At 40.7% G+C, this 139,113-nt stretch overlaps 1 protein-coding gene across 1 annotated transcript; it reads left to right on the top strand.

Annotated features, from left to right (window-relative positions):
* The first annotated feature begins 23,165 nt into the window (after nt 1-23,165).
* On the top strand, nt 23,166-87,995 carry ATMIN7 (HOPM interactor 7). Its single transcript, XM_087696782.1, has 34 exons — nt 23,166-23,572; nt 49,134-49,200; nt 50,527-50,791; nt 50,995-51,116; nt 51,214-51,272; nt 57,434-57,491; nt 57,611-57,698; nt 57,855-58,064; nt 58,781-58,845; nt 58,986-59,055; nt 59,184-59,252; nt 59,369-59,491; nt 59,637-59,690; nt 59,773-59,861; nt 60,030-60,126; nt 60,230-60,328; nt 60,422-60,625; nt 61,069-61,179; nt 61,270-61,454; nt 61,648-62,274; nt 62,502-62,919; nt 63,031-63,270; nt 63,361-63,484; nt 63,653-63,801; nt 81,959-82,321; nt 82,438-82,604; nt 82,692-82,870; nt 82,958-82,993; nt 83,103-83,251; nt 83,344-83,460; nt 84,230-84,366; nt 84,440-84,752; nt 87,232-87,327; nt 87,409-87,995. The coding sequence occupies exons 1-34, from the start codon at nt 23,464-23,466 to the stop codon at nt 87,469-87,471; spliced, it is 5,322 nt and encodes a 1,773-aa protein (XP_087552908.1). The 5' UTR covers nt 23,166-23,463; the 3' UTR covers nt 87,472-87,995.
* Nucleotides 87,996-139,113: the final 51,118 nt, after the last annotated feature.

Raw genomic sequence — 139,113 nt, 5'->3', positions numbered from 1 at the left:
ACTCTAGGCTTGCTTAAAGTTCGACCTGTCTCCCAAACTAATCAAAATATGTCTTGTGTACGATAAGAAGACTAGCACAACCCTTAGGGACAGACCACATGAGAGGTTTTTCAATTGCAGGTATTGAGGACTCCAACAAAGGTGTCGTTCGCTCTTCATCAACACTCAACTCTGAATTCCTATCCTTATCACCCTGTAAGCCTGCCAAGAATCATCATACACTGAATCCCCAACAAACCGCCACTTGTACTCCATCCGTGCAACCCCCCCAAATTACAGCCCTGCCACCAACTCCCATTGCCCTACCACCTACAACTTAACCCACCAAGGTGCCCCCAATGACCTTCCTCCCCACCACTACTAACACTCCGCCATGGCAACCCCCGACGTCCTTGCCACCCACATCTTCGGTGCATGCTAACGCCTGCTACCTACGACGATGAGTGCCATGGGACTGGCACTCGTCTAGGAGGGGGGTAATGTTAACCCCAACACGAAGAAAGCAAAAGGAAATAAAAAAGATGCAGTGCAAAGGTGGAAAAGAGGTAGCTCGACTGAAGAAAGAAGAGGAGAAAATGCCAAAAGCGCAAGGGCAACCTTAAAAGTCCAAGGCAGCTGCAAAAAGGGGAAAGGTGCATTTTAAAATGCAAAGGTGCACCCTGAAATCTTGTAAAAGAGTGCCAGGCAGTGGAAAATCCGGAAAGCTAAAATAAAAGACAAAGACAAAGACAAAGGCAAAGGCGCACCAGGAAAAGCGCAAGACAAAAACTCGTGTAAAAGAGCGCTGCGCACCGCGGCTTAATTCAAGGAGCATCGGGCTCTCACCTGTGTAATTTGTAAATATAGATGGGCGGTGGAAAGGAAGCTAGGAAGATAGAAGGACAATGGAAAAAAGGGCCTAGGCTATGGCCGGCCATGTAAAAAAGGAAAAAGGGGATGACCGCCCAAAAGGGATTTAGGGTTTTGTATATAAAGTTGAAAAGTGAATGAGAAGCTCATTCTTGTATGTGGCAAAAAGTGGCTCTCCTCTTCTTCTTCTCCTTCTTGTTCTTGCTTGCTTGAGCTTGTGCTTGAGAGAGGGAGTGTGAGAGTGTGAGGGAGTGAGTAAGTGAGGGTGAGGGACCGTGGGGTGGAGAAGCTCTCCATCTTCTCCTCTCTTCTTCTCTTCTCTTCTCTTCTCTTGTCTTACTCGCGGCTATGGAGCTTGGAGTGTGGAGCTTGAGGATGGAGCTTGTTTGAAGCTTGCACTTGGATCGTGGAGCTACCGGAGTGTGTGGGAGAGGAGGTAACTCAAACGGCATGGAGGTAAGCTCGCTACACCCATAGATATGGATGGCGCGTCGGCTAGGTGAGAGGTAACCATTAGTGCTCAGCTTGGAATGCTTGAAACAATAAGCAGTCCATGGGTCTTGGCGGTTGAGTGAAGGCTCCCACAATGACATGGGCTTATTTCTTGAAGCTAAAGTCGGAGGCTTTCTCCAAGTTTAAGGATTGGTTGGTCTTTAAGGAGGACCAATCATGTCGGAAGCTGAAGACCTTACGATAGGATAAGGACGGAGCTTGCTCATTTTTGTGCAAATGGTGGTATTCTCCAAGAACTTGCAAATACAAACACCCCTTAGGAGAATGGCATCTTACAATGGAAGAATCACAATGTGATCATGACGGCTCATACCATGATGGAGCACTATCAGACACCTCAATGTCTATTGGCTGAGGCTATGGCTACCACAATTCATATCCTTAATCATTCCCCTACTTCCATTGTTTTTTGTATGACTCCATATGATGTGTACTTTGGGTCTAAGAGAGATGTTTCTTATTTCCCGAGTTTTTGGGTGTGATGCCTATGTTCACATCTCGAAGACACAATGTGACAAATTTGAAGCGACTTCCAAAAGATATGTGTTTGTGGGCTATAGCTCGCGGTCTCAAGGCTACCAATTATATGATCCTATTAAGTGAGATGTCTACACGAGCTGTGATGTTAGGTTTATGGAAGTTCCAACCTCAAAAAAGAAGGGTGAGGAACACCCTGTTCTTGGAGATCCAGATGATAGTTGGGCCCCAAAAAAAACTGTTTCTCTGGAGCCTATGCCTCTTGAGGACTCTTCTTTGGATGAGGAGCTTAGTTCTTAGCCATCGCATTCACTGATTTCTCCCCCACCATCGGTGGACCTTCTAGAGAGTTCAGCAGATGGAGAGCGACAAGGTGAGATCTAGTTCAGCAGATGGAGAGCGACAAGGTGAGATCTAGTCTCTTCCTCACTAGGCTCCTCACACTCTTTGTGATGTAGGGATTGAGAGGGTCCCTGAGAAGTGGTAGCCACTGGATGGCTTGTGGCATCCTCGAAGGAACCAAACACACCACAGTGAGCTTGTTTACACTAACTACTATTCGATGACTAGTAGCATGCAAGATCGGGAGCCCCTTCCATGAAGGAGGCTTTACAGAATGATCATTGGTGGCGAAAAGCGATGGAGCAAGAGCTAGGGTTGATTTAGAGGAATGACACTTGGTATCTTATGTCAAAGCCTCCTCATAAGAAGATCATTGGCATCAAATGGGTGTTCAAGACCAAGTACCGCAGTGATGGCATGTTGGAGAAGCACAAGGCCCACCTTGTTGCTAATAAAGGTTTTGCATAGCACCCAAGCATTGATTTCCATGACACTTTTGCCCCTACTACTTGGATGGCTACTATTCTTGATGTTCTTGGCTTGGCTAACCATAGGAGATGGTTGGTCTATCAACTAGATGTGAAATCTGCCTTCTTGAATGGAGAGTTGAAGGAGAAGACCTATATTAAGCAGCCTTTAGGCTTCCGTTCTTCTAATGGTAAGGTATACAAGTTGAGAAAGGTTGTCTATGGCCTTAAGCAAGCTCCATGTGTGCTTGGAATGAGAAGATTGACTAGTTCCTCTAGGAGAAATTGGGGTATCGACATTCCAAAGCCGGTCGCTAGGTATATATACACACCTCAAGTGGAGGTCGTGTGTTGTTTGTCCTTTATGTGGATGACTTGATTGTGATAAGTAACCATACTGAGATGGTCGAGCAAACGAAGGTAGCACTTCATGAGAAGTTTGAGATGATTGATATGGGACTTCTTCATGTCTTTCTAGGTCATGAGATCTATTAGACTTCGAGGAGGATCTTTATTTCCTAGCAGCAATTATGTACAGAAGCTCTTGGCTACGTTTACGTGAGATGGAGGGATGCAACTCTTTTACAACTCCTATGGACGTGAATTGGAAGGCTATAGCTCATTCTGATTATCCTTTGGTGGATGCTACATGTTATAAGCAATTGGTTGGCTCCTTGATCCGGCTTCTTAAGACCCGTGTTGTCTTATGTTATGATGTAGGTGTGCTAGCCGGGTCTATGAGTTAACCCAAGATGGTGCATTAGTAGGCTACTTAAAGATTTTACGGTTCCTACAAGGGACTCATGTTCTTGGGATCTATTATCCCACTAGTACAGGTGATAGGACTTGGTACTTACAAGATGGAATGATTCAGATTGGGCTATTGATGTGAATCATCAAAAGTCCATGATAGGTTATTGCTTTACCTTAGGTGTTGGTGCTATTTCATGGAGCAGTAAGAAGCAACCCACGGTTGCCCTCTCTTTGACTGAGGTAGAGTATCAAGTGGCATCTTCTACTACATGTGAGACAATGTGGCTTCGTAGGCTTTTAGAGATGCTTGGCTTGCCCATCGCAGACATAGGACCTACTGTTCTACAGTAGTGCGACAATGAGAGTTGCATTGTCTTGGCTAGGAATCCTATGTTTTATGCTCGAATGAAGCATATTGAGATCCGGTACCATTTCATTTGGGAGAAGATTATGGATGAGACCATTTCCTTGGTCTATTGCAAGACAGAGGACAATCTTACAGATTTGTTTACCAAGGCGCTTTACTTTGACAGCACTCCAAATCCCTTAGCCTTCTATCATGTTCAGGATCTGAGAGGGGGTGTTAGAGTTGGACAACTAGTCATTCCCTGGACAACAGACAGGAGTAATAGGTGTAGCATGACAAATGACCAATTTTCCTTGTTTCCCTGGTTATCCAAAGAGTTATCTTTTTTCCTTATTTCCCAAACCTTAGTGCCTCAAATCTAATACAAAGCACACAACTTCTATCCTACCAATGCACAGAAAGCTTCTTACACCTAAACTAATCCTCAAAAGAGATCGAACGGCCTCCAACTCCCTTGCTTCCTACCTAAAACCAAGTGTCATTTCAAAGTTGAACTCCTACTTCATCACTCAATTTGAAGCATGCAAGCACTCAATATGTTGGTCTTGGCAAAGGAACCAAAATGTTGGAGCTTTCACTTGACCACCAAGACCCACGGACCGCTTAATGCTCAAGCATTTCAAGCCGAAATGCTAATGGCTACTTCTCACATAGCCCTACGCAATCTCAAGCATACGAGTGTAGTGAGCTTACCTCAATGCCTAATTGAGTATCCTCCTCTCTCAAGCACACCGATAGCTCCACGATCCAAGATGCAAGCTCAATCCTTCACCTCCAAGCTCCATGCTCCATAGCCGCACACTGTCGAAGGGGTTTTTGTCGAAAGGTCATATCCACCGGGGATCAAAGATACAAGGAAGTAGAGGATAGGAGATGGAAGAGAAGAAAAAGAACAGACAAGAGGTAAACACGATAAACACAAAGCACAATGAATCGAATCAATATGTATTGATAGAACCTAAAATTCATTGTCTAGCACTACTAAAAAACAATCTCCGAGCATTAGATCTCCTGGAGCTCCCTCATAGACCAAAAACGTGTGTCAAACAAGAGCTTCCTCTCTGCTACTCGGAACCCAAATTTGATGGCTTTGTTGGCTCCGAAAGAAGGTAAACTAGGGAAATATCCTAAAAAGCTAGGGAAACTTCTAGAATAGGGTGGAATGCAAAAAGCAAGTTACTTTTTTAGCCAGTTTTGGATTTTTTCATGAAAAAGAAAGATGGGCAAAATCATTCGCGTCGCGATTATAGTTGACAAGCAGAAAACAAAACTTTGAAGTGGGAGAAGAAGAAGGAGTGATCTGCAAGATTTCTGACCAGGAGTCTTGGCATCCTAGGGTTTTACCCCCCTTTCAGAGCCAACAGAACCATCAGATTTGGGTTCCAAGCAGCAGAGCAAAAGCTATTTTTTGATACACATTTTTGGTCTACAAGGGAGCTCCAAGAGATCTAATGCTTGGAGATTGTTTTTGAGTAGTGCCAGACAAGGAATTTTAGTTTCTATCAATACATATTGATTTGATTCATTGTGCTTTGTCTTTATCGTGTTTACCTCTTATCTATTCTTTTTCTTCTCTTCCATCTCCTATCCTCTACTTCCTTCTATCTTTGATCTCCTCGGTGGATACAACCTTTCGACAAAAACCTCTCCAACATTGGTGAACCCGACGTGAAAGGTTGTCAGAAGGAAAGACAAGATGGGAGAACCTTCGAGCACAATTTCCAATTATGTTTTGCAGCAGTTAGTACAGAATATGAACATGCTTATGCAAGTACAACAATAGGTGATGCAGGCTTTTGCTCAAACAGAAACTGTTGTGATCAATGCTCTGCAAGCAATTGAGGGTGAGATGAAGTTATTCAATGGTAGGAATGTATATGCATATGTATATACCTATGCTCAAAAGATGGAATTCTTTCGAGTGGCTCAACTTGCATAGAGCCAGTATTTTGTTTGAATCATTGTACATGAACTAAAAACCTAAGTTATTGAATTGTACATGCAGGATGCTGATTGGGTAGCTTTCAAGAAGACACTCAGGGAAGAATTTTACATTGAAGATACCAATTTGATTATGCATAAGACTTTTCAGGATTGGGTTTTACAACCCAATAAGGGTCGTGTGGCTACAGAATCGTTAAGAGAATTTGAAAGTCGATTTGAGCAGTTAGATCTTGCAAAACAGCAAGCTCTTGCAAGTTAGAAAATTGAATTGTTTCTAGAAGCAACAGATCTTGAGCTTCAAGAGAAATTCGATGATTTGCTAGAGGATTAGGCTATAAAGACACGTCTTAAAACATAGTGGAGACATGTCAAGGAAGCTATTACTACACTTATGAAAAAGCATGGAAGAAGAGAAAGATTGCATATATCTAGCTTGCCCACTGTTACGGGCAAAACAATTGGTGTATCCAATAAGCCACCCACTTCTGTGGCTAACCCTATGGCTATACTTGCTATTGTTCTCACTATTAGGAAATATATATTAGATGAATTAGTCAAAGGCATGTGGGATCTTTAGTTCAAAGTTGCAAAATTGGATGAAAAAGGACAAGAGGAAAGGGGACGGGCCGTAAACCAGGGAAAATATGTATGTGGTGTGATAGTTTACAGCATGAGAGAAAGGATTGTGCTGCTTATCAGGAGGCCTTGGCATGACAACTCATCTTTTGGAAAGATGGCAAGATCATGCACAAGAAATGGGATTGTCTCTTACTTTGAATTTTGGAAAGGGAGGTATGCAAAAGTTGTTGGAAGACTTGGCTCTCCGAAATGCTTATACGGCTGTACATGCTTCTACTTTTGGTTTACAGTTGGATAGAATGCATGGTCAAGTGAGGTCCTAAGGCTGCAATATGGGCACATGCTTTGCATGCAGCTGAAAAGAGAAATGTTACTGATAGTGAAATGTCTCATGCAGGACAAGACATTTGTGACATAATTGGTTGGGAATCACTGGTAGATGCATATTCAGCAAAAGGACAAAACACGGATGTACTTGTGGAAGAGAAATAGAAGAGAGGTGAAGATAATACATGGATATCTAAGAGAGTGACAAGAAGAAGTGTGGATCCTCCTAAAATTGCAAATTAGTCACCTCATTAGCATGTTATGGAAGAGATTGGACAGGAGCAAAAATAAGATAACAAGCAAGAGGGCAATATCGCTAGGATATAAGTTACAGTTTGATATTGAGACAGGCACTGATGCCTTGGAAGATCCTGTAGTGGAAGAGTCAACCATTGCATCTACAGATTTTCTTAATGTATCTAAAGAGGTTTACGAAGATCGTGTTTTACTTGATGCAAGGACTCAAACAAAGATTGATGACTTGCTGGATGCATATGATTTGCAGGATAAAGTTATCGTTTTTGAGATAGTTCATGAGCTTGACAATATGCCTTTAGAGGATGTTAGATGTAATGCTCCATAATTGGAAAATGTTTCGGATGCTTTGTCAGAGGCCTTGATAGGCAACTCTAAGATGCTTCAAGTTATGGATTGCTTCACCATTTTTGGTGATGGTGAGAATGTGTTGGATGCAAGTGAGGCTCAGTTTTTGTTTGATGTGGTACACACTTATCAGTATAAGTTGATTTCCATACATTGGACTTTGAAAGAGCAAGCATGTTGCTATGTATTTGTTGATGGGTGTATTGATAGCATGTATATGGAGATTCAACAACCTCTAGTGAGGGAGGTGGCAAACCCAAGCTATGGAGGAGGAGCAACACAGAGTGCTAGAGATGGCACAAGACTAGACAAAGGATGTGGTAGTACAGATAGTGAGAGCTTGTAAATGAGAGACAAAGGAAAGAGTAGCTAGGCCTAGAGTCATGGATACAAACAAAGGGTAGTGGAGAGTAGTTAGGTACTTCAGGCTGCCACCTTGCATGGTGCTACCTCATCTTCCTATTTCATATTCTTCCTTGGTTACCTAGGAGCTAGAGATCCCATGACCCCTACTTGTACTAGCATTGCATGTAGATGTAAAACAATCCACAAAGGTAGTGACACTAGTAACCCCTAAGAGATTCACTAGCCTACAAATGCACCAACATCTCTTAGACTCTTTGCTCATGAGGTACTTCTCCAAAGTTGATCCCATTTCATGTACTTGACACCTAGTAGGTTGGGAAAGTTGAGGAGATCTAGGAGAGCGAGCAAGAGATAGAGGACTCAGATGCATAGATTGTGGACTTCCCCCCATTACATGTTGCAATAAAGCTAGTGGAGAGGACACTTGAGAGGGTGTGGTAGAAGACACTAGAGATAGGTGTGGGCTACAAAGCCATGCAAGCTTGAGAGTCTCAAACATACTCCATGAGGACACTTTCATGGAATGTATAAAGCTTTGGAAGACATCACTTCAAGTAGGGTTAGAGCCTCATAAGCAAGATTTACACAGAGTATTAGTGGGAGGATCAATTCACTTTCTCATGTTGCAAGAGGACTATCTCTTAGTAGAGAGGATATCCTGATATTGCAAGAAGTTATTGCTGGCTAAAGTCACAACTTATTGGGTGGCAACTACGAGAGCTATAGAGATACATGCTGGAGTATGCATGTGTGTTGGGGAGCAATGGACCCAATTAGTGTAGCGATAAGGGTATTATGATTGTGAGGAGAGCCAGTCGGTAATTCTTCTTTCCAGGATGGTTATTTTGTTGTTCTAGCTTTAAACAATCTCATTTTTTCTTTGATTTGCGTTTCTCTCTTCTTCAATGCCATAAACGTTCAAGAGCTAATGCATATTGAGCAATTCTTCCTGCATGTCCACTGACTTGTAGCCGGAACATTTCATCATAAAAGGCCTCTATTCAGGGCTTTCCTCCCGGCAAGGCAGTGGGTCCCTGTAAGAGTGGAGGAGACTCATGTTGGGTTTTGGTCATTCATGCCCAAAATGGCTAGTGAGAAATGAGACAATTCTAGACTAACTAGTCTTGGCCACAAGCTAATCATTGGATAGTAAAGGGTGACTTTAATATGGTGGAGGATTTAGAGGATAGAAGATGTAGATGCACAAAAACTACAAAAGGAGGAGAGGAAAGTATCTGACCGATCACTTTACTTGGAATAGCCTATAAGATCCTTGCAAAGGTGATTAGTCTTAGACTAGCCCCATTGATGCCTAATACTATGTGCCCCACCTAGACAGGTTTTGTTTGAGATCATAATACCTTCCATAACAACTTCACTTTTAGGGAGTCCACCACTTTAGCCCAAGGATCTTATTGTGCTCCTTCTCGACTTTGAGAGGCATGTGATCACATGGATTGGGAGTGTTGGAGGGCACAATACCAAGGATGGGATTTGTGAAGTAGTGGGTTAAAGGAATAGTGGCTCTTTCTCAACAATACACAATCAATTTATGACTAGTGGGGTGAGAGGAAACAAATTTAACATTCAAAGATTAATTAGATGGATTAGTTAGATAAGGCTAACCACTCAGCCCCTTCTAATTCTTATTTGTAGCAAATGCCATGAGTTCCTTTTAGAGAGACATATCTACAAGTATTAGAGGCCTCAAGTTACTCATCCTTGAGTTTGGGGAGCTTCTCGATATGGAGTTTCTTGATGACACAAGAGTCTATTTAGACAGGGATGAGAGTACACTTAGGGCTTTTGTAATGGTCATGGAGATATTTTGCAAAATAATAGGTTCCCTAATTAATGACACAAGTCTTATGGATTTTGGGTATGCGACAGTAGGTAGGCAAAGTGGTGCACACATCAAGATATGATGTGGGTTCCCCATGGGACCACAATAGGATATCTTGGAAGCCATGTGGGGATTGACATTACCTCAAAGTAGCCATTGGCACCTCTTCTCTTTAGAATCAGACATAATCTTCTTTATTGGAGCTCAATGAGGCCTACTAGGAGGGAGAGCATGGGTGCTAACCATGTTCTTCTTGCAACCATGTGGTATATCACTTCTTGTTGAGCATTCTTTAGGACATTGCATTAGCCACATGAAGCACCTTATTAGGGACTTTATTTGGTCAAGAGGAGATAAGAGCCTAGCTAGAGCAAAGGTGAATTGGGATACATATATGGGCACTTCTTAGACATGGATCAGTATATTTTTTAGAGGGAACATTCTTTGATTAGACATTGAGATTAGCAAACGAGAGGACTTTGACCAAACAACATCCACTAGGTGCTCTAAATAGAGGATTAGAGTAGTGGTACACTTTGAGAGGAAGTGGCACATTAACCCAAATCTAGCTACATGTCTTGTAGATAGATGGAGATATTGGGCTTATCATAGATGACCTTTATAGTGATTATAGCAAGATCCAAGAGACTAGGTGTGGAGGGATTGGTTGACCATGTAACATGGCCTTTGTTGTTTACACTATTAGGCTAGGGAGGAGGATACCAACGAGAGCATAGCCAACATCCACCTCCCCTTAACAAAAAGAAGAATCTTTGACGAGTTTTGACCTCAGAAGGTATCTCTCTTGCTATGGCTTGTAGCTCACATGAGCTTAGCGGTTGGCACTTGGCTTGGACATGGTAGGGACCTAGTGGCATGCATGAGATGCAGTGAGCCACACAAGACACAAAGACACTGCCTATGGGATTGCCTTAGATCCTGAGAGGTATGGAGGAGAGCCCTTAGGATGTTATTCCATGGCACAATAGAGCCTATGGTGGCGACTAGTGGGGATATTGCTTGGGTCACATATAGAGGCCCAACATGTAGGTACAAGGATGTTCAAGGGAGTTTTTCTTTTCTCATCATTGGACAACATATGAGTAGGATCTCACTCCAGATTACTTTTAGGTGTAGCGGACCTAGGGACACTATCACAAATGGGAGATGATTGTTAGTATCATAGCTTGCTTGGTACATTTGGAGTGCCAACTATAGTTTTGTTGTTGACCTTTAGGATGTATCCACATTAGAGACTCTATTGAGGATTTGGATAGAGATCATCCACACTCTCCATGGGAGATGGGAGAGGATGTAGGGTAGCTTTGGGAGGATGAGGAAGAGAAAAGAGGCCTTCTTACAAACATGGGACGTGCACTTTCTTCCACATAGTCCCCCCACATGGTTTTGGCATTATAGCCCACCGAATTGGTTGTTCATACAACCACTATATTTGTGACATACTCAATTAATATTTATAAAGTTCCTTGTACTTTGTATTTTTCCTTAGGTTTCCTCAAAGGTGTTATTAATAGAATTTCTTTTGTATAAAAAGAAAATAGTAATGCACGTTACTCAGTTGAAAAAATGGTCCACCAATTCACTTTTTCCACTAGGAATTAAGTTTTTAGGTTGCTATTTAGGAAATTTAGATATGACCTTTTGAATAGGATTTTCTATCTCTAATTACTACATCTTGAACAAGTAAGAACATGATATCATGGTTTATGATAAGTGTAATGACTAAAATTACATATGAGCTAAAAGAAAATAGAGAACAATCTTAGAATCGCTTATTCAAAATCATTCAAATTTGGTAAATCTCAAGAAAGCCAACATTTAGGTTATGGGGCACATCCATGACACTTCATTGTCTTTTGCCCATTTGGCCAACAAAAAAAGGGCAGGTTAGGATGATGGAACTGTAAGAAACTACACTAAATAATAGAATAACATGTAAATGGATGGTGGGAGAGGCGTATGTGATTAGATGTATGAGGTTCACTTCATGGTTGGGTAATTTCCAATGTTCTCAACTCAATCAAAATAAGGGGTGATCTTTTGTTAAATGAGGAAAGAGTCTTCTCTCAAGTGGTTAGTATCCATCTACCTTGTATAAATCCTAGGATCCCATTAATTTTTAGTTCCTTAACATAAAATCATTGTGCTAAAGTTTGGGTATACACTTCTTTGACAATGCTTCTTTCATAGACTTCCAAATGCATCAATATCAAAAAAGGTCTCCTTGGTCATTCAAACACTTCCCTATAATATACAAACATGAATCTTGCAAAACAAGTATCATGTGTGTACCAAAGACAAAGAGCTATGCTTTACTTCCTTGATCTCAAGTATAATGAGATCACATTGTAAGATATCTTTGGATAAGAGAAAGAATTGGAGCAATCGTGTATTGAAGAGGTCTCATGGGAAAAATGAAATGAGTATTGCAACCATTGAGCTTGAGCTTTTACAACCATCAATTCATAGATACAATCCCTATGATTTTGCTCTTTTCACGTATGTCAATTTGCAAAATGGGGATTTGTTGCATCAACATCTATTGCCTAAGTAATGGTTAGTCTTGTCTTTCCACATAACTTATTTCATCATATAGTATGATAAAACCCTAGAAGTCCATGCATACAAAAGATTCTAGCATTCATTCTTCGCATTTCCATGTAGACTAACAACACCATGGTATTCAACATAAAGAGCACTTGCTTGATGTCAAAGCTCAATTACCAGATTTGTGATCTAACCATCAATATTATCCTATTTCCTTGATAATGGTTACTTTGTATTTCCACATAGCCCATTTCATGATATAGTAAGATATAAACCATAGTCCATGAATACAAAGGACTATAGCATTCTTTTGCATTTCCACATAACCTAAAGGCACCATGCTTTTCAACATAAATAGCACTTGCTTAACTTCAAAGTTCAATAACTAGGTCTTGTGATTTGAAACATGACATAAAAAATGATTAAAGATATTTGCAAGTCTCAAAAAAGCCTATGAGCACATCTATAATGATATACTATACATGATAAATCTATTTTAAGCCTTGTGTGACAACATTGAAATGTTTTCATCAAAATTTTACTTGTATAATTAGAGAATCCTTGGAAAATACTTAGTTCAATAGGTATACGTTTATTCTATTCATGGTAAGCAAGGATCTAAGTTTTCCCTTGTTCATCTATTGTAAGTGCTATTATTGTGGTCTCTTGCCAATTCATTTAAAAATTGCTATCAAACTTGTGCTCCATCCCCCTTTATGGGCTTGCTTTGAATAAGTCTTTTACTCTCTTTCAAGGCCCCCATTCATGTAACCTTAGGTTTAAAAAGGTTTGGGACATTATAGAATGTATTGACTAAAAGAAAAAGAAAAGAATTGCTTAATAATTTGAAATATTTGATTGGAAGTGAGCAAATGCCTTCATGATGGTATTAGGGAGAACATTGAGCACATATGTCTTGATGTTTTCGTCCAACATATTCACAATGCCAACTCCCCCTTGTATTGAGCAAAGATGCTATATATGCATTTTGTGATCAATAAACCAATGGATTTCTCATTAAAGGAGACCCACGATTCCAATGAGGATATATGGGTGCATAGTATGACAATCACCCGAGATGATTTACGATTGGCATTAGAAGGTGCCACATTGGACTTACATGCAAGAGAGGAGGCCTTGAAGAACAAGCTAGCCTAAAGGAATTATATTTTTAGCAAGTGTTGGAGTCCTAAACATGACCACAAGTGCATGCCTACATTGAGGAGCATACTGAGACTCACAAGGACCACTTAGCATATGGAGCACCACATTGTGGAAAGAACTTCTCAAGGGATGTACGAAGAGATTACTTCATGAGTGTCGTGTTCCATATCCATGCCATCAAGCAAAATGTACCCCATAAGATCAAGAAATATGTGTGTGGGCTACTTTAAGCTATTTGATAGTGAAGCAAGCTTCTACTTTTTATTGTGTGGTCATTACATGCACCTTACTTACCTAGTGCAATAAATGATTCTTAACAACAAGATTGCTTCTTGTGGCACCCTTTTTCTTAAAGCTTTGTATAAGACCTTTAGGATGTCTTATACACAATCTCAAGAGGGAGATCCCTAAATATAAATACTTTGATGTATAAACATGAATGGCATGCATTGAGTGAAAAGTAATATAACTTTTTGATTCTCTATAAAGAGTGGGTTTCAAAATATATCAATTATAAAAATTGAAACAATAAATAGTTTTTTCACAATACATGTTAAATGTGACATTGCAAGCTTATTGCTATAAAAAACTTAAAATGCCATGGGCCAATCATTTATAGCATTTATAGTTTTTTACATCAAGGAAAAAGGAGTGTTATAGCCCATACAACCCAAAAAGGAAGACTAAGGAAGCCCAAGTCGGAAATGGAAGATGGCCCCAGGCGAGAAAAGCAGAAAGAAGGCAAGCTCAGAAAAAATGTAGAAAAAGCCTTGATACACAAGGAAGTGCACAATAAGGGGTGCACTGAATATTCTAGCAAAGAAAGTGCGGGGTGTATTGTAATTCATTTTGTAAAAGAGCACTAGGCTCCGTCCTGTGCAATTTGTAAATGTAGATGGGCATAGGTGAAAGAAATGTGAAAAGAGGAAAGAAATAAAGAAAGAAGACCTTAGCTAAAATGATCGGTCATGTAAAAAGTGATGGGCGCCCAAGGAGAAAGAGGGAATGTATAAAAAGTCAAAAATGGAATGGAGAAGATCATTCTTGGTGTGTGAGGGTGAGGGACCATGGTGGAAAGACTCTCTGTCTTCTCCTCTCTTCTTCTCTTCTCTTGTCTCATGTGTTGTTGTGCCATTACGCAGACACAGTGTGAAAAACTCTGAAGAGCATCAGCATCCGACTTTCTTATTGATCTAGAGAGTCAATGTCATTTGAGTCATTAGTGCTAGTGTCCGTGGCATGGATGGTCCAAAAATCTAGTTTTAAAACGTCTTAAAATGCATAACATTTTAAAACGCAAGTTCCCCCCAATGGGAGGATCCCTCCAGATTTTTTGGTGTTCGTCTAAGCTGTATGTGACAAAAGTCACACGTACGGTTAAGAGGTGGTTTACTTTTATATCGATTGGAGGTATGGTTAAAAGTTTACATTTGTCCTATTTGTTCTATGATTTATGGGTTTACCGAAACTACCAATTTTGAAGAATCGGTGAAAATCTTTATTGGATATGAAATCACTTCATTTGATGTTTAGTCCAGTGGTATTTTTATGGGGATTTTATTTATTGTGATAGGGTTTTTATTTAAAATTATTGCAGTTTCTTTTTGGGCGGCCGTAAGATGGTTTATGGGCAAATATTGTAATCAATTTTGGTACTATTAGGGCACTTCGTTTGGGTCAAGGCATGGAACTTATCATTGCCTCACAAGAGTATAAAACTATAGCATGTCACAGAAGCACGGTTGGGGGCTCATAGTACTTATTGCACGAACTTTATTTTGTTATATGAGATAAGCCTCTCTATATGGAAAATCAAAGTTATCTCCTTTATCTTTTAGTTGGCTGGCTATCCAATGAACTCATGTTCTAAGCACAATAAAAACATGCGAACAAATGTCGGTGCACTTTTTGCTTGTTGAGGTAAAATGGCGATAAGGTATAAATTAGACAAATTATAAGTAGCTCTATAAAAGCCAACTCCTTGCTTGCTTAAAGACAATTAATGAAATGGGATCTCAAGACACCAGGACCATAAGCTATATCGGTGAAATCCAAGGGTAAACTAAATCCCCAATGCATCATAGTATTTTTGGACCATCCATGCTAAGAATACTAGCACTAATGACTCAAATGACATTGACTCTCTAGATCAATAAGAAAGTCGGATGATGATGCTCTCCAGAGTTTTTCACATTGTGTCTGCATATAGTGGCACGACATCCACCCCCTTTGAACATACACATCCTTTGGTATGTGCCACTAATGCACAACCTAGGTCAAACGCCCATAATGTCAACTTGTCACTTATCATGCATATAAGAAGGCATCTACCTGGATCATAGATCAAAATACTCAGCATATGCATTACTCTTGAGCCATACCTAGTACCCCCTCTAGGGTCATAAGGCCTTGGGTGCATATCCAAATGACTAAGAAATCCTTCATGGATAGAGGGAATCCTAATGGTTTGAGGAAGGGAGTGTAAAGAATCTATGGGTATGATAACTAGGGTATCTATGTGGGCCTTTTGAGACTACATGTGCAAATGTCCTATCCCTCTATATGACATGACCAAAGGAACTACCAAACTTGGAAAATTATGGCATCAAGTACTCATCAAGCTTGGGAAAAGAGATGGTCTTGACCCTCTATCCATCTTTGAGCAATAAGTAGGCTCGATCCTCTATCCATTTGTTGAAGTATGCCATTGAAGATTTGCTAGGCTGGTAAGAAGTGTTGCCTCCACTTGCTCTCCATCTACTTAGGTGAATTGAACCAAAGCCTAAAGCACCCTTTCCCTAGGGGCACCACTTGTTTGACCCTAGCTAGAGTTCCAAGGAGAGTTGATTGGATGGACTCTTTAAGAATGCACATGTAGGCGATCTCCAACCATTTTGCAAGCTAGAGAAGATGCCTCAAGGGCCATCACTTTGTCCTTGAGTGCCAACTTTATGTTCAAAGTGAAGCGAATTGGCAGGGGGAGACATTGACCGAATGTGACAGGGGCTTGCATTAGAGCCTCGCGGTAGTAGTGGAGGATTGGCTGCAAACTTGAGTGATATAGTAGTTTTGTGTGTAAATGATGGAGACACTTCTTGATTGAACGGAGTCAATACTGCATTGTGATAATGCCTATTGTGGTTGAGCAACAATAGGGGAGATGGAGGTTGCCTGGATAATAAATCATATAAAGGTTGCAAAAGTGAATGAGGATATTGATGACATGTCCATGTTGTGAGGCTAGACAGAAGGGAGCACCTATTTTGAGCAAGGAGCAGGCAAGTGGTGATGTAGATAGGTGGGATGGTAGAGAAAGTGGTGACAGAATGAGCTGAGCTGTGGTGATGGATTGTTTTGGCAAGATTGTTATAGCAAGCATGTGATGTGGTGGCAAATTGTTTTGGTGGGGTTGTAATGATGGGCCTATGGTAGTGAGTAGGTTGCATGAGTCAATGTTGTGTGTGACATGGCTATCGATGCTTTAGTAGATAGGCATGGATAGACATGTGGCTTCAAGGCAAGCATGTTGCATCGACAATTCAAGCACATGCATTGACTTCTACTACAAGCTAGGTGCCTGCTTCAAGTAGGGGGGGCACTTGGCTACCAACTCTGGGTTACATGATGCAAGCTTCATAATTTTAGTGTATTACTTATGTTGTACTATGCCCAACTTTGCTCAAAATGACTATATGTCTAGTCACATTCATAGTGGAAAAGGTCTAACTATTAGTCCTTATGTCATATCAAAATTAAGAGTTATTTGTGTTGATGCATGCACACACCTTGTTCTAAATGCTCCTCTCTAGCTTCTAGTTGGATGGAAACATTATCCAAATATACCATAAACAACCATATGTATGCACTGGTAGGGGTACACCTTCCTACATATCTTGAAAGTGTTATATTGATGGACAATCCCTTGTTATTTTTTCCCCAAATTAATATATGTCCTAATAAGAAAACCCATATAGACTATTTGTAAATTGATAACCATGAAGTGTCAATATCTATTGTTATACCTCTCATTACACCATGGGGAGCTCTTAAATGCACAATTAATTCCATTTCTTGGACGTGAATAGATTGGTGCCACCAATGAAGCACGACCCAAGGTTTGAACTCATGCACTTGCAATACTCGACCCGAACTAAACTTCAACCCCATTGGCTTTTTTTTCATTTTGCTCTGATTCTCTAATGATGTAACTTACAAGGGGATTATCAACTTTATGGTTTTGATAGTGTCTATGGTTTATGTAGTTTCATTAATGAGGTACTTATATGGTTGAAACTTATGTTATAGTTCTCCTTGGATTTTGGGGTTATAGGCTATATAAAGGGGCATCACTATATTTTGTTATATTTTGTAAGTTGCAATAATGGACAATTAAATTGTTATATGCACTTTATCATTAGATTTCTTTATAGACATTCCCACTCGTACGATATGTTTGGTAGCATCAGAGTAATAGTCTAAGATCTATGGATGTGGTCAATTTGCTCATGATCGTGGTTGGATTAGGGATGGTTCTTAGAAAAGCCTATAAGGTTCCATCCTTCACCTTATCTTAATTCTCTACAATTGGCTATGGATGGAGTAAGACCATCTCACACAAAAATGTGATTATATTTTCTAACTAGTGGAATGGATATTTTGATTCTTCTTTCTTATGATGTGATGATGATTTAGGTGTTTCAAATAAAAAATGATTAAACATTTGGTTAAGTAGATCTTTAAAGATCCTTTAGGCCTTGATGGAACTCGATTACGATCCATACTGTGATAACTCGCTCTTAAAATTCAATCAATAAAATAATATGCTATAGTATTAGTTCTAGATTTTGAGATCTATATGTGATCTTGTTGTTACAATACAAGTGTTTACAAGCTAGTAGTTTGATGTAGTAGGCCTAAGTTGATGATTGACTTAGGAGTTACAACTTGCTTGTGATAGCTAATTAACCCATGGAGCATGAGGGAAATTACAATGTATCTTAGAAGTTATAGTGTACTCTTTCGTCACTAACTTTTCCCTTATGATGCTTACCACCTCCATCTTTTGTAGGTTCAAGTGCCAATATTATATTTCTAGATTAAAGTTTTTATTTCACACAAGACAATTTCACTAACATATAGTTTAAGAACTCCTATTGTGCCATGCCACTCATCCACAAATATGATTTGGCTAAGTGGCTCTTCTTTAGTTTCTCTATTTGTCCGTACTCCAACAAGTGATGCAACCTTAATCTTCTCATTCTTGAGCCTTTTGTTAAGAAATGTGTCGATTGATTCTTGTGAAGCTGCAAATGTATTTGAGTATATATATTTGGCAAAACCAACTACATCAAATCATCACCCCTACAAATTTCGTCGAGTATTATTGCTCGCTCCAAACGTGCATGTGTGGTTAACTTCTACTTTAGGGTGCATACCACATCAAGTCATCGCCCCTGTGTATTTCCTCAAGTGGTTAACTTCTACTTTAGTTTCCATTGCTACCTTTGTGCTTTAGACCTAGCCCTTGGGTACGGTCTTCTCTTTTGTGTGCTTGGTAATGTTGCAAGGGCATAATAGTTGTTAAGTTCTTTGGTACCCACAATTGATTTTGGTTGCTTAAGTAACCATATTTTCTTACTTTTTATGATGTTTCTTGGATGCAATTGCTAGCTTTGTAGGGTTGCACCTTTACGAAACCTCTTGGGCATCCATACCATTGACAATGCCTATGTGTGGCTAATTTCTACTTTAGTTTCCATTGAAACCTTTGCACTTTAAATACACCTAGCACTTGGCTAATGTCTTACTTTTGTGCATCTTGAATTGCTAGAAGGCATAATAGTTGTTAGGGTCTTTGATAACCTACAATTGATTTTGGTGGCCAACTCACTCACAATTTCTTGCTTGGTTTTGTGTTTGTCTCTTGGATGCTATATTTGTGCTTTGGGGAGTTGCATCTTTATGTGAGGCTATTAGGTGAGCTTGTAAGGTTGAGTTGGTGTTCGAGTAGCCATGGCCAAAAGTTTCATTTACGGAAACCATATTCATTAAGAAGCCTCTTTATGTGTCCACACTATTGATTGTGTGATTGGATCTAAAGAGTTCCTTTGTAGAAACCTTGTTCATTAACAAGTCTCTAAGCTATCCACACTATTGACGATGTGATTAAATCCTACCATAATCTACATATTGGTTGGCCTTAATGGAGCTTCTTTTTTGTTTTGGAATAATATTATAGTCTAAAACTCATGACATCAATCATCTTGCTTATGGCATTGTCAAAAGCATTAAAATTTGTGCTTGATATAAATTTGATTTGCAATTGATCTTTACTTTGGCTACCATTCTAGCACTCAAACTAAGGCTAAGGTGGTTGAATCATGTGAGCATAAAGTAGCATATTCAAACTATTTAAGGTATTTTCATACAATCATTCATTGGGTTGGGCTTTTTTTCTTATGAGATTGAGACTTGATAGTTGATTGAGCACTTATATTCATTCTAAAGATTGTAACTACTTAGGAACTACATACCAATGACTTTAATACTAGGTTCTTTTTGCTAATAGAGATCAACAATTTAGGCATTTCTCATGTTGATGCTAGGGGACCATCCGAGATGTGAAAACGTTTTAGCTTTTAGCACCTTGCATGATATATTTTGCATTATCCACATGATGTTGGAGTTTGCCCATTATGAATAGCTTTTGCCTAATACAAATTGCATTAGCATGGGTTATATCACAACAAATGTCAGAATCGTACTTGTGTAAGTCAATTCATAAATTGAGCATCAATGAGCCTGTGCATGTAGAAATTTTTGGCAAGGATTCTAGTATTTGATTTGAGGCATGGTTTTAGTTCTAGAGTACAAACTTAATTCCTAGGCAACCATGGATGCCAATCACATCACAATTTATGCCCAAGCAAAGCCTATGTCCACCACCCATAATAGAGCATGAGATATGGGCAAAATCCCCAAACTATGAGAAGATGTCCTAGACACCCCTCATATGCAATAGACTCTTAGGGAAACCCTTTAAGGTGATGTAAGAACATCTAACAAACTTATGAAAAAGCTAGAAGAGGATAGTTCTACACTTAAGCCTACTATACTTGGATACAACTCTAGTATGAGACACATCAACATCATCTATTTAGTCTTCTTGACATTGGAGAAGTCCACAATGTGAGAAAGAGATGGGCATAAAAGCAAACAAAAGCAACTATGAATGCTAAAAGAGTTGAACAAGCAAGCAAGAACATGTGAACTTAGAGAATGAGATAAGAGGCCATGGAATCCGTATATCAAAGCAGGATAATGAATGCGTGGGCAATGGCAGCCATCTGAGTGATCCTATCTCCTTCTCTCCAATCATATGAAGTGTGTTGAATGTGAGAAAGGAGGAGGAGAACGGGGCCCATGATATGTAGGTGATGAGTAAATAGATGATGAATTAGATTGGTTAATGGAGAGGATCTAAAATGTAGGTCAACCAAGCTAAATTTAGTCCACCTAGAGATGAGAAATGTGCCGCCCAAGTTGGCAAATGTGCCCACCTAACCTACTCAAATGGTTGCATATAGTGCATAAACTTGTGATGTGTACAATGCCAACAAAGCCAACCTTAGTCGCATTGGGTCTTTATTCACTTGAGAATATCGAAAGGCAATCTCTTACCAAGCATACATCACATATCATGTGCATCATTTGATAATGACTTGCATAGGCCATCCCATCTACCATACAATGAGATCTATTTTATGTATATATTCATCATCTATGTACATCCTATTACAAAATTAAGATATACTTCTCTCCCCTCCCCATGATAAGTGTTTTTCTCCTTGACAAGTTCTAAAAAAGAAATGAGAATACACATAATGAATTACACTCACCCATTCCTAAGCGGAACTATACTTAGGTTGTTAGTTTTCATTTATATAAATACGATTTATAAAAAAAAAGCATAATTCTCCCCCCTCAATGAACTTAAGTACATTTTGGTTCATATGGTAGCGAGCAAATCAATGAATGGTTAATTGAGGTTCTTATGAGAAATTAGTACTATCTCTTAGTTTTGCTCAAATTAACTATAGGCACGAGAAACTAATTGAACTTACCTCTCATTTAGTAGTGTTAACCTGTACACTATTAATCAAACCTTTTAAGCATTACAAATAAACCACAAGACTGAAGGAGTAAGATAGAGATTTTTCTATTTTTTATAGACAAAAAGTTCAAAAATTTTAAGTATACTCTATCACCCTCTTGAAAACAAAGTTGTCTCATTTATGACTTTTATGACCCTTATAACCATCTTGGCCCTTTTCAACATGGCAAAATGTAACATCTGGTCCGATTATTTGCCTTTACTTTCTAAGCCTCCTTGCTTTGTGAACAAGCATTTGATGCATGCTTTGTGAACGTGCATTAAATGCATGCTTAACACCCTCACAAGCAAATTCCATAATTGGAAGATAATATTCCCAATCTAGGCTCTCAATGTGCCCTTCGAAGACTGATTACTCTCTCCATTTGATGGGCATACTATCATTGGAAGTGCTCATAGGACATCCATACAATCATGCCGTTTCTCAACAAATATTCATGCTACTTAGATGCTTTAATGCCCATTCAGTAGGAATAAAATGAACCATCTTAATTAGCTTATCATAATTACCCACCAAAACAACATCATGACCTTTTCTTGGTCTTGGGTAGATTAACAATGAAAACTAGTAGCATTCTTATGAGATCTTAGGTGTACATGCATAGCTTCTACTATAATATTCTATCATGGCAAAGTGTTGGCTATTATCTCCTTTGGGTCTTTTGATCATTCCTATTGGATCTCAATATAAGTCATTGCAATGTATGAAAATACTCTTCACTTTTTATCACCATAAGGTTGTTTTGTTGTTGAACTTAGTTAAGAGGTCCATCCTTCTTTGCTCATGTTATACACTATCATCAATTCGTGCAAATAACAATTAGGGATGGAACACATAGATACAATTTGCATCGTATAAAGGGGCATAAAAGTAGCGTGGATGGTTGTGTCTTATGTAAGTGTTTACAATAGTAATCTTTCAGCTTTTGACTTCAACCTAATTGCAAATTATGAGTGTTATCTTTTGACTTCTAGTTTTAGACCTACGATTTTTGTTCTCATTTCCATGTCACATTCTATGCACAATCTTAATTTCAAATGCTAGTAAACAATCAATAACTCTCACCTCAAGAAATAAAATGATAGGAGAATCACTACAAGTGATGTTTGGAGCTTATTTAATGGTGTAATTCTCTCAATTTCAAGCTTCAATTAATATCCCTTTTCCCCTCCATGAGGAGACATGCAATGGATCCCTCATCTAGCAAACTTAAAGAAGAAAGACCTCCACAATTGTTGAGAGAAAGGTTAGATTAGGTGGTAGATTTATTCCATGGTGGCATGCCGCACAAAATCATAAGTGTTATGGTGAGATTGCATAGAAACTAAAGGCACCAAAAATAAGTTAAGCTAGAAAAAAAAACAAAAAGATGAATATCAACAGTAATTTGTATAAAGGCAATCATACAAGTTTACAATGTGATGTTTACTTTCATTCCTTGAAAATAAAACAACAGTCTAGTAAGTTGTGATAGAGGAATCCATTGGATTAGATTGATCAACCATACTTGTTGCATCGTCAAGGCAGAATATGCTTAAAACGATGTAGCTTGTTGAGGAAGCTATGATTATAGAAAATATAAGAACACACATTAGGTGTTGTGATTGTGAAAAGTGAAAGCGTGTAGGATGGGGGATGCCAAAAACCGAACGCCCCTTCACTTGCAATAGACACCCCTACCCATTAATAAGAAACCTAAAAGTAATGGCACCAATGAATATGAAACCAAAAAGTAAAGGCACCTTAACGGAGACACTCCTATTTGAGAAAACTTAAGTAGATCTAAAGCCAAGTAAAAGGATGGTTATTGGCATGTTAATAATACCCCCTTTTAGGTACCAAAGGTTTTTCCATTTCATTTTTGTAGATCTCATGGCCCAGGATGACATGGTGATGCCCAAGGCAGTCTACAGAAGAGCTGAATCGCTCTGTTAAGGCGCAGATCTGAGGGTTCTCTCACCATCACCACCACCATCGTCGTCATCATCATCATCAACGACTGTCTTCGATAAGGAACCGAGATAGAAGACATAGATCCGGACGATGCTGGCCTATCTTATCGCTGCCTGTTGAATTTCTGGTTCCCTCTTTGTAGCTGGAGGTCTCAAGGCCGAGAAGAAAGACACCATGGCGGAGGCCGCAGGTGCCTTCGTCACACGGGCTTTTGAGCGGATGCTCAAGGACTCCTCGGGCAAGAAGTACACGGACCTTCACAAGGCCCTCAATGTTTATCTAGGTACACAAATTACTTACTCCCCGTCTAGATCCATCTTCATGTCTTCCAAAGAACGTTTTTTTTTGTTCACTTATTATAATTTGTTCTTTTGGAGGGAGGGGACTTGATTGCAGTGTTATTTTGTCATCTTTAAGCAGCGATAGACATCCAGAAAATCATCCAATGCGTTGCTATTATTGACTTTACCCTTCAATTATAGTACATTCTCGGCTGAGGATCAATTTAATGCACGCATGTGGCCATTTTAGGTATAGTGTCTGGCTCCTGAATTACAAGCTGCATAGCAGCTGCAACCAATTTGATATGTGCACATGTGAGTATTCTAGGTATAATGTCTGGCTCCTGAATTACAAGCTGCATAGCAGCTGCAATCAACTTTGCAGTTAGGAAGCACCGTTTTCTATGGTTACAAGCTGGACATTCAGGAATGTGTTAAATTATCAATTTATTGATGTGGATCGTGGCCCTACTTTGAGGTTGTGGGTTATATTGCTCAAGGTTCACGGGCAGCAGAGTTAACTGGACTAGGTGATCGCCACACATTAGCTAATTTGGCAACATATGGCTGAATTTAGATTGTGGCAGTTTGAGGTCCATGTGTAAATGGCTGGTCTATCAACCAATCATCTGGGTAGTTTTGTTCACATTTCATGGCTTGACCCTCAGTTACCAAGCTGCAGTTTGGTGTGTTGGAAATATGTCAGCAATGTAAAGCACACTTGCTTCTGTGTCTTTTAAAACACTCCTCCTTATCCAAATATCTAAGTGTGCAGTGTATGACATGCTAGTGGCTGTATTTCTTGATGGTGATGAAGCACATGTGAATTGAAATACACACTCATGAGCCACGCAGGCCTGCCTAGTAGAGCAAAATGAGCAATTAACTGAGTCAAAGTGGTGACCTGTCTTTGTACAATAATTCCGGAGTTCCTTGGGCAGCCCGCAGCAATATTTCTCTATCTGCTCGGTCAATGGCACAACCGTGTAAGAAGTGACTGGAAGTAAAGCCTCCCAAAACTTCTTGTTATAGTCTTCCACATCCTTGCATTTAGATGCATCCAAATTGTGCCAAGCTGATATAACATCGATCTCAAATTCATTAGTCAACCAAGCAGAAGCAAATACTTGCTTAAAGTAAGTCCAAGTGGCAGGAGCCTGTCCTTGCATCAGTAGTGTACTCCACCACTGACTAGCATTGTCCTTAAGAAAGGTGGCAGCTTTCCGGACCTTAGAAGGCTCTGTAAAGTTCCCTCCTGCAAATGCTACATCAAACTGCTGTAAGAAAGAAAGAGCCTTAGTCCTATCTTCAAATCCTCGAAAGATGTCAAACTGTACAGCTGCACCACCTTCCTTGTATGGCTTTGGCTTCTCATGAGCCATCAAAGGGTCCGTAGGATATGCCTGTAACATAGGAACACTAACAGGTGGCATAGGAGTTGCCGGACCACTGACTATGGGGCTTATAGACACAATACTTGCTTGCTGGTTTTGATAACCAGCTAGCTGACATAAAGAGTATGTACATGCTACAAATTTTTAGGCAAAGTTTAACCATGGTCCACAATTCAATGGAAACTTGAATGTTGAATCCCAAGACTAAAGAGATAGTAAAGTGCTATGCAGTTATGTCCAAGAAAGACATACCAAATGCTTTACTTTGGGTCTACTCATGAGACATCCCACAATACTTAGTTTTCAACACATTTCTTTGTGGCTCCATGATGATGAGACCATGAAACCGTAACAAAAAATGCTCAATGTGTTGGTTTATCATATTACATATCTCAAGGTGGCTATGCCAAAGATGGCAGCAGAAGAGGAATGCTTTATCAAGAAGAAACAATGAAGGCAATGAAGAGAGAACCCAATTGGAGTAGTTGTAGTGATCAGCCTCTGCACATGCTATAGTATGTAGTTGTAGTGAAGGCGCTAGAAACGAGAAGGCATGAAGTGATAATGACCGACTAACACTTGTGCCTATAAATAGATAAGGAACTTTGAAATACTCTCGGGTGGCGTAACCCTAAAGAAACCCTTCAAAAAAACTCGTAGGTGGTGTCTTGGACAGAAAAGATGGAGGAGGCCCAAAAATAGGGACAAAGAGTAATAAGACCAAAAGTGTACAGAATGGGTGAATTTAGATAAAACTACTAATGTCCCTCACTAAATCATTGTAGGGCTCACAACTAGGAGATGACTAGGACCACTAACACTCCCAGTTGGATCCTAGGTGTGCTTGAGCTCCCAAGGGATGCAAAAGATCATTGAAGATTTCCACCACATTGCCAATTGTGGGATGATAAAGCAGCTGTAGCTCCCCATTGTGGATGTGATCTCGAACATAGTAATACTGGAACTCAATGTGCTTTATGTGGCAAGAAACACACGATTCTTGGCTATGAATGGGCAACTTTGACTATCCCCATGGATCATTGTGGGTTGTGGTTGTGAAATCCAACCTCAGCCATCCTTTTCCTTATGGTATCTTGGGTAGCCGCATAAGCCGCTCGATACTTAGCCTTTGTGGAAGAATGAGCAATATTAAGTTGTTGCTTGTTACTCCAAGATATGGCACTTGATCCCAAGGAAGAACGAAAACGTGTAGAAGATCTTGAGGAGTCTATATAACTAGCCCAATGTGAATTTGTCCAATAAGTTAGTGAGATCCACCACAAAATCTACAAAGTAGCTTGCCAATGGGGTCGAACAGTCTCTAGTTGGATGAACTCAAGATTGTAATTGCAAAGGAAATATCTAGTCAGATATAGATGAGCTGTATTAGAGACCAAACCAAATATCTATACATATAGTGGTGTCTGCCACTTTATGTGAGGAATGATGGAGCTTGGAACAACTTGGACCTTGAGTCTATGGTTCATGAAATTGCTAGTAGTTGTGTGCCATGGGGACGTAAAATTTTGAGATGCTTAAATCTTGCTGGTAGCATTTGATTAAGTTACTAATCAGATGTGCAAGGTTGTTTAACACACGTGTGATGCACATGGGAGTTATTTCATGGTAACATGCCAAAGGCATCCACTACACCCTCAGGGTCCTTGGCCTATTAGTTGGTGTCAGTTTGGAACCTAGGACAATTGTTTGGCCATTAAATGTCAGTGGTGACACTAGGGGCTAGCGTTAATTAATTAGTTAATGGCGGCCTAAGGGTCACGAGAGATCAAGGACCACTCTAGGTTGCAAATGGCCTAGCCAATTTAATTATAAATGGGCACATTTAATTTTGGGTAGGGTCAGAAGGGTTGAAATTCATTTGTACAATTATTTATTTTTGAAAATTAATTTAATGGTTGGATAATGCTGAAAATTGGGTGTAGAAGGCTGCCACTTGGCAAAACTACCCATGCAAACCGATAAAAAGTTTTTGGGGTTTGGTCTAGCCATTTAGATTAGTATTTAGTTGTTTGGAGGAGGAGAGAGAAAAGGCTACTAGTCCATTTTCTAAGCAGAAAACAGCAGGTGACAAACCATCTCGAACCATCAACAGGCAGTCCATAGCAAGAGAAGGCTCATTAGGGGCTGGCAACAACAATTTTGGTGCTCGCAGGCTATAGGCAATTGTTCTTCTTGCTGGTTAAAACAAGCAACATGCAGATTGGAGGGTTTCTCTGTGAGAAATCTCTCAATTTTCTCTCTTTGGCATTCTCTCTCCTTGTTCAATCAATTCTCAGAAGATCTTAGCTTACTTAGCCATTTGGAGCAGATCTTAGCTAGATTTGGTGGATAGCAAAGGGAATTCTACTATAAACCCTAAATTTTTGCAGAAGTTAGGGTATACTAGCCACCTCGAGACTCATGCCATCAGTAGAAGGCATCACACACTGAATTCAACATCTGCAATTTGTGGAATTATCAGGAAATTTAGATGTCGGGCCATCCATTGTGAATTTGGGGCAGTGTTTGGCTAGTTGGGGTTTCATTGAAGCAAGTCCTAGGTCAAATTCAAGGGATTGCGTATATAGCAAGGGGCTTTTGGATGAGCCAAGGAGATTGTGGAATCTCAGCTTGTACCCAGTCCATTAGTCAATAAAGTTAAAGAAATATTGAAAGGGGCGCTAGTTTTGGGACCAATAGGATGTCTACTGTCCAAGATTATCAAGGTAAAGTGTGCATTTAGTTTATGTTTATTTTCTAATTGTTGTAATTAAGTGCTTGGTCAGGGAATTGCCACCCTCTTTGAGAAGGAAGGTTGGTTTCATCGTGTGTCAATGTATGGTCATCTCTTGCTTTTGAGCCTCAGTTTGTGTTAGAGGAGGATATAAGTGTGAAAAGATGACGTACCAGTGAGACAATAGGGTTTGCGGGGAGGAACACGGAGTGAACTCAACAAACATGGGGAAGAGAAGAGAAGAGAGAAAAAACTCTGATGAACGGAATGATGAGGTTTTGAATCATGGAGTGAATGTGATACAAGGGAACAAGGGTGCCATAGCACAAGGAAGATGATGAAGATAGCCACAAACCACGAACCGCAATGTCCTCCTGAAGGGGTGCGAGGGTAGTGGAGAGGTTGGAGAGAAGAGGTGATGGATTGAATGAATCAGTCGTAAGGAATGAATAAGAGAGTGGCCTATAAATAGGCATAGTTAGTCTAGGATGGTGCCTCTTTTTGGGGCTGCAAACCCTAAACGCAAAACGCAGAAATGCAAAAAAACGCAAACTACGATGGGCGAAGGGTTTCTCCATACCCCCTCTCAGGCCCAAAAAGGGGAACAAGAGAAAAGTGAGGTGGAGATGCAATGCTACATGCTGAAGAATGCTGATGTTGTAGGTACCACGACAGTGTTCCCTCGTGGGGAAATTGTTCACTTGCCCAAGCACCGTAGTACAAAGATGATGAAAACATGCAATGTATATGAGGAATGTCGGACTTTGTGTGGTATCGAGAACCATAAGGATATGCCCGTACTCAATCTCAGGAGTTGGCTCCATGCTGACCAAGTGACCAAGGCAAGAAGAAGAGGAGAAAGAAGATGTAGGGGATCCCTAAGATCCAATATTTCCACTTGAAAGGTAGACAAAGTGAATTGGAGAACCTGAAACTCAACCTTGAGAGAGAAGCCACTAGCTCCATGCATCCATGCAAGAAGGAATACGAAGGCCTCATCACTAAGTCACGGTTGAACCTCCAAGGCCTCGATCTAGGTAGATCCTCAAGATCTTGGGTATCAATAGGTAAGATGACCGCTGGAGCCACGCCATCCAAGGGTAGAAGAAGAAGGTAAAAGGCCTCCGCTAAGGTGTGCGAAGGACTGAGCGGTGGGTGGGGACCCCCTGTGAAACTGGAGGAATAGGAGTCCCCCTTTGAAGTCGCAGTAGATGTAGATGCCCCCTCGGAGGGCAAAGAAAGATCATCCCCCTCTAAATCCCCCTCTAAGGTAGATAGGGAATCCAAAAACTCATGGATCACGGACTCCGAAATGTCTAAGGATGAAGGAAGTGCTGTTGGTAGTGCCGAAGGAGGTATCTGGGGTGGTGAAGAACGCCCAGAGTTGGCCTCTCGAACCTGAGTAGGCGAGGGTGAAGGGTGGGACTTAAATTGAGCAATGAGTGGACAGTCGCTGCTTCTCAATGGAACCAGGAAGCCAAAGAAGAGGAAGGAGTTAAGCAGCCACTATCTCTCGAAGGAGCGGATTGTTGAGGAGACGGTATCAAACAATCACCGTCTCTCAATGGAGCGGACTGCAGAACCGCGGGCCGTGGTAGCCACTGTACCCGAAAGTAGGTGGGAGAAGATTGCCGCTGGCATTGCGACGATCTCTAGGAGGTCATAGTGTCAATCAATCCTCCATGTGCTCGAAAGGACTTAATGCGCATCGGATGCGTCTTATTGTCTTGAGCATAGTACTTTGATAGCCAATCCAGAACGATGTCTGTGGCGCCAGAAAGGAGAGGTGGCACAAGGAGTGCCTAGTGGAAGACGCATATACTCCGAGGGGGTGGGGAGGAAAGGTCGAAGTCTAGGATGACTGATCGTGCCATGGTAGGAGCACCTAATATTCTGGTCATGTGTTGGTAAATAAGCCATGGGTACCAATGTGCCTTGCTAAAGAAGGAAGAGGCAGAAGAGGTCAGCCACAAACCACGAACCGCAATGTTCGCCTCAAGGGGTATGAGGGCAGTGTGAAGCACGAACTGCAATGTTCACCGCAAGGGGTGAGAGGACAGTGGAAGGGCTGGAAGTGAGTAAAAACGCAAGAAAAACCAGCAGTAGCAATCAACATGCTGAAATCAACTCCGAACAGTGTGTGGTAGGTTGGAAACAGGCGCCAGATTGTTGTAGACAGCAATGGCTAGCTTGGACCGCGATGTCCTCCGCGTATGGGGTATGGGTAGCACGCTAAAATACTTGAAACGTGCAAAAACGAGATACTGATGCAGTGGAAGAAGAAGAGAAGTGGATGTTGAACCCACCACCGGTCTTTGCCGTCATTAGAGTGGAGGATCTTTGTTGTTGTTTGAGCAGATTCAGCTCTGATACCATGTCAAAAGATGATGTACCAGCGAGACTGTGACATTAATGTGACATTAAAAGTGATATTTAATGTCACATTAAGGTCATAAGTGTGGAATGTGACATTAAAAGGGATATTTAATGTTACATTAAGGTAAATTTAGGGGAACATGCACGAGAACGACCGTCCGGGCTCTTGGGCGCCCGAACGGGGTTAAGGGGAGCCTAGAGAGTAAGGGAGTCCAGGAATAGTAGGACTCCAGGAAGTTGACGGCTGGCAAAGAGATAAGCTTGAGAGCCAGCACTTATCTAGGCGTGGTTGGGAGGTGAAGAACACTCGTGCTTCCATCTTTTCAAGAAATCGGTCCCCGTAATCTAACGTTGGTATCAGAGCCGTGAGAATTCCTGAAGGTCTTCAACAGAAGAGCAGTGACGAATTGGAAGAAAAAGGGTCGCGTGAGAAAACGGGTCGTGAAGAAGAACGGAAGCCAGAAGCGCCCCGTCTCGTCGCGTGAGAATCGACGGGCCGTGAAGAAAACGGAGAAGCGACTCGTCATATTAGAAGTACAGCGCCACGTTACGTAAGTGACATCTAATATTGGTCTAACGTTACGGGGACTCGTGGCAGAAAACGTTACGGGCAGAAACGTTACGTTCGGGCGGGAGAATCAGAGTCGCGAGAGGGTCGCGAGGGCCAACCAGATCAGATGTGGAGATACCAGCATCCACGAGAACCAGATCAGAAGTGGAGCCGCCAGCATCAGACGTGGGTCATTGAAAAACAAACAAAAACGTGATTTTGTTATGATGGCTGTTGACGGGTGAATCCAACTGCTCCTGAGACGGATAGGACTGCGACTGCTGTGAGACAGGCAGAAAAACTTCATACACAACTGAAGCTACAGCCTTCATACATAACTGAAGCCACAGCCTGCCATTAAAAATCAGGGAAGTATTCTATCTTGTATGCAAATTTCTTATTTTTGCTTTCCAATTTCAGTGTATTAATGGCAGAAAAAGGGAAAGAAAGGGAAAAAGGGAAAGTGTATTAACTGAAGCCACAGCCTGCCATTAAAAATCAGGGAAGTATTCTATCTTGTATGCAAATTTCTTATTTTTGCTTTCCAATTTCAGTGTATTAATGGCAGAAAAAGGGAAAGAAAGGGTAATGGAAAGTTCTAGTTCTGGGGATCAACCTATGGTAGACCCCCATGAACCAGACATACAAGAAGAACAATGGGAAGAATTTTTTGCCATGAGAGAGCAATTTGATGATCTTTCTGCTCGTGTGCAAACTCAGGGGGTTCAAATGGAATTTTTAACTCAAACACTTACTGAAATAAAATCTCAGTTAACTTTATTGTTGGAAAAAGATAAAAATAAAATAGATATCTCAGATGTCCCATCTTCATCGAAAGATTTAGATGTGACCATTCGAGATTCTAAAGAACCCCAAACTTATCATAAATTGAGGGATAATCCGGTTTTAAAGGATATGAAACCACCTCAATTTTACGGGGAGGAAAAAGATAGGAATAAAGATACAATCTTTAATTTCCTCCAAAAATGGGAAGATTTACATAAATTAAAAAATACCCCACCACATCTCCAAGCACTGGAGGCCAGTTTAACTTTGGGGCCCAAAGCATATAAGTGGTGGCGAACTTTAAAGGAGGCGAATAAAATACCTGAAACTTGGGCTCAATTTGAATCCGTCTTTTTAAAAGAATTTCTTCTTGAAAATGAAATGGAAAGAAATTGGGAAGATTGGGATTATGTCAGACAAAAGGGACGGCCCCTACTGACATATCTGGAGGAATATCGTGAGATAATCCTTAAACTGGAAGGAATTGATGAATTCCAAAAAACAAGAGGATTCATTAGGGGACTGGATAAAGCCTGTAAAAAGGAAGTAAAACGGAGTTTACCTAAGACGCTTGAAGAGGCAATTAAATTTTCATTAATTTATGAAGATAGTATGCGTCCAGGTACACTCACCAGTCTCCCTGATATGGAGCCCAAGTCTAAGGAATTAGAAACCTCAAAATTTGTGGGCAAATTTAAAAGAAAAATGCCATTTTTCAAGGGTAAAAAACAACCTTTTGAAAAGAAACCATATATGAGGCCAAAGTTAAGTCCTGATGACTTTGATAAGGCCAAAAAAGAAAAATTGTGTTTCAATTGCCTATCCCCTAACCATGCTGCTTGGAATTGCCCTCAAAAGAAAAAGGGGGAAGATAAAGGAAAGGACAAGGGCAAGGGAAAAGAAAAACAAATCCATGTAGTGCAGACCTTAGAATTAAAGGGCCATGAAAAGTATAAATCTTTAAAGGTCTTGCACATGGATGTACAACATAAGTGCTGTATGTCAACTTCTTTGTGGCAGCCTACTTTTGGGCCACATGATTTACTTAGAGTACATGGATTGATAGCTGGAAAACGGGTTAGAGTCATGATTGATGACTCTGCCACACATAATTTTATAAATTATGCGCTTGTCAAAAAATTGAAACTTCCCCAACAAAACAGTGAGCATCAATATGTTGTTCGTATGATGCAAGGCCAAGACAATAAAATATGGGATACAATGGTATCCAATTTGGAAATCGAGATTCAAGGATATAAAGATAAGCTTGATTTCCAAATAATGAACATGGAAAGAGCTGATATTGCTTTAGGGAGGGAGTGGCTATGGGGATTGGAACCATCCTTAAAACGTAGCTATCACCATAATACACTGGAATTTGAAAGGGATGGTAAGACTTTTGTCATTCAAGGTGAACATGAAGTATCTGATAATCCTTTGCTGTGTTCTACTGAAGTTCAGAAGCTGATAAAGAAGGAAGTTTGTGAGGTATATATGCTATGGTCTCTTCCTGTACAGAGTACTTTTACTCTCTGTAATATAAAGCAAAAATTTTCTTATGTTTGCGAATTAAATGTAAATAATGAATTGAATAGTTTGTTAGATGATTTTAAAGATGTGTTTCCTTCTGATTTACCTAGTGGCCTTCCACCTGATAGGGGTGAAATAAATCACCCAATTGATATAAATAAGGATACACACCCAATTTCAAAACCACCGTATAGGTTAAGTGAAACACAGCATTAAGAAGTTGAGAGACAAATTAAGGATTACCTGGATAAAGGATTTATTCAACCTAGTAATTCACCTTGGGCTTCACCAATTTTATTGGTAAAGAAAAAAGATGGTTCTATGCGACTTTGTGTTGACTATAGAGCACTTAATAAAATAACGGTGAAGAATAAATTTCCTATGCCCAGAATGGAAGATCTTTTTGATCAATTGCAAGGGGCAAAATTCTTCACAAAGATAGACTTAAGATCAGGTTATCACCAAATAAGAATTAAGGCACAAGATGTTTCCAAGACGGCATTTCGTACTAGATACGGGCATTATGATTTTTTGGTGATGCCTTTTGGCCTCACTAATGCACCAGCTACCTTTATGAAGCTGATGAATAGTGTTTTACGGCCCTATCTAGGACATTTTGTAGTAGTCTTCTTAGATGATATCTTGATCTTTAGTAAATCAAGAGAAGAACATTTGGAACACTTACAATTAGTATTCCAACTGTTAAGAACACATTCCCTTTATGCGAAGAAAACTAAATGTGAATTCTTTGCACAAGAGGTCAAATATCTAGGGCATATAATCTCGAAAGAGGGAATCAACATGGATCCAGAAAAAGTAAGGGCAATTATTGAATGGCCACCTCCACGGAACCTGGAAGAGCTGCAGATCTTCCTAGGTTTATCTGGATTTTATCGTAGATTCATTCGAGATTATGCCAAAATAGTTGTTCCAATGATAGACCAACTTAAAGAAAAAGGGAAAAGTTTTACTTGGGGAACAGACCAAAATGAAAGTTTTCAAAAACTTAAGGTAGCTATTGCTACAGCTCTAGTATTATTAATAGTGGATCCCAATAAACCATTTGTGGTTGAAGCTGATGCCAGTGATAAGGCAATAGGCGCGGTCTTATTACAAGAAGGTCGACCAGTTGCTTTTGAAAGCAAGAAATTAGATCGTGCAAAACATAATTATTCTGTTTATGAAAGGGAGCTGTATGCAATAGTACATGCAATGAAGAAATGGAGGCACTATTTGTATGGTGCCAAACTTTTGATTTTATCGGATCATGAAAGCATTAAGTGGCTTAATGATCAACCAGATTTACATGGGCGTAAAGCCAGATGGGCCGAACTCCTCCAAGAGTTCGACTATGAGATAAGATATAGAAAAGGAAAGTATAATATAGTAGCTGATGCACTCAGCAGAATGCCCATTATTAATGAATTGAGTTTTACTCAGTTCACTTCCAATTTGCTTGAATCTTTAAAAGGGAAATGCCAGGTTGATCCGGCATATTCCAACATATGGGAAGCAATAAAAAATGGGGATCCAAATGAAAGTGCTTCTACTGAGGAAGGAATATCTGAGGATGTTCAACTAGGAAATGGAGCATCAGGGGTTGCTCAAATTGGATTCAAGTGGAAGAATTTTACCATTGATAATGGTTATTTACTCTACAAGGGTAGGGTATGTGTCCCGAAAGATATAGAAATAAGGTGGCAGATACTCTTTGAGTGTCATGATACCCCTAGTGCGGGACATCCAGGAGTTAATAAGACTTATAGTCTTATTAAAAGGCAGTTCTATTGGCCTGGAATGAATAAGGACGTCATTGACTATGTGGTCAAATGTAATAAATGCCAGGTTAATAAAGCTGAAAAATTAAAAATGGGAGGACTTCTCCATCCATTAGAAATTCCTTCGGGAAAATGGGAGAGTATCTCCATGGATTTTATTGTTGCTCTACCTAGAACAGAGAGGGGGCACGACTCTGTGTGGGTAATTGTGGATAGGTTAACCAAAATGGCTAGGTTTATTCCAACTTCAACTGATGTTAAAACACCAGAATTGGCTAGATTGTTCGTAGAGAACATATACCGATTGTATGGCCTTCCGGCAAATATAATTTCTGATCGGGATAGAAAATTTGATAGCCATTTTTGGCGTGCGGTATTTAGGAAATTGGATACTAAACTTAGCATGAGTACGGCGGATCATCCGCAAACAGATGGGCAAACTGAAAGGGTTAACCAAATTCTTGAAGATATGCTTAGGGCATATGTAAGTAAAAGGCAAACTAATTGGGAAGAGTATTTACTGATAGCAGAGTTTGCATATAACAGTGCCAAACACTCTTCCACTGGATATAGTCCATTTATGTTGATGTATGGGTTTCAGCCCAGAGCTCCTTTTGCAGTAGGACTGCATAAGGAAAAGGTTCAGGCAGCTAAAGACCTTTTGGAGGATATGAATAGTATGTTAAAATTTGCTCAAGAAAATATTAAAATAGCTCAAAATCGAGCTAGAGCATATGCAGATCCTCACCGAAGAGACATCTCCTTTGAAGAAGGAGAATTGGTCTATCTTAAAGTGCCTGAACAAACTAAAACTATGAAAAAGGGACATTGTCCAAAGCTTTCACCAAGGTATTGTGGTCCTTTCATAATACTTAAAAGGGTGGGAGAATTGGCTTACAAGCTCCAACTACCTATTGGTAGTAAAATACATCTAGTTTTTCATGTAAGCAAACTAAGGAAGAAGTTGGGTGATTTGGATAATCTAATCTTAAATGATGATATTGAGGAGTTATTCTATGACCAATCTAATCCACATGAACCAGAAAAAATATTAAATGTTCGTAATAGACGAACGAGGAATACTATTTATCAAGAATGTTTGGTTAAGTGGAAAGATTGTTCAGTAGAAAGCTCAACATGGGAGCGAGTAAGTACTTTAAAGAAAAGGTTTCCCGATTTACAGTTAGACCTTCCAAATATCGTTTTCGAGGACGAAACCGATTCTTAAGGGGAAGGAAATGTGACATTAAAAGTGATATTTAATGTCACATTAAGGTCATAAGTGTGGAATGTGACATTAAAAGGGATATTTAATGTTACATTAAGGTAAATTTAGGGGAACATGCACGAGAACGACCGTCCGGGCTCTTGGGCGCCCGAACAGGATTAAGGGGAGCCTAGAGAGTAAGGGAGTCCAGGAATAGTAGGACTCCAGGAAGTTGACGGCTGGCAAAGAGATAAGCTTGAGGGCCAGCACTTATCTAGGCGTGGCTGGGAGGTGAAGAACACTCGTGCTTCCATCTTTTCAAGAAATTGGTCCCCGTAATCTAACAGAGACAATAGGGTTTGCGGGGAGGAACACAGAATGAACTTAGTAAACATGGAGAAGAGAAGAGTAGAGAGAAGAAACTCTGATGAACGGAATGATGAAGTTTTGAATCATGGAGTGAATGTGATACAAGGGAACAAGGGTGTGGTAGCACAAGGAAGATGATGAAGACAGCCACGAACCACAAACCGCAACGTCCTCCTGAAGGGGTGTGAGGGTAGTGGAGAGGTTGGAAAGAAGAGGTGATGGATTGAATGAATCAGCCGTAAGGAATGAATGAGAGAGTGGCCTATAAATAGGCACAGTTAGTCTAGGACGGTGCCCCTTTTTGGGGCTGCAAACCCTAAACGCAAAACGCAAAAAAACGCAAACTACGATGGGCGAAGGGTTTCTCAACAGTAAGGAGCTTTGACAATATAGTAAGGAGCTTTGACAATGTATTTTTTTGTTAGTTTATTATTCCTAGACATTTTAGGTGGAGATGCATCCTTGCTTGGCAATTTGTGTCTCTCATTTTCGGGTATGCATTCATTGCTAGGGGTATGACAGATTTTATCAAGTAGAGACAGCATTTAGTGGATTACATTTGTCATTTTTTAGCATTATTTGCTGGTTTCCGGATTTCAGCATTTTCTCCTATTTATGGCTGGCTGGCCCTCTACTATCATTCATTTAATATCAGAAAACTGCGTACAACAGCCAAGTGTCATATGACTCAAAGCACCACAGTCAATGGGCCAAGGCCTCCTAGAAGACAAGATAGTTGAAGGAGACTTCTTCACCTGATGAATGTGAAGGAAGACCAACTTGATCGTAATGGTGGTAGTAGAGGTAGATGTAGATGGAGGCTCCATTGTCATCCTTCCTTTGCTCCTTGACAAAGGTAAGGGTATTTCTTCTAGCACTTCTCTTCAGGATGAGGTCTCCCCATAGTTTGAAACTTGGTATACCTTTGTGCTTCCCTCTATGCTTGTAATAGAGGTAGAAGATGACTTCAATTTCTTTGACTTCTTCTTTCCTTTCTTTTGCTTGGATTGTCCTTTACCTGATGATGATGATGCCACAAAAAGCTTAACTCTATGCACTAGCTTTGCAAGAATCTCTCTCTTTGCAATACACATTGTGCTCTTGCATCGTGGAGACTAGCTCCTCTCTAGTGATAGTATCCCATGAATGAGTGTGAGGAGACCCATATAGAAAACGTTATACTTTGGTGATGGGAGATGTGACAAAAGTGTCATAGAAAGGTCTTCCAAAGCCACAATCTTACCTAGGGATGCAAACTTATCCTGAATCTCTTCTATTTGGTTGATGTGGTCCTTCGTTAGAGAGGAATAGCTAGATGAAGGCGTGCGGTCATGGATTGATTTGCGGTGTCTACATGAGAATAAACTTCTTCTCCTGGAGTTCATTGTATATATCATCAACTCAAGGTCAGTAATGAGGGATTTTGAGGAACTCCCATGTGTCAAACATGTCAAGGATGCATTTGACCTTGCATGATCAAAGAGAATACTTGTTTTTCTATGTATAAGTGGTGTCATAATTGCCAATTATGGACTCAAAGCCACGGAAGAGGAGATAAGGAGAGAATGGTAAGAAGGTGGTCAGTAGGGAAAGCAGTTGCCAGTCATGATCCGCAGGTCAATCCGTGTCACGATCTCTATCTCGATCTCAACATCTTTGTGAATCTTTCAAGCGTGAATCATCACTTTAATTGCCCCTACAATCCTAATGCACACAATCTTGCTGATCGTGCTAGTCTGTCGTTTTTGTCCTTCTGCAAGATCTTTGTGCTTAGGAGGGTGTAGTCACTATAGGTGATGTCTCATAGATGCCTACTTGTGGTATTACACTTTGTCTCTATTTTTTGGCCCTCCATCTTGGAGAATAGAGGTTCTTCATGTTCAGGACTTGGGCTTCCATCACACTTGTATTCATGGCCTTACAAGATTTTGTACACGAATTGTGTTCAGCAAGCAAGCCGTCTTTGTAGAAGATTCTCTTCAGGAGCCATTCTTGCAACAAGTTGGCAAGAGAGGGGCTACATTGGCTCCATTTCCCTTCTCGTGTAAAAGAGATTTTGAGCTAGCTTTCAATTGCTACATCTGTTCCCATTTGTGGACCACCCATCCACAGGTTCTACCTTATCCCGTACCATCTCCTTTGTAGGTTTCCTCACTATGTTCCCTCTTGTCTCCTTATTCTCTAATCCTTGTTTATTGTTTATTTCCGTGGCACACACTCATAGAAATTGGCATGCAAGTAGTGGTGCTGACAATTGTCAACAACTCAACTACATATCTCTGGCATTTGTTGTGAGATGAAAATGCTAGTGGGCAATCAAAACACCTCTAGTGTCATTTGGACATGTATTTTTACAAGTTTCACTTAACATGTGCATTAAATTTTCATCACATGTTTGAGTAAATGTTGCAGATGTGAGGTGCAATTGATGTTAGTGCAAATAAGTGAGCCTAGGACTTGAGGGAATCAACAGATGTCAAAGGAAAAAGTTGTAGTTAGTTATGTTGCACAGATACTAGGTGGTATTTGGTCCTAGTTATTGGTGTAAGTCATTTATTTTTCCATAAGTGTCAGTTGGTGTGACACGAGAGATGTGGTGTTTAATGACACTTGACATCGATCTGGTGGTAAAAATGGCACAAAGACTCTTGGAAGATGAAGTGGCCAAGGCAATGTAATTATTGGTTGGTTAGACTATTTTTTTGGACACTAAAATAATTATTATATTAATTTTCAATAATTTTAGATTGAAAATTAGTATAATAATGTGGATAATGTGGAAATTCAGTTTAGAAGGCTGCCACTTGGCAAAACTTGCCTATGCAAGTTTGGGAAAGTTGAATTGGGCTGAAGGGAGAAGAAAATCTGTTTTTGCATTTTGGAGCTATTGGGAAGAGAGGTTGGGCTGTTGCTGCATGCTTTGGGAGCCATTTCTCAGCCATTGGAGACTATTTTGATGAAGATGGTTGCACATGTGAGAGTGCACAACGGAAGAAGGAACATGAACATAGAGAGAGAGAGAGAGAGAGAGAGAGAGAGAGAGAGAGAGAGAGATGAAGGAAGAAATATTGCACTGACTGAAATGAAATTAAATAAGGTTTGGATGTTTTAGGTCCATCCTTTACTCCTAGATGAAGGTGAGGGTACTTCTTCCAACATTTCTCCTTTGGATGTGTCCCCTTCCCACAATATGGGCATTGAGGCTTCTCTGAGTCAGAGCTAGAACCTGAATAACTCTTCTGTCTTTTAGCCAGTGACTTCCCTTTCTTTGGTGTCCCCCCTCCCGAACCTGCAGCAAAAGCTTTAGTGGAGGTGGATCCACTGGCGACCTCTTTGGCGCGCTCGTCATGCTGCAAAACAAGCGGGGCAAGCTCCTCCCAAAGAAGCTTCTCGCGGGTCCTCGATGTAAGAAGGTTGGTGTAGAAGACATCAAACCAGGGAGATGGCAGCTGAGTCAAAAGAACCATGGCCATATCCTCGGAAGAGATCATCCTGTGAAGGGATGCAAGCTCATCCCTCATGTCCTCCAACCTGTTGATATGATCTTTCATGGAAGAAGAATCATAAACAACGAGCATCCGTATTTCTTCTCGAGAGTAATCCGCAAGCAAGCTTTGTCCACACTTCCACTGCTTTCCGCAACTTGCACACATGCACTAGGACAGAATCCTGTAAGCTCATAAAGAGGAAAGATCGAGCTCTCGAGTTGAGCCGAGATCCTATAAGGCTGCACGATCCATTGATGATCCAATGGTGGGATCCTCCACTGGGTGGGGAATAGGGTGGGTAACAAACTCCCAAAGATCGAAGGTATCAAGGATACACTCCACCTTACACAACCAAAGCGAGTAGTTGGAACCATCAAGCCGGTCTTCTTTGGGCAAAGAAGGGAGTACGAGCACTTGTATAGAGGGTTCCATGGAAGGCATATGAAGGCCAAGAGAATGAGCCTTCTGTGAAACATGGAGAGAATGGGGAATAGAGGGATCTTGTACAAATGGGCTAGTGGACCTCCGGTCGTCGCGTGAACTAGCACGAAAGTCTCTCCGTCTCTCAAAGGAAGGAATAGAGACCTCATCCTTTGAGTGAGCAAAGAACTGGTGATAAGACATCTTCGTATATATCTGCAATCACCGAACAATCTGCAACCAACAGACTGTCAAAATGGAGCCGCCTATGTCAGAAAAGACCCAGAAGATGCTATCGCCTGCAAGAGGGGAGAGAGAGAGAAAAAAAGTGCAGCCTATCCTCTAGATGATGACGCCTCCTCCTCTGCTGATGTGGATGATCTCTTGTTGGCTACGTTTGATGCAAACACAGGCTGCAAACACCTAGAAAACTATTGCCTACTCCTCTTGATGCTGCAAAACAGCAAAACACAGGTATGGAAGGCTGCGTTTCAGCCTGGACAGCACTGTTAGGGGCTCGAAAGGATGGAAGAAGAGCTGCACTTGATGGTGTCCTTCTTTGCAATGGAATCTCTGCTACATGCTCTTAGTTAGGCGATGATACCATGCTCTAATACCATGTGAAAGTGGGTAATGGAAGAAGGAACACGAACACACACACACACACAGAGCGCAGAAAATGAAGGAAGAAATACTGCACTGACTGAAATGAATGCTGAATACAAAGCTGTGGACTGATCAGTCCTTGCAAGCAGCGTGGAGCGTCGGTGAGGGCACCAGATCAGGCTGATGATGATGGCAGCACCGAAGATGAAGGAAGATGATGGAGTTGGAGTGTGCACCTGTCAAGGAAGGAGGGAAGATGATAATCTAATTGACTGCCAAGTGGGAAATGGCTATAAATAGCCAAAAAAATCCAAAAACTGGCCGACTTGAAAATTGAGCCAAAAAATATGTCCGACCAGCATTTAATGCTGGTAAAAATGCTAGGAATGCTCAGAAAAATCCTTGAAAGGGTGGACAATGTTCGGTAGGTGAGGTAGGCTGAAGAACGCAAAAACTGCCTCGAGAAATGCACATAAAATCCCGACTAGAGGAGAAAATGCACCGAACTGCAATAAACTGAGTGCTCTAGAATGAGCTACCTTCTCTGTCAAAACAAGTGATAGACAAGTCAGAGCTCCTAAAGTTCTTGTTTGACTCAACTGAGGCTCACAGGCAAGAGAAAACGAGGCATGACTAACATGACTGCTAATAGCACATTCCTGATTTGGGAAAGCTTATGATTGCGGCTAATGCACTTTCTCTTGAAGATTACAACCTCTAATGCTCCCTTTGTTGTTGGCGAATCCATGTGGGGCTGGAAAACTGGAACAATTGCTCAATTTCACTTAATTCTTGTGACAAATCTTTGAATTTTCTCTCTCTACAGCATTCTCTCTCTTTCTTCAGCCATTTCCCTAAATCTGGCCGATCTGCGGAATAATATCCTAGGATTGCAATAAATGCAGTTTGATTGCACAGAAAAATTTGGAAAATAATGATGTGTCATCTTGGATAGTCCAAAGGTAGGCATGCATTGTCAAGGGCTGGAAACTGATTGGAAATGCATACAAAGTTCGACTAGAAGAAGAAACACAGAGTCTAGAATGAGCTGCCTCCTTTGTGAAAGCACATGATAGATATGTTAGAGCTTCTAATATCCTTGTTCTCAGATTGAGGCTCATAGGCAAGAGATGAGAGTTCATGACAAACATGATTGCTAATAGAAGGCTCCCCTATTGACAGCTCAATCTCGCCTCAAAGGAAACTTGAGGAGAGAGTGGAGGGGTAGAAATGCTTGATGACAAGAGAGTAGATAAAGGATCCGTCAAGGGTGGAAGGGGAGAAGGTGAGGGAGAAGAGGAAGGAGGGGGAGGTGTTGTAGATGAAGAAGGGGTACCAATGGGTAATGTGGAAGGAAGGTGAAACCGGTCTATGACTCACATAAAGCGGTAGTTCCTTCAATTAACACGTGGTCTTTACACACACACACACACACACGCACACACACACACACACACACACACACAAGCAAAGACCTCACTCCCTCACTCTAACACCAGATTGGCCCCGAAGACCGGCGCCCCTCTCGGTATTTCTTTATCAATTAAAAGATGGAAAATTACAAAAATGATAATGTTCCAAAATACATAACCTGTAAGCAGTTGGTTTTCATCTCTTCTGAGTAAATTCCAGCTGCATAAGAACAATACAACATGTCTAGATCAACATCCCCTTTTAGGAAAGTATTTTTTGTGACCAAAACTCAATGATTCCTGTGCAGAATTGCAGTCTGCAGATCTTTGAATTCACTGCTTTTACTGTCCAGCATGTCCAGAATTCACTGTTCTTACTGTTCAGCATATTCAGAATTCACTGTTCTTACCATTCAGCATGTGACCAAAACTCAATGATTCGTGTGCAGAATTACAGTCTGCAGATCTTTGAATTCACTATTCTTATTGTCCAGCATGTCCTGCATTTTCTGTGACCAATACTCAATGATTCATGTGCAGAATTTCAGAGAAAACACAGAATTGTACCTTCGATGGAATCAGCCCATCATGGGAAGCATTTTCTCTGAGAATAGAGAGAGAGTTGATCAGAGGGAGCAAGCTCTACCTCCGTACTTGAGTCAGAGACGTAGAAGTACTCTCCATGGCTGATTTTCTTGCAGCAATCTGTCCTTAGCTCCTCAAAACTTCATTCTCTTATCTGCCCCTTGTGCTTGTTTCGTTTTTTTTAATTCTCTCTCTCTCTCTCTCTCTCTCTCTCTCCTCTCTCTTTTGGGAACTTGTACCACATGGCATACATGTAACAGTTTTTCCGTCTAAACCTTCTGGTCTAAAATTCTCCATGATCGGTGCAAAATTTGACCTCGGTACAAACCAAAGAATTAATCCTTGTGCAAAAACGAAGATAATGAAGTGAACAGATTCTGGGGTCCAAAAATAGTAACTCTCTAAATTTTAGGGATGGTGACCCCTCATTCCTCAAGTTGTTCTAAGCAACTTTTATCATTGTGACCACATCAAAAAGTGTAATGTGGCTCAGTTACGGTGACTTTTATTCCGTGAGCATTCTCACATGTGCATCTTTTGTCTTGGCCAAGCTTATTGTCCTGCACCATCTCCAGTGGCTAAGCACACAGTTCCAAACCACTGGCATTCTATTCTTTAGTGCCCATTCAATATGGAACCGGTCCTAAGGCTCAGACAAACCATTAGTTCAATTTGTCCCAATGGTTTTTGGAAAGGGAAGGGGGGGGGGGAGCGGAGTTAGTCGATGAGGAAGAACCACCTGTATCAGAAAAACCATCAATTGAATCCGCAAAGGCCATAGCCTCATCAAAGATTATATCATTGCTCACCTCAATCTTTTGAGTCTTCGAGTTGTAGAGCCGATAGCCCTTTGTGGTTATGCTATAGCCCATGAAGTTAAGCTTCTTTGACTTGGGGTTGAGTTCGCTCCCTCTTTTCTTCTTGTCCACATGACATATGTATCGCACCCAAAGATGCGAAAGTGGGAAATTGAAGGCTTCTTCCTAAAGAAAGCTTGGTAGGGAGTCATATCTTGCAATGCTGAAGTAGGGGACCTGTTGTGGATATGTACCGTGGTAGCCACTATCTCACCCCATAAAGAATGGGGAAGACTCCTATGCTCTAACATCGGTCATGCCATTTCAAGCATGGTCTGATTGGCATGCTCCATCACACCACTTTTTGATGGTGTATTCAGATGGGAGTACTCTACTCAAATACCGCGTTCCCTACAAAATTGAGAAAATAGGTTAGAACAAAAGTCGCAGCCATGGTCTGCTTAGACATCGTGAACCTCAAAAGAGGTTTGTGTCTTTGCAAATACCTTCCACTCACAATACTGGGAGTATGCCTCACTCTTGTACTCCAAGAAATAGCACTACACATAACTACTAAAGTCGTCAACAATCAGCATGAGGTACTTGGCCTTTCGAGGGAGGCCGTATGCATAGGTCCACAAAGGTCGGTGTGAACCAACTCAAGTGGTGTCGAAGCCCTTCGAGTAGCAATATGTAGACGAGGTTGCTTGTAGTGCTTGCCCCTCAAGCAACTAGGGTAAAACGAGTGAATGGGAGGGAAATGTGGAAGTCCCTCCACTATCTTCTTTTGAGAAGCTAATTGAATAGCATCAAGATTTAAATGCTCATAATGAGCATACCAAAGCAATTCAAGCTCATGTGAAGACCCTGCAGCGAGGGTTGTGAGTGTGTGAAGCCCACCTTCCTGTGTAACTGTCCAAAGAGTAACACCTATAGATGCATCCTTCACTATGATTGCATCTTGAGTGAAGATGATTCGGGTATATAGTTGTGTAAGACCGTGGACATACAAGAGGTTAAAACCCAAAATTGGTACATAGAGGACTTTGGCCAAAGAAGTATGCTGATTGGGTAATAGGGGAATGGTCCCCACTCCATGCATGGGGACGGAAAAAGTGTCACCAATGGTGATGGATTCCCCTTTGGATCTCATGTCTTGAAGCCAATCTTGGCGGTGAGTCATGTGGGAAGAGGCCCCACTATCCACGAGCCAAGGCTTCTCCTAAGAAGAAGAAGCAAGTATTATATCCTCCACCTCGAACAATATACGAAAATGGACATTGTGGTAGTGGGTGTGGCCTTTGAATCCTTGGATCCCTCCTTGGACTTCAAATGGGGGTACTTCTACCAACATTTCTTCTTAGGATGAGTGCCCTTGCCACCGTAGGGGCACTTGGGCTACTTCTTGGAATCCTTGGATTATCCTTTTTGTCCTCCTGTTTCTTAGGTAGGGGCTTCCCCTTCTTCCCTCCCCCCGATCTTGGTGTAAAACCCTTCATGGAGCTAGATCTACTAGTGCCTATCTCTTTGAGCTGCTTGTCATACTCCAAGACTAGCGTGGTAAGGTCCTCCCAAAGAAGTGTATCTTAGGTCATCCAAGTAAGAAGACTGGTATAGAATATATCCAACTTTGGAGATGGTAGCTGAGTTAATAGAATCATGGCTATGTGCTCGGAAGATTTGCTCCGTTCGAGAGATGCAAGCTTATCTCTTATGTCCTCCAATTTGTCGATGTGGTCCCTCATGGAAGGAGAATCATTGACACTGAGCATCCAAAACTTCTTCCCAAGGGATATGCTATGAGCAAATGTCTTCTGTTAGTAAGAGATGGTAGCTTCTTTCAAACCTCTATAGTAGTCTTCAATTTGCAAACATGTACTAGGACAAAATCCTGTATGCTCGTAAAAACAAAGGATGTAGCTTGAGAGTTGAGCCAATCCCGTAAGGCATCCTGATCCATTGTTGGTCCCATTGCGGGATCCTCCATGGGACAGGTAACAGGATGAGGGACAAACTCCCAAAGGTCGAAGGTTTTGAGAATACACTCCACTTGACATGACCACAATGAATAGTTGGAACCATCCAAGCGGTCCTCCTTGGGCAAAGAGGGAAGTACGGGCGCCTATACAGAGGGTGCCATTGGAGGCATCTTAAGACCATGGTGTCGGGTCTTGTGTGAAACATGGAGGGAGGGAAGAGAAGGGTGTCATACAAACGGACTTGCTGACCTTTGTTCTCGATCTTCTCAGGAACTACCACGATAATCTCTTTGCCTCTTAGAGGAATGATGAGAACGCTCATCCTCTAAGTCATTAAAGCCTTCAAATTGGTGATAAGACATCTTCAATAACTTGCAAAAGAACTAGAAAACCTGTGTTTGCTGTAGACAGCCCTTGGAATGGTAAAATCAGCTACAAGTTTGTGTGAGGAACGATGTAGATGGTCCATTGGGAGAAGAAATCCTTTCATGTGCACCAAAACTGCTGCATATTCAGCAAAATGCAGACAAAAACCAGCCACATGATGGGTAGGAACAGTCATTGCAGCAAAACGCTGCACAAATGGTGGTTGTCCAGCAGCAGAAGGTTGTGTTTCAGCAAAACACCAATCTGGACAGGCTGTGGCAGCCGTCTAAGAAGTCTCCTAGATGGTAATCACCTCTGTGCTCTCTCTTTTGGCGATGATGCCATCTGAAAGTGCGCAACAGGGCAGAGACACGGAGACTAAAAGAGATAGTATAGGAAGAAAGAAATCTGTATTGACTGAAAATGAGTGCTGAATACAATAGTGTGGATTGGTGAGTCCCTGCACGCAGCCCTAGGCATCGGTGAGGGTGCCAGATCAGGCTGAGAATGATAATGGCAGCAGCACCACCGGAGAGAGGGGAGAATGCCGGAGTCGGAGGAGCAACTTGCAGAAGATGAATGCCAAAGTGAGGAGTGGACAGCTATAAATAGCTGAATGCCTCCAAATCTGGCTGACTTGCCATAAATGGCCCAAAATCTGGCTGCAGTTCGATTGCACAGAAAAATCTGACAAATAATGACATGGCATCCTAGGCAGTCCAGAGGCAAGGCACTGGCAGGAGGCGTAAATTGATTGACAAACATAGGAAAAGTGCTAGAAACAGAAGAAATGCACAATAAAATGCCAGAGCTCCCATGTCTTTGTTAGACTCTGACAAGAGCTCACAACCAAGAGATGATAGATTGACAACCCTATAATAGGCATGCTAATAGTAGCAGCTCAGGCAGTAGAGTTAGCAAGTTGGCAGCAAGGGCGGCACCTTTTAGATGTTGGGCAATAGCAATAGAGGCAAGGTGGCAGCTGGCAGTTGGTGGATAGCCAATGATGAGGGTGATGATGAAGACGGAGGGGTGTTAGTTGAATGAACTAAGATGCAAGGGATGGAAGCGATGTGCACACCGAGTCCCTATTTGTAGAATGTGTTGGAGCTAGAAAAAGTCGTGTCTCTTGTTTCAAAAAGCAAAAATGCCTTCTTGGGGCAGTTTAATAGACCAAAAATATGCTAGAAACATTTGATAGATAAAATTCAAATTTTGGTAGCTCATGGGGTCTAGGTTGATGAGATAGGTACAATCATGAGTTGCATTATGGCTGGTCAAATGTGCTCAATGCTTAGATGCAAGGTCAAAAAGTTTGGAGTGAGGAATGGGATTTAGGCATAGAACCTTACATCAACTCAACTATGGTTGTAGCAATGCGATTCTTCCAAGAGTGTACAACCTAATATGAAGACCATTGTGGATTAGGTTGGGGTTTTTGTCCTTGAACGAGTTTCCATAGTGGGTGGGATGAGTGGGATTCGAATGCGAGAAGGTGATGCTCCAAAAACAAACTCATTAGAAAAAGCATGTGTTTGAGAAGTATTACCTGTCCTAGTGCTGCTAGAGCCATCTCTTCTCATATTCACATATTGGTCCAATCTTTTCATTAGATTCTTTGCTACTCCCACCTTTGGCCACACCCAAGATTTGAGAGGGGGTGTTAGCAGACATGCTTCACATTTTCTTCTTTTGTGCACATCTCCTGCATGTAAGCCTTGGTCTCACTGATATGATGACTATGGGAGCTCTAGCCTCTATCATTGTCTTTGTCCATCATTCTCTCATGTGTCAGTCCTATTCATTACAGGCCCATTAGGTGGAGGGTTGTGTGCATTTACACCAGTCTACTCCAGCTTGTTCACACCGGTTCAGTCCCAGCCAGGTTTGGAGGTGTTTTCCGAGTTGTTCGTGGTCACTTTTTGCTCTGCTTGCAAGCGCATCTTCTATAGTGCCATGTGTCAGTCCTGGTTGGCAGCATTGATAACTGGTCAGACAACTTTCATGGCACTATTTCTGCCAGGTCAGATCTCCACTTATGTGGGCAGGTTGGCTAGTTCAACATCTTGCTATGTATAGCTGCCCCATTTCAGGCTGCTCTGATCACCAAGTTCCTACATATGTGGACACCTCCGTTCTCATAATCATTGCCTGCCATTTCAGTCTTCATCTGCCCATTCCTGTGTGCTCACTAATGCAGACCAGCAGTATGCAGGGGCTCTCTGTAGCAGCCTTGTATTTAGCATTCTTTCTGAGTCCATTGCAGATTTGTTTCCTTCTCTCTCTGCATTTATTTTGTCTTTTCTCTCCGTTTTCATGATCTACTTTTGTTGCATGCTCTTACAACCTTAACCATTGACCGACAAGCTTCTAAAGTTAAACATTAACCCAGTAAATCAAGTAAACTTGAACCTTCTGCTGGATTAAAACTAAATTATCACCAAAGCTCTGTTTCTAGCATGGCTGAAGATTTGGCTCTAAAGATAGGAGTACCCATGACTAAGTGCTCCCAAGAGATCAACACAATAATGAGCCTGCTGGCATGTAGCCAAGAGCTTTTGGACACAGGAGAGGCTGACGAAACCATTCAAGTAACAGAAGCAATTGATGTCACATGGGAGGATCAAGAACACATCTTCAATTGACATAGGCCTATAGTTGAGGAATTCTCAAGACCCTTACGGAACCCATTTCTAGGAAGATGGGCTTGATCACCTCCTTTTAAACTAGGCCAGTGACGAGTAGATTCAAGACTCAGAACTAAAAGCTAAATCTAATATTCCATTCTTGCAAAAGTGGTATGCAGTTAGAGCCTCCAAATGTGTACTTTGTGTTTGCCATAAGTAAATGTATCGAAAGACCTAAGTCATTGCCGATCAACTTTCCACATCCCTTTTAAGCTACAACTTGTATGATACATGCTATCTTGATTCTCCATGGGCAGTTTTGAAACAATAGAATGTATGATTATTCTGTACTGGCTGCACTAGTTTCTCTCTTTTGAGATAATGACAATCATGCAATTCGAGAGCTTGCGTACGAAGATCATTTACTAAAATGGAACTTAGTAGTCCTCATTTCTGAAGTTTACTTATGGTGTGGTTATGTGTGGGCCTTGTCTATGTTGATGTACATTCTTGTTCTCTTCTATCTAAGGACTTGAAACTTAATTCTGTTTGTGTGCAGAGAGATCCAAAAACCTTGAGCGATTGACATCTCCAGGACCATTGAATATGACCAAGAGTCCTGAAGAGTGAGCTTCTATATGCATATTTCTTCTTCTCTGTTGTTCCTGAAAGAATTTAAGTGGCATGTAACTGCAGCTATGGTGGTAGAAAATTGAAAGGCATAGAATTCAACATGCTCTGTATTTTGATCTTTACACATTTGAAGCATTGACATTATCTCAAAGTTGATGTGTCCTTGACCAGACCTTAGATTTGAAGCAGATTTGTCCACAGCTTTACATTGGTGGCAAAGCAGAAAGGGCTAAATATTTGCATTGATAGTTGGCCAAGCCCAATTTATGATTATTTGACTATTTTTCTCAGTCAATTCATAGCAAAGTTAGCTGGTCAGTTTACTGTGGTCAATCTGGTTTCAGTGGTAATTAGTTGATTGCAGATTGTAGAGCTGGAAGCATTTGTCATCTTTAGTTTGATAGTGATGTTTAGCAGGTATATTTAGTGGATGCAAAGCATAGATGTTACATAAATGGTTGGGAGCTGAAATCCATTCTTCCTGTTTGCTAACGTCACTACCTCAGTTTCTTTCTAGCATCCCTTAATTTTGACAGCTATTATTACTTGACAGCTTACTGACTGCTCTAGACTGTTGTTGATGTTGATAAGGTTTCATTCCTGATCTTGAAAAGCCAGGTACTGGCACATAGCATTTTAAGGCTTTCTCTTCTCATCTTGCATGAAATTCAGTATTGTCAGTTACAAGTCAAGCAGTTTACCTGAACACTCTCTGAGTCTTTCCATTGGTGCACAAATTCAAGCAGTTCAATCACATTTCAAATGCTCAATTCTTTGCACAGTCCTGATTTTGTGTCTTTATAGTTGTTTTTGATTGCATGTGAGCATAATGTTGATAAGGTTTCATTCCTGATCTTGGAAAGCCAGGTACTAGCACTAGCATTTTAAGGCTTTCTCTTCTCATCTTGCATGAAATTCAGTATTGTCAGTTACAAGTCAAGCAGTTTTACCTGAACACTCTCTGAGTCTTTCCATTGGTGCAGAAATTTGAGTTCAATCACATTTCAAATGCTCAATTCTTTGCGCAGTCCTGATTTTATGTCTTTGGAAACAACAAAGATGGGAAAGGCCTTTGACTAGCTACAAGAATTGGAGACTTAGTAGTCTTTTATGATAAGGATTGTTTGGAGTTTCACCTTTTGTAACTTTTAATTATCTTTATCTTTTGAAAGGTAGTCTTGAACCCAACTTTTTTTACCATAATACTTGTTTGGGGTGTTCACCTTTGCATAACTTTTAGCTCTCTCTATCTTTTGAAAGCTAGTCGCAAACGAAACTTTTATCATTTAACTGAATTTGTAATACTGTTTTGAAATCAGAGCTCTTGAGGGCTCAAAACAGCAAGAAGGGGAGTGTTCCTCTGAGAGCAACGAAACCAAATCTACACCAGGCAGTCCAATGTCTAATTCAGACTCAGATAACCTTGCGATAACTACAAGGGCAAGTGCTGCTGCAGGTGTGACGTTAAGTACAGCTGGCAACACACTTGAAAGATCTGAGGCAGAACTTGTCTTACTTCCCTTGCGCCTTGCCTTCGAAACAAAGCAGTCCAAACTAGTGGAGTCTGCTCTTGATTGTCTACATGTAAGGCTTTTGAACCATTTGCATTTAGCTCGTCAGCATGTAACTGAAAGAAAAAGTTCTCTTGGCCCCTCGGTCAAACCTTCACCATGGAAGTCTTCCAACATGATGACCTGTTGTTTGCTTCAGTTTTCAGGGGTCATTTTTCATGAAGCATCCATAGTTGACTAATGGCTTGTATTCATGTGGATTCTTCATGATTACAGAAAATAATATCGTATAATCATTTAGAAGGGGATGCTGGATTGGAAGGTGGTAAGAACAGTTCCATGATAACTGATATTTTCAACATGGTGTGCGCTGCTGCTGACAACAATGCTCCTGATAGGTGTGTTTTCATCTTTCTCGCCACACCATTTCTGGAACTGTAACCACTGGAAATTTCTAATGGGCTGATTCTATCTGCTGAAATGTTATTTGTGCAGTACTATCTTACAGGTGCTGAAGGTTCTCTTGATAGCTGTTGCATCTACTAAATTCAGAGGTCAATTACTGTACTTAAAAAAAATTAGTCAGAAAGTTAAAAGCAGAAAAAATCAGTCAGAAAGTTAAAAGCAGTTATTATAAATCTTGTGTAACTTGTGAGGTGTACATTTTGATTGTTTGGATATCTATGCTGTGCTGTAGTTTGTAATGGCCATTTTGTTGAACAGAGCCATGTTCTGTGCATGCACGAACATTGTGAAGATTTATCCTATGATCTAGAGCTTGGATACCTTGTGAGGAAAATTGGGTTAATCAAGTGCACAAAGAACCAATGCCTTGAATAACATGAATGCTCATCTCTATATGACAAAGAGAAATATACAATGGAAATAGATATGAATGAAGAAGTAAATAAACCTATATTTAGCTCTAGCCCTTGTTCACACACATTAATTGGTTGGAGCCCTGTACTTTACATGGCATAAGTCCTTGGTCAGATGTGGCACTTATGTGTGCCATTAGTCATGCATGCATCATGGGCCTCCTACATGTATATTCTATAATGCATGCATGTTCACATCTCTTTAAGGTGTTTCTGTCACAATAATTAACTAACATTTTATCTTACATGATACTTTCTCCCCCTTAAGAACTGTTTTAGTCCTTGAAAACAAAGAAGGTCTGATTGAAAAGCAGAAAGCCCCTGTTTTGAATCGTTCTTATTCACTTCCATGTTGAACTCTCTTTTGAACAAATCTTTTTTTTTCGTAAGCACTCTTGGTAGGCAGCATTCCTTGTTTGTCCACTATGAACATCTAAGATCCTTTTAGGCTCATGAAGCAGTTGTTTGTCTTTTTGCTACTTGAGTGGTACTTGTCGGTACCTTGGGCTGTTTTATCCCAAGGGGGGATCATTACTACTAGATCTACATGCTTTTTGGATTCTTACTGGGCTGGTTGTTACGATACTTGTGTATCCATAAGTGGTTTTTGCTTCATGCTTGGCTGCCCATGCATATTGTGGTTGAGCAAGAAGCAGCCCATTGTGGACACTTCTAGACTCTAGTTCTGAAGTTTGAGTACATGGCAGCTTTCACAACTACGGTTCAGTGTGCTTGGCTCAGATGCCTCTTAGCTGATTTGGGTGTTGAATAGTCATCTGCCAACATCATCTTCTTAGGGATAGTCAGAGCACATTGGCAATTGCACAGAATCCAATGTTTCATGCATGTACGAAACACATTGAGGTGCACTATCATTATGCTAGGGAGAGACTCTCGGTAGGAGAGATCAGCTTGGCCTATGTGCCAACACAGGACAACCTTGTAGATCTTTTCATAGAGGCTTTGCCTCGTGAGAAGTTCGAAGCTTTCTTAAAGCTTTGGACTTACTTCCCTTTGTGGATTTATCTAGTCCATTCGGCATGGTCCCTATACATGAGTGCCAGCTCTTGTTCATTGCATCACCCCCAGGGGGGATTTGTTACTATATGTTAGTAGTAATGTGTGTGAGCACACTCAGCGCTGCTAGGGCACTTTTTTTCCCTGTGTAGGAGTTTTTTTTCTCTCGGCCTTGTACATATGCCTATTCACTTTTAGGACATACTTAGTCTTGTAAATCTTCCCTATTGATACCTCTCAACACACCTTGAGTTATTCTTTTTCCAGCTTTTTCTTGTCAAGGAGGTTGTGTATTTGCATTCTTGCAATCCTAAATCCAACATGGAGGTGGTTTAATAACTAACAAAGTCCCCTTCGGATCCTGGGTGATTGAACCTGTGATACGAAACATAAAAAGAAAATGCAAAGGTCTTACCTCAGAAGAGGCAATGTTTAATCTTGTACAAAGATATTGTAACTAGAGTTGGAACATGGCATGGTCTACCAACAAGCTTAAGGACAAAGGTGGGATTGATTTAGAGGAGCATGTGTGTGGCTTAGAGACTAATCAAAGGCCAACATTACATGAGGCACAATGGACATGAGTAGGGATCCAAAACTCAAACATGGTTCTCAGGCTCAACTTAGAGGCCATGAGAGGTGGTTAAATATTCTCCCTGAAACACACAATGTCATAGGGACACGAAATTTTAAGTTTATATTCTTGGGATTCTTAAGTTGGGTCATTTAAGTTGTACACATATGAGGAGCACATGTGAGATTAAGTTTAATGTGAGTTATGGTGATAGACAATCTATTATGGGACTGGGACTGAGTATTACGGGACTGTCTTTGTGCAGACACTCCTCCCTGGAGGCTGGAAGGAAGCACGAGAACTCACAATTCGCCACCCAGCCACGCTTAGGAAGATACTGGAGAAACCCAACGTATCTCTATCTTACCAGCCGTAAATTCTTGGTGAGTCATACTAATTTATAACTCACTTGCTTCCTAAGCTCTCCTAACCTCGTACAGGTGCCCAAAGCCCTCGGACGGTCATCTCTCGTGCTATTCCCAATAAGTTACATTCATTAATGTAACATTTCCATTGGTCTATCTTAAAGTGTCTGGACAAACTAAAACTATGAAAACGGGACGATGTCCAAAGCTTTCACCTAGGTATTGTGGTCCTTTCACAATACTTAAGAGGGTGGGGGAACATGCTTACAAGCTCCAACTACCTGCTGGTAGTAAAACACATCTAGTTTTCCATGTAAGCAAGCTAAGAAAGAAGCTGGGTGATATGGATAATCTAGTCTTAAATGATAAGATTGAGGAGCTATTCAGTGACCAATCTATTCCGCATGAACCAGAAAGAATTTTAAATCTTTGTAATAGACGAACAAGGTATAGTATTTATCAAGAATGTCTGGTAAAATGGAGAGACTGTTGAGAAGAAAACTCAACACGGGAGCGAGTAAGCACTTTAAGGAAAAAGTTTCCCAATTTACAGTTGGTCCTTTCAAGTATCGTTTTTGAGGACGAAACAGTTTTTTAAGGGGAAGCAAATGTTACATTAATGAATGCAACTTATTGGGAATAGCATGAGAGATGACCGTCCAGGGGCTTTGGGTGCCTGTACGGGGTTAGGGGAGCTTAGGAAGCAAGTGAGTTATAAATTAGTATAACTCACTAGGAATTGACGGCTAGCAAGAGAGAGATACGCTAGGTTTCTCCAACATCTTCCTAAGCGTGGTTGGGTGGCGAATTGTGAGTTCTCGTGCTATTCCCAATAAGTTACATTCATTAATGTAACACAATCCTAGTTAGGATAGTGGGGGACATTTAGTAGAAGCTATGGTGGACAAGTACGGATGGAGTACCTAAGTTAGATTTTGGTTAGGGATATTAAAAGTGCTCTTGGAAATGACTTTTGGTGTCGTGGGGATTAGATAATTAAAACTTTTAATGCTTTGGACTATGTTTAATGAAAATATGAACAACTTTCAAGTTGAAAGGGCTTAGGGTTCTAAAATGGGACTAAGCATGGCTAAGGTTTGGGCAAGGGCAACACATATTTTACTTATTTGAATTATTGTTAGTGGAAAATTAATTTTAGAGGGTGAGTTTGTATGGGTAGGTTTGATACTTGGTAGTCAGCTAAAGTTGGGAGCCGTGCAAGGCTATGTGAGGCCATGCTAGGTTGTTTGATGCAAATTTGAGGGTGGAGAATTCAATTCTGACTTGAAGAAAAATAAGGGAACCATCAGAACAATAGGGCGAGCTGATACAAAATGGTTTTCTAGGAACGGAACAGCAAGGTGACGTGATTTGTAGGATCACTTGGGGCTGGAAACAGAAGATGATTGTTGGATATTAAGAATTCCTTCACCTTACCCAAGAATTGGCCATTGCCCATCCTCATTTAAAAATCCTAAGCCCTTTGAACTTGAAAGTGTTCAAACTTTTATGAACCTTAGTCCAAAGCATTGAATGTTTTAATAGTCTAACCCCCATGACACCGAAAGTCATTTCCAAGGGCACATTTAATGTTTGTGACCAAGAGCTGACCTAGGTACCCCATTTTGTCCTCCACAACTTTTGCCAATGGCCCCCCATTGCCCAAGTTAGGATTGCCTATCACATTGACTCACATTCAACTTAATCTCATTTGTGCACCTCACATGTGCACAACTTAAGTGTCTCGAGTACTAAATTTGTTTGATTGATATATTTGATGAATAGGATTTTTCCTTCTTTACTTTGAGTAGAGGATTTGCCACTTCGTGGCTCCTTGTGGAAGAATTAGAAACAAGGGCCCCCACTTTAGTAGAAGAGGGGGAAGAATAGCTTTTCTTGTGGACTTCGCAGCAGAAAAGCTGATGCTCCAACTCATAGATAATTGGCAAAGTGGATGAGGCAATGGTTTGCCATATTAAATTGAAGCATTTTTCAGGCAACATGTTTAGAGATAATGTGACTTGATCATTGCCTAGCTTGGGTGGGCTAGTGGTGATGTACTCAGCAAGTGTTGATATTCCTTCATATTAGCTTTCAAGTGAATGGTCATCCCCTTCCTTAATGAAGAATTCCTAGATGATCAAGATTAATATGTTGCATTGATCGCTTGTGTAAAAGTCGAGGGGATTTTATTGTATCTTACATGAGCTTGTTGGCAAAGTGGATGAAGTAATGGTTTGCTACTTAAAATTAAAGTACTTTGCAGGCAATACATTTAGAAATAATGTGACTTGATCATTGTCTAGCTTTGGTGGGCTAATGGTGATGTACTCAGCAAGTAAGCGTTGGTATTCTTTCATCTTAGCTTTCAAGTCATCCCCTTAATGAAAAATTCCTAAAATTAATACGTTGCATAGATTGCTTGCTAAAGGTCGAAAGGAGATCTTATTGCATCTCACATGATCTCACCAGCTCCATGTTACAATCATTGTCAATATCACTGTTCAATCAAAACCAATCGCATGTTACAATGATTGTCAATGTCGCTTGTCCAATCAGAATCATTGAAACCAAACAAGTTGATATTTTCCTCCTTGGCATAAGAAGGACCTAAGTGCTGAGTGCCTTGAAAATATTGCGAGAATCTTTTCTGAGCTTTCTTGTAAGACCTTCAGAACTTATGATATAACCGAATGATGGAAGAACAAATGCAAAATGAAATCTGATTGTGCATAGCTAGATCAGGAAACCCACAGCATGTCTAAAACTGTGGCATCTACTTGCTCTTCATCAGAATTATTGCAAAGAGTGTGACCAATGGCCAACCTCCAAGGGAGTGCCTATGGGTTTGTTGTCTTATTGTAATTCTGATGTATTTTTGTTGTGACATAAAGATGCTCCCTTGAGTTTGCAAAAATTTGATGCTAAATAACAGTGAAGTAAACCAGGATCTAACACGACAAATAGGTCAGCTTCAACCTTGAAAATTTCTTTGCACTATTTGATGTCATCCACATAATGAATAGCCATAACAAGATCTGCACCCTTCTTGAAAACATAGACTGTATGCTCTGTACAGCTTGGCTGAAAGCCATGGGACTTGACTAGGGATTTTGTGATACCATGCTTTGAGGGACTTATGGCAGTCGTAGTGGAGGATAGCTTGTGAGAGCTGGATACACTGGAGGGGTGCCCCAGAATGTCTACCTGGCACATGGGGATGTAAGATTTGAAATTGTCTTTTGAATGTTGTGTCTTGATGTCATGGATCATGATAATTTGAAATGTTAATCATAACGTCTGTATTCTTTAAAATTTGAGATTATTTGGATCCTTATACAGTGGAAAGTTTTTGTTACTTGAAGAGAGTTATTTCATTGCATATTTAATGTATCCAGGTCCTTTAATTTTTGCTATCTTTGTAGGAAACGCCATTTAGACTTTTCCTATAAATCAATACTGTAATAAGCTTGTAGGAAACTCATTTCCTACCCAGGCGTTTCCAAAACTCCTGGCATATGCATAAGGTTGATGCGGCATGTGTATGGAAGCAGGCAGAGCAGGTAGGTAAGTGGTAGATGGGGCAGCTTGAGGCTGGCTGGATGCGATTTCCCTGTGGCAGGTCTGCTTGATGAAAGTAGGATTCTCCCTTAGGACAAGATATTTCCAATTAGGCTTCAATATGATTTGATATAGTATTTGTTACATTTATAGATGAATCTGAGCCTAGTCTGCAGGCATAGATCATGCATGTTAAATGGTTAGAGTGATGCCCAACAAAATGCTTGAAAGGACAAAACAAAAGCTATCTTGTGGAAAGTGTTTTTAAAATGCACATATCTAAATGCTAGACAGTAATGGAAATTCATTTTTCTGTGCAGTACACGGAGAATGCCTTTTGAGTGCTATACGAACATGTTATCACATTGTGCTAACCAGGTATGTGGAAGTAAGTAATGAGAGAATTCGTTTTTTGACTTCCGAAAGTGATTGTATACCTTTATTTTTGTAGTATTTTAGCAGATCAGCTTAGAACTCAGGCCTTATTTTGCTGCCAGCAAAAATCCAATCAATCAAGCAACTGCGAAGGGAACTTTAACGCAAATGATTAGCATTGTGTTCAAGCGTATGGAGCTGGAGTCACAGGTGGATGTGCTATAAGGAAATTTTGCATGATCTTTATAAGCATTTTGTAGTTTCAACTGCTCTTAAAATAAATGGGTTTTAAAGAATCAGCTTTTCTTTGCCTTTACATGACTTGGGTGTTTGTATGTTTCTTTGCATTGGTTTTGCTTGTAATAGGAACAAGGAGATGCGATGAATCAAGCATTGAAATCAGAGTGGGTTGATGAAACTCTACTAGTAAACTATGCTAGTGATGGCACTGTTGTAGTGAATGAGAAACAAGCTGCCAGCAGTGAGGCAGCTCTATCAGAGGAATCGGTTGCACCAACAGTGGTGACAGTATCTGTAGAGGAACTTCAACATCTTGCCGGTGATGCTGATATTGAGGTATTCTTTGCACAGCTGCAGCAAACACACATATAATTCTGGTCAGTTAGATGGGTTTCTGAGATTCAACAGGTTAAGCAGGTCTTTGAGAATTAATCTGAAGTAATGAGTTGAAATGTTTGTGCTGCTGCTTGACTAGGTCGGAGAATGTGAGAAAACCTAATCTGTGCTCTGATTCTCTGAAACTGGAGTATTCCGCAATTTCACCAAAATGAAACCCTTCTTTTGGAACCTAACAAAAAGATCTCTTTAAACTTCAAAATCTTCTATGGCTGCTCAGCGTTCTGCAAAGTTGTTCCTCTTAAACTTTTTCCAGAATGCCTTTTCTATTTCGAACAAATTCTTGCTATGTGTGCATATTGTGGGGAACAGTGGGTGTACACTCTAGTTGTCTGTATTTTAGTTGGGCCTGTGTTTACAAATGCGCATGGGCTATATGTATGTGATTGTCACTTGTAAAACTAGAATTGCAAATTTTACTGTGTGACGAGATGGTACTTGTACATTCTTATGTTTGTCTGGCAGATGGTTCTGTTGGAGTTGTTTTGCAGTTTTTGAAATGCAAAAAAGACCATGTTTTGCTGCTTGGAATTTTTGAACTAATGTGCCATTATTTGTAATGTTCTACAGAATTGCTGTACCTTGTTGTACTGATGATTATATGTAATAGGTGGAAGACTACTGAAGCACTTCTGATTTCGATTTGTATGAAATAGGGACTAGAAGCAGCTTTGGACAAAGCTAAAGCTGTTCATGCTGATGGCGGAACCAAAGTATCAGAGTAGGTGGTTTGTGTTTTAACGCCCTTATCTCAGCCTTTATAGAGTGACAGGCAGAGCAATAAAACTTGGAAGGACACATATTAAAGGCCTATGTCTCAATGTTTGCCTCACATAAGCTTTTTTCTTTTGTATTGTGCAGAGGATTGGATTTGGAGCACATGACATTGTCTCAGCGAGATGGCCTGATGGTCTTTAGAACGCTTTGCAAGGTGAATTTCTAGGGGTTCATTATGGTAGATGTATATACATTTTTGGAGAGTGATGTTTTGTTTCTTGAAAAGTAAGTATGGCATCCTAATAATAAAAAATTTGATGAGTGGCAAAATTGTCTTTGCAGATGTCTATGAAGGAGGAAAAGGATGATGTTGTGACAAGGACAAGGATGCTGTCTTTAGAGCTCTTGCAGGTACTGTCAAGGCTTTGCAGCATGTTTGAATAGTGGTTTATAGAAATATCTGTTTATTTTTTAATAGTTTTGAGTTGCTATTACTGCTGAGAGACATGCATGTTTTTTTCCACCAGGGTCTTTTGGAGAGTGTAAGCCATTCTTTCACTGTGGATCTTCGTTTTATTGACTCTGTGAAGGCATACCTTTGCTATGCTTTGCTAAGAGCATGTGTGTCAAATGTGGCATCAATATTTCAGGTTTCACTACCTCTTGCAATGCCATGTGGTTGAAAAATCTTTACAATGTTGTGAGCTTCTGCCCTTTAGATAATTTGTTCTTTGGAAAAGGTTAGCTTCCTTAATTCTGGTGATGATGGCTGATTATGGGATGATTGTTCTGCAGTTAGCCACTAGCATATTCAGTGTGCTGCTATTGAGGTTTAGAGAAAGCCTCAAGGTACGAACTATAGATTACCCAATCTGTTCAATTCATCTGGCATGTTTTAAGTGTATTCATCAAATGTTAAATTTTTATTCAGGCAGAAATAGGAGTCTTTTTCCCTTTAATTGTCTTGCGTCCCCTGGACAGTACTGATAGTGCCCTCCATCAACGTGTAGCTGTCCTTAGGTGCGTATTTCTCTGCAAGTTGGGCTGGCTTATTTTATTCATGTGATTTAATTATGAAATTATAGTGCCTGATGGGAGGAACAAGCATGTTGATAAATGATGGCTTTTCAAGCATGAAGCATGAGTCTAGATGTACTACATTTCTGGCTAAATGCTCCCTATCAACAGGATGCTGGAGAATGTTTGCAAAGACTCTCAGATGCTTGCAGATATTTTTGTGAATTATGATTGTGATCTTGAAGCTACTAACTTATTTGAACGTATGGTGAGCTTCAGCTATAATTTCTCTTTCTATTTTGACACCATTGAAAATAACACAGAATGATCAGATTTTCCTGTTTTAGTTTAATGGAATAAAATTGCTGTAGGTTCGAGCGCTTTCACGCATGGCAAAAGGATCATCGAATTCAGATCCAACTAATATTACTTCAGCTCAGAACCCTTCTGCAAAAGCTTCATCTCTGCAGGTACAATGATTTTGAGATTAGGTCACAGGCTCTATGGGCTTTCCTAGTGCTCTTTTGTGGTTTATAATTGGCAATTTTTTTGCAATGTGACAGTGCCTTGTCAGTATTCTAAACTCACTGGTACAATGGACAAGGACACAACAAAATTCAAAAGAAAATGTGGTGAAAGCTGCTACAATTGGGGGCAATGGACCGATAGAGAACAGTCCCACAGAGGATGGTTCAGATGAAGCGCAATCAGATCATTTTGAGAAGACCAAAGCGCACAAGTCTACATTGCAGGCAGCCATTGCAGAGGCAATGATTTTTTAAAGTAACAGATATTTAATAAGAGTGAAGTAGTCTCCGACAGTATGCAAGAGAAGCTTGGAAAGTCTGGCCCTGTATTAAACACACGTTTCAGAAATGGGTTGTGTGAAGAGTCCATTCAAATTTTAAAATAGTCTTTAGTTCCTCCTCAGTTTGAAATAAGTTGAAACAAGTTGAGCAAAGCTTAGATATGATAACCTGATTGCTTGGTAGTGTATGTCCTTGAATTTTTAACTTTTGAAAGCCGTTAAAACTCATATATTAGTGAGATTTTCCAGTAAAAAAACGCTACATAAGATGGAATCTAGATATCTTGTTGAAAGTTGAAACGTTTTGAACACCCCTCTCTTTGACCCACCTCAATTGCATGATTCTGCTATTTCTTATAGGTATTTGAATACTTGTCTTATTATTGGTCTTGCCTTGAATAGTTTAATCGAAAGCCGGAGAAGGGTATCAGCTATCTTATAGTCAATAAGCTAGTTGAGAATACACCCAAGTCAATCGCAACATTTCTGCTGTCTACATCAGGACTAAACAAGGTAGATATACCAGGATTAGGCTGCTTCTTTTGGATGGGATAAATTCTCTCCAGTATGCTTATTGAATTTCGGTTACTATTTTTTGAGCAGAGCACAATTGGTGAATATCTTGGTCACCATGAGGAATTTCCCCTTGCAGTTATGCATGCATATGTTGATTCCATGAATTTCAAGGGCATGAAGTTTGATATGGCCATAAGAGAATTCTTGAAAGGATTTCGACTTCCAGGTGAAGCTCAAAAGATAGACCGAATCATGGAAAAGTTTGCAGAACGGTAATATGACATCTCATTATTATCATATACATGCAGTGACGGTTTTTTCTTGACCAAAATTGTTGATAAAACTGGGGTTAAGAAGGCTGATTGTTAGTCTGCTAACTGCAACGATGTGTTCATCTTCTGGATGTGAGACATTAAGCTGTGAAGTGACATCCTGCTTTTAATATTGTATTTCTTGGTTCATCAGGTACTGTCGTGACAATCCAGGCATATTTGAGAGTGCAGATGCTGCTTATGTTCTTGCTTATGCAGTTATAATGCTCAATACTGATGCACACAATCCCATGGTTTGGCCCAAAATGAGCAAGAGTGACTTTCTGCGGATAAATTCAGGAAGTGAACTTGAAGAGGGTGCTTCAAAGGAGCTTTTGGAAGAAATCTATGATTCCATTGTTAAAGAAGAGATAAAAATGAAAGATGACAGTCCACATATGGGAAAAGGTTCATTGCAGAAACCTGACACGGAAGAAAGAAGTAGATTGGTTGGTATATTGAATTTAGGGCTGCCCCGCGGAAAGGCTTCTCCTGGTGCTCAAAAAGAGAGTGAAGATATTGTGAAACGGACACAGGCTTTGTTCAAGAAAGGAGTTATCAAAAGGGGTGTTTTTTACAAAGCAAAACAGATGGAGCTTGTCAGGCCAATGCTAGAAGCAATGGGATGGCCCTTGCTTGCTGCATTTTCTGTAACAATGGAAGATAGCGACAATAAATCTCAAATTCTGCTCTGTATGCAGGGATTCAGAGCAGGAATTCATTTAGCAAAAGTTCTTGGAATGGATACAATGCGTTATGCATTTCTGACATCGCTAGTAAGGTAAGAGAGATGTACTTATATATTATATCTGAACATCATAGCAGATACTCTATCCTTGTAAAGTTTGGGGTGAATTGGCCATTAATAACCATTCATGGTCACAGATATTGCTTGCATTCATTTGACTTTAAAGACTTTTTGTGTATGGTTGCGAAAACACAATCCAATGGAGGCTAATGAATAAAACGGATGACAGGAATCTAATCCATGTTTTGCAATATGTGCAGGTTCACATTTCTGCATGCACCAAAGGAAATGCGAAGCAAGAATGTTGCGGCCCTTAGAACATTGCTTACACTGGCCGAACTTGAATCAGATGCATTGCAAGATACCTGGAACGCTGTATTAGAGTGCATTTCTAGACTGGAGTATATTGTTTCATCGCCCTCAATCATTAACACTCTGATGATAGGATCAACTCAGATCTCAAGGGATGCCTTGATTCAATCACTTTTGGAGTTGGCAGGGAAGCCAATGGAGCAAGTTTTTGTGGACAGTGTGAAACTACCGAGTGATGCAATTGTGGAGTTCTTCACCGCTCTATGTGGGGTGTCTGCTGAAGAGTTAAAGCAGACACCACCTCGAGTTTTCAGTTTGCAGAAGCTTGTGGAAATTAGTTATTACAACATGGCTCGCATCCGTATGGTAAAGTATTTTATAACATAGTTTTTTCTGAAACCTGATATAGTTTCAGAGAGTGTGTTCTAAAACTCTATTTTTCAGAAAAATAAATTTTACTTTTTGGTGGGTGTGAAGGTTTGGGCAAAGATATGGTTGGTCCTCTCCCAACAGTTTGTCACTGCTGGAAGCCACCAGGATGAGCAGATTGCTATGTATGCAATTGACTCTTTGAGACAACTAGGAATCAAGTACCTGGAACGGGCTGAGCTGACAAATTTTACCTTTCAAAATGACATCTTGAAGCCCTTTGTGGTTCTAATTAGAAACAGTAGAAGCCCTACAATACGAGCTCTGATAGTGGCCTGCATTGTGCAAGTAATACAGAACACACTTTATTAGTGTCCTGATATTTTGGTTAAGTAGTTTGCTCTAATGTCATTTGATGCCTATTGTTTTTTCTTTCAGATGATCAGGTCAAAAGTTGGGAGTATAAAATCTGGCTGGCAAAGTGTTTTTATGGTTTTCAAGGCAGCTGCTTCAGATGATACAGAGTCTATTGCTGAAAGTGCTTTTGAGAATATGGAGCAAGGTATTTCTTGACAATAATTTTCTGCAACCAAGGCCTTGATTTTGTCTGTATACATGCATCTATCGCTGTGAATTTAATAGGCTATTGATTCTTTCATGATGATTACTTAAGAGCACTCTAGAAGTGCTCTTCTTGAGCTAATTTTAATGTGCATTTGCTCTTTTGCAGTGGTGCTGGAACATTTTGATCAGGTCATGGGAGACTGCTTTCTGGATTGTGTCCACTGTCTTATTGCATTTGCCAATAATAAAAGCTGTCCTAGAATAAGCTTGAAGGCAATTGCTCTTTTGCGCATATGTGAAGATCGCCTTGCTGAGGTATTGGTTGATTATTTCTTTCTTTTCTTTGTGGCTACTAAGTTAGAGAAAGGAGTGAGAAAATAGACCACATGTGAGGCTTAAGGGCCTCTTGTATTGGCAGTTAGCTCTTCTCCATCGTTCTGATTTGCTCTCTACGGAGGACTTCCGTCCTTGGCATATGGCAATTTCCTCCGCATCCTTGCCATGAAATTGTAACTTGTAGTACTTAGCACCTCGTCGCATGATGACTTGCATTGTCGTCATGTATCTTGTAATCAAGTAATCTTGTAATTTTTTTTTTCGTAATTAATACAATTACCTTTTACAGAAAAAAAAAAAAAGACCACATGTCAAATGCATCAACAGTATTATAGCCTGCTGTTGCCTGTTCTCCCCTTTTTCCACCCAGCTGCCCTGTGACCATGAGTTCCCTCTTCTAAGGAGGTGGGGATCTTTGTAAAGGGAAGGTTCACCTGTTGGCTCCTTTCTTTTTTCTGAAGGCTCTTGGGTCCTTGTGCTGGTTCCAAATACTCCTCCGTTTGCACCAGGTGCTCTTGTGTGTGGTTAGATAAGTTGGTAAGGGAGACCATCAGAAGCTAGGTGGAGAAACGTATGCCATAGTGGCTGGGTAAAGTTGGGCTTGTGCTGCTCTATCAGCAGTGGCCCACCTGTGTAATGGACACCCAGTGGTGTCATAAGGCTGGCTGCTGCTGTGAAGAAATGCTCTAAAACACAAGAAAGCATGAAACCAATCATACGACAAAGTGCAGACTGTTAAACTTAGAACACAATTAGGGTTAGGGTTAGGGTAACTCAGAGACAATGAACACAATGAATAATAAAGTGAATGAATAATGAATATACAATGCTCATGCAGCAAATATACTATGTAGTGAATACTAAACCTCAAACTCTCGTATCTCTGGGATCAAGGCAGAGGTTATGAGCTGTAGAGTGTGTCGTACTCTAAATTGATCCTGAATCGCAGCAAAGGTAGCCTTCAAGTGTCAAACACCAGCAAATGCAGCCATGGAAGGTTGGATCTAATGTAGACGGTAGTGCAGGAGAGAGAAATACTAAAAACGCAAGTACCTAAGGAGAGAAAAACTGAGCGACATTTTTTAGATGCAAATGCAAATGTTAGAGGTGAGAGAATGTCAGGTGGCAGCCAGAAAACACAAACACAGCATTTAGAGGAGAGAAAATCTTGGTGATAGCAGTCAATAGGTGGCTATAGCATCTAGTAGTAGGTGATTGCTTCCAACAGTAGGTGACAACTCCCTAGGTGTGGCGACAGCAGCAACCGTGTGCAGAAGACTGGAATCAAGTGCTGGATGATAGTAGCAGGTGGCTGGTAGAAGCTCTGACCGCGATGTCCCCCGTGAACAAGGTGTGGGAAGTAGAGTTACTAAAACGAGATTGAGGAAGAATGGTGGGTTGCATGTCTATTTATAGAAAGTTTGGGACATCCAAATTAGCAACAACCATGTGCAAAAGACTGGAATCAGGTGCTGGATGATAGTAACAGGTGGCTGGTGGAAGCTCTGACTGCGATGTCCTCCGTGAACAGGGTGTGGGAAGTAGAGTTATGACTCTTGAAATGCGCTAAAATGAGATTGAGGAAGAATGGTGGGCTGCATGCCTATTTATAGAAAGTTTGGAACATCCAAACTAGGGTTTTGTGTGTGGGACACAGTAACTCTCTAGGGTCGCATTTCTTTATAAAATAAAAGATTTTCTTCATTAATTAAGCATGTTTTGGGGCTGTTTAAGTTAGGCTAATGCACTTTTAGCTCAATATCCCCTCTTAGGCACAAAATAGAGCCATGAGAAATAAGCCCTTGATATATATATTCTTTTACCCTAAGGTGTCCCACCCTAAAGCAGCTAGGATATCAGGGAAAGAGTATGCATCGCCTGCCCAATGACCTATCAAAACTAGAGAGGCGATGGTTATCTTACCAAGGGAGCCCAAGTGATCACTCCAGAGAGGCTAGGAGGTTGGACCAAGGGTGCGCGTCAGTTGCCCAAGAGCCTACCAAGTCCTGCAAAGGCGAATAGAATCAACAATGGAATTTTTTATTTTTTGATTATTTTATTTTTTTTGAGGGCTTTTAGTGTAATTTGTTCTAAAGATTTAGCATCAAGTAAAGGTTTCAAATTAGGTTTCGTCCTGTTGAGTCATTGTGCCCCGAAGCACAGGAAAATAAGAATGGATAGCCCCACTACTTGCATACAACAAGCAAAACCATTCCACACACTACTAGACTAAGTGCCTAGGGATACTCAAATGGGTGTGTGTGTGTGCGTGTGCGCCAATCATATGGAGGATATGTGGAGAGAAAGGCAAGACGGAAAAGCAAGCATGATGAGCAAAGCCAGTATGCAAGCATAGGAAAGATAGTTCCTTCGAAGACTGCCTTGTGCAATGCCATGATTATGGTGGATCCAAAGCAACCACTCCTAGGGAGGCCAAAAAGGGATAAATGCACATAGATACATGTTTACATGAACAGAATGCTAATGCATGGGATAATGTAAAGGGAAATGCAAATATTCATACTCATGTAGAATGCGATGCAATGATGCTACTTGGACAGTGCCCTCGCAAGAAAATTGTTCATTTGCCGAAGTGTCTTTTTATAATCATGTCATCTTGATAGTGTGGATGAAGTTACAGATGTCCATAATATACAATACATAAGAAATAAATGTCTGAAAGTAAAAAGCCGTAAATATCATCATTGTCACTACTAAGAGAAGAAACCTACCCCCCCTCAAATTGGAAGGAGAAGTAAGAGGGAGGCATTTTCTCCCTGCCAATTTGAAGAAGTAGAAGAGGGTGTATCCAAGTTGATTTGTAGTAGAAGATACTGTAGAATCGACTGGTTGACGGTCAAAATATTTATAAAATTGTCGCTTGATGGCACAAACTTAAGGTGAATGGCGCCTAGCTCAACTTGCTCTCTGGTGAAGTGGTAGTGAATTGCCAAGTGCCGTATCCGGGGGAAGATAATAGGATTGCCGGTAAGGGTAATGATACTTTGGTTATCGCAGTAGACAACTGTAGACAACTTGCAAGGAAATTAAAGTATAGCTAGCAAGTTACTTAGATAGATAGCCTCCATAGTGCCATCAAAGAGAGTTTGATACTCTACCTTGATTGTGAAAGCCGCTACTGTCTCTTGCTTATGGCTAGCCCAAGAGATGGGTGCCGTGCCCAAGATGTAGAGGTAGCCTCCATGAGAGTGCTGTGTGTCAAGATCACCCACCCAGTCAGAATCAGTGTACCCCTACAATCATAAACCATGTTCATAAATTAGTTTAAAATTATAGATACATCTTAAATATCTTAATACATGAAGATAAGCAATTCAATGAGACATTCGAGGTGCATTAAAATATTAACTAAGCAAACTGACTGAGAATGTAAGATTTGGCCTAGTATGAATTAACCAAAGTAATTTTCCACAACAGAATGATAGGTATGAGTATCAAAAGACAAACCCAAGGTATCCTTGTAATTGTGTTTGATCAGTGCAATATTGTTCCACTAGTTGTAGAGCGTACTTCTGCTGTGACATAAAGATACTTTCCTCGGATCTAACAATCTCTATCCCTAAGAAATAAGAACAACAATCCTAAGTCTCATCTCAAAGGTAGTGCAAAGCGATCATAGAAACAGGGAACGGCCGTTCCAGCTTGTAGGAACGATTTAACGCGTTCTAGACCCTTGGAGGAGGTGAAACGGCTAGGGAATGTTCCCTGCCGTTCCCAAGGCTGTTTCCTACCGTTCCTTGCCGTTTCCTGCCATTCCCCTTGCCGTTCCAAGCCTGTTGACTAAAAATTTACATTTTTTCACATTTTTTCTTTTTGCTTGTATCACACTCCTTCTAGCACATGTTCACCCATCTCCATCACCTAATGTGCACATACTAATCTCTCTCTCTCATTGAATATTCAAAGTGTCAAGACAACCCATAAGCCAATCAGGAGTCCATGCAAAGTTCAAATTTGATGCATTATGAACTCTTGCAAATCACAATCAAATTTCAGCCTATTCTCAATTCCAAGGTAATCATCCATTTATATTGTCTAATTTCAAGGGAAACTAGAATAATTGAGGCAATTCAGAGCAATTTGGAGCTATGGGGGTAATCTAGTCAATTTTGGGACATTCAGGTCAATTTGGAGAATTGAGAGGTATTGAGGCAATTAGAGGGACATTCTTTGGGCAACTTGGTCATGTAGGGCATATTTGGGGCACTTAAGTCATGTGTCGCTCCCCCCGTTCCTGTTTCCCGTTCCAAGTAACTATGAAAGCTATGCCTTAATTTCTGCTAGAGCCACAGAATTTGAGTTAGTGAGTAATATATCATTAACATAAAGTAGGATATAGCTGACCCCTACGCTAGTAGTGCACATGTATAGATTTGAATCATGGGGGGTAGAATGGTATCCATGAGTTCATAAGAACTCGTCCATCTTGTGGTACCAAGATCTCGATGCTTGCTTCAGTTCATAAAGAGCTTTTCGGAAGCAAAATACCTTGTCAGTCCGGTTAGCGGAAGGAAAGCCGGGAGGCTGCTCCACATAGACTTCCTCCTTCAATGATCATTCAGAAAGGCACTTTTGACATCCATCTAATAGATTGGCCAATTGTGGTGAGTGGCAAGCGCAATCAACAAACGAAATAATGTCAGCCGAGTAGTAGGTGCGAAGGTTTCTTCATAGTCAATGCCATGCTTTTGCTTGAAACCTTGCACTACAAGGCGAGCCTTGTACTTGTCTAAAGTACCATTAGCCTTTAGCTTGGTCCTAAAGATCCACATTGTCCGGATGACCTCCTTGTGACGAGGATGATCCATCAGGGTCTAAGTCTCATTTTGGTCAATACTGTTCAGTTTCTTTTCCATGGCCTCACGCCATAGATGGTTGTGGAGAGCCTCCTGCGAACTGTTCGGCTCAGAATGTGCAATGTAATCAGCTGTAAACAATGATGCATATGAAGCATGAGGGGTGAGTCAAGCCGAGCTGAGCAAACCTTCTAGGACCCTTCGGAGTGAGATCCGGTGGAAGGATCTTCGAACGCCGCATAGTCTATTGATACCAGTAAGGTAATGTGTCGTGCGAAGGAGACTTGAGAGCTGAAATATCTCTAGAAAGGTCAAGAACGGGGAGTAGACCCGGCTCAATAGGCACGATCTCAAATGATGTGAGCGAAGGGGAGGACAAAGAGTCGTGTGCAGAGGACTGCATGATGTCTCTCTCATCAAAGATGACATCCCTCTTAACGATCACCTGGTTCGTCAGAGGATCGAACAAACAAAAGGCTTTTGCTTTAGAAGAACAGCCCACAAAAATCAAGAGATCTGCTCGAGGAGTGAGCTTTTCTATCGTCATCAAGAGTGTGCATATAAGCATAACTACCGAAAATTGTGAAGTAAGAAATAACAGACCGAGAGTCGAAGAATGCCTCGTACGGAGTCTTTTTAGGGACTGCAACACTCAAGCATTGGTTGAGAATATACACTGAAGTGTTAATAGCCTTGACCCAAAGGTGCTCAGGGAGCTCTGCTGCAAACAACTTAGAGTATGCCATGGTTAGGATAGTCTGGTTCCTATGCTCTACGGCTCCATTTTGTGCAGGGGAGTTGGTAGTGGTGAGGTGGCGACCAATGCCTTGTTCCTGTAGAAACTTAGAGAACTCATGGAAGGTAAACTCGCCACTTTTAGCTCAATAGTTGTCCCATCACCGTCATCTTTTGTGCCACCTAGTATTGGTTGGTTCATAGGAGTTTTGTTTCTACAGCACCATTGAGGCACGGTTGACTGCTTGCTTGATGGAGGCCTACTCTGTGGTTCAGGGGGCCAACATCACCCCTCTTTGAGACTTGTCTCTAGTGGAGCCAAAGGGCAGCAGTAACTTAAACTTGCAAACCCCAATTAACTTTGAGAATCGGCAAGGAAACTACTTGTAATAGTGGGGCTAGAATGCTCCCATGATTGACATGATGGCACCCATTTGCCCCAAGCTGGGTGACCCTTGCGTATTCCATTAGATTCACAAAAGAGCTGTTTGTTTGGAATACACAGCTGATATAAAGGCTATCTTGCCAAATAGGTGCCAAATTCCCAGTGGCTGATTAATGACCAATTAATGACTTTGGGTCTGCCACAAACTTTCAAATGATCTGTCCAGTCATTGAAATTTAAGGGCTACCCAACTTTGGTCCAAACTTCTTTTTCTTGCTGAAACTTGTGGCCATTACTTTCACTTAGATTGAAAGTTTCATTTATAACCTAAGCATTCCAAGGTCCAGCTCACTTGTTGCATTGCTAAGTGCTTGAAAATAGCAAGAAACCCTGATTGCCTTGAGATTGGATTCACATAAAAATCAAATACATTCGACAAATGATGCCTAGCAGCTTTTGCAGCTGCTGCTGCCATAGATGTTCCAACATGTATTGCAAACTAAAGTCATTTGTATAGTACGTAGATTATTACACTGATCGTAGAAGTCCCAAAGCAAATAGACTTTTTAGCAAACAACTCATGTGAGACATAATGTGCTAACAAGCAATCTCTAGATGTTAGAGCATGTTTGTATCAAGGGAGTGGAGGTGCTATTCCCCTCTTGAGTGGCATTGGTCAATGCCCAGACCTATGCTGAGCCCAGTGGCCGATGACCAAAGTTAGTTCTAATTGAAAAGCCTCTAGATAAAGTAGTAATAATTTAGGTGACTCTGTTAGCAGTCATGCATGTCTTATGTGGTCATTTCTTGCATGTGAGCCTCAATTTGAGTTAGACGAGGACATTGGGAGCTCTGACATTGTATTTGTCTTTTAGTTTATGTGCTTTAGGCCCTTAAGATGGAGGGCACATTAGTTCATTTCTTTTTGGGCACTTTTGGCCATCTTGGGTGCCCACGTTTTGGGCTTGGCCACTTTATTTCTAATTGTGGCCCCAGTTTGCCTATATATAGGCAGCTTGCCCTCCCACTCTCATTATCCATCATTCATCCTTAGTGATCAGCCAGCCCTCCTCATTTCCTCATCCCCCTGCTACCGTCTAGTGCCCATACTGATGCGTAGATCTGTGCGTTGGGGCTGATTGTTGTAGCCTTGTACCTTCAGCCATTGCAGTCACATTGTTCCCTCTCTCCCCTGCGTTCTCTTTGTCTCCTGCTTGTGTTCACTTTCCTTTCTGTTGCGCACTCTCACATGGTATCAGAGCCACACATGGGAGCCAGAGTCTACAAAGAGGAGTGTGCTGTCTGTGTTACTTCTAGCTGGGCAACATCTCCAGGTGCTGAAGACCTCACATTTGACATCCACCAGTGCTGGATGGCCTGTTCTCTGCCTTAAACAGCTGTGTTTTGCAGGGACAGGTTGCATTTTGCATTTTTGGGAAGGCTTTCAATGGTGGGCAGCCTTTATATTGCCCTTCCCACCCTGCAGCTCCCTGGCAGGCTGCATTTTATGCAGTTCTGACCTGTTCATGCTGTGCTCTAGATTTGGTCCTCTTCTTCTACATTTGGTGGTCCTTCCTGCGCAGGAATAGCTGCTGTCCACCTTGCGCTTTTCTGCAGGGACCATTCAACTATTTTGGGCAGCTATCTTCCAGCTAGGGTGGATTCTGCCCTGAGCGTCCATTATTTGGACTAGATGGCCATTCTATAGCTCTAGGTGGTATCTTTTAGACCAGGACAGCCTCTTATCTGGACAGCCCCTTTTGCAAGCTGGGCAGCCTGTTTTATTAGGCGGACAGACTCACCTTTATTGTTGTGTTTATTGGGACAATCAATTCCTTACGCCAGGCAGCCTCTTTGTTAGCTGGACAACAACTTTTTTTTTTCTTTTTTATTTTTTGGACCTGATGGACTGCATTTAGTGCAGCAGCACCCTCCATATTTGTGTTTTGTAGATCTTCCCCTCCTCCTGCCCGATATCGAGTCTCATCTCTCACCTTGGATACTCCCTGTCTTTATAGCTGTCCATCAGTCCTTTTTGATTAGCAGACTGATGGACCTCGTACAGGTGGAGGAAATCCCAGTTTCAGCATCTTCTTTGTTTTCTTGTAGATACTTCTTGAAGGACATCTATGGCCGATGTGTATGCTTTGGGGGATCGTGTGGTTCGGGATAGTTCAGACCAACCACCATCCTATCAGTCTTTCTCGCTATATTCTTTTGGGGCTTCTAGTCCCTGCTTGGCATTGGTAGCATCTCTTGAGCAGGTGTCAATCCTATCCTCTCTACATGTATCCAAAAAGATGGATGGGTTGAACTAGCCTCATGGTCGTGCCTCCTTGACATGTATTACCTTTGGGATTTTGTTATAGTCCTTATACCCCAACTACCGTGGATCCCCATGATGGAGCGACCTCAGATTTGGAAGCTTTATGGGATTGGTTGAATACGAGAGTTGGCTCTTTTCTCTTTTTGAGTTGTACAAATTCTGTGCTCATGCATGTTAGGTGTGTCCACACTGCCATAAAAGTTTGGCAAAGATTGACGTCTCTCTACTAGATCTAGACATTTAGGCATTGATTCTCTCTTGAGTTACAACTACGACAGCTTTTTGTCATAGGTTCCCCTACAATGAGGGATCACATCCATAGGATGGAGGAGCTTCAGAATGAGCTTGCATCCCTTGGTACAGACATTTCTTTGGAGGACCTAGTTGTGACACTTCTCTCACATCTTTCGTAATTGACATATGATGTGTCCACTAGTTTTCTCACTTCTCCTCATCGGGATAGACTCATTTGGGATAATCAACGCTAGCAGGACGATTAATTTCCTCTAAATTTATGAGTCAGCCAGTTGCCTCTATTGTCAAACTGTCCTTGGATCTGAGGTTCTCCATGTTTCGGTGGAGTTGGGTTTCCATCTTCTCTTAGTTCATGGCCTTTCTAGACTTGGAACCTGTGTTGTCTTCCCCAAGCCGGCCATCTTTGTTTAGGATTCTTCTACAAGAGCCACTCTTATGACAGGTTGGGAAGAGAGGGGGCTATCCTTGCTCCATTTCCCTTTCATTGTTCAAGGCCCTTTGAGGCAACTTTCTCTTGCCGCACTTATTCCTGTGCACCATCTACCCCACCGGTTCTATCCTATCCCCCACCCTCTCCTTTGGTGGTTCCCTCATACCTCCCATCTCTTTCTGAGGGGGATAATATGAATGATGTAGTTGTGGATTCTTTTGCCCTTTGTGTTTTAGAGGGAGTTCCTAGGATCGTGAGGAGTTTTTTGAGGGCTTCCAATCTACTTTGGGCTTTTCCTGCATGCACAACCTTTTTTCTTCGTCATTAAGCCACTATTCCTTGCTACTTGGCCCTTGGTCCTTGTTGTTTCTATGCAGCTTATGGCACCTTTGATAGTTTCTCGTTATTGTCTCATGATTGGGTTATAGAGGCTTGGCTCACCCATTCTCGATTGGAGTTTTCAAGAGTGATCCATCGAGGCCTCTCAGTTTCCATTTTCCATTGCCCTTTGGTGGGCTTCTATTTGATTGGATTTTAATATGGAGAGGGGGTCTTGCCCCTTGGCTGGCCGTTTGCATCGATGGACTATATTGGCATCGACACTCTTTTTGCCAACCTTAGATCCGCTTCTCCTTTGGCCTTCCGCCACATCTAGGATTTGAGAGGGTATGTTAGGAGTCATGTGTGTCTTATGTTGTGATCTCCTGCTTGTGAGCCTTAGTTGGAGTTAGACGAGGACATTAGGAGCTATGGCATTGTATTTTTTTGTCATTTTATGAGTTTCAGGCACTTTAAATGAAGGGCACATTAGTGTATTTCTTTTTGGGCACTTTTGATTGTCTTGGGCATCCACATTTTGGACTTGGCCACTTTATTACTAGTTGTGGCCCTAGTTCGTGCCTATATATAGGCGACATGCCCTTCCACTCTCATTATCCATCATTGATCCTTCATGACCAGCCATCCCTCATTCTCTCATCCCCCTGCTATCATATGGTGGCCACACTAACACATAGGGCTGCATGTTGGGGCTGATTGTTGCAGCCTTGTATCTTCAACCATTGCTATCACATTGTTCCTTCTCTCTTCTGTGCTCTCTCTCTATCTCCTCTTTCTGTTCACTTTCCTTTCTATTGCGCACTCTCACAGAATTTGCTAAGTCACCTTCCTTCATCTACTTTGTATCCATTAGTGAATAATTTTGAAACTTTACTAAATAACAATGGGAAACTTTAATGTTTCTTTCCTTATGTCCAATATCTTTCTAAAACCAAGATCTCATCAAGCTTCTTAACTTTTGGTTGCACCTCATTAGCCATATCTTCTAGCACATCTCAATGGAAAGGTCTAAGAAAACTCACACGGAATTCATTGTGACTCATTTGGTGATCCAATATCTTCAACCTATAAGCCACATGTGAGGTCTACTTCAAATCCTTGAAAGGCCCATTGTATCTCATACTCGGCTTATGGGCAAGCGCTCTTTGCTCTTCATTTTCTTAAGACTTGTCTTTCAAAATGCAAAAGAACCCAATCGACCTCAACAGTCTCTAATGCTCGGTAGTGTAGGTTAGTTGCTAGGCTTTATCCATACTCTCGTCTTACTTGTTGACCTCAAAGATCTTATCCTTTATATACAAAATGTTTGGGATTTTATTTTTCCTTTTCACTATGTCAAATGTTGTCTTGCAAGTGGAAGTGTTCAAAGTGTTCTTGTTGAGAAACCACTTCTTTAGTTCTCACACTTCAGTCAGGGTTTCTTCTTGATAGCCCCAAAAAGGATCAGTGTCCTCCTTCTGGTCACTTTTTTAGTGGGTGCCCACATAGTGGTGTGCCACTCTAGATAGTGGAGGCCTATAAATAGGCTGGATCTTCATTCATTCCATACCCTCATCTCTTCATTCATTCATTACCCTTTCTTTTGGCATTTCGACATTCTTCTCTCGCCTTGCCACTGTTGCTCACACCCCTATTGGAGGACATTGCAGTTTGTGGCCACCTTCCACCTTCCATCCATCCCTACTGCGGCATTCTATTGCTGCGTTTTTCAACCTGGTCCTCTTCTTGGCATTAGAGGATTGTGCTTTTCTCCCTCAATAGTTGGTGATCATCTTCTTCATCACTAATGGCATCAGAGGATTGTGCTTCGCTCCCTCAATAGCTATCCTTCACCTTCCAATGACTACTTTGATAGCCCATTGCCTAGAGGATTGTGTTTTGCTCCCTTCATTGTGCAAATTCATAGGTGCTACTGCCTAATTTAGACGAGATAGTGTAGTCACCTTTTGAGCTTCAGCTCTGTTGTATCAGCTTTTCTTCTCATAGCATGATTTAGTGTATCATCACCGCGTTCTTTTTTGTTTCTAAGTTCTTCTTCTCTCAGTGTTTGCTGTACACACACTGCGTTTCTCTCTACAAACCCTACTACCTCTTTGCACCATCACACTTTGTGTCATGCTCTAATACATATCATTAAAAGAACTTGAAGAGTCGAATCAGCCTCTTTTAATAGCCCATTTGCCTATGGAAGAAGATGATAGCTTCAAAGGAATATCCATATTCTCAACATTTCTTCTCCAAAATAGACTCTTTATATGTTGAACTTTGTCTTGTTGATAATAGGTTGAGACATATTGATATTTCACTAGAATAAAATGAGCTTGCTTACTAAATGTGACATTAAAAGTGACATTTAATGTCACGTTAAGGTCATAAATATGAAAGGTGACATTAAAGTGACATTTAATGTGACATTAAGGTAAATCTAGGGGAACATGCACGAGAATGACCGTCCGAGCTCTTGGGCGCCTGAACGGGGTTAAGGGGAGCCTAGAGAGTAAGAGAGTCCAAGAATAGTAGGACTCAAGAAAAGTGGACGGCTGGCAGAGGAATACGTGTGAGAGGTGCCAGCACTTATCTAGGCGTGGTTGGGAGGAGAAGAGACTCTCGCGCTCAGGGCTTTCATCGTTTTTCTTTCTGTCCTTCCCGAAGCCATCTTTCATTGGTATCAGAGCCGTGAGGATTCCTAGAGATCTTCAACGAAAGGGTAGCGACGGACAAGTGTTCCACGATCTGTTCAGTCGACAGTCGACGGACAAGGAGGTGACATTAAAGTGACATTAAGGTAAATCTAGGGAAACATGCACGAGAATGACCGTCCGGGCTCTTGGGCGCCCGAACGGGGTTAAGGGGAGCCTAGAGAGTAAGAGAGTCCAAGAATAGTAGGACTCCAGAAAAGTGGACGGCTGGCAGAGGAATACGTGTGAGAGGTGCCAGCACTTATCTAGGCGTGGTTGGGAGGAGAAGAGACTCTCGTGCTCAGGGCTTTCATCGTTTTTCTTTCTGTCCTTCCCGAAGCCATCTTTCACTAAACCTACTTATGATAGTCCAAATGCAATAATTCCTTTTGGTGTTTAGGAATATCAAAGATAAAATCCATACCCATACTCCCCCATGGTTTATTTAGATTGGGCAAAGGGTGCAATAAATGTGGTGCCTTCTAGCAATGAAACTTGATCTTTTGTATTATAGTATATATCCTTACAAATGTATCCACATCTTGTCTCAAACCTAGCAAATAAAAAAGTCTCTCTATTGCTTTCACTGAAGCATCAATACCTTATTGCCCTTCCTATAGTGGTGCATGGCTTTCTACCATATAAAAAAGCCATCCTTAAATTATAGTGCTCAAGTTGTTGAAGCTTGGCCATGAGACTGAAAGGGATGCAAGAGACGCGGGAGAGAAGAGTACACACAATGTAGGTGCTGTCAACAATGTTATGATAGCCTTATTGCACTTTTATATATATATGAATAAAGAATATGGGCGGTCACTGTACACGGGCAGGCCCAAGGGCCTTTTACCCCAACAAGCTCCCACTAAAAGGAAAATGGGCCAGGGAGTGAAAAAACAAACAAAAGAAAAGAGACAGGGTGAGGAATCATGACATCTCACCCAACCCCCAATCGGAAAGCAAGCTGTGCAATAACTGGCGGGAACCTCCTCACAAGAAGAGTCACGCATCCCTGAGTCCATAACATCCAGGAGATAAGCGATTCCATAGCTCTAGACAATAGAGCAATCCATGGCTGCTTTCCATGAAGCAAGCAACACAACTCATAAGTGCACGGCTGTAAAGCATCAGAGTCGCGCATAGCATTAGCGTGGCGTATACAAGACAGTGGAGAGTAGTCAAACTTTCCAGAGTCAATCACTGAAAGAGGGCCAGCATCTCGGACACAAGTCAAACGGGGTCTCAAGACAATATGCGGCCTGAGCAAAATGGAAGACTGACATACGATTGTAGAATCAGCCATAAAGCGTACTGAACGCGCATCAAGAGGCCTGAGAGGTGTCTGCGTCTCATAAAAGATAGCATGACGGTTGCGTAGAACTTGCTGGGCATCTAAATTCCAAAACTTGGAAGTCGTAAAGTCACCATCTCCATAACCAAGGAGTATGCATCTGTGTGACATAGGCTCATGTGGCATACTAACAGATGCTTGGCAGCCAAACATCCTCAAGTGATCATAGGAGAGTCTCATGCCACTCCATGCCTCATGGGGAGTAATAACATCCAAAGAGAAACACGATGTCCGATTAACCAAGTAGACTGCCGTCATAAGGGCCTTAGCCCAAAAGCCATAAGACAATCCAGCTGTGATAAGCATAATAGCAACCTTTGCCTGTAAGGTCAGGCACATGCCATGAGCAATGCCATAATACCGGGGGCATAAGAAATCAATGCCATACTACTGTCAAGAGATCCGTAAGCTGGGAGAGATAGCATAGCTCTCATAATCCATCTGTAAGTACCTAGGCGTGCAACCAACAGAATCCATAAACGTGTCAAGCATAGCTGCGGCATCCTCAATCTGTACCAAAGGGTAAGCCCAAACATGGTGGGTAGCATGATCTATGAAGGTCACAAAATACGACGCTTCACCAAGTGGCTGGGAAGGCATAGGTCCATATACTGCAGCATGGATAAGATTTAGAGGAGCATGCCTCACATGATCGCTATAAGCTAGAGAGGCTTTGGAAGGACCGAGAGTACAAGAAGGGCAAGCATCAAGATCTGCATGTGACATAGCGGGTAGCAAAGTTATACGAGACATGATCTCCATCTCTTTGTGTTGTATATGGTCTAGGCGGTAATGCCATAACAATGCATGTGGTATTCGAATAATTGCAACCATAGAATCTCCCACATGAGAGACATGCACTACATAATCAGTGCCATACCTAGTACCTCTGGCCAATACCAAGCAACCACGACGGATTTTCCACGAAGTATCCCCAAGAGAGACATAATATCCTGCACCATGCAACTGACTGGCAGAGATCAGGCTCTTACTGAGCGTAGGTATATGCAAGACATCACGGAGCACAAGAGAAGACCCATTTGGCAAAGCCAAGTGTATATATCCCCTGTACCAATAACATGACAATCCTGCTCAAGGCCCAAAGAAATACATCCGTCAACCTCCCTGTAAGAAGAGAACCAAGCTCTATGCGGAGTAACATGACAAGATGCCATACTGTCTAAAAGCCAATCAAAGGTATAGGCCATATCACTGAGCAAGTAATTTGCAGGGTAACATGATGCTAGGAGTCTAGGCTCAGCTGCATCATCATGGGCAACTACATGCACCATACCACTATCAATAGCGGTCTCACCTACTGTATCACTGACTCTGCTCTCATGTCTAGTGCGGCACAATATTTTCTGCTCTCTAATCCACTTGAAGCATTTACACTTCACATGCCCTGTCTTTCCATAATGAAAGCAAACAGAACCTGTAAAACCTGTAGAAGAGGACAATTGCTCTGTAATAGCATGAGTAGGGCTGTCCAATACATCCAAGGAGCTCAAAGAATCGGGGGAACTCTCATCAGAGAGAATAGGCTTATCAAGAGGACTGTCTGTATGACTAGAAGAGTTGGAAGTCGTCATAGCATATTGCAAAGGGGACTCATCCAAACCAGAAGGGGAGAACACAAAGGCATTAACCACGGATGCAAAAGCTCCCACACGGACAAGCCTATCAGACAAAAGCATGACATATCCAACCACTGTAGCTCGCAGCCATAAAAGCGTAAGCATGCCTCGGAGCCATAAATGCATAAGCATCCCCGAAACATAGAAGTATACATAACTTTGCAGTGTCTCATACCATGTATTGACAACGGCAAGTGACATAGGCACCAACCGGGCATAATCGGGCATCAAATATCAAGACCTGTAAGCATAAAATTGAAGTAACAGGTGGTTGCCTTGTTTTGGACAGATCTGGAACTGTTCAAAACAGACAATGGCTGAGCTAAATTAGCTCCAAATGTGTCTCAGATAAGAGGCCTAACATCCACAAGTGATCGAGTATCAATAGACATCAATAGAAGCATCACATAAGCTATAGGTATACAAATACATGCTGTCTCAGACCTGAAATCTATTGTAGAATATTGTGTCATCAGAATTTGGCAAATCCGACATCACCATTGCGTTCGGAGCGTGCCAAAGCCCCAACTTAGACTCTTACCTTGCTTGAATCGGATTTTGAATGCCCGAGATATGACAAAAAGAGTGATTTTTGAGCCATTTTTGCAAACAGACTCAAATAAAACGTGAGTATGCTGCTGTACTCCAGGGGCCAAATCAGGGTGGGTAGGGGATAAGCAAGAGCCCAATGAAAGCCTACAATAGGCCTACACAAGTCTAGGACAAGTCCAAGCAAGAGGTGAAGAGAACAAGCTTCAATGATGGAAGCTATGGTTGCCTCTTCATGAAACCCTGCTGTTCATGTCAAAGAATGGCTGAGAACTGAGTGAGAAGCAAGCTTTCATACCTCGTCTAAATGCCGGGAAGAGCTCACGAAGGAGTGGCTTTGATACCCGTTGAAAGGGATGGAGGAGATGCGGGAGAGAAGAGCACACACAATGTAGGTGCTGTCAACAATGTTATGACAGCCTTATTGCACTTTCATATATATATGAATAAAGAATATGGACGGTCATTGTACACGGGTAGGCCCAAGGGTCTTTTACCCCAATAGAGACAACTAGTGATATATCCTTGCAATATTCTCATGGTATGCATTCTATGTCTTCATCTAATCTAACTCGTGGTTTTCTTGATAAAGCATTGGCCACTGCAGACTTTTACCCACTTATGTAAGGTGGTGAAATATGGACAAAAAGTTGGTGTATCTCATACACTTCTCACACAACTTAGTTTGAGTCAGGGAAGAGTGCATGTCAAATGATCTGTTTGCACAATGAAATCAGCCCCTAGTATATAAGGCCTCAAGTAGAAAGGACATGTATGAGATGACTCTTTCTTATGAACCTGCTGATGGTTTTCAGCACCCTGCAAAATTATACTTTCTTATGCCACTGCCCATTCATCCTACATCAAAACTGCACCAATGCTGTTCGCATGTGCATCGCACTGGACAATAAAAACTTTTTAGAGGTCTAGCAAGATCAAGATTAGATATGAAGTAAGCTATTATTTCAACTTGCTGACTGCTGCAATGTCCTTTTTAGCACATTGAGAAGAAACTCCTCCTGCAAAGCATGAAAAAGCAATTTCAGCAAAGTATTGAATGAACCTTCTATAGTATGAACATAAGCCAAAAAGTTGCATACATGATACAAGGTTCTCAAATCAGGCCAGTCCAAATTGCTTCTCCTTTAGTAGGATCCAGGTGCCCAACAAAGGGCCTATATGAATGAAAGATTCTTTCCATCATTTGATTGAAACTTGCAGAAGCATTGGTAAACCTAAAGGGCATAACTAAGAAGTCTTACAAGGCAAAAGTGGACTTGAAAACTAACTTATATACATACTTTGATCTAATGTGTATCTAATGATACCCACTTTTTATATCTGTTTGACTGAAAATTGCCGATCCCTGTAATCCAAAATATCATTGGTCCTCAGAATCGGAAATAGATTCTTGATGGTATTCTGCTGTGAACTATCCCTTTTTGGGCCAAAAGTACATGCAACAAACGGGGGATGAATTATGCTGAATCAGCTCCTTCTCTAGTAAGCCATTCACTTAATGTGGTTATATCTGGGTCATTGTAACCAGAGATGAGGTTGCATTGAAGTGGATATTTCATTTACTTGTATTACCCCTCCCAAGTGTGAAGTATACAACTTTGTTGCTTTTAACTTAGAAAGTACAGTAAATATAAAGTAGGGATCATTTCTCCACACGTTTCTTTGTTTCTGCTCCCAAGTGTGAAGCATACATCTTTGTTGCTGTTAACTCAGAAAGTACAGTAAATATAACGTAGAGGTAGTGTCTCTACATGTCACAAAGAAAACCATTAAATACTTTGTGATAGTAGAAGTGAATAGTTGAGAATCCATCTGATCCCAAGTGAATCTAAATGGATCTTAAGATACTAATCCTAGTTGAATATAAGCTGAAATTAAATGGTCAACAGTTACAAGTTCTATGTCAAACCAAGTTTAGAGACGAGTCAATGTAAGCTTGTCTGTTTCAAACCAAGTTCAGAGACGAGGGCCAAAAGTACATGCAACAAATGGGGGATGAATTATGCTGAATCAGCTCCTTCTCTAGCAAGCCATTCACTTAATGTGGTTATAACTAGGTCATTGTAACCAGAGATGAGGTTCCATTGAAGTGGATATTTCATTTACTTGTATTTCCCCTCCCAAGTGTGAAGCATACAACTTTGTTGCTTTTAACTTAGAAAGTACAGTAAATATAATGTAGGGATCGTGTCTCCACATGTTTCTTTGTTTCCGCTCCCAAGTGTGAAGCATACATCTTTGTTGCTGTTAACTTAGAAAGTACAGTAAATATAACGTAGAGGTAGTGTCTCTACACGTCACAAAGAAAACCGGTAAATACTTTGTGATAGTAGTAGTGAATAGTTGAGAATCCATCTGATCCGAAGTGAATCTAAATGGATCTTAAGATACTAAATCTAGTTGAATATAAGCTGAAATTAAATGGTCAACAGTTACAAGTTCTATGTCAAACCAAGTTTAGAGACGAGTCCCATGTAAGCTTGTCTGTTTCAAACCAAGTTTAGAGACGAGTCCCATGTAAAGCTTGTCTGTTAAGTACTTATAACAATTTCTTTACCAACTGAATTAGTGGAGGGAGGGAGGTAAGGAGGGAGTCTCATCTATGGTCATGTACAGGGCCTCATCCCTGGTGGAGCATTAAAACCTATAGAGATTGAGAATTCTGGGGAAGGATTGGAAGTGGCAGAGCATTACTGGTTCCCAATGCTGGTTGGCCTGTCAGAACTCACATCTGATCCCAGAACCGAAGTTAGAAATTGTGCTTTGGAAGTTCTGTTTGACCTCTTGAAAGAAAGAGGCCATAAATTCTCCCCCTCTTTCTGGGAGAATGTTTTCCATGATGCCCTCTTTCCAATTTTTGATCATCTTAGACATGAAGGCGATGAGGAGGAAAAGCCAGCATCAGCTGTAATCTGGTTGCAGGAAACGTGTATACATTCTTTGCAGCTTCTCTGTAACCTTTTCAGTAGCTTTTACAAGGCAAGCTTTTCCCAACGCCAAATGTCATACATGTTTGAAGTCTTTGAACAATTTTGCTCTATTCTAAAGTGTTGACTATTTTCTTTGTGGGTGCATGTTTCTTTTCTCTTTTTTAGGAGGTTTCATTCATGTTGCCTTCTCTTTTGAGCTTGTTACTGGATTGTGCAACAAGGCTTGATCAGACATTGGCTTATATATCTATCGATGCACTCACACATCTAATGCAAGTAGGAGGCCATCAATTTGACAAGAAAGATTGGGGCACCATTCTTGATTGTTTAAGGTGATTTGCATCTATCGGTTTTCCCATGATTCTTTGTTGCTTATATGATAAAGAAGGGGATTTCTCACTTTGGTGTCTTGGCTATAGGGATGCCTGCTACACAACACAGCCTGTAGAGCTTCTCAGTTCAAGTAGCAGTGTACGTTACAGCCTTAGTTACTTAAGCAACCAATCTAATATGAGGTTTGGAGATGTAAAAGTTGTTGATACTGACTTGGGAGATGATGACAAGAAAGAAATGTCTAATGGTGAAGAATTCGGGAATGGTGAGAATCCTTCTACTCTCATAATCCAAAGCTTCTTGAATGGAAATATTACAAAAGCGGCTGATGCCTCTGATTGTTGGGATGCAGAAATGAATGAAGGGGAAGTTGCTAATGAAGGCGAAGGTATTATCTCATATGTAGCACTTTTAATGCAGCTGCGCTTGAAAGATTGTAGAGGTCGGTTTTTTCTTGTGGTTTCCAAAGCATCTGAATCTGGTCTCTCATTTCTTAGGCATTTCTGAAGTAAAAGACTCTGGTGGAGGAAGTTTCAGAAGTCAGACCTTTGGACGCACAATTATGGACACCATTCTGTTAAAGAATTTAACTTTCAAAGGGAAGGGGCAGTCACATGACAGTGCCTCTGTACCATCTACTGAGCAGGTTACTGTACTTTAACATAATGGCTTTTCATGCTCTATAGAGATAGGTCTCTCGTCATCAGAACGCTAATTTCATCAAATGTTCTTACACAGAGTGATGATATGGGAGACACTAATCTTCCTGCTGAACAAGAAGTCTCCATTGCAGCAGTAGTAAGGTGCAAGTGTATTACACAGATTTTGTTTTTGGGGGCTCTGGACAGTCTTCAGGTAAGGAGGTGTGAAGGAATGATGCTTATTTGGGTTTCCAAAATCTTTTTCTGTTTCCTCTTTGTACCGTAGAGATGTTTAAAAAGTTACTGTTTAGCAAAAAGAAAAGAAACTTAGAAAGCATGCAGACTTTTGTCAACTGGCAAAGAGTTGCACTTCTAACCCATTCATGTGGATAATTTAGCATCTCAATTTCTTTTGGGCTATTCTGTAGTACTCAAGACAATTCAAGAATGTGGCTGACAAAAGAAAGGGATAAAATAGTGGGCAAGAAACAGATGCATCCCTATGTCTTTTGTTTCTTTGATCACTTGAAAAGGAGTGATTAACTCTAAAAGAGGAGTTAACCCATTTTTAACGTGTCCACACTCATGCAAGTAATGTCAGAAAATGTTACAATCATTAACATGTTCTTTTCTAACACCAGCATTTTGTGTTAAGTGTCATTTTAAGACTTAAATATACTAGAGGGAATGTTTCCAAAACAGGAAATCTGGATCACACAGGACACACAAATGTAGCATCTACAAAATTCATTACTTACAGTTTTGAACTTTGACTCAGACTTGTGAGCATTGTAAGGGAGTCCTTAACATTACTCATGTAGAAGCACTTTTATGCCAAAAAGTATTTTGTATTCCGGATTTATTTAAGCACAAGGGTCTAAACCTTGTCTAACTTACTGGTATTTCAAAAAAGGAATCATACTTTCAACTTAATGCTGTTGTTTTTATGTTCAACAATTAACAAGAATTTGACATGCAAGCAGAAAAAACACTGGACGCGATTAGATCCATCTCATCAAATCCTCATCATGGATGTTTTATTGTCAATGGTGGACTTTGCTGCTTCATACAACAGTTACAAGAATTTACAGATGCGCATCAAGCAGTCATCTGGTGACAGGTACAATAGTGATGCTTGTGACTGCAATAGTATTTAATCAGAAGTACAAGTCAATAATTCTTTGTCGTTTTAGGCCTCCACCAAATCTGTTGAGGCAGGAGATTGAAGCAACAAGGATCTACCTGTCCGTCCTGAATAAGACACTTACAGAGGGAAAAGCTGCAGAGTGCTCAACCAACGGAACTTCCTTTGTTTCCATCAATGAGTCTGATGCATCTGATTTCGAGGAAATACAGCATCAGGTTATGGGAGCTGCAGAGCAAAGAATCGTTTCTTTCTGTGAACACACACTAAAGGAAGCAGCTAACCTACAGCCTACCATTGGTGATGTAGTAGAGGCAGAGTTGTACTCTGCTTTTATGCTACGTACTCCAGTAGTGGTGAAGGTAAGCTTGTCCTACAATGGTTGGATTCATAAGCTTTGTGTTCCTTGTGAATGGAAGCAGATGCATTTCTCTTGAAGTGAATCTGGACAGGAAGCAAACATAGGAAAGAAACAACCAGCGACAATGCATGACACTTTGTTATTTTTTCACACCTTTCAAACACATTTTGGTTTTGCAAATCTTAATCATCTTCGGGGTACATGTGACAATAGGGAAGCTATATCAAATATAAAAGATATGTGACTGGATTTAGACCTCTTGTCAAAATTGCTTCCTAGAGAGTCGTCAGTCTTAAGATTTACATAGAATCTTAACAAAGGACCAGCTAACTAATTTTAAAGGATGCATTAAGTGGAGGTTAGTGCAACTATGGCCTGTTTCTGTTTCTGCAATTACATCTGCTGTCCATATGCTAGGTCGAAGTATTTCAAGGTTATGGTGAAGAATGGAGTGCCACTGGCTCTCTATATTGGTTACATTGGTGGGTTCTAAGAGATCTTGGAGAATGCCATTCAAAGGTTCAATTCAGCTAGATTGGAGGAGGATGGAATAGATGGAATTTAAGCTTAAGAGCAGCAAACTCCAAGCTAAAACTTCCACCCAATGACTACTAACATCAGTAGTTTTGATAGTGAGATTAGTATAAAGATTGGATTTATTTTGGTTGTTAAAAAACCCAGAGCATTCTTTGCTTTTAAACTGCTACTCAAAATGCCATAAATAGCTACGAAAGCCTAAGCTGTTAATAGCTAATCAAAGTTTGCAATAGATCACATTAGTTATAGGAGCTTTTCCTATACTATTGGCATTTTGATGACATATCACACAAGGTGGGGCTTTTCCTATACTATTGCATGTGTTCATGTGGCTGGATGCATTCTGTACCTACATGTAGCTAAGCACCAAACAACCAATTTAAGATGTTAAAAATCTCTCTCTTTGTAGCAAGGGCACGGACACTTCTTGGCATTACAGAGTTACATGTGTTGGCCTGTTTTACAATGTACAATGCTTAGCATGATACATAAAGGATGTACATAGGTGTGGGGCGACATGAGGCAAGAAGCTAAGGTGGGGGTTTAAATCCAGTAGGGGTGGAATCCCACAACGTGAGGAACAAGCAATGCCGTGTTAAAGCGAGGACAAAGAGTCACATGTGCTCTTGTTGGTGGCATAAATCTCTTTGCAACCAATCCAATGTCCTTTAAGGATGGATATAGAATCCTAGAACTCAGAATGGTCTGCTGAATACCAGCTGGCATTGGCCTTCCAAACTAATCCCCAAAACCTGTGAATGACTCACCTTCCAGCCATAGATCAATTGCGGGCCAAAACCTGTGAGCCTCAGACTGGTAGCATGTCGGGCCAAGCTCCCATTGCAGGGCTGATGTCCCATAACATCAGTGCACACCATCCTAGTGTGTGGATGAAGCTGCCAAGAGTCTGGAGTTTTTAAGTGTGGTGATCACACAAGATCTGATGCAAAGGAGGCTCTGAATCCTTTCAACAAGACTCCTTAACTGCTCCAGCCTTAGGCCATGTTGACACTACAAAGCCCCTTAAACACCCTAGCCTTAGAGTGCATTTGCACCTAGTGACCTAGTGGTCAATGGCTAGTGGCCAATGTTGTGGGTGCCCATCCTAGATGTTCAAGTTGGACCAAGCTCCCATTACAAGGGCTGATGTCTCATACCATCAGCCCACACCATCTAGCTGTGTAGTGGAGCTGCCAAGGGTATAAAATCCAAGTATGGTGATCACATAAGATGTGACGCAAACAAGTACTTGAGTCCTCTTTATGGGACTCTTTAGCTGCCCTAGCCTAAGGCCGTGCCACACTGTAAGACACTGTAAGTGCCATAAACCTTAGGGCACTGTCACACCTGGCAACCTAATGGTCAATGTTCAGAGACCAATAATGTCAAATGATGTGACAATGAAGGACCCAAGTTCATCCGAAACTCTTAAGAGGTTGCAAGATAAGTATCACAAATGCATGAGTGTAAGATTTGTGGGAAGGATGACCTCCAATAAAAAACTGTGGACAAGACTGTGCAACTGTGCTGCACAAGAAGCCCACAAATACCAGCAGGCAGCAATGTACCAGACAAATATCAACTTGATCTAGCTACTATAGTTGAAAGGGCTTCTGCCAACCTCAGATACTTACAGCTTTCCAATCATAATCGCTAGCTTAATGTGGCTGAAAGGGATTCTGCCAATCATACTCTGCTTATGAATACCCTCTCATATTTAGTAAAACATGCTCATAACTAGGCAGTTATAGTTGGGCCATACTCAAAGATCTTCAGAAGAGATTGTCCTGTGTGTTTTCATCTTAAAATAATAATCTCTTCTCTATTTGATCTACATGGACAATGTCATCTGATTGAATTTATGTTCTTGGTCTTTCGTAGTAATGATTTGCCTAAATTTCTGCTTTGTCATTGTGGGTTTTGTGTGAGTGCTTTTTATACAGGTTTTGGAGGAAATGTCAAAAATGCGACCTGATGTATTTAAGAAGCATCTAGGACAATTCTACCCTTCTTTCACAAAGCTTATTTGTAGTGAACAGGTATGTACTATTGTTGATTCAAGTATTACATTCCCACTGAAAACATCTGTACTTATGTGATTTGCATTTTTGTGAATCTAGGTGGAAGTGCGCAGAGCACTTGGTAATCTGTTTACAGCGCAGCTTTTATCGATATTGCCATGAGATCTGCACTGATTGATCAGGTGGTCTTGATCTATTAGAAGGTTGTGAGAGGTGCAGTAATGCTGTTTGGACCGCATTGGATCCTGTTTGAAATCTAGTTGAGTCCATGGTAGTCATCACACGAATCAGTACAGAAGCGCCACTTTTCACACAAATTTTGACAGAGCAGGACCTTTGGATATGTTGACCATCAGATTAACTCATTCTTTCTAAGATGAGAAAGGTTCATCTTATCTCAGCATTCAGAGTCAGCCTTCAGGATCATGCCTCTGACCTGAGGTAAACAATTTTGTAAGAGTAGGCTCAAGTTGAAATTTTGGCTTTTGAGAAAGCATGTATATTATTTTTGAGGAAGCAACATTGATTTTGGTGAAGCCATGCTTTTGTACCATGCCCAGCAGTTTGACAAAGAGCAATGTTTACTTCGTTGCTATGAAGGACTTCTGCCATTTAGCATTGTTGGATTCTCTGATTCTTCATCTCCTAAAATTGATTACTATCAAGTGTAAAAATGCGGTTAAATACACCATCCATTAGGTCTGCTTCCACTAAATGGTATGTCTCCTTGTTTTACAAGTTTCCATTGTAACCAAAATTTAGACCCATGTGTTGGAGTTGTATTGGAGTGAGCCATAGTTCTATGCCAAGCAAGATGTCCTCCACCTCCAAGAAGACGACCTTGTGCTGTCAGCACTGCCAGATCAAGCCATCATCCCATCACAGGAGATGCCTACCAATATACCTTAACCTCCCCATGCTGAAGCAGATGTTACAGCACCCTATGAGAGGGATATTGAAATGATGTATATCTACTTCATAGACAAGATTTTACAGCACACTGTCTTCATATACTCTAGTGTTGTGCTCATGATGAGAGATTTTTTACTACTAGCTTAGGTAGACTTCTCTCTCTCTCTCTCTCTCTCTCTCTCTCTCCCCATGCATACATTGTGTGTGTGTGTGTGTAGTGCACACAATATTGACCAATTTGATAATGGATAATAGAATCACTAGGGGGCTCCTCCAATGAAACATGGAAAGTGGGTTGGGTCATGTTGCAAATCTTGCAATTGCAATTATATCACACAAGGATGGGCAAAATTGACATCAATTAGGGGTTCCGGATGGGCCAAAGGTGCTCTTGTGACACTCGGAAGCTTACTCAATCTTTTGGCTAAAACATTTCTTAGCAATGGCCCAACTAATTGTCTTGAGAGAGAGCATTTGGAAAAGAGGAAATCTACATTTTACCACATTATGAGTGAGCCACATCAAGCCGAATGAAGTGTAGGTTGTCTTGACACCTTTATACCAAGTAAAACGTGGGAAGAACAAATTGAAAAACAAAATTGCATTAAAATGTGAAGTGGTGGAGCTATATCAAGCCCACCATCTAGACCTTTAGAATGGAGCCAGTCAAAAGTAGACAAAACTACTGAGCTTCAAGTTGTAGCTAAAGTTGATGGAACAATATGTCGGTATTGATTGGAGTAAAACCAATTGAGCAATAAGACAAACTTTTGAGTGATGTCAATGAATAAATTTTGTTTTTGAAAACTATTTTAAAGGTGACATAGTCATGACCTTGTAGGGGAGTTATAAAAATTTTGGCTATGAAAATTGCCAACTATTAATTTTATGAAAACATGAAATGTCCTTTAATGATTATCAAAATATTACTTGGATTGGAGGTTGGTGTGAGGCTTTCAGTATTGTTTGTTTTTTTTATTTACAAGAAAATGTTATATGTAATGGTTTTTGTAATCAACTTTGTGCTTATATCAGATTTACTTGTCTTAAAGGTTGGGGTGTTGGATATTCATAGTTTGGGGTCTAGTTTGGATGGTAAAAGCTTGGCCATGAGGCCTTACCACCTTTCCACTAAAGCTTGAAAGCTCTATCTTATGCATTTAGCCCATGAGCAAGAACTAGGCATGAGATAGTCATTTTGTCATACTGGACACGGTCAAGACTTGGCAAAATTGGCATGACTCTACAATGCAAAGATGGCCTTATATAAGGGCCCTTGAATATAAGGATGACTATGGGACATTCCTTGTCGCATGTTCTTTATGATGCATGGAGGACCATTACCTTGGTTGTCCCTAGATTCATTATAAGGTCCTACTCTAAATCAAACTCATGCAATACATTAAGGTGATGGTGTAGGCCCTCAAATGAATGGAGGTATTTGATAGGGGATGTGATGAGCAAGGGTGCATCTAGTAATTGTGAAGGCGAGGTATGCATGGGTGAGGTGGCCCCAATGAGGTATCAATGAGGGAGGTCAAATCACATAATCCACAGTGTCACTCCCTCTCCCATTGAGTTGGAAGCGCAAGAGTCCCCAAAATAGCGCCAATGTGTTAGGGCTATTGCCATGAGGCCCCCTCATGATTGGGTGTGCTCTCCATGTATTGTGTAGGGTGTGGTGTTTTGAAAAGTTTGAGAGTTATATCATGGGGAGACCCATCTCTCTAAACATGGGGATGAGGTCAATTTTCTTGAAGAAAGGAACGTGATTCCTATCATCCATGCATTAAAGTCACCTACTAACATCACCTCCCATATTGAGTACTTTGAGGATATCCTATTATAGTGGAACATATTGTGTTTCCCCTTTTTCACTAGAGCCAAATAAAAAAACTGCAATGTGTATCTTTGTCCTTAGGTTGCCAAATTCTAACCCATAAGAAGCAATTTTACTCATCCCTAACGACCACTTACACTTCGAAATCCTTAGGTCTCACTTGTACTACTCAGTTTTGTTTGGAAGTGGGCTCTACCCTCGCGGCAATGATATCTCTCTCTAGTAAAGAGCCATGCATTCGTCTTGAAAGCTACATTTTAGTTCCATACCACAACTTGTACTTGGGTCTCTAGGCCATAATTCATCATGTAGTGCACCTCTTTGTGATGATAATTTGTCCACTTGAATAGAGGATCCACTTGTCCTCTTGGTGTGTGAGAACGTGTGGCATGCGCTTCTTTCAAGACCAATGGTGGAAAAGGAACATCATGAAACTTACACTCTTTTTCACTCCCCCTCCTTTTCTTCTCTTCCATGTGGATCATCTCTATCCATTGGCCTCATTCAATTTCTTTCCCATCTTGATAGTGGCCCCGTCTTTTTCGGGATCTTTCCTTCCAAATCCTCTAAGGTGGGGGACTATTTCGTCATCTTTCATATGTATACAAGTTACTTTTAGTGTGGAGAACTCTTCTCATTGATTTATTCTCTCTTCTAGGGTAGGAATGTGATATTCCTCCTATATCAAATACTCCTCATGCTCTAAGGTCTTGGTTTCCTTGAAGAGGCATTTTGCTCTAAGGTCTTGGTTTCCTTGAAGAGGCATTTTGCTAGCTCCATAATCTTCTCTTGGAGTCTCATGCCTTTGTGGTGGAAGTCATGGGTGTACTTGGCGAGTGCATTATCTAAGCACTTCTTATATGTGGCAATATGCCTTTGCTTTGATGGTATGCATACACTTATGAATGAATATTTAGTAGAGTAATATGGATAATTTGTAGTTAGGAAGCATTTACCTCCTAGCATGACAGTTGTAGATATCATAGAAATGGGTCACTACAACAAACTACCAATAGCATGATACAACAAGAATAAACCCCATATCCTACCAATATGGTAATGCTCGAAGATGAAGGCATTCTTAATGTACTAGATGTGCCAAAACCTAATCGAAATCACGAAGTGAAACAAGTGAGGACATTATAGTTGCAAATACTTGAGGCTATCATCCCAACATTGGACTTTAGTTCACAGCCCCATATTTTTCACGGTATCATGCAAGAGATGAAATATCCTTGTGATGCCACATCACACCATGTGTTGGGAGCCATCTATAAGAACTCACCAAACAAGAACCTTCCTTGTAAGAACTTATTTTTCAACCAGTTTATGGTAGATCTCATAAGCCAACCAATTGAGAAAGCCAATTGAATGAATTGAAGCCTAGTTCTACAAGGATATACAATCCTACAACTAACTCTATAGAGGCATATAATGTTCTAATCAAGAATATGGTACCTTGCCAAGAGGCAACTAATCTTGATGATGAGTAAACCTCAAATGGATGAGTAGGAAAAATAATAATTACTATTCATCCCCTCTTCAAGTACAATTGTCAACTTTGATTTTTCCAATGATAAGAGTAGTCCAAAACCCCAAATATCAATCAATTGTTGAAAAGAACATACAAACATGATAATAAGATTTTACAAAATCTACTTGAATGTAGTGCTCACTAAGAACCGAGGTTTAGTGTCAAGTATAATTGTTTAGGTTTAAATTTTAAAAGCCTTTTTAAAAAACATTAAAAATTTTGGGGGAAATGTTTCTTAATTTCAAATTCTATGAATATTTTGCTTATATTATGAGAAGAAAACCTACAAAATTCAAGAAGAATTGTACAAATTGCCAAGGTTTAATGTTTTTGTGTCAACTACAAAAATGCCATTTATGAATACCAAATAACAATTTTCTTGTTCATGGAATCCATGCAAATGAACTAATTTTGAAAGCACTTTATATAACCTAGAAGCCAAAATCTTATTAGGGGTTTGGTATAGTTATATCATAGAGTTTCCCACTTCTTGACACACTATTGTGAGTGGTCCCTTCGAATCCTCCATTAACCCTTTCTAAGAGGATAAAGATGAAGGCAAGGTGTATGATAAAAAACAATTTAGAATAAGGAAAGCATGCACAGGAGCATCTCTTGGGCACTTATTCTTCTTAGTGGACAATTATGTTGTAATTTATCTTTATGAGAGAGTCAAGCCACTCACATGCAAATTGTAGCATGATTTGAGCGAGGTATGATCATATAAATTCAACTCGACAAAAATAGATAAGTTCTATAAAATATGTGTGTACACAAAATGAGAGAATATCAATTTAGGGCAAAAGATGGGAGGGTGCCCAAAAAATCAATGCCATGTATAAAAGCTAAGAAATGAAAGGATAAGCTCATACCTGTGGCATACAATCTTGTGGATCTCTCTTCTTGCTTCCATCTTGCTTGTATATGAGAGAGAGAGAGAGAGAGAGAGAGAGAGAGAGAGAGAGAGAGAGAGAGAGAGAGAGAGAGAGAGAGAGAGAGAGAGAGAGAGAGAGAGAGAGAGAGAGAGTGTGTGTGTGTGTGTGTGATAAGTAAGGGACTAGTATGGGTGAAGCTCTTGCTTCTTCTTCTCCTTCTTCTTTTCTTTCTTTGTCTTCTTTACAGAACATGTGTGGTGATTGAGGCCATGGAGTCTGAGCTTTTTTGAGGTGCATCACTTGATTCGTGGAGCCATCGATACACCTTTGTGGATATACTTCAAGGAAGAGGTAAATCAATGAATTTTCTATCTCATTTGTGAGAGCACACAATGGTTATGTGAGAGGTATCCATAGCCATGTTGCTTAAAGCACTTGAAACAATAGGTGTTCCGTCAAGTCCAATGTCAAGCTTGGGAAAGCTTTGATATTTTGGCTTTGTTACTAGGATTGATAGAATTGAGCAATGAGAGATACACTCTCTATGCCAAGTGCTAGAATACGAGCTAGTACTCCAAAACATTGCACATATTAGATTAGGATGAGCAAGTTGAGAAGTAGATGATTCGTGATGCATGTGCATTGGATTTTCATTCACTCCATGTAAAATTTTAAAATTTTTAGGAAAGTTTGGATGCAATGATCCAAGGTCTAAAGGGATAAAAAATCATTTAAAATTTCATGAGTTTTGGATCTCTATTAACCATAGTAAAAAAAGTAGGGGATTTAAATAGGGGTTTCACAAGAATCTGTAGCTTTCTATGTTGTTGTTTTTTGCTTTTGCTTTTGGTGTTGTGTGTTTGTGCTTTTGGCAAAACTAGTTAGACTTGTGGCTTTTGATTTATTCAAATATGTCAAACCAGGTGAACAACACTTTGATTTGGGCTGAATGGCCCTTGTTAAGGCCTTACAGGGCTTTGATTTATTTAATTGGATGAATGGCCTAAATTAAGGCCATCAAGCAACCAAAAATGACGTGATTTAAGGCCAAACGGTGTTTTAATGTTATATGCAGGTGAAAATGACCTTATCCAAAGGCCTTATAGTCCTCGCCTTGATAAAAATGGTTGAATAGTCTATTGTTGAATGGCCTTGTGCTAAAGCCTTAGGCCTTAACTTTATATTAAACTATTGAATGACCTTTCTCAAAGGCCTATTGGTCCTACCTATTACACTCAAGCAAGCATTTTGTAAGGCTTAAAGGAAGTTTTGCATTTGATCAACCAAATGACCTTTCCCTAAGACCTAGAAGGCCTTTCCAACAAAATAGCAATTAGAAGGTATTGTGCCAAAGCATGTGGGCTTGCCAATTAGTTAATTGGCATAAAGGCTTTTAACTAAGGCCTTATTTCATACAAACAACCAAGGGGCCTCTTATAAAGGCATTAGAGGCCTCTTTGACTTGCATTTGACCAAAAGGCCTTAAAAAGGAGTGAAAGCCTTAAAAAAATAAAAGGGGCCTTGTAGTAGGGCAATAGGGCTTAGCCTTTGTCTTTGTAAGACCATCAAGCCTTAAAACCACCAACTCGATGATAGTAAGGCCTTGCAACAATTGCAAAGCGCTCCATTTAAGGCATTAGGGCTTGGACTTAAGCATTTGGCTAGGTGAGCCACCCACATAACAAATTGCTACAAGTATGCACATGGCATAGTATGGAGTGGATGAGCAAAGAGACATAGACTAACCCTTGAGTGGGAAGGAAGCATAATTAAATGATGAATTCTACACTTTTTACTCAAGAAACATAGATGATTCTTGGTCCTTTTAGAAGGAATCGACGCCTTGATCTTACAAACCTAAGAACACTTACATTCTCATCTTAGAGTCCATAGAATACCGCACACACTTAATTTCATAGGTGTCCTAGCTTCTTAGAGCCTTGTAAAAGTCTCGTATATGCACATGATTTTGCCTTGAGACTAAGTGCTAAGTGGGTAGCCTCTAGGACCTAAATTAGAGCAAAACCTTGCATCCAACTCAAGGACCACTCAAATTGGGTGCCATGCATCTACATATGTCACAAGTGGTACTAGTTGCAACAATGGACTTATAGTTGGATTTATGCCAAGTGCTTGCAACTACCCATAGTTGAGAGTTAGGATTGGACCCCTTGGCATCCAAAACTTTTGTAATTGAAAATAGTTCGAGCACACAATGAGAAAAACTGACCTCTTGACTAGCATGACCTAAGAAAGATTCTTTGAAAGTTTAATGCTTGTTGTAAGACTTGAGTGATGGAGGTTTAATGCTTGTTCACACATTGCACTTGAAGTGCAAAGTGTAATTTTTTTATTGAGTATCATTGGCACAATAACACTTTCATAGCATTGAATCACAATTGTTTGAGAAAATTTGAAAGCGTGATTGCACACTATGCACTAACATTCATCTACACAAAGTGGTAAAATGATTGTTTTCTTCTAATGGAAACACCAACCAAGAGGACCAAGGAAGAGAGACCAAGCAACAAAAAAGAGACCCCAAAGCTAGGAGAGAGTACTAAAAATTGTCTAACTCTATGTTTGTAGTGTGAAAGGAAGGGTATCACTTTGAAAGATGAAGCATATCATCAAAAATATCATAGGGATAAATGTGATAGAGGCCCCTATAGTACTTAACAATCCATATCGATTGACAAGGGTTGTATAGGCAACTATCTTTTGAGCACTACTGTGCAATGCAACAACCACTTGCCAACCACGAGAGTAAGAAGTGTCTTCCTTGGAAGTCATAGTCTCCCTACCTAACTTGGTCAACCTCATTGAGATCCTAGTCCAATGAGAAGAATTAGGAACCATGTCTACTTCAAGCTCAAATGCAGATGACCTAACATTTGACCTTAGTGAATTTCCAATTAAAATCCAATGACTATTAGCACAATATGATCAGAAGATGAGGATAGTGCATGTGGGAATATCAACACATGTGATAATGATATATTTGGAAGAGGAAAGGAAACCATGAAAAGATGTGCAAGAAGTCACTAGGTTCATGTAGGCACAGAGGATTGATAGGCAAAGGAGAGTGGTTGAATTCAACCAAGTCTAACACATCTTAGCATTCACAAGAAGAATTGGACCAAAAGCAAGTGCCAATAGGAAAATATCCCTTGAAGTAGGCCTCACACCAATCAAACTCTTGACCACAAATGCTTGTTGGATAAATTGGCCAATGAAAGAAGTAGTGTAGTAGTCTCGATCCTAGCTAAGTTAGGAATAGCATCCAACACTAGAAACCAATCAAAAATCCCCATCGTCACAAAGCATATTGAGAAGTACAAAGCAAATATGATTTGCACAACTTTGTGGAGTAGTTTGAATAGGTTTGTGGCTAATAATATCCAAGATTTTGGCAAACTCACACAAGCTTTTGGGTTGTGTCTAGGGAAAGAATGCCAAACTTGATTCACTAGCATGCATAATGATTTCGATGTGCTTCATGACCTTTTTATCAAGACATTCTTAGAAGAAGGATACACAAAAAATTAGACTATCAAATTGATGAATGTGAGCCAAAGTAACAAAGAAGAAGTATCTAAGTATATAACCCATATCTAGAGTCTCTAAGATAGGATCTTGATAGCTAAATGACCCATACAAAAAATAGTCTCCATTATGCTCATTAACAACATTAGAAATAAAGAAATCTATAAGGCTTTAGCAAGTAATTCAAGTTTGTAGAGAGATAAAATATAAGGGTTTTTGAAGAGGTGATATGTGTCGATGACTGGAGGAATGCAAAGGCTATTTAGTTGATAGCTATCATTACCATTCATATAGTGAGAGATCCACAATCCATAGTGATTAGCCTATTTTTGATGTTCAAGGCAAGGGGAAGAGCACGGACCTTACACAAGAAATGGTAAGCCTTAAATTGGAGCTCACAAAGATTCAAGATGCATTAAGATGGCCCACAAGGCCACACATATAGTGCCTCCACTATGGCAGCAAAACCATCTTCCATGGGAGTGCCTCAATCCACGACCACACACTTGCACAATTGTGAAAGCTTTGGGCATAAGGCCATTCATTGCCAACTACCTAGGAGCTTACCATATCCTTCGCCCTACCCTCAACCATTCTATCCAATGAATAGATAGCTTAGTTATGAAAGAGGAGCTTTGTTGGCATTGCTAGTATCCAATGAATAAAGACCTATATCCTCTAGGGAAAATATAAATCCAAGAGGAATACCTAGACCACCTAGACCCATCGTCACCCATCCACCTACTAGTGATGCCCCTATGCACTTCATGGAAGAACCATCGCAAGAAGAAATGTATATGAATCCTTACGTCACTTAGAATGAAAATGGATATCCAATCTTGATGGATTTTAGGCCAATGCCAATTATGGCTTTGGACAAGGGATGAGGTTGAGGCATGAGAGGAAACCAACCACATGAACCTCTCACCTCTTGAACTTGTGCCACCCAGGGTTCATTTCATTGAGATGCCTTGAAAAGGAAAAAGCTAACAAGGATAAAGCCAACTTGAGATGTCTAGAGTGTGGAGTCACATGTCTATATACCAACGATTGTCCTAGGTGAAAGCCTTCCACTAGCTTGGAAATTGTGCCATCAATACCACTCAAACTTTTCAATGTTGAGACTCCCAATGGATGCTACCCCAATTCCCTTGAATGTAATGACTTGAGCCCAAGCAAAACATGTTGGCATTTCAGTGCTCAAGCCTAATAACCTAGATGCATCGTTCATAGGCAAAAAGAACTGGAGGAAGAGGAAGAAAAGGGCTAATGCAAAACTTTCACTTAAGGTGGTTAATGCTACAACACTAACTAAAGAAAAGCAAGTCCTTAGTGATAAAGTAGAATTGTTTGCCCCAAAGAAGCACAAGAATTGGAGAAGACCTTGATTTAAAGCAATAGCTACAAATAGTAGATAAGGTTAGAAGCTAGATAACAGAGGCACAAACACATCTCCAAGATACAGAACCAATAGTAGAAGAGGATTTGCATGCCTTCTCAAGTGTGAGTCCACCCACTTCTCCCACTTAATATTGTACCTCATCAAGAGCTAAGCAAAACTAGAATTGAAACCATGACCAATGGAGATAGGGTGTTGAATGGTATGAGTAGGGAAAACCGATTGCTAGCTTGCTTGCCACATTAACCTTAATCCCACTCTCCTTATCATTAGGACAACTATTGAAGCAAAGCGCTGCACTTTGGGAACTGTTGAAAAAGTGGATAAATAGACCAATGAAACCAAAAATAGGAATCATGCAAGGTCACAATGCTAATATGCATATACCCAAAATAACCCTAAACCTCATGTCAACAACTTTACAAGTCAATGTCTTTTGGGAGGGAACATTGAGGCATGCAATTCTCCCCATTATTGAATTGGGTGACACAACCCAAAAAATGAATTGTTGACACGGGGAAAGCAATTGGTATTCTTAGCCGTATAGTTATGCTGGCTTGGGGCAATCCACCTATAGAAATTGTGCACTTAAATGTTACTCTAGCCAATGGAACAAAAGTTAGGCCTTTCAAGGTATTGAAAGATTGGCCAATCAAGATAGCAAGAATTTAGTTCTTAGTGAACTTCATTGTCATGAAGGGAGTGGATTATGATATCTTTCTCAATTGGCCATGGATGAGAAACACACATGTAATCAAGGATTAGGGCTAATGTTATTTGTTGGCAATCACATGGAGGTAGTCAAGATTGAGATGGAAACATGGAAGCCCTCACTCGTTGACCTAAACACCATCTTTGCTCTATTAAAAGGTGCTACTAAAACCACACCAAACTGTGGCACACTTACAAAATTACATCCCTTGTCTAGATAATAATAATGAACGGGACTAGATGCATATTCTTGCAACCATTGACTTGTCCTTCTCATATTACAAGGATGATTACAAATGAGTAGCTGATAGACTGAGCAGCAAGATAGGAAAACAAGCAAAGGCAACAAACTCCTTAAGCCAAGCCATTGACTTGTCCTTCCCAGATTATAAGGATGACTACAAACAAGCAATCGATAGAATAAGAAGCATAGAAAAACAAGGGGAGATGACTCAATCCATATGATTGCAAGACGTACAAAAGTATCTCTTTGCATGGCCTATCATGTCTATACAAACAAAATTGGAGTTAATGGAAATTTTAGAATTTCTAAAAAACAAATTAGGAAACAACCCCAGTGCAAACTTGAAATCACTTGAGGAGCTCTTGGAAGTTTAATAGTAGAAGTGGACCACAATACACAACCTAAACCTACTCTAGAACTAGACCCTTCAAGAAAAGGGAACCATTTTAGACAAGAAAGCGATGTTTAACGATGAACTCTCCAATGTGGCAAACATTGAAAGTGCTTACACAGATTATGAATTCGAGGAAGAAACCCCAGCTATGTAGAGCTTGAAACGATTGACTAGAATATCGATGGGCACACAATAAAACAAATTATTGTTGATTCTAAACCTAGAGGGATAGATACATTGCTTGTCAATGAGGTATCAAAATGGATTGCAATAGAACTTGGCTAGAATACCTTGAAGGATTGGAGTATGAGCAAAGGCAAGTAGATCCAGTGGCATTGTATGAAGATGGGATCGAATATGAGCTATGATAGTTAGGAAAACACCCTCATCCAAAAAGGAAAGAAAATTCAACTATGAATCAGAGGTCATATCTGACAGTGACCTAGAAACTCAATTCTTGCCTAAGACTCAACACACCAAAGGGAATCTTCTAGTCCACTTACAATGCAAAAGGTTGAAGGAGGAAATGAAAAAATTACTAAGGATTCAATAGCTGAACAATAGGAAAAACCCTAAGATCTCCCTAAATATTTCACCAAGTTTAAAAAAGGGGATTAGATATTGGTGTTGCTAGGTGCAAAACATCAAAGATAGACCATCTAGCTAATAGAGGGACCTACCAAAGTAAAGGAGGTCAATCTAGTTGAAGAGGAAGAAAAGCCTCACCCTATCTTTATGGTAGCCAACAATCTTATCGAGGATGAGGAAACAAATCTTGTGAATATCTTGAGGAAATTCAAATATGTATTTGGCTATTCAATAGAAGAGCTCAAAGGGATAGATCCTAACATCATCACCTATAATATTCCCATACTACCACATGTGATGCCAATGAAACAATGCCCTTATGCAATGATTCCTAAGCATGCACATTATGTCAAAAAGAAAATAGACAAACTCCTAATCATAGGATTTATTTATGAAATCAAGCACATGGATCAAGTCTCATCTATCATCATCATGCTAAAGAAAAATGAAAAAATTAGAGTGTGCATAAATTACAAAAGGGTCAATGTAGCAAAAATAAAGAGAGACAATTATCCACTTCCCTACATGGAGCACATGTTGAAAAGGGTTGCATGAAAGGAAGCTTACCATTTCCTTGGTAGATTTTCAGGCTACAACCAAGTGTAGGTTTATCTGAACAATAGGTGCAAGATGACATTCGCTACCGAATGGTGAGTGTTTATATACATAATGATGCTTCTACCACTTTTGAATGACTAGTGTGCACCATTTTCAAGGACATGCTTCACAAATGGTTGGAAGTGTTCATGGATGCTCTGTGCGTACTCACCAACTAGATTGAATATCTTGAAAAGCTTTGAGCTATCTATGAACATTGTAGACAATGTAGTATCTCCCTAAACCCTTTAAAGTGCCAATCCTGGTGGGTAAAGCATGGTTGTATCTTAGGGCACATAGCTTCCAATAACGGAGTTGTAACTAACTCATTTAAGGCCAGAGTTATTGTTGATTTGCTACCACCAACAATGAATAGGGAGCTCAATTTTTTCTTAGTCACATGGGATATTTTCAAGAGTTTGTGTTGAACCACACATTAATTGCTCAACTGTGGTACAATGTGTTGATTGTTTTTTAGTGGACCAAAGAATGTCAGCATGTCTATGAGGCACTAAAAAAGTCTCTAATATTAGTATCAATTTTACAATCCCTATATTGGAATGTAACCATCCATGTGCGTATCAATGCCTCAAAGTTTATTGTGGAGCTGGAGTATCCAGTCTAGAGAGCACATTTTGGATTATGTAGTGAACTTTGCTAGTTGCTCATGGATATTGAAATAAACTACTCCACCACTAAGAGAGGAGGATTGGAAATGGTGTTTCTTGTGAAGAAGTTCCACCACCATTTATTAGCTACACCATTTACCCTCTTTGTGGATCATCAAGCTTTGTTATACTTAGTATATAAACCATGTGCTACATGATATATAGCTTGATGGTTACTTATTTTATTCAAATTTTATTTCTCAGTGGTCATAAGGGAAGGGAAATAGTACTACATGTCTCAGATACCCAATGGAGAACCTATAGAGAACAACATTGCAAAAAGCTTCTTGATGTGCATTTATTTAAAATAGATTCCAAGGAAGAAGATCTTTATGAAGTAGATCTTACCTCTTATTGGGCTGATGACATCATCAAAGTAGTAGAAAAATGGATAACCTATCACCCAATAGGAAAAACTTGACCTCATTGCCTCATACTCAAAGTGCAACCCCATTAGACTGGGTGCTAGACAATTATATCATCTAGGCCAAGATAGCTTACTAAAAAGGTACATTTGTGAGCATGAGATGCATGGTATCCTAGTAGGAGCATAGTGAGAGTCACATGAGGTCATTTCTATAGAGACTCTACTAACAAGATCTTATAGTCAGTTAGGGTGACCTACCCTCTTTCACAATGCTACTAAATTTATAAAACATCGCAATGCATGCCAGCACACATGAAAGTACTAGTGAGAAAAGAAAAAAATGAAATTTACACCAATGATAGCACAATAACCTTTTGAAAAGTAGGGAATCAACTTTGTTGGGTTCGTAAGTCTTGTAGCTCGGTATTCGTAGGCTAGGTACATCATTGTTGCAAAATTGATTACCTAACCAAGTGGATTGAAGTGAAAGCCACTTAAATAGAATGATGCTAGAACAACATCAAAATTCTTGTGGGAGTAGGTAATCTCTCATTTGGCTATCCCCTCAAGATTGTGAGTGACCAAGGCACACATTTTATCAATGAGGTAATCACGCTTTTGTTGTCCATGTTTATGGTCATTCATTGAAAGTCTTCTCCCTACTATCTGTAATACAGAAGCAAGGAACAAAATAATGATCAATATATTGACTAAGATAGTCTCAAAGTCACTAGGACAATAAACTTATGTCAACATTGTCAATCTATTAAATAGTCTACAAGTCTACAACTAGCCTAACCTCTTTTAAGTTAACACATGGTATCTATGTCTTTATGCTAGTTGAATGATTTGTCCCAAGATTAAGAGTGGCTATGCAAGAATGATTTGGAATGCCAAGGGGCTTGGACTAGCTACATGATTGAATTAGAATGATTATATAAAATAAGGCTATTGGTGATGCGTACCCTTATGTATGAAAAAACGAGACAATAAGGTCGAGTTTAATAAGCATGTCAAGCAAAGAGAATTCAAAAAAGGAAACCTAGTGTTGCTTATTCTATTAAAGGCCATAATAAAATTTTGAAGTTTAGTCCTTGGCCCTTTTCATGCTTGAGATGATTGATGGTAAAGGCATTAATTTTCTTCAATGGTAGCAACTGAATCAAAAAGTAATATCCACCAACAAATCCACTATACGAATCACCAATGATGCTACCACTAATTGTTGTACATGCTATAAAAATCACCAAACTTGACCCGAACCAATACCCATTGACTATCTTAGGGTGGTCAAGCTCACATAAAAGAATGGATGCTTTGATTGACGATGGAGCCAATCGTAATGTCATGAGGTACGATGATTGGACCACCAATCTTGGGCAACCTCCACTTATTCATACTACTATGAAAATGAATCCATACAAAGGTGGTCCTTACAACTTGTTTGAAAAAATACAAAGTGATGTTGATTGTAGAGACTGAGAGTCTACCTACAACTTTTTTGTGTTACCTAATATAAGAGCTGAAAACAAGGCATTATTGGATCGCATGTTTAAATGACAGATCAAGTACATGGTCAACTATGAGATGCAACACATACACTTAAAGCTACCCAATGTAAAGTCATTATTACGACCTTCAATAGGGCACACTTTCTTATTCAAAGCAAACATCACCAACCACTGACATCCACAACTTCAAGTATAGCACAATCTACAAGGGATTTAGAACCCCTTATTCAACAACTTAGTAAGTAAGATATCTAAACCAAGCTCGATCTACAAAAAATGGATTATCAAGGTAGAGTGCCAAAAAAAAGAGGCCCAACTAACCCTACGACTAGCCGCAAAAGTTAGATGGGTCCATAAAATCCTACTACTAGCAAAAGGCTACGACGTTGGCAACACATAGATATGGTTGCCCAAGCTATCACATTCCACAAAGCCGCAACTGCCTAATAATAAAACATTTCAATCACAATGTCACTAGCCACCCAAATCACAACTAGAAAAACAAGCACCACAATGCCCAATACAGGAAGCTAAACCTCAACTAGTCTATAGGATATAAATTCCTCCTTCAACTTGCATACCCAATATCACAACTAACATAAATATCTAGCAAAAGAAATTTCTTAACGACACCATACAAAATCTAAACTATAAAACTCATCACATATGAGAGAACCAAGTAACGAGAGCGGAAAGGAGACACAAACTGGACTCCATATTACCTTGTTACTTCATGAAGTGTCACTGACTATGAGGTGAGCTCTTGTAGTATGTGTTTCTTCTTGCACAATTTCTCAAGCTAACCCACAACCAAATGTCATAGAATATTCATTTGACTCTAGCAACATCCTTTCTGTAGCTCAACCGAATAATGAAATGCAACAAGCTACTCCTATTGATCAAATTAATCCAACAAAGCCAAACCCATCTCTAGGCCTAATTCCCTCTTAGAAGACACGATACCATCCCTCTTAGAAATAGCTGTAGGTTTGGCCACAAACACAGGTTACAATATTATCACATGTATTCAAATGTTCAAAATACCTTCACCTTATTCATCATAGCTACAAATGACGTGATTTAGGTCTCTTGAATGAGAGCATGGTGAAGGATGTGAAGTCTCTACCTTGCTCGTGTGAGGATTTTGAACATATATTCACCAAGGCTCCCTTGATCAATGATGAGCTAATCGCTACTTAAATCTCACAAGAGACATCCTTAAAAGAATGCACTATTACCTCCTTCAAGTAGTTATGTAGAGGGAACACCTAAGGATCTCCCTAATTTAGACCTCTAGAAAAATTTGAGTCCTTGATCTTACCATGGTGGTTTACCCTACATGCACATTGGGAATGAGCGTATCATAAAATCATGACCAATGCCAAACAAAGTTGCACCTTTAAGACATCTAAATAGGGTCTTATTTACATCACTCCTACACTATTTGGGGTCCTTACCTTGACTCATAATGGATCATTAGAGGAAAGCATCATGACCCATTCCTAATTGGATTGTATTCTTAGTGAGGAAGAGCTCCATGCTGTTGGTAAAATAGCCTCATGCAACTTCCTAACCAATGTTTTGACCTATATTACAAATGTTGATATATGTCCATAGGGTATAGATCATTATGCTGCACTAAAAAATAATCCTTATTCTTATGATTGGTTATTGCAAAGGTAGGTATATATCTATATCCATGTATATAAATAAGTGCTCTATCACAATGTGAACAAAAATTTAAAAAATGTGCACATTGTGGAACAAAACATCACAACTCTCCCTCAACAATCCTAGGAAGTATAGTAGAGTAGTCAATCATGGTGGAAACCGATGGGCAATGGAAGGTTGCAATACTACTCTTACCAAGTAGTCAAAAAAAGAGTTTAAAAAATCAAAGAGCAAGATGGATGTCTTTGCAATGTTGGGCCATGATAAGCAAATGTACATAGGAGCAAGAGCCTACATAAGATATAGGAGAGGAGGAGGTTAGAAGATTGCAACAAGAAGCAAAAGAAGTTGAAAAGGGAACTTACAAAAATGTGGTAGAAGTTCACGGCACTGCAGAAGTCTTGTAAAAAGCATCAAGTCAAGTCTCCAAGAGAAGCCTAGCTAGGTAAGAGAAGGTGAATCAACTAGAATACTTAGGAACAAAAACCTCTCAATCTCAAGCACTAGAACAACCACACTAGAGATGAGAAGCAAAAGGTTCTTGGACCCACAGCTAGCTACACTTAGAGCACAATGGCAATAGTAAAAAGCACAACTAGAGATACTAGTTTCAACCACCATTGATGAAGGAAGGATAAAGAAGCTCATTTTATTAATTTATCCTATAAATAGTGAAAGGTTGCATTCAAGGAGGAGAAGGCTATAGAAAAAGCTAAGGAAAAATCAAGGAAGGAAGAGCACAAATAGAAGTAGAAATAGCAAGAGGTAGACGAGTAACTCAAAAAAGAAGAAGAAGAGGATTTAGTCATGGTGATTAGATATTTAGTCAAGTATCATTCTAGAGCTGAGGAATTGGCACTTATGAACCTCAATCTTGAAATTGTACCACAAATAAGCACAAGTACAATAGGACCCTCAATGTAGCCACTAGTAACACGAAAGGGTAAAGCCCCATTAGAAGCCTGTCTCCCACCAATTATAGCCACCAAATCCTTTATCCAAGTGTTCAAAATAGGAACCATTGCTAGAATCAGATTAGAGAATATGAATTAGCTTCACAATTTGTTTCCCTCTCACATGAAAGATTAGGAGATGCCATAGCTATAGGTATAATGAGAGTGGCAACTGCATATGCAAAATCTGGGCAAAAGACACCTAAAAGGCCTAGTGTGCCTTTAGTCACATTGATCCAACCTTGAAAAAGAGGAAGATCCATGTAACATTTTGACAACCAAAAACTAGGGAAATTTTTAATCTAAAGAAGGATTTGGTAGTACTAAAAGATAGGCAATGATAAAGGAGAGAAGTAGAAGAGGTGCAGGAACAATGTGAAGTCAAGAGAGAAAATTTGATATACCCTGATAGTCAATGCACAAAAGCCTCTTAAGGATAAAGCCAAGTCAGAAGGAGAGCTAAATACATTAAACCAACTACATGGGCAATTAATGACAAAGCTAAAAGAGGAAAGAAAGACAAAGGAGGAGGCATAGTAAAGGAATAAAAACCTTGTGGAACTATAGTGAAATAGAAAAGGCCTCTCATAATTATACAAAACTTCAGAAGTATTTAGAGTATGAAATGCCACAAAGGAAAAGATTGAATCAAACCTAGAAGGAGCAGCAAACTATGCTAGAAATCTCACAAAGTGACAAAACACTAGGTTAGAAGAAGTAAAGGAGAAGGTGGCCAATAGGAGGAGAGAAATGCTAATACCATGTGTAACTTAGCCACCCACCTAGCTCAATCCAAATGTGAGTGGGATTTTGCAAATGAAAGGGCCAAGCCAATATTATAGGTGATGCAAACATAGCAATAATGTTTTATCAACACATTACTTGAAGTATCAAAGTTGTGTGAGAAGGATTCTATTGAAATATGTAGAAGAAAGTTACAACTCGCCAAAAAGGTGCTTAAACATAGCTTGGAGACAAAAATATCCCAGTCAAAATATAGTATGGCAAGGGAAGATCAAGTATTGCAATTAAGAGAAGTTGGACTCTCAAGAAAGGACCTGAAACAGATTGGATTCTTGACTAATGAAGAACCTAGTCCAGCCACAAAAGAACCACCACCACCATCTCTTACAATTGAAATATAGTAGGATCTAGGAATGTGAGGAGCAATGCTACAAGAATCAGAAATCATTGTAGGAGCTGAGAAGAAATCCACTTGTTTATTGCAAAGTGAAGGAAGCAAAAAATGAGGCATCAACAGGAAAAGTGCAAGGTGAAAAAAAGGAAAAGGTGCCCTACAAGAAAGTGGGTCCGGAAGAAATCTAAAAGCATGGGAACAATTGCGAGGAGTAAAAGACGCAGCCAGGGAAGCCACAAAGCAAGAAGGCACACCTTTAAATATAAAGGCGCAGCCAAGCCCTTTATAAAAGAGCGTCGTGCAAATTGTTAAGGTAGAATGGGCAGTAGGAAGGAAGCTAGGAAGATAGGAGAACAATGGAAAAAAGGGCGTAAAATGGCCAGCCATGTAAAAAGGGGTTGATTGCTCAAGGGAAAAAGGGTTTTTGTATATAAGGTTCAAAAAGTGAATAAGAGCTCATTCTTTGCGTGTAGCAAAAAGCTTCTTCTTCTTCTTCTCTTCTCTTGTCTTCTTGCTTGTGCTTGAGTGAGGGAGTGTGAGAGAGTGAGGGAGTAAGTGTGTGAGAGTGAGGGATCAAGGAGAAGAAGCTCCCCATCTCCTCTCCTCATCTTCTTCTCTTCTCTTCTCTTCTCTTGTCTCACGTGGCTATGGAGGATGGAGCTTGATGGAGAGGGATTGAGGTTGCTTGAGCTAGCCTCAAGGATCGTGGAGCTACCGGCGTGCAAGAGAGAGGAAGGTACTTGATCGAGCATAAAGGTAAGCTCACTACGCCTTATGGGTAGGGATAGCGCGTCAATTATGTGAGAGGTAGCCATGGCCACCAATAAGTGGTCCGTAGGTCTCCGGGGTTGAGCTAGAGAGTACCCTTCATTTTGGTTCCGTTTGCCAGGACCGACAAATTCGATCCATGAGTGTTGCATGCTTCAAATCGAGCATCAAAGTAAGGGTTTCATCCTCGAGAATCGGAGCTTGAGGTAGATAGGAGATTTAGGGATTTTAATCGTCAATGCAAGTAAGTATTTTGGGTTTTTAATGAGTAGATGAGTGAGATAAAGAAGTAGGAATATTATCTTATAACTTTTTGTTGCATTTAGGTAGGATAGGATCAAAACAATGTGAGCACATAGTAGGGTTTCTGCTACTGTACAATAGGCTGAAACAGGGAAAAGAAGGGAAAAAAATAAAATCTTGGGTTAACTGCTATTAAGAGGAGCAAGACTAAGGTAAATGCAGACCCGAGAAAGGCAATTAGAGGCCAGGAGTGGCAAGGAAGACCTTATTTTTCGTTTGAAAAATTAAGGAGAGCTTGAGAGAGAAAGAGACCTGCTGATCACAAGGGAGATCATGCATTTTGATGTTGGTGTTTTTGACTGGTCCAGATATGTAAGGATCTTCTTTACATGCTATGGATGTGATTTGGAAGTTATGATAGGGGGCCATGACGAGTGCTAGGAGAAATCGGCCAAAAATCATCGCAACATGCATCGTCGAGTTTGCAGTCGGGACCACTGTGTCCTAGTCCAATTCCCAGAGTCAGGCAGTCAGACTGTTTGATTGGTAGAATTGAACCATCCGACTCCAGGAGTCAGACCACTAGACCACCCAGTTGAACACACTTTGATAGTCGGACCAATCCCTTTTGGTCCGATCAAACCAAGAGTCTGATTGGACACTCACCTGTCCAATTGGACGAACTTTCCCAGTCAGACACCTCATTTGCCCAATTGGACCCAGTAGGAATCAGACCAAGATTTTCGCTCAGACCACTTTTTGGAAGTCTGACCGCCCAAAATCCAACTCTTGAATCGAACCAGTTGGGTAGAATACAGAAGAACTTGGAATAGGACCACCCCCAGGTTAGGACCCATTGGGACACATTCCCGAACACCCCTAGAAATCCACCCCGGCTTGCTAGAGCTAAGAACTAGAGGAAATTGTGACTATGCAGCCTAGAGGTAGACTCTAGGAGCCTGATCACATAGCCGACTAGACTTGTAGCCCAAAGATTGGCCTCCAGACTGTAACCCAACCTTGATAAAGCATAGAGCGAGCAGCATAGACCTCGGACAATCCTTAGGAGTGACCAGAGGTCACACGTAGAGCCATATTAGGTCGTAAAAAAGAGAGGGGGATAGCTAGAATTGCATAATCATTTTGTAGGTGCACCCCACATAGTGATCTCTTTCACATATGTACACTTGAAAAGGACAGAAAGCTTGATTTTGCACCATGCATGACAGGGCACCCAGCACTGAGTGAACGTAAGTTGAGGACTACTTTCGATAACAAGGAATACAGGTAGATAGATTGATAACTCGAAGGAACCCACCAATAGGAGGAGATCCCATAACATAGTCGGGTGCCCTGGAGCCCCGTTGATAGGACCTTTGGAGACAGTGGTGGGACTGAAAGGACATCAAGATTGAGGGCAATGCGCTACCAGAGCTACTAGGGCTGATTAAAAACCTTGTGGAGCAGGAAGTAGGAATGATGTCATGAGCAAATGCAGACAAGCTAGACTTGGTTGAATTGCCACTTGCGGTCCAAGACATGGTCAATGAATACGACTTGCTGACTAGAAGAGTGATCCATATTAGGCCAGTGGAGGAGGTAGTGGCAAGCCTAGAGGAAGAGAGGAGAGCGGTTAGGAGAACACTGTAGGGCATAACTACCTATAGCTGCGAGCAGAGAACTAGGAAGTTGCAACAAGACATAGATGTGCACGAGGCTCAACGCATGCTTGCCTAGTCGATAAAAGCAAGGCAAGACCAACTGTGAAGAGAGAGAAAGTGCTAGAGGCATACCTCACGCTGAGCAAGCTTGTAACCAAGCATCTCATCGACAACAGGGCTGTTGAACAAAGTGCGATAGGACTAGCGACCTCGCTACTCTCACGCCTAGGAATTGCTCAGGGGGCAAAGAGCCAATCAAAAATCCCTGTGGTAGCTAAGCAACTAGACAAGTACTAGCCTAGTAGCGACTCGTATAGTTTTGTAGAGTAGTTCGAGCAAGTTTGCGAGGCCAATGGCCTCATGGACCTTGCATAATGCTCCCAAGCTTTCGGAATCTGCTTAGGCGATAAGGGTAGTACATGGTACACCAGTTTAGACATGGTAGAGTGGGCAACCTTTGCCCTACTAAAAGATCTCTTCATTAATAGATTCTTGGAAGCGAGATACTTTGATAACCCCATATAGTTCGACTGATGAATGTCAGTCTCAAAAGGACAAGGAGGACATAAGAGACTACATCATGCATGTGCGCAACATCTTCAAGAGAATCCCCACGAATGAGCGACCAAATGAAAGAGCAGTCTCCCCTGTGTTCATGAACGAAATTCGTAGCGAGGAGTTGTACAAGGCTTTGGCAGGTAACTCTAGCTTGTAGCAAGACATGTTAGCTAGGGTCTTCGATGAAGCAATTAGGGTGGATGACTAGTTCAGAGAGAAGCTCTCAAAGTTCGAACTGTGACAACTCCAATCAGAGGACCTTAGAGAGGACCACCACCTCCAGCGAGGGATCAACTCCTAGTATGCAGGACAAGAGGAAGAGTGTAGATCAAGGCCAGGAGCTAGCTGAGGTGAGGATGGAGTTAGCACAACTATAGAAATTGGTGAGAAACCAACGCAACCGCACATCCAATGCATGCATTGTGGTGGCAATCACCTCTCGGTTGAGTGCTAGGATCCTAGGTCTAGACCTTGTGCAAACTGTGGTAGATTCGGCCACGATGCCATGCACTATAGGTTGCCTAGGAGATTTTCCTATGTCCAACAGTACAACCCGCTATACCTAGGGAATAGGCCACCAAATTTCCTTGGAAGAGGAGCCCAGTTGGCACTTCCAGCACCAAATGATGCAAAGCCCATCATCCCTAGGATGGAGATCAACCCGACGGGCATACCCCGACCACCAAGATCCTATGTGACCCATCCATTGAGTGATGCTCTAGTCCATCACGTGGAGGAGCCTAACGAAGACTAAGCCTACGTAAACCCTCATGTCTCGTATGATGAAGAGGGAAATCTAGTCTTGATGGACTATTGACCAGTACCGATGATGGCGTTAGGTAGAGGTAGGGGAAGAGGATTTGCAGGGTCAAGTCCAATCTCTTGTTGGACTTGCGATCACCTGGGCCACATCTCATCACGTTGTCTAGAGAGAGAACAAGTGAATAAGGAAAAACCCGACCTCAAATGTGTGGAATGCGACATCACTTACCTCTTTGCTGATTGCCCTAGACGGAAGCCACCCCCTAGCCCCATTAGCCGTACCCTTAGTGCCCTTGGGGCTATTCGGAGTTGAGACATTTGACAGGGAGGACCCACCTGTAGATGTAGCCTCAATAGGAAAAAAGAGCTGACGAAGAAGGAAGAAAAAGACTGACGCAAAGGTCACTCTTAAGACTGAGGGTGTGACAATGCTAGTGACCGGCAAGAAAGTCACGAATGCAGAGGTAGAAACTACTGCTCCAAAGATGGCAGAGAAAGGGAGTGCAAAGGTAGGGGAGTATCCCCACCCTAGGTGCCAACTCGAGGCAATAGCCAAAGTTAAGGAGTGGGTAGAAGAATCCTAGGACCACCTCAAGGATGCTAAGCCTATCTTAGAGGACAATATTGAGGATCTCTCTAGTGTAAGCACGCCAGTCTCACCTACACGACCAAGGTTGAGAGATGCACCCATGCCATAGGCGGTGCCACCACCCAGGCTAAGTTTAGATGCAACAGGCCAGCCAGTCAATCAAGACCAGTGGCCAAGGAGCACAAACCTAGGAGAAAGACAAACAACGAGCAATCTTCTCACGACATCAGTGACCACCCCAGTGACCCTAAGTTTAGGAGACCTGCTTAGACAACACCCCATGCTATGACAAGAGTTGAAACATTGGGTAGAAGAACCAATGGAGCGTGCTGCCACTTACTTGCAAGATCATGATGTAGTTAAGCATATACCCATCTTGACACTACACTCAATGCCGAAGTCACTACATGTTAATGTCTTTTGGGAGGGAACTGAGACACATGCAGTCTTGCCTATCCTAGCCTTAGGAGACATCACATGGAAGGGAATCATAGATACTAGGGCGAGAGTGAGTGTGTTGATCCATATTGTGCTCCAGGCTTGGGGAAACCCACTTGTCGAAACCTCTAGGTTCAACATCACTCTAGCTAATAGAATGAAAGTAAGGCCATTTGGAGTCTTAAAAATATTGGCCAGTGAAGATCCCGGGTGTCCAATCCTCTATGAACTTCATTGTCATGAAGGGAGTCGACTATGGCATTCTGCTAGGATGACCCTGGATGAGGAATGCTCGAGTCATTGAAGACTGGGGCAACAGTCTAATGTTCCTAGGAAATCGAATGGAAGCGGTAAAAGTTGAGATGGACACTTGGAAGACGACCCCTATCAACCTGGATGCCATCTTTGCCATGCTCAAGGGTGACACACCAATAAGGAAGTCTCACAGACCTTTAACCAAATACATCCCTTGTCCTGAGGATGAGCGAGATTGGATGCACGTCCTAGCAACCGTTGATCTCCCATTCTCAGATGAGGAGGAGACATACAAACATGCTGCAAAAACCACTAGCATATCAAAGAGGGAGCCCACAGTTCCACTCTCTATGATGGCCAGGAGCTCAAGCAACCGACCTAGACCTATCTCTTCCCATGTTCCTAGAAATAGGCTAGAATTGCATAAGATCCTCGAGTATCTAGTAAGCAAATTGACTGGAAATCCCACTACTAATCTCAAGCCCTTCAGAGACCTTCTGGACGATCGTAAGTGGAAATGGACTAAGGTGCATGACCTAAACTTAATGTTCGATTAGGCCTTAGTCACACTGACAAAGGACAGGCTAGAGATGAGAGCCTAGGGGATGAAGAGTAGACAGGAGGAGCCAATTCTAATGATGAGTACGAGGACTACCACTCCAGTAGTTAGGAAACCGGGGAAGAAGTAGACATTGTAGAATGTGACACTGAAGGAAGGGTGATAGAACAACTCAAGTGGACTCCAAGCCCCAAAAAGGAAGTACTTATAGGATCGAGAGAGGAGTCATGCGGATGTAATGCAATCACTCCTCGCTGGAGCATGTGGAAGCAATATATTATGAACAAGCAGGGATAGCCCAACCACTGGCAACACCCTTCCTTAGGACAGATGCACCCATCGAGATCCAACTACCAGGGGAAACTCCTTTAGCAAGAATTGCGAATTTAATTCTGAATCAGAGGTTAGTATAGAGAATGGCCCAGAGAAACCCCAACCTCCGAGGACCAAACGCACCAAGGGGGATCTACCAATCCACCTAAGGCGCAGACGATTGAAGGAAAAAAGGAGAGGACATGCGAAGAAGGCAGAGGCGAAGTAGCAGAAGAAGCCACAAGACCTATCGAGACACTTTATAAAGTTTAAGATAGATGACAGAGTAGTGGTCCTGTTGGGAGTAAAATGACAAGGACAGACAAGTGAGCTGATCGAGGGACCCACCAAGGTCAAGGAAGTCAACTTGGCAGGGGAAGGCGAGAAGCTTCGACTAGTGTTTATAGGTGACACCTTGACCGAGGAGGAAGAGGCCGGTCTAATTGCGCTCTTGTAAGAGTACGTGGATGTGTTTGTCTGGCTTCAAAGGCATGGATCCTAGAGTGGTGACACATAACATATTAACGGCCTCTGAGGGCGGTGCTGGTAAAACAACAACAATACCCTATGAATCCAAAACATGCCCAAGTCATGAGGGAGGAAATCGATAAGTTAATGAGGGAAAGATTCATCTACGAAATAGAGCACACGAACTGGGTATCACTGATTGTGATAGTCATGAAGAAGAAGGGGAAGATACGAGTGTGCTTGAACTAGAAGAAGGTTAATGCCACGACAAAAAGGAATAATTATCCATTACCATATAGAGAGCACATGCTCGAAAGGGTAGCATGCAAAGAGGCCTATAGCTTTTTGGATGGCTTCTTAGGATACAACCAGGTGCAAGTACGTCTTGACGATAGGCACAAGATCTCATTTGCTATCGAGTGGGGTGTTTTTGCTTACATTGTAATGCCCTTTGGGTTGATGAATGCACTTGTAACCTTTCAGTGCGACTAATGTGCACCATCTTCAAAGTTATGCTTAGACGAGAGCTAGAGGTGTTTGTAGATGACCTATGCATGCACTCTAGTTGGACAGAACACTTGGGGAAGCTGCAAGCAGTCTTTGAATGATGCATGCTTTACAACCTATTGTTGAATCCTTTGAAATGCTAGTTCTGGGTCAAGCATGCCTGCATCATAGGGCATGTGGTGTCCAAGAATGGCATAGCCACTGACTCTTCGAAGGTTAGGGTCATTGTCAACTTGCCGCCACCAAAGGACTATAAGGGAGTTCAGTGTTTCTTGGGTCACACCGGATATTATCTTTGCTTCGTGTTGAATTATGCATTGATTGCAAGATCATTGTATAAGCTACTGATCGTGTTTGAGTGGACTGATGAGTGCCAATGAGCATATGAGGAGTTGAAGAAGTCTTTTACAATTGCACCAATCTTATGAGCCCCAAACTAGAACATCACCTTTCACGTACATATAGATGTATCTAAATGTGCTATTGGAGCTGTCTTGTGCCAGCCTGGGGAGCATAATTTGGATTACCTCGTGAGTTTTGCTAGCAGAAAACTCACTGACATAGAGATGAACTACTCCATCACATAATGCAAGGGCTTGCCATGGTGTTCGTGGTGAAGAATTTTCAACACTACCTCTTGGTCATGTCTTTCACCTTCTTCGTAGACCATCAAGCATTGCTCTATCTTGTAAATAAGCCATGTGCTACAGGACGATTGCTAGATAGTAGCTTCTTCTTCTAGAATTTGATTTCTCTCTCATGGTACACAAGGGCAACCAGCACTACATGGCTGATCACATGTCCCAAATATCTACAAGAGAAGTTGTTGGGCATGGCATAGCTAACGATTTGTTGGACACCCATCTTTTCAGCTTGTCTAGCAAGAAAGATTTGTTCAAAGCTAATCTAACACCGCATTGGGCGGATGATATAGTCCAAGTGCTAGAGCACGGTCTTCCTGATAGACCTATCGAGAAGGCCAGTTGATGGCGGTCAACTCTATAGACCGGGGCAAGATGGGTTGCTACATTGATGTGTGTGCAAACACAAAATGCATGACATGTTGAGTGAAGTTCATGGAGGGATCATTGGAGGGCACTTCAGCGGGGATATGACAGCCCGCAAGGTGCTACAATCTCAGTTGTGGTGGCCCATCCTATTCCATGATGCTACTCAATTCGTGAAGCATTGCGACAAGTACCAAAGGACTAAAGTTCTTGCCCGAAAGGATAAGACGGAGTTGACCCCTATCATTGCATGGAAACCCTTTGAGAAATGGGGAATCGACTTCATTAGACCCGTCAGTCTGCAACACAATACTCACATGCTAGATACATCATCATCACAACTGACTATCTTACGAAATGGGCCGAGGCATGAGCCACTAGGAAGAACGACACTAGGAGCACAGCGAAGTTCTTGTGGGAGCAAGTTATTTCATGATTCGGTTGCCCTATTATTGAACTAGTAAGCAACCAAGGCACGCACTTCATCAACGAGGTGATTGCCCACCTACTCTCAACCTTCTTAGTCATCCACATGAAATCCTCACCACTACCCTCAAGCTAATGGCCAAGTAGAATCCCCAAAAAATATATTAGTTAACGTCCTTACGAAGGTAGTTTCTACCTCACGATGTGATTGGGACAACAAACGTATGGCAGCATTATGGGTTTATTGGACAGCCTATAAAATGGTTGTGGGACAGACACCCTTCAGGATGACCTACTGGATTGAGGCAAATTTACCATTATAATTCTTTGTCCCTAGCTTGAGGATAGCAATGCAAGAGAGATGGGGAGGGAAGGAAGCTTGGACCAACCACCTCGTGGCATTAGAACGACTCATTGAGACTCGGCTCCTAGCCACCCACGCCCTAATTTGTGAGAAAGCACGATGGAAAATGTGGTTCAATAAGCATGTCAAATAACACAACTTTGAGCAGGAAGACCTTGTTTTGCTCTACTCGAAAAAGGGCCACAAGTAGAAAATGAAATTCCGAGGGTTGGGACATTTCCGAGTGTGCACCATTAGTAGGACGGGCAATGTAGAACTTGAAACCCTTGAAGGTGAGGGCATAGGCTTCTTTAATGGCAACCACATAAAGAAGTACTATCCTCCCACACACCCACTGCACGAGCCCCCTATGATGGAAGCCCTAGTCAATATCCGTGTAGCCACCATCACCGAACTAGAGGATGAGGATGAAGGGGTAGTAGCACCAACATACATATGCATCACGACCATCGCTCGGCACACGTATGCTTTTGATATGGGTGCCAAAGCACCAAAAACGACTTCCTTGTAGCCAGCAAACACAGCCCCACAAGGCTAATAACTGTCATTCAAATCCTAAATGACCAATCTGACATTATCGACATAGGCACACAATCAAGTCACAATGGATCCCCAAAGACCTACTGCAAGCCCAAGGATACTACGAAGGCAATACCTAGATATGGGTGCCCAAGACAAAATATCCTAGCACCGTAGTCCAACCACGACCATCACTTGCCACCCCATCTCCAGGAAGCCACACTCCTACTAAGGCAGTGAACAGAGCGGCCGAGAATATAGAACCCGCGACGATTGCAGTCAAAAAACCCCAACCAATCTATCGACCCAAACAACTGCCTGGTACCCCGAAATCATCTAAGTCTAAAGACCTTGGCACCCCAATGGCTGTGCAAGAAGAGGGCAATGCACCATCTGTGCCATTGGAGCCACCCTCAGTATCCCAAATTTGCACTGGACACATGGATCAGATTATGAAGCTATCCTTAGAAACACCACTTTCAAGTCCACCACCCCTCAAACCATTAGTGTCTAGCTCCATTCCACCTGAACCACCAGCAGGTCTTAGGCCTTCCTACAAGAAATGTTCATTTCTATTGGTCGCCAATGACCTTGCTGAAAATACGGTAGATGACTTGGTGACTTCCATCAAGCTCTTGGATAACACCTTTACCACATTCGCTAGGAGCTACAAAAGACTCAACCTCGGCTTGCTTGACGAACCCCTTACCGCTGAGGTTTGTTCCTTATCCTGCGCTTGGAAAAAATACGATTTTATAACCGTAACGTCCCCCAAAGTTTCCAAGGAGTTGATCGATAATGGTGAAATCTCAAAAGAGCACGCGTTCATCAAATGACTAATAACATCATACTGCAAGCCCCAAAGGCATGTGTCAACCGTTGAGCTTGAGGAACTCACTCACCCCGTTGATGCTGACTCCTCGTTCTACAAAAATGGTGCAACCTATGTCTCCAATGGGAGAAACGGGGTTGCCAAATAATGACTATTTCTAAGCAGCGACGTGCCATCAAAACAACCGAGTATGACCCAACTTACGTAGCACCAACCTCTTTCAGGGTCTTGGCCATCAGTCGACACAAACATCTAGACGACCAAGTCATCCGTACATTGATCGCATCCTTATGCAAGAGGAGCTACATGTGGCTAGCCGCATCAACTCAGGTGATTTTCTAATCGATGTCCTAACTTACATTACCCAAGTATGCATTAGTCCTCGTAATCTCGATCATCATGCCCACTTGGAATACAACCGTGATTTCTACGATTGGCTTTTGCCAAAGTAGATAGCACCATATTGTGCTCAAATGTCTAATCCTAGGAAGGATTCTTCTCATTCCCAAGGGGGGAGGGGGTAAGGTGAAGTAAGGTGAAATCAAGGAAAAGAGTCATAAAATCCTAGCAATGAATAGAACTTCTTGAAGGAAATTATCTTTTTATGCTTAAAGCCTGTTCTTCTTTCCATAAAAGCATGATCAATCCATGTTTATCCTCCAGCAAGAAAATGTCTCAAGAATGCTAATGGTGAACCATGATATATGACAGGAACCTAAATGGCAAGGCAAGATAAAGGTAGCAAGCTTCCATTCACTGAGGAAGAGCAAGCTAAGTATGGCTTGACGGTAGAAACGAGGGGCTACAGCCAGTTCACATTCAAGCATGCCATAAACCTAGTAGACACCATCATGGAAGAGCCGCCCATAAAACAGCTTGTGGACCAGTGCAGCCTACAGAAGTACGTAGAGAAAGTCGAGAAACTACGAAAAGTGCATAGAATTTTTAAGGAGCTTCAATGCCGAAAGGAACTGTGGCATGGTGACAATCAGGAAAGGGGAAGAAGCGACGCCCAAAGAGGGATGTGTATAGCATGCTAGGGATGAACAAGGTGGCCATACACACAGTGGATGGGATAAGCTTAGCAGATATCCCAAATCCTAAGATCAAGCTGCAAGAAAAGATGGTCCACACTCTCTTTTCCAGTCAAAGGTACAATGCCCTTATGAACAAAATCGGGGTGCCGTTGTTGGAGAACATCGCAATAGGATCCCCACATAAAATAGATTGGAATGCCTTCATGCGAAAAACTATTGAAAGCTTAGCAAAAGCTTTGGCCATCAGTAGAGCAGTGGCAGGAAGAGAATCTCTGGCCTCCACAACAAGATCAGCTCAAAAGAAGTCCTCCAAGGCATCCACCATCAGGTTCAGTGGAATCCTAACGGCTATCATCCACGAGGCCTTGAAGGACATAGAGGAAGGTGGAGAGGGAGTAGGGGAAACCCCTGACCAATTGCCTCACCACGGACAGGTCTAGTCAAGCAAAAGGACTATAAGTGATAAGGAAGAGTAGAAGATGTCATTTGGCCAAGGAGAGCTAAAGGCACAGATGAAGGGAACCCCATCAAAGCTATAGAAGGTGACAAAAGAAAAAATGACAAGGGAGGAATGGGCCGAGTTGAGAAAGGCCCAAAAAGATTTCAAGAGAGTCAAAGATGAGAGAAAGAGAAGAGCCAAGAAAGAGGCAGAAGAGCTAAGGAGAAAGGAAGATGAAGACATGGCAAAGGCCATGCACAGGTCTATAAAGGAGATCCATGGCTCCAGAGGAATGGCCACCTTGAGCCCACGGCACGAAGGCGAACCAAGCGGCAGCACTAAAGTAGCCCCAGTCATTGCAGGGAAGGGCAAGGCCCCATTGCATCCCCTCCCTTTGACTCTCACACCTCAGACTGCCACCACCACCTCTACCATGCAGGAGCCAACATCTACCATGGACACCACTCAGTTCATGTCCATGATGCAATTCCTGGTCACCAAAGTACAAGAAATGGCGCAAGGGGTAGAAGCCAAAAGGTTGGTTGCGGCGGACGCCGAGTCCAGGCAAGACCCAAAGCGGTAAAGGTTGGAAGCATCCACCACCACGGCATTGCCAACAATGCCCCTGGCTGCAAACTATGATGCCTATGTGGCTGAACTCCTAGCCCAGCTAGAGATGGCTAAGGAAGAAAAGAAGACCGCGGTTGTGGAACTAGAGGCTGAAAGAGAAGTTTTCGTGGCCCTATGGCTATGGATGACACGGCAAGCCGCTGAGCATCAGAAAGAAATTCGAAACCTAAAAGAGCAACTCAGTGCCAAAGAAAAGGAGGCACAAGAGAACAAAGATCACCTAAGGCAAAGACTAGAGGATGAAGCCCAAGACCTGGTGGTGGAGCATTGGGACCACAAGGTGCTCATCCAACGATACGTTGAGCTCCAACAACGAATGGCATAGGTGGAAGCTATGCATGCATAATTATGGGAGAGCCCGCAAGAAGGAGACCATGCATCAAGAGAACGACACCAAGAACAAGAGAATGCCTTGGTATTCCAGCTATGGTTGGTAATGGAAGAGCAAGGGAGGCTGGAGAGAGAAATAGAAGTTGTTTCAGAAATGAAGAAAGAGGCTATAGACAAAGCCACAAGAAGCCTACAAGATGACCTGGAGAATGCCCAGGAGGAGGTGAAGCCACTAATGGCCATGGCCATGACTGAAAGAAAGAAACAAAGTAAAGAGGAGAGAACGATGATTCAAATGAATGTAGACGAAAAAAGAAGCGTGATTTTGGTGGGAAACGTGATAGTAAAATATTCAAAAAGAAAGAATAATGGCCGAAAAGTGACCTCTGACATGAGTTAACGTCCTTAGGCATTTAATGGCTAACCTCTTAAATGAATAATATATTCTCTCATTAATCACGTCTGAATGGCCAAATTTGGAGGGTTCATTATTTTAAAACCTCAACTAATTAGTAACTTAATCATTTTCTTACAAGTGCCATTTTTGAAACGTTTTTGGCCCTAATGTGGGTCTCAATCATTTGTGTCTGCTGCTCCATCTGCTTAAACAAAGAAGAAAAGGCACACCAGGCTGAGAGGCGCAACTTTGAAAGAGTACGAGGGCTGACAAAGCGTCTAGCAATATCGAAGCATGAGAGGGTGCTCACAGAATCCAGAGCTAAGGCTGCTGAAGCATGCCCCAACACGCAGAGCCAAGCCTTTTTGAGCATTGTGCTTCATTTCACACAAGTTAAAGGCAAGGATTCAGTGGAGAGCATGAAGAGGAAGTTGGAATTGACAACCAGAGCTTTAAGGTATGGCCTGCAAGAGCGCACACTCCCAACCAGCACGGGCATAACCAAGGAGCAAAAATGTAGCTACTTGTGACAAGTCGGCCTCTCCACCGATGAGCTCAAGGAACTTGGATTCGAGAAACAAGAGCAGCCCTATCCACCCCCAATCCAACTCACTATGGAACAAGATACCGAGGAAGGGCCGAGTAGGCATTTGAAGAAGAACTGCTAATTAGAGAGCCTAGACTGCCCTTACCTAATCTACCCCCAAAAGAGCCAAAAGGTGCCCAGGTTCCCGAGTGTGTTATTGCTACAAAAAGAAGAAGATGGGAACTTGTGGAGCAAGCCCGGCAAAGAGCTCAAGCACGGCCACAACAGCTCCCTGACGAACCCATGCCACTGTGCGAGGATCACCATCCTATCAACTAGCCACAGAAGCTGATTATCTAGCAACAACAGGAGCTCCAATCCCGACCCTTCAAGTTCTCCTTCCTATGCCCATGAGCCTTGGATTGAGTCTTACCTCTAGAGGTAGTGGAGAGAATCATTTGTTTGGGCAATACTCTAGCGAATCGATGGGTCGAGGAGCGGAGCATTATAGTCACACAATGGAGGCGAAAGCCTAGGGACTACTGGTAGGACAAGTTCTATTAGGTTCCCAAAACTATCCAAGGCTATGAGGCACATCCAAAGTGGCAGAGGAGGATTTGGGACACCAATTTTGATGCATGGATGGCCTTCTGTGGCACACTACAGGAAGAACAGAATGATCCCATCTACATGCCCTACCCTTGCAGACACAGAGTGGATTATGATAGGGGGTGCATGGCAGGTACGAATTTTCAAAGATCTACAATGTCAATGCAGCAACTCCTGAGGAATGCTTGACCTTTAGAGTAGGGGACTTGTGGCCTTCCATTAACCACTTCCTCCAGGATTTCTCTTCCTGCCCAGACCCAGCCTTCATAACCACTTGTAATTACCTTAGGATCATTAGGTTTCTGCTTAAACAAAAGCCAGCAACCAAGGAAGCCCACCTTCCTTCACTCTTTTTTGACATTAACCTAGGAATAGATAGATGTGCTATGGCTAGGCTCATGATGAGGGCAACCCTTCTTCCCTCGTTTTTTATGAGGATCCTTGAAGACATGAGTGATAGCCACTTTACGAGGTGTAATTGTCCTTTCTTGTCAACCATACCTCTTAATGCAAAGGCTAACATCAAGGAATACCTACATAGCCACGCTTTTTTGACTAAGTAAGTCCCTGAGACCACCTCGCAAATCATCCAAGGAAGATCAAGGTATAGCCTAAGAGCACCCCTTGCATCCAAATGTCAGCTATAATCATCTATGTCCCAAAAAAAAAGGGCACCTTGAGCACCACAAATCACTCCACTTAGGGTTTCCATACCTAGCCATGTCCCCCATGACACATGCTTCAGGCACATCAAGGATAGGACATGCCTAGCAAGGTAATTCTTGCCTATGGTTCTCGACCTTTCACCCTAAGCCCCCTACATCGCACATCCCTTAAACACAAACTGAGTCCTCAAGTGTGGGACACCACCGACGGCTTGCCCAAGGTTAGACACATGTTCCAATTTCACAACCATGGGCACCATGCACTCCACAGTAAGGCAGAAACACCCCTAGGTAGTGCACCTTCTTTTCTTTCCAGGTACAAACACCTGCCCCAACCACCAGCATTAGAGGCCCCATCATCCACACAATCCCCTCCCTTTCTTTTGCAACATGTCACCATGTAGGCACCACCAAGTAAAAGACGGATGCAACAACCCGAGTCAAAAACCGAACGAAGAACCTCATTTGGAACCATGCAGGAGAAGGTAGCCATGGAGGGCCAAACAACAGATCTGTCCAACTATATCTTCACTTTTAAAGATGGATTTGCACATCCGCCCCTCTCCCCATAGGGATTCATCCAACTTCATCTTCAATTTCAAGGGCATAACTCCCTCCAACACACCCTCCTACAACGCTCATACACAAACTCAAAACACCACCTGGCTACCACAACAACATCGTCCGACTCACCACCCAGTAGTGCCATGGGACTGTCACTCAACTAGGAGGGGGTAATGTTTAGTGCAAAGCGAATGAAGCGAAAAAGAAGGCATCAATAGGAAAAGCGCAAGCAGAAAAAAGAAAAAGGCGCCCTACAAGAAAGTGGGCCCAGAAGAAATCTAAAAGCATGGGAAGAACCGCCAAGAGTAAAAGACACAACCAGGGAAGTCGCAAAGCAAGAAGGCACACCTTTAAATATAAAGGCACAGCCAAGACCTCTGTAAAAGAGCGCAAAGCCGTGCAAATTGTTAAGGTAGAATGGGAGGTAGGAAAGAAGCTAGGAAGACATGAGAACAATGGAAAAAAGGGCCTAGGCTATGGCTAGGCAAAAAAAAGGGGATGACTTCCCAAGGGAAAAATGGTTTTTCTATATAAGGTTCAAAAACTGAATGAGAGCTCGTTCTTGGCATGTGGCAAAAAGCTTCTTCTTCTTCTTCTCTTCTCTTGTTTTCTCACTTATGCTTGAGTAAGGGAGTGGGGGAGTGTGAGAGAGTGAGGGAGTGGGGGAGTGTGAGAGAGTGAGGGAGTGAGTGTGTGAGAGCAAGGGATCAAGGAGAAGAAGCTACCCATCTCCTCTCTTCATCTTCTTCTCTTCTCTTTTCTCATGTGGCTATGGAGGATGGAGCTTGACGGAGAGGGATTGAGGCTGCTTGAGCTAGCCTCAAGGATCGTGGAGCTACCAGCATGCAAGAGAGAGGAAGGTACTTGATCGAGCATAAAGGTAAGCTCACTACACCTCATGGGTAGAGATAGCACGTCGGCTATGTGAGAGGTAGCCATGGCCACTCGGCTTGAAATGCTTGACCAAAAATTGGTCCATAGGTCTCGAGGGTTGAGCTAGAGAGCACCCTTCACCACTCACTCAAAAGGGATGAATGAAGCTATGCAAAGAAAAAAAGAGGAGGTGGAAAGAAGCAAGAGAAATTCCACTGCCACTCCTCAATAATTTCCGGATATATCCTTCCCATAAAAAGGGAAATACATTTTGGTTAGTTTTGGAATAGGGAGATCACCACATGCGAACAGTCAAAAACCCAACAAAAATTAATGCAGTTTACCTTAATTTTCCACAAGGACTTACGAAGGTGATAGGAAAAGAGATGGCTTGAGCATACAAATCAAGACTCTAGACTGTGGTAATGAGAACATGTAGACTATTAGCATGAGAATGTGTTTGAAGTGCCAAGGACAATGAGAGGCTATGAATCTCAACCAGGGTGGAGAAAGAACATACCAGATGATAAGATAGAAGTTTGGGTTGCATTTTGTACTACTTCACCTTTTGAAAGAGGGGATCCTATAATTACATGCCTTATGCTAGAAGGCATGGGGTTGATTATGACCCCGAAAAGTATGAAAGAGATTACTTTCCCTTGGTCTTCAATGTTAATGCTTACAGGCTAGAAGACAACCTTAAGTTATGTGAAAAGGACTCAATACTCTCTTTCAAACGATTTGTGGATAAGTTTTTTGCTTGCCTTGACCTTGGTTTTATTACCACATGCAATTATTTGCTGTTACTCCTCCAACTGCTCAATCAAAAGAAGGCTTACATCCACTCTTCTTCAACAAAAATGCAATCATTGACAAATATCTCATGATGAAACTGCTCCTCTAAGCCACATTACTACCATCATATTGCTTTGAGCTACTAGAAGATATCAGTGCTAGTAGAAAGTTCACAAGCTACAACCACCCTTTCATCCTTGCTACACCTTGGCTACAAGAGCAGCACTAAAAACTTACCTGATGAATAGGTTATGCCTTGAGAGATCATTGAAACCACTCCCTAGGCCAACACAAGGAAAAGAAAAGGAACCATAATAGAATACCCAAAAAAATGAATTAAAAAGAAAAAAAGAAAGAAAGAGACAAAAGAAAAGAAAAGAACGTGAATAAAAGAGTGTAAAAGCTCCATCATAGAATAGGTGCACCCACAATTAGGAGCCCTCAAGTTGGATATGTCTTATGGCATCCACTAACATGCTCTCTTTACATCCTTTGTAGAGTTATGACTTGAAGATCTACTCAACCAACCCAAAAACATTAGTATCTCTCATCATTCTACTCTCTTCCCTCTATTCTTTGACACAAGCTAACTCCCAAAGGCCTAATCAAGAAGCTAATATCCCCCACACCAACAAGTATTCAAAATTGTATCATCACTACCAATAGCCCTCTTCATGATCCATCAATGTCAACCACACAACACTACCCGTCAAATCACAAAGTACCATGGGACTAGGAGGGGATAATATTAACCCTCCCTAAGATGGAAAAGATGAAGGCAAAAGGTGCACAATAAGAAATTCATTTTTTTAGAAATAAAAAAAGTAGGCATAAGAGCATCACTTGATCACTTGTACTTCTTAACTAAAAATTATGTCATAATTTTTTTGGTGCAAGAGTGAGCATACTCACTCCTGTGAAAATTGTAGTATGATTTGAGTGAGACATGAGCATGAAGATTGTGCTCGATAGAAAAGGAAAGGCCAAAAGAAAGGAGGATGCCCAAAACATCAAGGCCATGTACAAAAGATAAGAAATGAAAGAATAAGCTCATTATTGTGGTATATAATCTTATAGAGCTCTATTCTAGCATCTTACTTGTGTGTGTGTGTGTGTGTGTGTGTGTGTGTGTGTGTGTGTGTGTGTGTGTGTGTGTGTGTGTGTGTGTGTGAGAGAGAGAGAGAGAGAGAGAGAGAGAGAGAGAGAGAGAGAGAGTGTGTGTGTGTGTGTGTGTGTGTGTGTGTAAGGTAGAGTGAGGGACTGGTGTGGGTAAAACTATTTCTTATTCTTCTTCTTCTTGGAACACATGTGGTGATTGAGGCTATGCATTTTGGAGCTTGCTTGAGGTGCATCACTTGAGTCATGGAGCCATTGACAAACCTTTGCGAATAGTCTATAACAAAGAGGTAAATCAATAAGTAGTTTGCTATGTCATTCATGAGAATGTACATTGGTTACATGAAAGGTAGCCATAGTTGTGTTGGCGAAGCACCACTAGTACTCACTAGTTCTAGCACACTTTCAAGTCACTATAGATAGAGCCACATAGCTATCAAAGTTAGGAGGCCTCATCCCTAAGCTAGACATTGTGTACAACATTATCAAAGGATCCAAGCTATCATCTCTAACCACAATTTAACATTCTTGAGGGGATCCACTTCATCAAAATCTTTCATAAAGGATTTTATATCCTTCCAACATAACCGCATGATGAATCTTGTGGATTGTAGAAGAGTCAAATACCCTTGTATATTTTGATGCCACCTTCATGTTAACTTTTAGGTTAATTCACATTTTCCTTTTGTTTGTCCATGATAAGACATACCATGGAGTGGTTGCTCTTATTATTTTAATTTAACGGGTCATTATGGCCTCGAGTCAACATTAATATGAGTCTCTTTCTTTCTATCCATCTACATGTCTTTCTTTCTTTTTCTCTCTATCTCTATGTCTCTCTCAACCTCAGAAAGACTAGGTCATGTCATTTTACACCACAAAGGCTTTGGTATCCAAATCACCATACGAGTTTACTTTTGTTAGAAAAGTCCATTGAGATTTCCATTTGATGTGCATATTTGGGTGTGACCTTCAAAGGGCCACTTTGCTTGCAAATGGCTTTTTGTTTGAAAGCAAGATTTCTTTTCATGGAGTTATAGAGTTAAGTTCACACACACACACACACACACAGAGCAACTGGGTGTAGTTGAGTTGTTAGGTTAGAATATACTATATGATCATCTTGTAATTAGAATAGAAAAGCAATAGTTTTACAAGTCAATAAAATGAGTGGGGTAGCTAGCCAACTAGTATATATGTATGTGTGTGCATGTTAGAATGAAGTGCAAGCATTAAGTATTTTACATCTAGAATGCAAGAAATAACCAACTTTGGTGGGGGGAAATATTATTTTAGAAATAGATTTTAAATGATGGAGAAAGAAAAGTATAAAAGATGGCCCATGGATTTTAACCCATGAGATTCCAAGATATTAATAAAATGCATCAGAAGAACATGGTACGTAACAAGATATGAAGAAGTTGTGGATTGTTAACTTGCAATTCAACCAAGAAGATAATTAGTAAGGACAAAAGTATGGAAACATGTATACTTGTGTGAATGGTGTTGGGGATTAAAGGCCACATGTGCCTAGTCCCCTACATTTACTTGCATACAGATCCACACACTTGTACACTACAAGTGGCATGCACCATTGCTGTCACTTTATTCTTTATTCCTTTAGTGATAAATAGAATAAGGGAAGGCAGGTCACACATTGTGACTATTGGAGTTCCTAGCATCAGTCTCTCTTGCACCTCCATAGCTCTTGCACTTCTCTTGCTTCTGCTCATAATTTGACTTTCTACTCACCTTTCAACTGGTATCAAAGCGGGCATTCAAGGAGTTTCTTCATTAAGTAACTTTAGCTCGGATTCAAATCTTCATCTCAAGGTTTCATGGTAGTCATTGCTTCTTCTTCCCAAGTATGCATTGATTCTCAATTCACTCCAACTTGCTCAAAGCTCCTCTAGGGGACCATTTGAGCTTCGAGAAGTTTTCCATTGATCTATAACAAACTAGCAAAAGTAGTAGCACATTCAGTGAGGTCAATGTGAATTGCACTTGTTTTTCAAGCCCATGTTCCTAATAGTTTGCATCACCTACAACTCTTGTTTGAGTTCTCAAGCACTTGTTGGCAATCATCAAATAGGTTCCCACATTGGATGCTTACTTTTTGGTATCATTTTGGAGTTTCCTAACCTCCATCATTGGTGCCATATACAATAGACCTACTATATACAGGTTAGGGACAGTTATCCTTCAATGTTTTGGAGCTCACTTACACTTCCTACTGGTGCTCATATACACATGTGTTGCTACCCAAATGCTTGGATGATGTATTAAGGTGCTTTAGGGATGCATTTGAGCTTTCTAGGCTTAGTTTTGATAGGGTTTTCATTGTTGTAAAAATGTGGACAACAAGCTTTTTCACTGAGAAGGTTTATGCCTATTCTTTCTACTAGTCTTTTGGGTATACTACATGTCTACAGTGATGTCTAGCATTGATGTATGCGCTCAAATATACTTATGACATGCTCTAGAACTTAGATTTGAGCTACATTTGATGTACTTAGGCTTTGATTCATTGCTTTGAATTTTAGTATTTACAACTTATTCGCATTGAAGATTCATTGGATACTTATGCTCTTGGATGTATATTTGATGCACTTAGGCTTCCCAGATGCTTTGATGTATATGTCTTGAGATTTTCTTACTCACTTTGCATTCCGGATTTGCTTCCAATGGAAGACACTTGTACTTACTTGGTAGAACTTGGTTCTTTGAGATAGTGAGATTCTTGATCCATGTATATGCTCTCTTCTATGTTATTGGATGCATTTACTTCCTTTTATGGGCTGATTTGACTACATATATTTTAGACATTGGCACTTACTTCTGTTAGTAGTTTGTTAGTGATGTATAATGCATATTAGCTAGGTACTGAGTATAATTACTCTTTGCCCCATCCATAGTGCATTTGTCAAATCTCTACAATTGCTCTTCAGATATTTTACATGCATGATGTACATGCTTATGGGATGTGTTATATCTACTGACACTTTGAGTTTGTGATAGTCTTTGGTATCAGCAGTCTATGCCTATTCACTACTAGTTGCATTCTATGTATACCGATTGTTACCCGAATATCCCTCATAATGAAAGCTTGCTTTCTTGTCTATTTGCTCACAATTGGATTGGCATACACTCTTGCATTTATTATAGTAGTACTATAATTCATTTTTCAATATTATTTTGGAGAGAAAACCATTTGTTTTTAACACTCTTTTGATTGCAATTTGTGGATAGTTATACCCTCATTTATTCCCTCCTTTTTGCCTTCCTTTGGGTTTGTTTTGGGACTATTTTGCTATAATTACAGTAGCCTATACTCTTGTCATATGTAGTCACTTTCAATCATAATGGTAGGTATTTCTCATGCATCAACAGGTAGTACTATTTTTGACATTGAGAAGCGTAATGGTAACAACTTCCAGTATTGGAAGATGCAAATATGGCAAGTCTTGGTGCAGAAGAACATGTTAAGCCATTAAAGTTAGAGGGCATAAAGCCAAAGCTTTATGATGTAGAGAATTGAGCAGAACTTGATGAGCTATGCAAGTCCACTATAATTTTATCATTATCAAAGTAGGTGTGCTTCAATGTCATTGACACTAAGGGTGGTGCTTATGCATTATGAAAAAAGATTTGCAATTTTCATGAGAAGAAAAGTCTTGTATCTTAGTTGTATTAGTTGAAGAAGCTTGTGGACCTTTGCATGAAGGAGGATATATCTATGTCTACTCATTTGAATGAGTTTCATTCTATTTTCAACCAACTTGTTTCGCATGCCATCAAGTTTGATGATAATATCAAGGCTTTGTTCTTACTTTTCACATGGCCTAAGTCATGACATAATTTTTATACTACTATAAGTGCTAATCTCCCTGAGGCTGGTTCTGAATGCAATGATATAGAGAGCACTCTATTGACAAAAAAAAGTAAATAGGAAGAACATTGATGCAACCTACACTTCTCATGCATTGACTGTTAGAGGCAAAAATAATTGAAATGGCAATAACAACCATGGTAGAGACTCACAGCCCAACAAGAGCAAGTCTCGGTCTCATGCATAATCTCATAGTAAGTTCCATGAACATAAGTCCTCTTTAATATGTCATTATTGTGGGCAACAGGGTCATATTAGACCAGACTGCCATAAAATGTGCAATGATAGGTATAATGAGAAGGGCGAGGGAAAAGTATAGGAAAATGCCAAGTCCATTGAGATTGTACCTAAGTCCAATGTGAAGATGGAGGATATAAATGCATTAGAGTACAATTCTAATAACTACATTCTTGTAGATGTGTCTCTTGATGCTACTCAATTGACCGATGCACTATCTACTTAATCTCAATGTTGGTTTCTTGATTTGGAGGCTTTTTTCCATGTTACCCCACACATCACCATTGATTTCATAGCTACCGTACTATTATGGGTTCTATTAGACTGGGTTTCCTTATTTCAGCTTGACAGTTCAACAATGAAACGTACCATGTATCCTTTGGTGATTCTTTATGGGAGATTACCTGTTGAAATTCGGTTTTTGCTAGAGATGCCAAGATTGGTAGCCTCTACCATTTTCTTATTCTTGGATTTTTTTAATGATGTATTGATTATGTTTGATCGAAACTAGTAGCCTCTACCCTTTGCTTGTTTTTGGATCTATTGACTATGTATTTCATGTGATCAATCATCCACATGTATCTTTACGGCATCATCACCTTGGGGACATGTCTTTGAAAGAAATAAAAGTATTGACTTGTTTGTAGTGTCTCCTACCCTTGTATTATTCTTGTTTTGACTCATGTGATCATTCTTTATGGCAGGCAACAAACGTAAAATCTACATAAGAAGTTTAGGTCTACGCATGTGGTGAGCCTTTAGCCTTTAGCCCTTATGCATTCAAATGTTTATGGCCTCATGCCTTGTCAATCCTTGGGTAGTGCAAAGTATTTTGTTACATTCATAGATGATTATTTGGAGAAGGTTTGGGCATATCCCATTAAATAGAAATCCGATGTTTTGCATACGTTTCAGTGCTTTCTTGCCATGGTTGAGAACCAGTCTGGGTATAGCTTGGAATGCCTATGATCTAATAATGGGGGTGAGTATGTCTTTGAGGATTTTTAGTAGCTCTATGAAGAGAGTGGTATTAAGTATTAGTTGACTACCCCATACAACCGACCCCATAATGGAATTATAGTTTGTATAAACATGGCTATCCAGGAAAATTTCCATAGTATACTTAGTCAAGCAAGCATAACGTTATAGCACTTTTGGGTTGAGGTAGTTACTACTATCATGCATCTCATTAATAGATCCCCATGTACTGCCCTTGGTGGTAGAGTTGCATAGGAGGTATGGTCTAGCAAATCTCCCTCATATGCATAATTGTGAGTCTCTTGATGTGAGGCTTTCTACCATATTCCCCAAGACAAGCATAATAAGTTGGATCCAAAGTCTATCAAATGCATCTTTCTTGGCTATAAGGATACAAGTGAGATGGGCTATCATCTTCATGATCCATGCACTTGTAAGGGAGTGCATGAGAGAAGCAAGCTTTTTGAGTAAGCTTTTCTAAGCAACCTCCATTCCTCGTTCCACATAGCCCACTTATTCCACCTCTTGATTTTTTTTACCTCCACCACCACTACCACAACAACTTCCTCCACCACCACTGCCACTACCGTTTCGACCACTGCCGCCACTGCTACTACCACCACCATGGCTACCTCCACCACCACTACCACCATCTCTACTACTGCCGCCAATACTGTTGCCACCTCCACCACTAGTACCAGTATCCCCACCACCTCCACGATTGCCACCACTACCTTCACTCACTCACTCACACACACACACACACACACACACACACTCTCTCTCTCTCTCTCTCTCTCTCTCTCTCTCTCTCTCTCTCTCTCTCTCTCTCTCTCTCTCTCTCTCTCTCTCTCTCTCTCTCTCTCTCTCTCTCTCTCTCTCATAATGTGAATGCTTGGGTAGACACTTGGTTTTTTTAGAACTTTAATTTCAATGCATTGATACCTCCCTCCCCTCCCCCCTCTCTCCCTTCCTCTCCTCTCCCCAACAAATATGATACAAGAAAATTCATACAAGCAATCCAAATGTACATTCATATTATGTTAATTCTGGCAAATGTGCTTTTGCTCATCAAATTAAGAGAGACAAGTTCACCAAAGGCTTGCCATCCAAATGGATTGTATAATGGTGACTTCTCAACAAAATAAAATGTGGTTGTGCTAAGAGGTAGTGTTGGCATTGCATTGTTGGTCACTATATAGGTGGTGTTGGAAAAGTTTTGCTTCCAAATACAATGTGCAAGTTTTCTTCAGTGAGTGTGGGTTGCTGTATAAACATGTTGGCATTTGCATCCATCCCAAACACTCGGAGGTACACAGTACAGGTGCTTGCATGCCAAATACGCTTTTCCTTTTGCGGCATGGTCCATGAAATCCCGGCAATTACATGTTGGATTCTTTGCAATGTGCACATTGTAACACTTATGCATGACACTTGAGTTAGTTGTCTCTAGTTTGAAAACCTCATGCTTTAAGGCCTTCACCACTATGTCGCCCTTCACAGTTGCATCTAGAGCCAACATTGAGTCTATCATTTTCCTTGCAGCCTGTGAAACACATCTTCGATATCTACACAAGCCCTCATTAACATCTGCCTCTTGTGCCACCTTTTGTAAAACAAACATCACTTGCCAACATGTGGATTTCTTCTACGATCAAATTAGTGCCTTGTGCCACTGTCCATACTTGTGGAACCTTGGGCGGTGCGTGTTGAATGGAAGAACAAATGTTCCATGTATGGTCCACACTATCATTACAAAACCACATGAACTGGCTCCACATTCCATGTTGATTGCTAGCTTCTCCTCTTGAGCTAGACCACTCCATGATGCCCCAAAATGAAGATGCAGGCACCCCATGTGACGTAGTTTTTATAAGTTTTTTGCATTTTCCCTCTCTAGCTCCCAACCATCCTTGACATTGTACACGACTACGAGCTAGAATCCTTCTTATAGCCCAAACGGTGTCATGAATGATTGTCTCCACCACCATTTCCTCCGAACAATTTGGTGATACTGACCTTGATTGGTCGGAAGGAAAAGGGTCCTCAAAGTTTAGTTTTCTTGTATCCTTTCTTCTAGGTATGTTTTCGGTCACATACTCAGGCCTGTGAGAGGCGTTGGCTTCCTCAAACCCCACTTTCCCATCAACCTTGTGTTTTATTACTACAATCACATTGTCCCCTCAAAAATCAGGACATTTATACAATTCAATTCCTCTTGCCACCTCCTCAACCATCCTTACCATTGCTCAAGGTGTGGGGCTGATTCCTTGTTGTAGTCAACTCAAAAGCTTCTCCACTAGGTCCTACACCATGGAACTTTCCACCAATGAATGCATGTCGTTTTGTGCTCTGTAGTAGAGTGTTGGCCAAATCACTAACACATGCATCGTACAAGCTGATAGATCCCTTGAATCCCTCCCCTACCAACCAACTTGCATACATTAGCTCTGTCAAGTTCATGGTTGGCATATGAGCAATGTCCTCCATCACCTAGACAAAAATATAGCACGAGAAGGTATGGGGTGTGAGAAAACAAATGCACCACATGTCACATCCCACTATTACGAACTAGTCTTACCCTGACAAAGTGCTGCCTCCAACGTGGATATCTAATATGCCACCAACTAAGCCAACAATCCATTGGTGGTATATTGCAATCTACAACTTTCCCTGAGGTCCACCAAGCTCGAATGAATCGATATTGTATTGTTGCATCATCTTTCATCACTGCACACCTCCACATGTGGCACAAGCGCTTATGCTCATCTTGAAAACTCTTGTGCACATACTGTGATGTGTGTATTTGGAGACTTTGTTCCCAATGAAATAAGCAAGATCTCTCCCTTCCTTGCATTATGTTTTCCGGACTACCATTGAACACTATGTGGATGGCCCTCCAAAATTGGCAGCTGCCTCGTCTGCCATGAATCCTCAAAAATCAGTACTTGGGTGTCCACACTTCTCCATCACCATCTTTGTCCAAAAAAGAGCTTGTGCATTTGTATCCTCTTCCTTCATCTCACATATTGCCAAAGTCATTAACTCTTGTACACTACAGAAATACAAGAAAGAAAGTCAACCCCTAAGGCTAGCCCAATTGTTGACATTTTGAATATAAAGCACATACTATCATTGTCAACAGCTTGCCCAGGAAACATGCTACCATGGAAAAATATATATGCACAATGATGCTTTAACTTTAGAAGATGAGATTCCATTCCTTGATCACTCTCAGCACGTGCTACACAGACCATGTGTTTGAAACTGCATGCACAAAATATTGATCTTCATATGCATGGCCTTTTAAAGATATTTTGAAATGTGTTGTGAATGGAATAATATGTTACCTGTTCCTCTGAAAATGAGTGGTTGGAGTTCCTTGAGCATTGTCGAGAGTTCAGTGTCGGACATGGAGACACCTTGCTCATGAACAAGGCACCCATCACTAGCCTTCTAGCCACAGTCATTTGTGCAGGTGTTGAGGTCCAGTTGCACTAAAGTCTCTTACACTTTCCTCTATGGTCTTTCGCACCTCTTTAACATTAGCTCTACATGTGCCTCTTTGCACCTCATGGTTATGTGTGCCTTGATGAATAAATAGTCTTGACATTGGCCTTCCTGACATGACATAATACACTACACACTCGCACTTGGAGAGCAGGATGGGGGGGTTCTTACAATAGAAGCATCCAAGGATTCCAAGACCAACAAATGACATTCCAACAGTCGGTATGGTGGTACTGAGTTTACCTGCATGGCATGTATTTGAACTTGATTAATGTGATTTAGTTGCGATAGGGTACTAGAACCATGTCATGAGACTCTGCAATCACTTTAATGATAGTGGAGTGAATGAAGAATCTTGCACCTGTCCATGCCACCTTGTTTGCGGAGCTAAAGTTTGGGAAGCTAAAAATTGACCTGCCAGTACAATCTCTATTGGGACACTCTAGCTCTCCGATACATTTGCTTCGGCAAACAGTACCAAGGAATGCCATCGATGTTGGCGTGGGCTTTGTCCAGCAATGGCCATTGTACTTTTGCTCCATACCCTCCATTGGATGCATATTGTCTGCTACTAGTGGAAGCTCATACGCCACATTGCCATCATAGAAAATTGGGATCTCCTCCAACTCTCTCTATAGCGCTTGTATTCTGAAGCAAATGACATAAGACTCGATGTCAACCCCACAAAGACATTATGTACTCAACCACACTTATAGCATAAGAGGATTGTCATATCCCCTCCTCTTCCACATCAAGTGTGATAGGGATGGTTTTGTTTTTCTCAATGTCCAAGGGGGGTGGTGAGGCTTTCACGGTGACTATTGTTTTCTCAATGCTACAAGGGCTGTGGGTGAGGTCTATGGTGGGAGAAGGCTGCAATGTAGGCCCATGGCGTGCTTTGTATTTGGCCATTTGCATGGGTGATAGCAAGAACACGGTAGCCATTGCCATTGCAAATGTTTTCCTTCTTCAACATCAAGAACCAACTACTTGTGTAGTGCATAATATGTTTGGCAAAGAGGGACAATACATATATACAGACCTCGATATTTGGTATAGCACTGGACGTTGGATCCATTTCCAAAGCTATCTACACATGTACAAATACTCCTGTCAGATATGGGTGTCATTGAAAGAGTTAGTGTGGGGGTGTATGTCATATACAAGAGAGGGAGAGAGAGAGAGAGAGAGAGGAGGAGGATATATAAAGTGTGTGCATGAGAGAGAGAGAGAGAGGGGGGGGGAGGGAGTGTAGATATATATATATAAAGTATTTGGCATGAGAGAGAGAGAGAGAGTGTGTGTGTGTGTAGATGGAGAAAGGGAGATTGGGAGACTTGGAGACATGTGCCATATGAAGAGAGAGATGTGAGAAGGGGGTGCTAGTCATATTTTTCTATACCAAATATTGGGTTGCCGACGACCCCTTCTTTGGCGACAAAATGATCCCAATCCACATGCACTCTCTCTCATCAACCATCCTGGCCCACGCGCACTCTCTCCCTCTCATACCTTGGACCCTAAACCCAAATAACTAAGATAGATGATGCAGGTACACCGATGACCCCTTTTTCAGCGAGAGTAGAACGATACTAATTCACATGCACTTGCACTCTCTCTTCATTCCCTCAAAAAAAAATCCCATACAACTAACGTATTAATGTACAATCATATTAACTTATTAATTAGTATTATTATTACAATACATTGATTTATATGAAATGATTAATAGCAATATATAAATTAATAAACAAGGTAAGTAATATTAATATACCAATGGTTCACTTCATACTAATTGATTACTATAATAGCTAATTAATCAATAAGCAAGTTGATATACATGAATTATAAAACAAGCCAACTATTATCAATTGAGAAATTAATTAACAATTTAATTGATATAATTTGATCGATACACTAAATATCTAATCAATGAACTAACGGATATCATCTTGCTAAATATTATTTGATTTATATTGAATAAAAAAATTAATTAATAAATTAATATTGATTAATTGAAAAATCCATAATATTAATTACTAAATAACTATGTGATAAAATTATTTAATACTTTTAAATAAAATAAATACAAAATATTACCATTAATCATTACTACTTGAATAAAATATATTTATTGGTTATTAAAAACTAGTTTATAACCAATTCAAAATATTTAAGTAATTTATAAATAATTAATGAATCATTAAATATTATCTATTAGTTATTAATTTTAATGAATTATTTATTAATTTTAGTTCATAATTATTAATTTTAAGTAATTAGTCATTAATTTCAACTAATCAATCAATACATAATTTTATTGGCTAAGTAATTCATTAATAGTTAATATAAAAAATATTTATTTATTAATTATTAATTTTAAGTACTTAATTATTTAACTAAGTAACTAATATAATATATAATATTATTTATTAATTACAAATTAATTTCTTAATTGGTTAAATGGTTACTTAATTAGTTACTTGGTATTTAATTGGATAATTAATTATTAACTAGTTATTAATTTATTAGTTAATTAATTGCTTTATTAATTACTTATTGATTAAATAATTAAATCTAAAATTTCATTAATTAATTAGTTATTTTAAAAAATTATTACTTAATTTTTATTAGTTAATTAATTAATTAATAGATTGATTAGTAAGTGAATTTAGTTAATAATTAATTAAATGCTTAATAGTTAAGTTATTGAATTACTTAATAATTGGTTTTATTCACTTATTTTTTGACTCAATAATTATTTATCTAATTAGTTATTTAACACATTTAATTATTTAATTAGTAAGTTAATTTACTAATTAATTTTATTAGTTAGATTAATTAGTAATTATTTAATTAACTAATTAGTTATCTAATTACTATCAAATAGTGATTAACTTATGAATTAGTTAACTTACTAAATTAAAAATTAAATAGTTTGATAATAGTTAATTAATTATTTAGTTACTTAATTATTAATAACTATTGATTAATTAGTTAATTAATTTCTCAATTTAGGAGAAATAAAATAAGGATGTTTACTTTTTTTGTCTTTATATGAGTGTGAGAGAGAGCACACGAACGAATGGACTTCGGTAAGAATGAACGCCAGTGTAATGAGCGGGTGAATGGATGCAACAAGGTAAGTGCCAAGAACCACAAATCCTCTCCCTCCCCCCCCCCCCAAATCCCTTTCAACATCGTCAGGCAAGTACACACTCTAAGGCGCACAACACAGATAAGTGCCAAGAAGGGAGCATCGGTGCCCCCCTTTCCCCCCCCCCAAAATCCCTTTTGACATCGTCAAGCGGACACACACTCCAAGGCGTACAACGCAGGCGGCGACCAAGGCATAGACCTTGGTATCTTGGCCTAGGCATACTTGGCAATGGGCTACGAAGGCTTCGTTGGCACCGTTGGTTGTGTATGAGGAGCTCCCACTAGCTTATAGAAAAATCTTCCCAGGAGATCACCCATCCCGATAGTGTCGTCACCCAAGTGCACTTAATTGCCAAGTGACTATTCACTAGGCTAGTTCTTTTTGCCTAATAAGGGGCTGTCGGCGACCTCTTTTTGGCAAAAAAATAAACCACAGATCTCAGAATATACACCATGGGAAAAATAGGGACCAATAGGGTACGGGTAAAAAACCACAAATCTAGTTGGGTGAGGGAAGAGAGAGTAACAAAGTGATGGGAGAGGAATGAGAGAGAGAGACAACATAAATAAAGCAATGTTTGAACGAGTGTGTATAAGCTTCTACTTTGTATAACTATCTCATATTATGCTTCTAGGAATGTAAAGATCTACTATTTAGAAAATTATATCTCTCTCTTTCGCTCATAAAGTTAATCAAGTAAATATTTGTTAACTAGTTGAGATAATGGGGAGAGAGAGAGATAGAAAGGGTGATGAGGGAGAGGGTATATGATGTGTGTAATTTTTTCTTGCCAGAAAGGGGTCATCAGTAGCCCCTTATCAAACAAAAATTTTTCTGACAACCCATTCCTTGCAAGAGTAACTTTTCGCCCAACTGGATTTTTGGGTTTTCTTCGCCTAATAAGGGCCTACCGATGACCCCTTTTTGGTGAAAAAACAGACCACATATCCAAGAATATAAAACATGGGGAGTATTGTTCCCTATTTTTCCCATGTAGTATATTCTCGGAACTTTGATTTGTTTTTTGGCCAAAAAGAGTCGCCAGCAACCCCTTAATGGGCGAGAAAAAACCACAAATCTAATTGCACGAGGAAAGAGAGAGTAACAAAGTGATGGGAGAGAGTTGAGAGAGAGAGAGAGAGAGAGAACATGAATAAAGCAATTGTAATATTCCCACCATAACACCTCATAAAACAAATTTAGGTTTGAAATGTTTTAAAAATTACTCATTGAGTTATCACATAAGTGACCGCATGTAATATCAAATCTTGCATTAAATCAATTCTGCAATCCGATATGAGAAGTTGCCTCAATGAACCCAACCAACAAAACAGCAAATGCGCCTCATAAATAATATTACGACGACTTGATCATAATATTTTTCACATTATATTTGATTTAGCATTCTCGATTCCATTTAATGCATCAAAGATCGCATTGATTTTGCAACAACAAGACAAATCGCAAAAGCCTTAATCGATAGAGACAAAGAATGCGCAAGAACACGCATAATATTGAGTAAGTTAAGTATCAAAGGATATGGCATGACTTTATAAACTAGATAAGTCATGAGGTAACTTGACCAAAAACTACCAGATGAAGTCATTTTGATTTTAAAAAAGACGTTTTTGAAAAAATAGGCCAAAAATCATGACTTTTTACGCTTGGAGGGAGAAAAAGCATTTTAAAATCATCCCCATGCCACCATCCAACACATAGACAATCAAAAAGCATTTGTTATCAAGCTTAATAGCTCTTCACAAGTAGCCAAAAGAATAAGTGACTACATGCGTCCCTCTCATGGCTATAAATACAACCCCTCTACTTCACAAAGAAAGCAAGAAGGAAGGCCTCCTAATGATGGAAAATTTTCTCTACATCTCTTTTCTATTCTAGCTTGAGCCTTAAAGAAGGAAAATGCCCCTCTTCTACCTCATTTCCATTTTCTCTACCCCCTGTTATGCCTTTCTTCCATACAACCATATCGCTAAGCAAAACGCTAGCGAATTTTTTCTAGACGACCACCAATTCTCCCTAAGCTACCACGTTAATTTCGCCTGACATCCATGGCTCCACGAGGTCGCAAAAATTCAAGAAGCCCATTTGAAGCAAAAGAAGTAGGAAACGTAGTCGATGGAGAAAATGACGTGGTAGGAATTGGCGAAACCCCCGTTACTACAAACCTAATAGAGGTAATATCTCGTCGGTTTGGAAAAAAATCATGTTTTATAAGCTTATCGATATATTTGGCTTTAAATAATTATAAATGAATTTTAAATAAGATGCATATGAACTGTCGCTTAGAAAAATGACCTAATTAATATAATAATAAACTATTTAGTGAAAATAATCTTCCACTTGAAAAATGATTATATGTCTATCATGAAGAAAATATCATAATTATGATTTATTTCATGATATTTATTGTTATTTCGTTAATGACACGTGTGATTATAATAACTAAAGAAGGTAGACGGTGCTAGGGAAGGGAGACTATCTCTATTTTATTTTGCTAATGATAAGCAGATGCATATGAGTCTTATAATAATTTATACAAAATTATTTAGATAATATCATGAAATAATCAATGCATTAGATCAACAAAAAATTGTATAGAAAAATATATACTAGACACGTATAAATTAGGTGCGTAGTGATATAATTTGATGTTTGAAAGATGAAAGAAAATTTACACTTATGATTTTTCCATTGCTTATAATAAATTTTTCAGAAAAACAATTAGCATTGCATTTATGACATAGCTAAATGAAAATTGATCTTCTTAGATAATGTTGAAAGTTCGACAAATGGTCGAACATCGTTGATTAAACCA

This window comes from Lygodium microphyllum, chromosome 2, assembly GCF_053477565.2.
Source record: "Lygodium microphyllum isolate KBCC chromosome 2, Lygodium_microphyllum_v1.1.10, whole genome shotgun sequence".
NCBI lineage: Eukaryota > Viridiplantae > Streptophyta > Polypodiopsida > Schizaeales > Lygodiaceae > Lygodium > Lygodium microphyllum.
This window is presented reverse-complemented; position numbering and strand designations above follow the sequence as displayed.

Bases quoted from the DNA above. Each gene is read 5' to 3' on its own strand.
- ATMIN7 (XM_087696782.1), top strand. From the start codon at position 23,464: ATGGCGGAGGCCGCAGGTGCCTTCGTCACACGGGCTTTTGAGCGGATG. The intron at 51,273-57,433 runs GTCAATTACTGT...TTTTCTGTGCAG, and splicing joins TGCATCTACTAAATTCAGAG to TACACGGAGAATGCCTTTTG. The intron at 61,180-61,269 runs GTAGATATACCA...TTTTTTGAGCAG, and splicing joins CTACATCAGGACTAAACAAG to AGCACAATTGGTGAATATCT.